Source organism: Osmerus mordax, chromosome 16 (genome assembly GCF_038355195.1).
Source record: "Osmerus mordax isolate fOsmMor3 chromosome 16, fOsmMor3.pri, whole genome shotgun sequence".
Lineage (NCBI taxonomy): Eukaryota > Metazoa > Chordata > Actinopteri > Osmeriformes > Osmeridae > Osmerus > Osmerus mordax.
The window spans coordinates 3,947,645-4,091,823 of NC_090065.1; the positions used below are offsets into that span (position 1 = coordinate 3,947,645).

The 144,179-nt window shown below is 43.8% G+C and overlaps 6 protein-coding genes across 10 annotated transcripts in view; 3 read left to right on the forward strand and 3 right to left on the reverse strand.

Moving 5' to 3' along the window:
• Positions 1–7,599: 7,599 nt before the first annotated feature.
• Positions 7,600–9,488, reverse strand: tmem236 (transmembrane protein 236). The gene is made up of 4 exons (XM_067253900.1): positions 9,235–9,488; positions 9,023–9,095; positions 8,422–8,545; positions 7,600–8,225 (listed from the first exon to the last, which is right to left on the reverse strand). The coding sequence occupies exons 1-4, from the start codon at positions 9,486–9,488 to the stop codon at positions 7,600–7,602; spliced, it is 1,077 nt and encodes a 358-aa protein (XP_067110001.1).
• A 511-nt stretch (positions 9,489–9,999) lies between these two features.
• Positions 10,000–41,057, reverse strand: LOC136958999 (collectin-12-like). Its single transcript, XM_067253181.1, has 23 exons — positions 40,755–41,057; positions 38,447–38,497; positions 26,395–26,517; positions 22,478–22,564; positions 21,276–22,319; positions 20,568–21,074; positions 20,323–20,462; positions 20,037–20,146; positions 19,776–19,859; positions 17,905–17,990; positions 16,775–16,859; positions 16,392–16,467; positions 16,192–16,287; positions 15,946–16,092; positions 15,255–15,345; positions 14,718–14,913; positions 14,505–14,599; positions 13,642–13,730; positions 13,433–13,520; positions 13,280–13,334; positions 13,003–13,168; positions 12,753–12,874; positions 10,000–12,327 (listed from the first exon to the last, which is right to left on the reverse strand). Exons 1-23 carry the CDS (start codon positions 40,759–40,761, stop codon positions 12,114–12,116), a joined length of 3,759 nt encoding a protein of 1,252 aa, XP_067109282.1. The 5' UTR covers positions 40,762–41,057; the 3' UTR covers positions 10,000–12,113.
• A 3,366-nt stretch (positions 41,058–44,423) lies between these two features.
• clul1 (clusterin-like 1 (retinal)) lies at positions 44,424–47,809 on the forward strand. Its single transcript, XM_067253897.1, has 7 exons — positions 44,424–44,526; positions 44,811–44,959; positions 45,393–45,563; positions 46,171–46,621; positions 46,745–46,867; positions 47,285–47,502; positions 47,630–47,809. The coding sequence occupies exons 1-7, from the start codon at positions 44,424–44,426 to the stop codon at positions 47,807–47,809; spliced, it is 1,395 nt and encodes a 464-aa protein (XP_067109998.1).
• Positions 47,810–48,324: 515 nt separating this feature from the next.
• yes1 (YES proto-oncogene 1, Src family tyrosine kinase) lies at positions 48,325–66,113 on the reverse strand. 2 transcript variants are annotated; one of them, XM_067252628.1, is made up of 12 exons: positions 65,974–66,113; positions 59,565–59,852; positions 58,760–58,859; positions 58,101–58,199; positions 57,388–57,491; positions 57,141–57,290; positions 55,716–55,871; positions 54,627–54,806; positions 54,389–54,465; positions 53,426–53,579; positions 52,560–52,691; positions 48,325–50,547 (listed from the first exon to the last, which is right to left on the reverse strand). In XM_067252628.1, exons 2-12 carry the CDS (start codon positions 59,842–59,844, stop codon positions 50,339–50,341), a joined length of 1,641 nt encoding a protein of 546 aa, XP_067108729.1. In that variant the 5' UTR covers positions 59,845–59,852; positions 65,974–66,113; the 3' UTR covers positions 48,325–50,338. The 2 variants fall into 2 exon arrangements, with proteins under 2 accessions (XP_067108729.1, XP_067108728.1); XM_067252627.1 differs by having other exon boundaries at positions 65,835–66,113.
• A 3,048-nt stretch (positions 66,114–69,161) lies between these two features.
• On the forward strand, positions 69,162–72,823 carry adcyap1b (adenylate cyclase activating polypeptide 1b). 2 transcript variants are annotated; one of them, XM_067253633.1, is made up of 5 exons: positions 69,162–69,455; positions 69,880–69,984; positions 71,070–71,204; positions 71,520–71,624; positions 72,278–72,823. In XM_067253633.1, exons 2-5 carry the CDS (start codon positions 69,881–69,883, stop codon positions 72,459–72,461), a joined length of 528 nt encoding a protein of 175 aa, XP_067109734.1. In that variant the 5' UTR covers positions 69,162–69,455; position 69,880; the 3' UTR covers positions 72,462–72,823. The 2 variants fall into 2 exon arrangements, with proteins under 2 accessions (XP_067109734.1, XP_067109735.1); XM_067253634.1 differs by lacking the exon at positions 71,520–71,624 and having other exon boundaries at positions 69,321–69,455; positions 72,278–72,605.
• A 71,065-nt stretch (positions 72,824–143,888) lies between these two features.
• emilin2a (elastin microfibril interfacer 2a) overlaps positions 143,889–144,179 on the forward strand; it is an 11,557-nt gene continuing 11,266 nt past the window's right edge. For all 3 annotated transcript variants that reach the window (XM_067253855.1, XM_067253856.1, XM_067253857.1), the window contains exon 1: positions 143,889–144,124. In XM_067253855.1, coding sequence (XP_067109956.1) covers positions 143,970–144,124 — 155 coding nt within the window. In that variant the 5' untranslated portion in view covers positions 143,889–143,969. The remainder of the gene's footprint in view (positions 144,125–144,179) is intronic.

Sequence of the window (144,179 nt, forward strand, 5' to 3'; positions counted from 1 at the left end):
AAGTTACTCAACTGCAACATTATCTAATTTCAGTTTTATTGATGTATAGGCCAGCCAGTAATTTGAGTTTAAGTGATGCAGCTTGGTGCTTCTGTCTGGCGTTTTAATGCATTTCCTGGCTGCCACTGTGTTCTATAAAGCGCTACAGTAACAGGCGCTTTATGGCACACAGCTGTTGTAAGAGAGACGCAACAAGGTAGACGTATTTTTGAGCCACAGTGTCCAGGACAACTGACCTATTGTGACCTTGAAGACAACTCACTACTAAACCACTGTAAACACACAGATAAGTTCCAAATGAGGAACGGTTTTGACAGTAAATTTGCCTTTAGATATATATCTAAAGGCAACACAGACACAGCCCACAACACAAACACACACACACACAGCCCACCTGGTCCACTTACCCAGGAGACGTTTTTGTTCTTGGATGTTTTGGACATGGCTACATGGAGGACATGAGCAAGCTCTTGTCCCTGTCCCTGTCCAGATCCCTTCAGCTCTGCGGCGGCCTGACATGCAGACAGAGAGCCTCCTCTCCTAACATCCAGCTGGGCATCAGGGCTTTGATTTGACTTCTTCCAACAACATCCTGAGCCAAGAACTCCAAAGATAAGTCTTACATCTGCCTGGAATGTGGTCAGCCAATCACACCGGACTAAACTTAGTCAGAAATAGCCCAGAGGAGGAGGAAGAGGTGTGGGAGGAAGAAGGGAAAACAAGTGATGTATTCCGGAGGATGGCCAGCCAGTTTTGCTGTAGGGTGTGGAAATATTTGACGATACAGAAAGTTTTAATGTTGTTTTTTAATCCTTTATTTATCTTTCTTCATTCATTTTCTTCCTTCCTTTGTCCCTCTGTATTTGTCAAGCCCCCTTCATCCCACAATGATAATAAAGCTGCATGACTCTGCAACCAAACATCTGTTTGGCCCCTCCCTCTCCTCAGCACTGGTGGTTGGTGCTGGTCTCATGCCCAATGCTGGCCCCCTAACAGCTGGGAGAGGATATATTTGAGAAGGATGGAGGGGAGGACAGGAGAGGAGATGGAGGTAGAGACAATATGACAGGGACAGAGAGAGAGAGAGAGAGAGAGAGAGAGAGAGAGAGAGAGAGAGAGAGAGAAGCAAAGATGGAGAGAGAGAAAAATGGAGAGATTGAAAGTGAGAAAGAGAGGGAAGGGTTGGCTGGGCAGCAACAGTTAGAGTACCATAGGTAAGACTGAAGGGTTATAGTTCCAGTGACTACCTGCTCTAAAATAGGCCTTAATACACAGGGAACGTGGTTATCTGTGTACACACAACACTGGAATCCAGAAAATCGTACCATTCTCATCCATCATCCATCCTAATGTTTTCTAAATGCCTGAACAGGATGCCTGTGGATATAAGAACATTAAAACATATTAATTATTGCACCATAAATATGTCATCAGCGTTATGAGAGCACCTGCTCAGAGGGTGATTATCGTCATACTGTGAGGCAGGGTGTGTCGCAATATTCAGCAAATGTCCTTGTTTTAAATTATCGTCACTATTTTTATGACGCTGACAGATCGAAGCAACGTAGAAACGTGTCCACTAGGAATCGCGTTCCACCACTTTCAGAAGCGTCAATACAAATAAAAGAAAGTATACAAAGAAAGTAAGTAATGTTAAACTTGCGAGGCGACTCCGGCAAATAATGTTGTGCACTGCTGCACGTGTAGACAACCCGACAGCCAGTTAGACTGTGTGGAAGTCTTCTTATTTACATAATGGCGCTAACTGGAGTATAAGGGGACATTCAGGGCATCGTCCTTCACCTGTTGGCAGCTCCACTCCAGAAAAACTGGCAATCTCAGCACCACTATAAAGAAGTTCCAAAAGAGTAGACTGCCTAGACGTACATTCTAGAGCCAGATAAGCACTTCATGTAATTCACATCTATTTTCTAGCCAGCAAGGAAGAAGAAACATGGACACATGCTCATGTTATTAGTGACATCCTTTGAACGTCTCTTTTTAGCAGCTTGATCGGTTACATTTGTATATCGTGTTTATGTGTCCTGTTGATTTCTTTTGGTTGTTGGTTGGGAAGCGAAGTTGAACTTTCCTTCAATTTTATTGGACAGGAGTGTCCAATAAAATGGCGTTGTGACGTTGACAGATTCACCTTCATTAATCTCCATTGAGAGTGTGGGTGGGTTGGCACCTCCTGAACTTGTAACAGAGAAACGATGAGAGAGAAGGGCAAACAGTTGTCTGTGTTGAATACTGTGTTTTTTGTTTAGCTATTAAATGGGTATTTAAATAAATAACTGCAAAACAAACTTATCCATGACCACATTTACCTAGCTTTGACTCTTTAGAAATGACTGCAAACCAGACACACTTTAATTTACAGTATATTGGAGACAGCTATTGCAGAAATGTACAGTGCATCTGTCAGTTGGTTTGTTGTAATCTTGCACACAAATATTCCATTATTCACACATTTCATGGCTATAGCAACATTTTGATGAGTCATTATTTTTTGTACAAGCTCTGGGCTTTTGAGTTATAAATCTGTCTAGTTTGTGGTGTAGACTGGCACACACACACACACACACACACACACACACACACACACACACACACACACACACACAATAATGTGTCAATCTTCAAGGCAGGCAGTGCAACAACAGCCCTTTCAGTGTCGCCTGTGACAATAATCCCTCTTAGTGCATGGCAGTTAAGACAGCGTTTTCTGCAGTCAGTTCTCAGGTGTATTACGGTAACTCTGTGGTGTCAGGTTCAACAATATTTAGAAGAGGTTGGGAAAAAAAAGAGAGAGAGAGCGAGAGAACAAGAAAGACAAATGAGGAAAAAAAGATGAAGAAGATGTGAGACAAGAGGGAGGAATGGAGATGGATGAAAGAGAGATAAAGAGAAAGAAAGGCAAAGAAAGTGAGTCACTCCATCCTCTGATCATGCCGACTGCCCCTGGTAGGACGGTGAAACCTGTTCCGTAATGAGATAACTGTCCTCTCAGACAGCTTCTTAAGGTCAAACTCAGAGGCAGAACTACAACCCTGGGATAAGTATGACCCATGGTCTCCTTGTCTTTTCACCAGAAATAAGTGCTACGGTTCTTTCCACTAACTGAAACCATACCTGAGGGAGTCTAAACCAGACAATGTCATTTTATAGCCAACAGAATTTCAACAGAAAAAAAACGGCTGTCGAAGACAACTCCATCTGCTTCACTGTAGTTGCCTAATAAAGCGCAGCCCTGTAAAATCAATAGTGAGTGCCGTTAAACAGGGGGGTTGTCAGTTCCTCTGTAGCACTGCACAGCAGACAATAAGTCAGACTCTTTAAACTAGTCGCACTATTTAAACCAGTCAGCTGCTATTCAGTGTGTGTTTGAGTAATTCACCAGCAGATAACAGGTTGTCCACAGGACACACACACCAGTTACAGAGGGAGATGAAATCCTACAGGTCTCAGACTGCGGTGGTCACGTACAGTACAGTGCAGCATGGAATCATTGACTGAACGACATCCTTGCCACTGCTGTCTGATGCTATGTGAACATAATCATATTGATCAAGTGGGTCACAATGTGTGTTCTCAGGGTTGATAAAAAATTGTGAGTGAATACACATGATCTATTCACAGTATTGATTCCCAGGGTGTACCTTGTGTCAGCCTCTCTCACATGCACAACTAAAGTACCTGCATCCCTCAGTTCTCTGCCACTGACAAATCCACTGTTGCTATGGGACCAAACACATAAAAAGGGTGGTAACTCACGTAGGTGGACTGCACTGTCCTCCACTGTCCCAGCCCACAGCAATACATCAAGACATCTGGGGGGGTTCGGAGGCCAGGACGGTCGACCTGCTGGAGAGCTGGATCTCTCTCAGCACTTTTCTGGCTCTTTCTCTCTTCAGCCCTGACGCAGTGGAAACCGGTGGATCCCTCATGGCGCGGGTAATCTACTAGATCACCAGGTCCACTGCCTCCCCCCCCCCCCGGATCCACGGGATCTACCACGGGATCCCAGGGACAGTTGTGTTGCTGAGAAGATTCACCGGATCTTCAGCGACTTGGGGTGGTCCATCGATGCTGGTCTCGCCGGAGGTTCTTGGCAGAGAGGGAGAGATCAGGGATCCTTTACGGAAGTTGTGTCCTTGGATGGGTTCCTTTCCCTCGGAGTGAGACAGCTTTCCTCAAAGCAGCAGGTGATTCTGAAACGCGTCTGGACTCTTTGAAATAAATCCTCTGTTGTGCGAGGAGCCCAATCCTATTTCGTGTTCGTCCCAAATTGCGGCTCGTCTATTCAGATGTTCACACAGCTTTGTCGAGTGTGTGTGTGTGTTCACTTCACCTCTGTGGAGAACTTCATTTCATTTCCCCTCCCGTATTTATTTACAATCCGCCCCCCCCCCACCTCATTCTCTCTCTCTCTTTCAGCCCCACCCACCCTGCCTCCTTCCCCTGTACCCCCCCCCCCTCTACCCACACCCCCTTACCAGTAACCCCCCAATGTGAGGACAACACACACATTGAATGACATTCTCCTCTTTGTCTCTCCTGCTTCGCTCTTTCCAATCACAGTTGCCGATTTGCGATTTCCACATCTGTCACCCCTGTCAGTTACTCTGAAGCCTGGTCTGGGTGCTGAAATTTGGGGAACGTGTATGGTCCTCTGTGCTTCTGCCTCCACCTCCCCCTCCACTATAGGTCCTCCTAATCTCTCTCTCTTTTTGTCTTTCTCTCGACTTCGCTCACTCGCTTCCCTACATCCTTCTCGAGGATCCTCTCTTGTCAGGGGCATTCCCGCTTACCTGAGTTCCTCTCTTTCCCTTCTGTGGTGAAGGTGACACGTGTGTGAGTTTCGTGGGTTTCGCTGGCGCGTGCGTGCGTGACAGCGTGCGTGCGTGTTTCGAGGCTGCAGCCCAGGGATGCCGCTGCTCTCTCTCTCTGTTGCCATGCTCGAGCAGGTAGCATTCCGCTAGCGCAGGAGACACACCGTCTGAATTCAAATGTGCCTCCAGCTCCACCAATATGCAATGCCCGCCCCCACCCTGCATCCCCCTCCCACCCACCTCCTTTCCCTGCCCTTTCTTTTCCCTTTATCTCTCTCTCTCTATCTTTGCCCTCAATCTTTTCTCTCATTCCCTCTGCATCTGCATATTTTTCTATACCTTTTTCCCCCTTGTCTGATTCTCTTCCCTCTGATGCACACACACACACACACACACACACACACACACACACACACACAAACACACACAAACACACACATACACAAACACACCCACACAAACACATTGACAAAAACAAATTTCTCTTGTACATTTTGTGTATTTCTAGGTAGAGAAAGAGATTACAAATAAATTTACTTTTGTAGTTAAGTGCTGAAGACTTCACTATTCATTTTCAAAGGTTTGCTTGTATGTTTCATATGAAACATAAAAACAGAAAGGTCTCTTCCCGGATTTACATCTTTGATTGTCTTTCATGATGCGACAGTCAATACTGCATGAATTGCCAGGTTCTTTGTTCACAGCGAACGGTGTTCAATTTGAAACTTGACATCGTCATAAAATGAACAGGAAGTTTACACTTTCTCTCAAAACTGCCCCAGCATCCGCCCTTCCTCTTCTATCTGAGACAGCGAGGACTGGTGTGTACCATCCCCTGTCTGCTCTGCAGTCCGGCACATCAATCAAGGAGACAAAGACCAGGTGCTTCGTGGGGCATCATTCTGTCAGACCTGTCCTGGTGGAAGACTACAGATTACGCCCTAGCATCTATCTGTAGTGTCCCAGTGGCATCCCGCATTGACAAACACACTTCAAGGTTACTCTCACATGACTTATGTGCCCAGAGTGTCTCATAAACCATAGGTAGGAGCCTGGAGAGAAAACAATATGGGCAAGCTAGAAAATAATCTTGGCATATTCAGGGTGGAAATGGGAGAGATTGAAGAAGGAGAAAGGCCTTCTGTTGATGTAGTAGATTGATTGTGTGTGTCATTAAATGCACACAAAGTTATTTGTATACTCTCTAAAGGATCTGAAGCTGCAGGTGCTGTATTCATGTAATAGCCAGGGATGCATTAATATTCGGTGCCCTATTCATATACTACATATTGAAATTTAAATACCACCAAATGTGTTGGTTTTGAATTCACCTATTTAAAAATGTAAATATGAATTTAATTCAATGCAACAAAGATTTGTTGTTGAATTTGAGCAGCCTGAAATTTGTTTTATTATAATTTCAAAATTATTATTATTTATTTTGGGGGGGATCTGAATTTTACTGTTCGCAATTTGAGCAAATTTCTGAACAGTGAACCTAAATTTTTTACATTGAAATAAATGTACATTAAAATGTTAAAGAGGTGAATTCAAAACCAACAAATTTGGTGGTGTTCAAATTTCAATGTAAGTAATAATAATAAGCATACAATGCCTTAATTCAAAACATGATGTCATTGATTTGCTTCTATATTCTATGACAAAGTCAAACATTTACTGTGCATTCTAATTTCTTAACCCTCGTGCTGCCTTCGGGTCACATGACCCAAAGGTTCATAACGAACCATCATTGTGTTTACCCAATTTTACCCAATACAAAAACAAATAAAAATAATTTTCTTTTAACCATTCCAATGTGGGGGGTCTGAGACAGCCCAACAGTTAAAAGAAAATGCTTCACTTTGTTTTTGTATGAGGTAAATTTGTCGCAATACGACGGTGGGTCACAATGACTGATGGGTCAGAATGACCCGAAGATAACACAAGGGTTAAAATACTGTAATAACAATGTAAAAAGTGTTTGTGATAGTTGCTGCCACTTTCCTCAAAGGTCACCAGAAAAAAGAATAAGCAAACAAATCAAAATGAAGTAACAATAAATAAAAAAACATACAAAAAGCAAAAGAATCGATGAGATGAAAAATGTCATGTAACACATTACATACAGTATGTTAATAATAAGGGATACGTTTTATGATAATTTCAACACATTTATATTGTCATGATGTTTTGAAGCTACTGACTGGGGAATCAACATGGCTAAACATCAGCATGTCTGACTGTCTCTCCACCTTCAAGAAAAGGCTCAAGACGCACTTGTTCCGGGAGTACAACGGTACTTAGGAATGGTTCGCTTGACCCGATGTTAGTTTCCTCAAGGATCACAATGACTCTTGCTTAGAGACTTGTTGCTCTTGTGGTTAGTGGTAACCGATTTAAATTTTTGTACTCGCTGTGATATAGTTTTATTATTGTTGCTTGTTTTTACTACAGGTACACTTGCACTTATAGCGGTTCATGTTTTTTAATTGTAACTTGTTTAACTACATGCTCTTATGGTTCTTCCCTTTGGCACTTACTTTGGTTGTTCACAATGTGTGCTTCATGTTTTGGCTACTCGCAATGTTTTTCTGGCTATCTTGTTGTTATTATCAGTGACCTATGCACTTTGTAAAGCTCTCTCTTGGAAGTCGCTTTGGATAAAAGCGTCTGCTAAATGAATAAATGTAAATGTAAAATGTAAATGTCCCATGAAGACTGTCCACAAAGGACCTCAAAAGTTTGATCTCCAGTAGGTGGAAGCTCAGAACATGCTTTCCCTCCCAAATAACTTGAGCTTCGTCAAAAAATTGAAATAAATATACGCGAGACACACCATCAGATTCTTCACAGGATACAGTACAGGTGTCACGTAACCAAACACAACGGTCAGAGAAATCCGCACGACAAGGAAAGGAAAATCCTGCGTGACAAACCCGGCCGAGGACAGCAAGGCATTACGGGGCGTGATGACCAGTCTCAGCATGGACAGGTAAGCCAGGATGTAGACGGGGAACACCCAGCCCGAGAAGAAGACGGCAGGCTCCCCCGCCACGCGCACCATCTCCACCGTGTCCATCCAGAACAGGAAGCTGTCCACGACGACCTCCGACCTCGTGTCCCGCGCCCACAGGAAGCGGAGCGGGCCGGAGGGCGAGCCTGAAGACGAGTACAGGTAAGCGGCGCTAGCAGGTCGTGAGCTGGTTGCTGACAGGCTGTACTGGTCCCGGTCGCCCCATCGCTCGGTGGCGGTCCCGTTCCTGTTGTCGGGTCGGGCCGGTGACCCGTTCTGGACTCTGTCAGAGTACAGCTGGCCCGCCACCGTGCTGACCTGCTCCAGGTGGGTGAGGACTGGGCCGGGGATGTCAAGGTCAAACTCAAGGCTGTCCACTGGCAAGAACAAGAGGAAAAATCTAAATCAGCATGCGCATCATTACAAGGTTATCGCAAAACCAAATCTAATTGATTTAGTCCCAATTGATTTTAAAGGGAGAGTCCACTAAGGGGCGTGCTGTCGTTTTGTAACACGTGGCAGGTCTTTCTTACAAAAGCAGAGCTGGAGGCTGATACGGTTTGACAGTGTTACCTTTGCCAGTGAGTCGACAGGGTCGAATCCTTTCTATGATGTCCACACAGATGAGGGAGAGGAACACCAGTGAAACAGGAAGCTCAATGAGGGTGTCATACCTTAGTCCCCGGTCCACCTGCACCTGCAGTGACAGAGAAGAGGGACTCTGGGATACTTTCGAAACAGGAGAAGGTAAAAAGAAAGTTCTTCTCTTCTAGGGGAAATGAGTCTTCTTTTGGCCTTGGAGTGGTTTTAGTGATAATTCATTATCACTTATGTCATACTTTAAAGAAAAAAATTATAATTTCACATAATTGATCAATTACTTAAAAGGACAGTTGCCTCTCCAGAGATATGACTGAGTCTGGGTTAATGGCCAACAAGTTTTGTTCAAGGCTAGTTACTGAGTATCTAAGGTTTCACCCTTGTCATAGTCCTGTGACCAAAAGTATTTCCTTGCTTTCCTTATTGTTTTGTGGTACTATGACTCTAGTCACAATTCTCACATAAGTGGTTTAGTAATTCAGCATATACCAAAGTTTTTCTCTTGATGAAATAACATGAAATTGCGTATAGTGCGGCTTCAGATTAAGAGCAACCGACTGTGATGATACTGTACCTTGGAGCTGGCTATTATGATCGCAAAACATGGTAATGTGGCCAGCAGTACATAGGCCAATGTTGTTGGTCTCCTGAAAGAAAAAAATGGATTTTAGCTTCTATTCATCTTCCTAGTGGGCTACCTCCATATTTAAAGACCACCTCACCTCAACCTCCATCAAGGCTCTCGCTACTCAGTCAGTACTCCCTGTTACACACGTCCCAACTCACCACTGCGTGATCTCCGTGATGCACCTGCGTTGCTTGATGATGAGGTACTTGAGAGGGACCCACACCAGCAGAGTGACCGAGGTCACGTAGGCGATGGACGCCGCCACCACCAGCCAGTAGGCCGTCAGATCCCCCCCTCTCACGTGACGCATTAGCGCCGCAAAACGCTCCATGACAACAAACACAGGCACGCTCAGCGCCGCGAACTGCAGCACCTCGTAGAGGACGAGTTTGATGGTCCGACCCCGGAGCATTCTGAAATCCTTCTGGGTACAGTGTCACAGGTGAGTCTTCAGGGCCGATGTTGTCTACTGGAATGCTAAATCTCCCACGGGAACTAGTGACCCTTCCTCTGGACTCTGCACACTCGCTATGCTTAGTCTGCACTGAGATTCTTAATGCTTTTACTGCCAAGGCAATGAGGCAGTTTACTTTTTATTGAGTCACAAAAAGAAGCACTATAATTGTCCTCCGTAGAAGAGCAGGCGTACGTTGAGCCTTGGACTGGTCAACTGACTCATTTGTAATGAGTGAGGATACAGAATTGGCAGTTATTCATAGTGTTAGTTTTAGGGAGTCAGGTGGCTGAGCGGTGAGGGAATCGGGCTAGTAATCCGAAGGTTGCCAGTTCGATTCCCGGTCATGCCAACTGACGTTGTGTCCTTGGGCAAGGCATTTCACCCTACTTGCCTCGGGGGGAATGTCCCTGTACTTACTGTAAGTCGCTCTGGATAAGAGGGTCTGCTAAATGACTAAATGTAAATGTAGTTTTAAGGGGTTCGATTTACTTGAGGTTATGCAGGAGGAAAAACATGTTTGGAGCATATACAGTATTTACAAAGGTAACAGCTCTACCTAGTGGTACACATCAACGTGGTCGAACAGAATTAAAACAGAATTATGTACATTTGGCCTAGTTTTATTGTGAATACCAATTAATAAGTAATGGTTAAAAGAGATCAATACAAACAGCAGGGTACACTGAACAGAACTTTTACAACGTTTTAAAAGTAAAAGTTAAAAAACAGGCATCTCTTTACTGTACATTAAAGTAGCATCAGGGGATCATCTCCATCCATCTTGCGGTGCAAATAATTGGCGTGGTTGTCATGACAACTGGCTCATTAGCCCGAGGTTCCCCCTCCTCCTCAGCACCCCTGCTACATCACCTTTATAACACTGTAGTTGACCCATTGATTAGCTCCTGACAGGGTCTAGTCAACAATCTGAAACCTTAACCATCCGATTTGCACAATCCGCATTTTGAAACGTACTCACTTCCCACGGGGTCACTGTCATTCAAGCCCCTTCTCACCCAGCAAGAGAGGTCACATTGCAAATCGAAATGTCTACAGGCCTTAACATCACACATCAGCTTCCTACTTCGTCCAGAACCACTAGTGCTGGACTTCTTAACAATTGATTCGTTAACTGTAATAAATATTCATTAGCGTTGAAGGTTATGCGTTTGCCTGAAAGGGTTTTGAGAAAAACAATTAAAAAATGGGAGGGAGACATCAATTCCCACAATGCCATTTGATTCTTCTCTACCATATAACAGCAGCTCCTGGATATTAAGTTTCAAAGAGAAGAACACTCCTGTGTACAATTTAAATATACAACTAAAATCAGGCAAAATATTACATAATACTTACTTTTTTCTCAATATTACATATTTCTTAATGTGCTGTGCATTTAAAATAACAATAAATCAACAAATATAAATTAAAATGCTATACAATAAAAGACAAACTCCCCCCAAAAAATAAACTCATTTTCACACTGACTAAAGATATGCTTCAGAAACATCAGGTGCATTCGAACAGCCAGCCTAATATCACCATGACAACGGTAGTGTTTGCTAGTATTCCAAAACTAAAAGAGAAAAACATGCACAGATATAGTGCTGCCTTCTTTAGTTTATCATTAGCTTCGTTTCTATTTACCCTTTCTTCTTTCCTACGCCCTACACCTGGCTAAACGTTTCGGATGCTGGTCCAGGTGAGTGTTTGGTAGTGCGTCGCCAGAGTGAGAGGGTCTCTATCCTGTAACACTTCTAGACAGGGCTGCCTTTTACCTCAGGAGTAGGAAGCATTTGCCTTCCCGAAGGGAACGAGCCGTGAAAACAGTGTGACGAGACTCCCTCCTGCTCACCCATGCTGCGCCTGCCTCACGCTGCCCTATCAATCAAGAGCACACTAAGGCAGGAAGGTGGGAGACTTAAGACCATTTGAATGAAGAATCTGTTTTAATTAAACCCTGCAGGCCCTCTACTGTCAAACACTTGACCACAAGGACGTTAGGGGGCCTCACTAACAGTACAGTATTTACAACGCGTGCATGCTCCAGTTCTTTAGTTCTTTTCTTCGCAAAGTGGCTTCAGTCTTCAGTACTTCTAAAACAACGCGACAGTTGCGCCGAATGACACAATGCAATGTCTTCAGCTTCACTCAACAAAGTAGTGTCCTTTAGTTAAAAAAGAAAAAAAAGAAAAAAAGAAAAACAAGAATGAAATGTGAGAGGCAGGAAAAACCTGTTTTTGTCTTGGCTTTGGAACAGCACTCTGGGTCAGCTGGAATGCTTGGGTATAACCAAGGGCCCTTCCATTGTTTGGGTTTAGTGTGTGTGAGGGGGACAACGTTGAATCTTGAGAACTGTGTTTGGTCTGAACCCACGTTTGTGTCAATCTGTGCAGAACCTGTCAATGTAGTATGTGTGTGTTGAATCTGTACATCCTGTGTGTGTGTGTGTGTGTGTGTGTGTGTAACAGTAGCTGTGTGTGGCTGTAGATGCTGTGTGTCCTGTATGTACAGTGCCAAGTATGTGTGCGTGTTTAGGTGTGTGTGTGTGTGTGACTGTGTTTGACCTCCAGGGGGCTCCTATAGCAGGGTTTTCTCTGGGTAGGGGTTCTGGTGGTTGTCTGACAGGGGCGGGGGGAGGTTGTGGCCGGCCGGCCCGCTGTAGCTGGCCTGGCTCTGGGTCAGGCCTACAGGAACGTTGGCCGTGTTCTGGTAGGATTGGACGTCTGCAGGGGCCATGCTGCCGGGGCCTGGACTGTAGACCGGGGGCTGGCCCATGTACATGTGGACATCACTGTGAACAGCAGGGACAGGACAGTCACTACACACCTGGAGTGGAACTCAAATGTATCGACCACTTTGGTTTGATCAGGATAGGGTCTAAATCACATCTAAAGCCCAAAGAGGATGAGGCGAAGGAATCTAATAATAATAATAATAATAATAGTATTTGTAAAGCACTTTATATTTAGCTAAAATCTCAAAGTGCTACAGGTTAAAAACAAGAAAGGGCGCCAAAAAATCATGTCGAACAAAAAAGAAAATCTGTTGTGTTCATAGTTAAAGACTTTTGTTAAAAAACAGTTTTTTTGCTACAGATATGTTTATGGTTATTCCTGATTCCTGCTGTAACGGTGGAATTTCCTCTCATGGATAAATAACTCTCTCTCCATCTGTCCCTCCATCTAGCTCTCTGTCTGTGGGGCCCTGTGCTCTGACCTGGGAGCAGGCTGTCCTGCCATGGGGGCTCCTCCCTGGAGCTGCTCCAGGGGCCCAGGGTAGCCCTGCACCGCTGGGCCGCTCAGAGCATACGAGCCCCCCGCAGACTGGCCCGCGTACACCTGGGGATACACACACACACACACACACACAATGAGTGGAAATAACCCACAAGCATTACCCAAGAATCCTACACCAAGCTACCAGTAAAGAGTGAGTGTGTGTGTGTGTGTGTGTGTGTGTGCGGTACCTGCGGGGCTGTGTTGGCAGGCTGCTGCTGTTGCTGCTGCATGTAGTACTGCTGGCTCTGGAGCTTAGCGTACATGGTGTAGACGGGGTCCTCGTTCATCAGCTTGGCGTACAGAGACATGGCCTCCATAACCTTCACATTCAGGTCTGACAGCTCCGAGTGTTTCCTGGAAACCGAAACAAACACGCATGTGGTCGGGCGTCATTAATTAGGTGTGCGTGTGACGTTCAACATACACAAAAGCTGACATGTTATGGTTGTGACGCGAAAACTGTACCTGTCAATGTCCTCCAGCTTCTGGTCGATGAGGGGCCCCATCTGGTTGCAAGCACCTGGGAACACACAGGAACAACACATGTACTCACAGCCGCGGTGACATCACTGATTAGACTGTCCTGCTCTCCCGGCGGGAGGGCGTCACATGACTGACCTTCCAGCTGGAGGAGCTCGCAGGCGTCCGACTGGTTATCTGTGGGGTCAGCACTCTGAATCATCTGCAGGAGCTGGTCCATCTTCTCCTGAGACACACAGAGCGGGGTTTGCAAGGATTGTCTGTCTGTCTGTCTGTCTGCCAGCTAATGTGCAGACATCGGGACATGTAACTCATGCAGGAGGCAGAACAACAGTCTGTGAGGGTACCTCATCTATGAAGGCGGGCTCAGGTTCAGGCTCTATGGTCTCCACCTGGATTTCCTCACTGAACTGGACCGTCTTCTTCTCTGTCTTCACTGTGGACGGACAGGGGGAGGGGGGTGACGGGGTCGATCAGCTGCTTCGAGGATGGAGGGAGGGAAGGGAAGGTGTGAGGAGAGGGAGGGAGGGAAGGGTTAGGGAGAGGGAGTGAAGGTGTGAGGAGAGGGAGGGAGGGAGTGAAGGTGTGAGGAGAGGGAGGGAGGGAGTGAAGGTGTGAGGAGAGGGAGAGAGGGAGGGAAGGTGTGAGGAGTGGGAGAGAGGGAGGGAAGGTGTGAGGAGAGGGAGAGAGGGAGGGAAGGTGTGAGGAGGGAGAGAAGGTGTGAGGAGAGTGAAGGTGTGAGGAGAGGGAGAGAGGGAGGGAAGGTGTGAGGAGAGGGAGGGAAGGTGTGAGGAGAGGGAGAGAGGGAGGGAAGGTGTGAGGAGAGGGAGAGAGGGAGGGAAGGTGTGAGGAGAGGGAGGGAGTGAAGGTGTGAGGAGAGGGAGGGAGTGAAGGTGTGAGGAGAGGGAGGGAGGGAGTGAAGGTGTGAGGAGGGGGAGGGAGGGAGTGAAGGTGTGAGGAGGGAGAGAGGGAGTGAAGGTGTGAGGAGAGGGAGAGAGGGAGTGAAGGTGTGAGGAGAGGGAGAGAGGGAGTGAAGGTGTGAGGAGAGGGAGGGAGTGAAGGTGTGAGGAGAGGGAGGGAGTGAAGGTGTGAGGAGAGGGAGGGAGTGAAGGTGTGAGGAGAGGGAGGGAGTGAAGGTGTGAGGAGAGGGAGAGAGGGAGGGAAGGTGTTAGGGAGAGTGAGAGGGGAGGAAGTGAGTGAGAGAACTTACTCATCTCAGGCTCTGCAGTGAGGTCAGCAGTAACAAAGTTTGAGGGGAACAGCCCGACACCCTTGTATGTTTCCCCCTTCCACCAGTTGGGGTCACTGTAACCAAAGCAAAGCCCATGAGGGCTGTTAAACCCGGGCAGAACTCTGCCCTCGGCTCTAAGAGACGTTCGAGAAGAAGGCACAGAGGGACTGAGATTGGAGGGCCAATGTTTACCTGTCATCCAGGATGGTGATGATCTCGCCTGATTTGAAGGTGAGCTCGTTGTCCTCTGCGGCTTCAAAGTCGTAGATGGCGCGCACCTTCCTCCCCTCGGCCTTCTGGGAGGACAGGAGGCTGGAGGCGCTGGGGTAGAGGCTCGACAGGGGCGTGTGAGGCTGCAGCCTCTGCTCCTTCAATGACAACTCAATAGCTAGGGAGAGAGAGAGAGAGGGTTGGAGAGAGAGAGAGAGAGAGAGAGGGTTGGAGAGAGAGAGAGAGAGAGAGAGAGAGGGTTGGAGAGAGAGAGAGAGGGTTGGAGAGAGAGAGAGAGAGAGAGAGAGAGAGAGAGAGAGAGAGAGAGAGAGAGAGAGAGAGAGAGAGAGAGAGAAAAGGGAAAGAGATGTCTCAGACATTTTCTAAATTCCTTAATTATCCCCTGAGGATAACGAAACACTTTGAAGTTAAGTGCTTCGTGGTAATACCACACCGCACCACCTACTTAAACTGACAACAAATCAATGTTTTGATCGAGGTCACAGCAGAAGCATTTACCTTTGGCCAGGTCCTCTTCCTCCTTTTTGTTGGTTGAGGTGGAGGGATCTTTAGCTACTAACGCAGGGCTGGCTTTGGCCTGCTCTGCAGCCTGTTCACACACACAACCATAGACAAAGACCATCAGAATCTCCACACAATAAACATCACACCAAAATACTAATTTCTAGCTCACACAATTGCATTCACTTAGCAGACACTTAAATCCAAAGCCACATAGAAAACCGCAGATATAGCCGGCACAGCAGATAATCAGCCATCGGAAATACATTTACATTTAGTCATTTAGCAGACACTCCAGAGCGACTTACGGTAAGTACAGGGACATTCCCCCGAGGCAAGTAGGGTGAAATGCCTTGCCCAAGGACACAACATAATTTTTTCACGGCCGGGAATCAAACCGGCAACCTTCTGATTACTAGCCCGATTCCCTAACCGCTCAGTCACTTGACTCTCTCCCTCCCTGAATAACCTGCTTTTAATGGTACTTCAGAAGTTTGACCCAGCTTCTACAAACACGCAGGCTGTTCCGGACATGCCCATCACGGAGCCCCAGTCCCGGGCCGGAGCCCCAGTCCCGGGCCGGAGCCCCAGTCCCGGGCCGGAGCCCCAGTCCCGGGCCAGAGCCCCAGTCCCGGGCCAGAGCCCCAGTCTCGGGCCGGAGCCCCAGTCCTGAGCCTGGCACACCCACCTGGGAGCCCACGGCAGGGAAGGTGACTCCCTGCTCCCTCAGGTTTTTGATCATGGCTGAGATGAGGCTGAGCTGGGGGTCGTTGCGGAAGTCCTCCGCCCACTCCACCATCAGGGCCTTCAGCTTCTCACACACTTTGGGATGACCCTGGAAAAAGCGTGCGCGAACACACACACACTCATAAGCTTGCGACTCCTGTTCAAACTGCCACTGCCAGCTAAGTACGATGGTAGAAGCTATTCAAACCTTGTTTAACACATTGCTGACTTCACTGGCGAACTCTCTGGAGCACACTTCTAAATGGAAGATTTTCCCGCAGTTTGAAACACAGGCGCCCAGTAGCTGTGAGGAGTGAAATCATAACGTCAGACAACATAGCGACTCGGGCCAGTCTGAGGTACTGCTCTGTTAGGTCCACTAACAATGTGGACAGTCCAGCTGCTTACAGTCAGTGCCTGCATGGCTACATGAGGATCCTTGTGGTTCACTCTCCTCATTATCGACCGGAGACATTCTTTAGGCCTGGAAGGGGAATGAGAAATGTTCATAAAGGCCCTAGGTAGTGTATAGGGGTATAGATCTCTACATGACTGAAGAGACATTACTGAAAGTCCATTTGAAAGGCATGTGCTCAGTTTTTCCGGTTGGTATTTATCAATGGTTACATCCAGGAAGAGAATAAAGGTGGATGCATTTAAAAGACGGTTCAGACAGGGTATTAATCCTCTCTGTCCTTCATGAAACATGACAAGTTATATGGGCAAACAGTGCACCACAACGCTATTTCATTAGCTGGTTCCCATGACAACCACAGTTCTGTGGAACTGACCCGGTGCGTGACTGTCCTATCTTATCACAGATGTCCAGAATGAGGCCCCAGTCCTCAGCAGTGTTCATCTCACTGGTTGCTTTCTCTGCAAAGGAGAACAGCACATTTTATATTCATTCACATCACTGACTGGCAAAGACATGACATTGATTTTATTGGATCTTTTTAATTCGATCAAGTAATATCAATGTTTTGGTCTACCGCGCACACACGCAAAGTGTTTCACAGTGTTAGGATGTAGTAAACACTTGTTACACAAGAGAACTTCTGAGGCAAAGAGAAAGGAAACGAAACATACATGTGGTTACACACATACCACTTACACACCAAGCATTATCAAAAATGATACATGATTAGTACACTAGCTAGCTTCTTATCAGGATTCGTCACATATGGAGCTACAGTGATGAGTCTCCAGCACAAATGTAGGCTCTATCCTAACTAACCAGCTGCTGTAACTTACGTTTATGACTATTAACTACATGGCATCCCTCTCAAACAACATGACACCCGTAGCTAGCTAGCGAACGTACTGAATACAGCGAAACTTGTTTGTCCTACACTACAGCTGCCCAGCTTTATTTTATTGGCAAGTCTGCGTATCGCAAACAGCTAGTTAGCAGGACATGCAGTAAAAGTATTTAGCTAACAATCTATAAATTGTGGTTATAGTACTTTTATCAGCAGTAGCTTGGAAAGGTAGTAGCTAAGTATACTTAAACTTATCAACTCCCATCAATAACAATATCTGGACATGGCAGGTGCCCGACTGCTAGCTGCCCGACTGGCAGCTTGCCAGCTAACGGTGCTAGATTATAGCCTGAAAAATGTTAGCTTGACAGCTAAATTAGGTAACAGTCTGGCTAGCACTAGCTAGCGAACCGTTGGCAGCCAAAGTCAGATTATGGGGATGGATCTCCCACAACAACAAGGACAGTTTAATAATAATTTATTAGCAACACGACACATTGCTGACAAAACATTTTAGTGGACTTCGAACTAGTCTAGCTTACTGGCTAGCAGGAAAATACAAACAAAGCATAACCAATGGTCTACTGATTAGCTAGCTAGCTAGCTAGCCAAGCTATTTGGGTAGCTACTGTACCATGATAACATCAGGCTCAACTCACCAACATCTTGCTCGAATGGATTAGACGTGAAAAGAGGCATTGCCGAAATGTTGACTGTCACCAAGTCCGCCTTGTTTTTTTCTCTTCTGTGAAGTTATCTTTATGTCAGCACCTATTAAGTGAATAAAAATGCATAGTATAAGAGACTGTAGTGTTAGCAGCGTTGGCTGAGTCTAGACTACACAGTCACTCCTTGATCAGACGGCTGAGCATTCTGGGTAATCAGGATAAAGGAAGTGGCTAGTTTATCACTTGTAATGATGTAGGCTAATCAAAATTAAAGTCAGGAAAAGTCTCATTTACTGTCTAGTAGCTAATGAATTGTGTACATATAGTATACAGTATTATAAATAAAGTCTGCTAAATAAAAACTATTGAAATCTAAATAAAAATGTTTACAGTAACTTACTCTCTTCAGTCATCTGGTACTGGGCGCTAACCTGTCATCGGGTGAGAATCACATGACATGCTGTTATATAGCTCGCCTACTCATCACTTCTCCACAACTCTGTAACATTGGCGCCTCATTAAATGTTTCAGTCCAGTCAGAGTTTGAGGATAGCCAACATGGCATGGTGGAAGGTGGACTAAAAAGGTTACGTACAACATGAATAAGCAGGACATTTGCGAAACCAGCAGTGGTCGTAAACATGGCTTTGAATAAACAGTTAAAAACAGCACTAGTTGGTTCCATGAGGTACCGTTGTGTCCTTCTCCATTCAGATATTTCCCTTCAGATAATAGTAGCAGATATACAGAGAAAAATCATTACACCAGTTTGTGTTTGCCATTTTCTTTTATTGAATACAAATCAGTGTGAGAGGTAATTGATTAGTGACTTATTCAAATCAAACTGGGCCTTCAGTGGATAATGTGTTGTTGAAGAGGCTATAATTGGGCGTAGGAACTTTTCCCTAAGCAGCAACTGTATGGTAAGGGTATCCAGGGTTAAATCATTCATATATTCCTTAGATAGCAATTGATTAAAGCTATGTAAAATAGAAATATAACATTTGTACATATTTGGCTTAACATTGAACAGAACATTTCATGAGGTTATATGCTTTACCAGTACAGTTCAACTATATCAAGCTTCTTGTTGGCAGTCTAAGGCCTCAGAACTTATTTTGCACTACACAGCAGCATTGCTAACATTGAACATGAGTTCTCAAATAAAGATTTTTCACATTGATAATCTTTTAGATTTCAACATCGATATGATGAAAATGTACAGTACTTAATTTTCTGAAGACATACCGAAAAGGAGGTTATTGTTGCAACAAACTGTAATGTTCCAAACGACTAATTTCAAACAACAAAAATGTTTGCATTGTTTTCCAATATTGTAACAAAATGATATACAAGATTATTTTCTCAGATTTTCAGAATATATTGTGAAAAGTATTTACATATAGCTATACAAGAACGGCGGCACCAAAAGTTTCCAACTGAGATTGCGTGTGAGTGTCCTGTAAATTATTTTGTTCTTGTGACGGCACTTCACTCTGTGTGGTGTTTGGGGTTTCTGTCGGCCTGCAAGACGACAACAAATTATGGCCAAGTCTAGGCTTTGGTCCCAACTGGAACTGTTGTCCCAACTGCGTCTCAAAGAGTCCTGGGGTAATAGCCCAAATCCTTCATCATCTCATCCTTTCTTCTCCCAACAATGGCTGCTATAAAACGGGCACTGTAACTGTACAGAACAAGGGAACACATGAAACACAATTTGTAGTCAGACAAAGTCAGACAAACGGTTGGTCATAAAGACTAATCCATAATCGAGACTGAAGAAAGATGTGCACTGTTACTTACTCTCTGCGCTGCGTTCACAGATGACCCCAATGCGGTCAGTGCAGTAGAAGTCGTTCCACTTGGCCTCGTAAATGAGGCCGGCACAGTCCTCTCCCTGCTCGTGGCCGTGGGACCAGTTGTCAGGCTGGCCTGGCTTCCACTTCCTATAAGGCCGTAAATAGTTAAACACTGAACATGTTTGTCAACATTCATGGAAAGTTACATGATTTTCTACAGTTTGTCAGTGTGATGGCCTCTTTAGATTAACAACTGGTTGAATCTCCAGAAAATATTGATTGATTGAATTGACTGATCATTTGTTTGTTGATTGAACAACTCACGTAAATGTAGGCAGAGTTCCATCCACCCATTTCCACACGTTCTCTTCATCTTTGTCCGTCAGACCCAGCCAGAAGTAACCCTTTCCTGTCATCCCTGTCCTCAACCATTCCTGGGGTGAAGGAGGACATTATTTGATCAGAACAACACATAGTATGAACAGTGTATATCCTATATATAGTATATATCATACATGTGAAATCATATATGTATAGGTTTACTGGTGTAGAGCTTTTTCTTTCTTGAGAAACCAAAGTGCAGTAATCTGTTAGGTTAGTCCTACTCTACCTGCTCTTCCTCGTTGTTCACTATGACCATAGAGGATGTCCAGTTAAGACAGAACTCCTGCGCCTCTTCAAAATTGAGCCGCTCTCCATCCGAGAAGTAATAACACCTATCTCCAAAACCCCGCCACTTAGAATGACAGCCTGAAATACAAACGACCACAACTCTCACTAGTCACGCATGACATACTGTATAAAAGTGTGTGATGTACTCCAGATCTTTTTTTCCAGCTCACGTTCGTGACTCACCAAATGCGGTGGTGGGGGGTGCAGTTGTCTGAACCTGCTTTGACTCGGTGGGCATCGGATCTGGAGGGGGAACAGGGATTGGCATCACCTGACCATTGAGTCCTGGTAACCCTGGAGGACCAGGGGGGCCAACGGGGCCAACAAGCCCACGAGGACCCTCAATGCCCGGGACCCCAGCTAGCCCTCTGGGCCCCTGAGGCCCCTGTGCTCCCTGAGGTCCAGGCTGGCCATCTCTGCCTATGAGCCCCGAAGCTCCAGCCTCTCCCTTATCTCCAGGGGTCCCTGCCCGACCCCCTGAGCCCCTGGACCCTTTGGCACCGGGCACTCCCCGAGCACCAGGTGGACCCTTCATCCCTGGGACCCCTGGAGGTCCTGCAGAACCCTTCTCTCCCTTAGGTCCCGGCACCCCTGCGACCCCCTTATCTCCTCTTTCGCCCTTCTGGCCCTGCTGACCCACCGGGCCCTGCGGGCCCTTGTCTCCTCTGGCACCCCTCGGACCAGGGGGACCTGAAACACATAAACAGTTATTTACACAGCACCAGTCTGAATCACTTTTTTTTAATTGATAAACTCATTCCCAAGCATGTCTCCACAATACAATAATTTGCCATTGTACTGTACAGTATGTGTGACATATTTGCTCTGCAGTAAATGCAGCGTGAGTGAGAGTATTTAAGGTTTGCTTCCCCCCATGTCCCTTGTGCTCACCCTGTAAGATGGTGAAGTTAGTGATGATCTGCGAGTGTTTACTATCCACCAGCTTCATCTCCTCCATGACCACAGAGAGGCTGCTGATCTCCTTGTCCAGCCTGTCTGTCAGCTCATCCTGCTGGGCCTTGAGGTCAGCGCTGTCTGCCCTGGCCTCCGCCACGCTCCCGTTCAGCCCCACCAGCAGGTCCGAGTGGTGGGTCACCGTCTCTGCGCACGACCGCAGCCCGTTCAGGTCCGAGCTGATGGCGCCGAGCAGCTGCGTGGCGAAGCTCACGTTCCCCGTCACCTGGTCCATGTGGCCCTCTTGGCTGTCGAGGCGCGCCTCCGCCTCGTCGAACCGGCTCGAGGTGGCGTTGTCGTGGTCGCGCTGGCGGTCCATCAGCTCGCGGAGGCTCTGGTCGTGGTTCTCGGTCAGCGCCGAGGTGTTCTGGATCTGCCCCGCTAACGAGTTGAGCTGGGAGCCCATGTCCTCCAGGGCCTCCCCGTTGGCCCGGGCCAGCGCCGAGTTGTTGGCGGCCAGGACCTGGAGGTTCTGTACCTTCTCCCTCAGCCAGTCGCTATCGGCCCAGCTCTGCCGGGCCGTCTGCTGCAGGCCCTGGTAGTCGTTCTTCAGCTTCTGCACCGCCTGGCTGGCGTCCTCCACCGTCCTCTGGAGGGAGCTGAGGAGGCTCCGCTGCTGGGCCTGGGTGAAGTTCAGGGCGCTAATGCTCAGCTGGGCCTGGCCCTGCTCTTTCACCTGCTTCTGGAGCTCAGTCTGAAGCCTGGCCGTGTCCGACTGTAAGCCATCTATCTGGCCTCCGTACAAGGCTAAGGTTTGGTTGACCCCCCTCAGGGAGGCAGCGTTGCCATCCAGCACGCTCTGCAAGGAGAAGTGGCCGCTCTGCATGTCCTCTCCCGTCACCTGGAGCTGGTCCAGGACCGCCCGGTTGGTGGCAGCCCGCTGGGAGATGTCGTTGAGCTGCCTCTGCAGCGTCTGGAGGTTTGACTTAAAGGACTGGATCTGACTGGTCGCGTTCTCTGACTTTTCTTCTGACTGGTCGTCTGGGAGGAGCAGGCACAATATCAAATGCACTTAACTTACGGCAAAATATTATATGTCATTAATCCACAGCGGGAGCTGTCAATTGAAGTCAAAATTTATTGACAGCTATAAAGTGTAAGTGCACGAGTATTAATAACTTTTTTCCTTCAGGACTTACCAAGCTTCTTCAAGTCTGTCTCCACAGCAATGATCTTGCCTCCATAGTTCTGCATGCCTTCTGACACGTTGTCCATCCGCTGAACCACTGAAACACGTACACACACAGCAACATGCACACAAACACACACAGCAACATGCACACAAACACACACAGACATGCACACAAACACACACACACACAGAGAGACACGCACACAAACACACAAAGGACAAGGTTTAAAGCCATGAGTAAAATGAACGACACAGTATGTAATTGGAACTCATTGTCACAATGTTTCTTTCCTTTTCTTTCTGTTTCCAATTCCCTATGTAGTCTGTCCTGTACATTGCAATTGAACCTATAAGGTCTGTTACCATTAAAACCTATTCAAATATATGTACGGCTTTCAGATGAAAGCACAAAGGAAAGATGATGAAAGATGACACAGTACTCTGAGCTAACAGTGAAGCTTGCATCACAGAGGTGAACCTGATCCCCACAACCCCCCCCCCCCCCCCCACCTCCCTCACAACCCCTCGCACCCCCCAGCCCCCCTCTCGTCCCCCTGCCGTCCCCAATCCCAATGTGTACAGACACTCAGACGTTCACAAAGGAAATGCATGACACTTCATTTCCTCTGGAATGTGGCATGTTATACGAGGGTTGTCGTACGGGTTGGTTGCGTGTGTCCTGCAGGAATGCAGCCTGTCTGTCTTCAGTTCACAAACTGATCCCTCCCTTCCATTAGTTATTACCAGATCAGTGGCCAAGGTCTCTAAATTGAACTTGTGGGTTAAGAAGGAACTAATGTCCATTAATTAAAGAGCACACAGCTATGATGAGGACTGGGTCCAGGCTAGTCCTCTTCTGCTTCTTAAAAACTGCTGGCTGGCATTTTGAACCATAGAGGGTGCTAATGTGTCCCCATATTACTGTAACAGCTCATGGCCAGTGTCGGGTCTTGCAAACACAGCGGAGAAAGAATGGAGAAGAGATTATGTCACAGCGTTATAAAACACCAAGGCGTTCATAAAGTGATCACTTTAATTTCTTGATCTAAATTGCTCTTCAGATTTCTGCTTTCCTTCTAGTCAATCACGAAGTTTGATCGTTTAAACTAGTCAACATGTACAGCTGCTAACAGGTTCAGAGTTCACCAAGTTTTATGGCACCGGCTCTCCAATTCTCTGGAAAAATTCCATTTATTTTCTGTGTGTTAGTCTATGGTCTACATGTGTGTGTTTGTTATTCTTACCAGTACGGGAGTGTCTATCAAACACGGGGAAACACAACACAAAAACATCCAAGACACTCATTGTTATCATTCCAGACATGGCTTGGATTAGCAAACATATAGAAAACACAAAGTCTCGGGACAAACAAAAACACAGGGGTCTATTTCAAAGGCCTGTTGATCAGTATTACCCAGGGAGAGAGAGTGTCAGCTGAACTCCTCTCTCTTTCCCTCTGTGATTCTGAGAAGGGTTTACCGGATGGTCAACTTGGTCATGAAAAGGCTGAGACTGTTACTCAACCAGGGTGGAGACAGGGTGTATAATACTGCTATTCTGAGAAGGGTTTACCGGATGGTCAACTTGGTCATGAAAAGGCTGAGACTGTTACTCAACCAGAGTGGAGACAGACACTGGCTGCTGAGGTGCTAGGCATGACTGTGCACTAAGCTACGTTAGTAGGAAAACACTCAAATGAGCTGGAGAACAAAAGCAGGTCTGACTAGCCAAGAGAAGCTAGTGATGTTTTCAACAGCAGGCGTTTGTTTGTTACTTGCAACGAAACTGAAACCTCAACACGTTTGAAAAAGTGTATCAGGCCAAATAGGGAAACCAGTAGAAATGGTCTGGAATTGAAACTTAAAGATACTGTATTTCTGGGAATCCAAAGCTCTGTTTTTAGATTTGAACTCGTCCTGCAGGCAGCGCTCAGTCCTAGAGGGAACACAAAGTGTTTTGGACACTTGCATCAATTTGGGAGTGAACCTGTGGTTCATGGGACAACAAATTGCTACCAAGCCATAAAATCTCCTCTGGGGTAGTTAAGTTGAGAGCCAGGGTGGTCCTTTCGTGGATGCTCATCTGGGAGGCATTAGAGTCCAACCATCCAAATCACCTTGGGCTCTGGTACACCAAGACAATCCTGGACTGATCTGCTGAACACTGACTGTACTGACATTTACATTTTATTCATTTAGCAGACGCTTTTACCCAAAGCGGCATACAAATAGTGCATAATAGTAAGTACAGCAGACAATAAAGGATCAGAAGTGCACAGTTCTAACAGTGTTAGAGTGGTTAGAGCATAACGGTCTGTATTTTACCAGAGAACATAGATATACAGTTTTGACTTATATTAGTTAGATTATTTAATTCCTGAAACCACATACAGCTGCCATTCCCGACCTTTTCCACTTTGCAGCCCACTTGCATAGCAATATTTTTGCGGCCGCCCAACACATCCGTTCACTTAATTCGCGTTAGTCACACATGTTTAACAACGCCCCAGTAGCTTAACAGTTTGGATCTGAATTTCCCCATTCGAATTTGAGCAGCCTGGATTTTGTTCTATTTGAATTTCTGAAGCTTACTTTTTTTTTTTTATAAAAATGTTGGGATCTGAATTTAACTTTTTTTTTTTTTTTGACCGATAACAGGTCTTCCTCACGGAGATCTCTCCTGTTTCCTATTTTGGCAGATTTGTGTTGGAAACTCAGCAAGACTTGTTACATTACATTACCCATAGGGAACCAATATGACAGACCAATTATTTATGTGAGTTAACATTAACGACTAGCAAGCATGATGACAGATAATTGAGTACATTACAATGTAGCTAAATATTGTTAGTTAGCTAGCCTAGCTAACGTTACTGCTCAAATCCTAGATAGCTGGAGCTAGCCTAGTTAGCTCCTTTTACCATGTGTTAGATAAACCTTACCTTTGTAATTATCTATGTAGCTCGAAACGTACAATTTGAACCCCTTTTCCCTTTTGCTTGAAGGGCAGCAACATACAATCCTATGTACATCGTTAATTGTCATTTTGGGATGACAACCCGAATTCCTCGTAAAAACCGTCATTTTGTGTTTGAGAACTGACCAAGTTGCTCGCTACCGGAAGTTGTTGACTTGGCTTGTGAAATATGCGTAAGTGATGCGTGCATAGTGAATTGAAGTGGGCGTATGCAAGTTAAGGTGGAAATGTTGTGCCAAGCGTATATATTGGCGTTTCGGTCATGATGAATTAAAGGCAAAATGTCATTTTAAAATTCGTACGAATTTTTTAAATAATTTACCAACAGTATAAATATTTAGATATGTATTCATTTGTCATACTTTATTTTCAAACTAATTGGTTTGGTCGCCCACCTGTATTACCCTAGCGCACCACTAGTTGGCCGTGGCCCACAGGTTGGGACTCGCTGACATAAAGTATATTCCATTTTTATGGCTGTATTAGAGATGTTTGTGCTAGCGAATCTACAAAAATACATTCCATAGCAGTAGAGATAATATTTGGAAATGTTTCATGTGTCTGTCTGCCATGGCTGCCTTCTGTCAAACAACTTGAGTTACATGAGTAAACTTTACGTATAAGGCCTGAGTTGTAAAGCATGTTTTTCTGTTCCCAAATGTTTTATTTCTGAAAATGTCAACTGGATATTGAGAAACAGACTCTTCACACAAGACTTCTGGCTTCTATCCTATAAGATACTAGCAGACATTAAACTGCTCAGAGAAGAGGAGAGAGAGACAGAGAAGAAAAGAGAAAGAGAGGTCAGTTTGCTTAGACACTAACCACTTAAAGTTTCCCCAACCAGGACTGAACACAAACTACAAGAAGGCTGTCACGTTGGCTTAGAGAGCCATATAAGTGTACCGTTGTTTGGAGTTAGACAAAAACAATGGGTTGGGTACTTACCTTTGTATCCAAGAACAGCCACTGCTATGGTGAGCAGGGCACACAGTACATACAGGAGTGCGATTGCAGCTCTCAAGGCCCAGTCATTCTTACACTTGGTGCATTCTGTGCCTTCTTGAATGCCTGCAATTACACACGACACAACATGGCTTCAACAAATTGTATTCCCAACTGACTTTTAGAAGGTACTGTACAGTGTGCTAACTTAACATTTTGTGAAGTAACCGACTGTTGTTTTCTCTACCACTGAAAGTAGCAAATAACCTTAAGAAAAGTCTACCAGTGACAAAGAAGGCCGTAAAAGTAGAGGGCCACATAAGCATAACCAGGGTGTCAATTCAAATAATTCATACAAGCAAAAACATTTACTTTATGCTCGATGGAAGTCCTTTTATTCACTTGCACACATGTTGACCACATGGTCGCTAAGGAGACCCAAAGCTGACCAGAAAGGGGATAGTCTCCATGACAAGCCATCTTAAAACTTGACTTGTTCAGTGACAGCACTGATCAATCAGATGTCACACAGGTTTAGTGATCTAAAACTACTCCATTTAGCACCAGGTCACAATGTAATGTAAGACTTAGGTTGAATTCAACTAAGGTTGAATCTAGGTTGATTCTTTCCTTGATTCCTCACTTCCTCTCTCCTTGCCTGATCTCAAAATCCATTGGTGGAAACAGTCCAAAGGTTCGTCTTTAAAACCCCTTCCAACAAGGACTGAAGGAGGCAAGGAGAAAAATTCAAGGCATTTACTTTTTAGATTCATTCCTCAATTCCATGGTTAGAAAATTTGCATGACTTCATGAAAACTGACCCAGTGGCCTCTTGAGAAGAAAGTGAGAGAGCAGATGTTGTACAAACAACAGACTTTAACAGGCCCTTTTGTGGGTGAAACTGCCACTCCTGCAATCAGATTAGCCTTCAAAACACAAAGCTTATTAATAAAAATCCAACTAACCAGAAATGCAGGGAGACACAATTTACACAAAAAGTACTTTGATTGTGTAATGTTAAGGTAGTCCAAACATGAACAGATGAGAGGTAGAGAAGGGAGTCATTCATTTTTCCTGTGTGAAAGTCAGGAAAACTTATGATGGTTTAGGTACAAATAAAATGGGGCCAGTCCTCAGAAATGTATAAAATGTAATTTTTAGGTCAACAAGAAATTGCCCACTGTAATCTTTTCAACACATTCCAAAAGTCTGTTTACATTTCACAAATAGGTTACTAAGATATTAGTGATTTTAAATACACTAACAGTACACAATTCAACAATGCCTTCAAAGGATAGGTCAACGTGACAATGTTTTTGAACTTGATTAGCTGCAACCCCCATGGAGATTGGCATATACATACCCAGCAGCATTCTGGGTAACTTGGTAAACAGCCCTCCTGAGGCAGTAGTTTCTCCTCCAGAGCGGCTCCAGACATTCCACAGCTGGCCTTACATCCCTGTTTGACTTCCTCCCCCTAATTGTATCAGAAACCTGGTTTTATCTCCAGATGGCCTCCTTGGCCAGCATTATTCTATAGCATAGCCTTGGAGGCATACATGTTGGGGCTGCAACTGAAAACACAGGCAGCTTCTTCACTCACTTGGAGGGGAGGGCTCGACCACCAGGGGGGGGGGGGGGGGGGGGGGGGGGGGAGTAGGGTGGTGCCCTCTCGGCCTTGGACCTACACATCTGTGAAAACATCATGGCGGCTGCCCCAAAGGGGCACAGCTGTGGCCCCGGACACGACTGAGGAGGCTGCCGGAGGCTCTGTGTGGACTGACGCTCCCATGATGAGGCCATGAGGCTCACCATCAGAGACCCCCCACCATTTCCATCCACACACTGCTCACAGCCAGTCAAAGCCATCACCAGAACAACAAACACTGTAGCCGTCAGGCGCAGGGTCAAGAGCAGGGCGGACATGATATTACCACATATCTATCAGAGAGAGGAAGCCATTCCACAGTGAGAGTTGGAGTCAATCATGTGTTGGTAAATTAGTTATGTAACATTTTTTTATTGTTCTTTCTGGGTCAATGATCACAGTATGCTCACTGTGGTCACCTTAGCTTCTATTAGGTGTATCTAAAACAGGAAGTGAGTAATTAGTTTAAATATGTACTGTACTAAAAACTTGTATATAGGGACTACTGTATATTTAAGTCCTATACATAATATATACCGTTTTTATATATATACTTAATATTTGCATATAATCTGTATATAGTACTATATAGTACTATAGTAAAAGTATAGCCTTGTCACAACAGTATTTGCAATTCTAAGTAAGAATCTGTATTACATCAAGACGATTTAGGACTTTAAGATACCGCTGAAAATAGTCTTCAAAAAACATAATACACCACACAGAGAAACCAGAAAGGAAATAAATGTACCTTCTCCCTATAGTGATATCCTGTTCTATTTAATGCTCCTCGTCATTGGGTGTCAGGTCTCATATTCATAAAAACATTGCAGCCTCCCACTGTCTATGTGTAGAAAGTACCACAGTTCATAACCATGCTGACACATATGTATCATGAGCTAACTGAAAACACACCGCGCCTAAACAAACTTCGACAAGGGGGGTGGAGGGTGTGTGTGTGTGTGTGTGTGTGGGGGGGGGGGACTGATGTTGGACCTCAGCCAGAATGTCCCAATCAACAAGCTGGAATCTGGCCAGACCATACCCAAGTGGTAAATAAATACCAGAAAGACTAGAAGGAGGTATGGTTGGGGAGTGTGTATTCCACACATACGCTGGCTAACCACACCAATTTCTCTGCTGCTCCCCCTGAAGAGTACAGGCTGCCTGCACCAGACAGGGACAAATAGACCTGCCAAAGAAAGCATCATTATGGAACACTTGACACAGAGCCCACTGTCCTGGAAACAAGATCACTTGTGTGTTTGGGTAACGTGAAGGTATGTTTAGCATATCTTTATATTTGTGTTATGTGTCCAGGTTTCCTCAAATTATTGTAAAATATGTGCTATATCTGCAGTGAATGGTATTTATCTCTGGTTTTTGATTTTCCTAAATTAAATATGGTTAGAAGGTGTCAAATACAGTCTGGTAACTGAGGACAGTAAGTTGGAGTGAGTGAGTGAGTGAGTGAGTGTGTGAGAGAGAGATATATATAGATATCTATATATCTCTCTCTATATATATATATATATATAGAGAGAGAGAGAGACAGAGAGAGAGAGAGAGAGAGAGAGAGAGAGAGAGAGAGAAAGAGAAAGCTGTCGAAGAACCAAACTTGTCTATGTAAAACAGCTGTATTTCATTCGAACTCAGGAAGTCAGTCAAAGAAAATTCCTACCTCTTTTTTTCCTCTTCTTATTCCATGTACCTGGAATAAGAGTCTCCTGCATTCCCAGTGTGGCAACTGGAAATTTCCATGGCAACACAAAGAAAGCTTGTACAGTGCACAGGTTGTGTGTGTGAATGTGGCTCGTGGTATACCAAAACTGGCAGTAAATTCTTTCTCTGTCAGACATGGTAACATTTTTATCAGCCATTTTACATTAGAGGCCCAAACACATGAACAACCTAGCCACCAAATTATGTAACGTGTTAACTGCTACTTTTTTTTTCTTTTTCTTCTGTAAGATACACATTTTAAGTAGCATGTAGAGTTTAATTTGTTTTATTGCACAGTTCAAACAACTGCCATGTCATCACGTCTAGTACTGTGTTTGACTTTGTGTGCTAATTCTCAACAAACCACAACAAAACAGTAGTGCAATGTGGGTAGAACTACTGTATGGAAGGAATATAAGTAGTGTGGAAAAGTGGGTGTAGAAAAAAGATAGTTAAAAAAGTGAATCTGGCTGTCCGTCCATCCACCTATCTAATCACAACACCACTTGATGGAAGCTACCCCAGGTTTCAAGTTAAGTTGGTCCACATTGTGCTGATGTGGATCAATCTTCACAAACTAATTTGACAGTACCCCGACCTTGTCAAAGCTCCGACCTAGACAGTCTGACTGTTTTCCCCATCATCAACAGCTGCTGCCCTGGTGTCTTCATAGTGGACTCCTATAGTTATAATAACTACTCCTGGAATAACAATCCCCCACTGGAATTTTCACAAGTAAACACTCTCCATAAAGGAAGTAACCACTGAGACAAATTACTGAGCCATTAGGCCCCTTGAATCGCTGAGCTAGCTTAGCATGCAAAGCTAACATTTCTTCCCCCCGTTAATAACAGGTTTACAACACTTTCAATAAAGGCCGACCCTCGCAAGCATCTGGTGCTGATTAAAACCCCAGTTGAATCAAAGGATGCAAGTGAACATTCGATACATCGCTCTTTTCGTGCCAGGCATGTAAAGAACAAACATCTGAAATGTAAGATCTCTTTCAAGTTTTGAGTGGATCGCTGTATTCGGAAAATTACTATTTAGTTGACTCTTTCGCTGAGATGTGGAACACAAAAATGTGGCAGTGGTTAAAAGTGTGTGTGTGTGTGTGTGTTGAGCCTGTTAAGAGACCTAATGGATGTCTGTATAGTTGAGCATTGTAAGCCTTCTATAGGCTCTTGGTGCTGACTGCTGCAATTTGAAGCCAGACCCAGCCGTTTGTCTGGGTCTTGGTAGCTAGACCGTAAGATAAGCACCACACAGTCATACAGACCAGCCCCATTAAGAAACAAACTCGTGAGATCAACATCCACTCAAATACGATTGAAGTCTTGAGTTTGGAAGTCTTTTGAGACTAATCTAAAAAGCACTCAGGTCATGCGATCTGAATTCGACCACGTCTTGGACTCAAAGCTGCTTTCTCAGCGCTTGTATGAACAGACACTACACTCCTTCTCCTGTTCACCCTGCCATCCAACCCTGCCATCCAACCCTGCCATCCAACCCTGCCATCCAACCCTGCCATCCAACCCTGCCATCTAACCCTGCCATCCAACCCTGCCATCCAACCCTGCCATCCAACCCTGCCAGGACACTCTCCCAGGAAGCTTCTCTGACGACATCACGAGAAGGCAAAGCAGCTCCCCTCCATTGGCTCGGTAACCGACACGTGTGAGTTATAAGTGATACTATTATGGGATGGAAGTCACGTGAAAAACTAAGAGACAGGGAGACAAACCGAGATGAGGGGCCAGAAAAAGAGCTTGATTCTGTGGCCAACACGAATATAATCCCCGACTGTTGAGCTCAGCAAGGATGAACACGCAACCTTTCCAGGTCTAGACGTCGTCCTTGTAAGAAGCATATAACTTGTCATGAAGAGCTCTGTAACATGTTCAGTGTTATCTGAGCAATCCATCTGTCTTTTCCACGTTGGTAACATTTCAAAGGGTCAAGATGTACTGTTAATGCCTGGTAAAGTTGCATTCAGGTCCAATGACGGGTTGAATCTTGAGCTGATTATGTCTTGGTTTCTACCCATCTGTGCTTTGTTACAATACGACAGACTATGACAAATAGATCATATATCTCCATTTGAAGAGCCAGACTTGAAAGTGTCTCATGACCAAAGCTGGCAAAAGTTGTGGTTAAAAGGTTTCGTAGGATATCACAAAATGTTTTTCTTCCAGTCAACAGTTTTCATTTATCAAAGTGTGTGATTTAAGTGTGTTTTGCTATCATTATGAGACACTGTCTCTTCTGGTACATATAACAAAGCTATTCCCAACATTTTACAGACTGGAACTGCTTTTGGTTGGCCCGCATGAAAGTATTGGCAGTTTTCCCTTATTAATAATCCCGCTGTAAAGATCAAAGCTTGAAAAACACGTCCGTACCACAAGAGAGTAATATACTAAAAAACGCTCATATTCATTCAATCTTACTCTTGTAAACGAGCACATATATGCCAAACTTATTTGATATGTGATGTAACATCTCACTCGACCGTACTTTTTATGCGGAAGTGATCATACCTCCCTCTGGCTATGACTCACTGCACTGGAAGAGCCAATTCTCCCAACATCTCCTTTTTTGTTACATTTAGACATTACATTTAGTCATTTAGCAGACGCTCTTATCCAGAGCAACTTACAGTAAGTACAGGGACTTTCCCCCAAGGCAAGTAGGGTGAAGTGCCTTGCCCAAGGACACAACGTCATAGGCCTGGCGGGGAATCGAACCGGCAACCTTCCGCTTACTAGCCCGATTCCCTAACCGCTCAGCCACCTGACTCCCTCAGTTGTTGTAATAGCAAAGTCCCAGTGCTGTGAAAATTAACTTAGATAAACACTCTGTATTCAGTTTGAGCAGGGGGTCTTTGTTGCCATGGGCCCCATCAACACAAACATATGGTGTAAGGATTTAAACCCCAAAAATTCACACTTCATTCTAACATTTCTGTAATAGCTTTATCTCCGACGAAGCCTGACCAGCACATTGAATGATGCTACATGAAACAATTCATCCCTAAAAAACTTGACTCTTTCCCAGAAGGCCGAACCATTGAAAGTTTTTTAAAAAAGCGGTAGCTACCAATACACGGTACCCTGTGTGTGCGCTACTTGGGACTGTTGAGGATTCACACTGTGCCGGCACTTGGACCCATGTTTTACCTTCCATTCAGTTGGATGAACTTTCAACGGGAAACACTCCCACCCCCCTCTGAGATCAACTCTTTCAGTTGGTGTAATTCATTTGCATGCACTGTGAAAAACACAGAGGCTATAAACTGTCTTTATTGGCCGACGTGTAGGGAAAAGCAAAGACATACGCGAATATACACTCAACACAGGCATGCATGCCAACACATATACAGGCAACACGAGTGGGGGAAAGAGAGAAATAGAGGAAGAGAGAGATACAGAAGGAAAGAGAGAGAGAGAGAGAGAGAGAGAGAGAGAGAGAGAGAGAGAGAGAGAGAGAGAGAGAGAGAGAGAAAGAGAGAGAGAGAGAAAGAGAGAGCGAACATTTTAGGAGGATTCCAGCTGACTTCTCCTACACTCTCTCCCTGGGTAATACTGGCCAACAGGCCTTTGACACAGACCCCTGTGTTTACTTGAGTGAAAAACGGTCTCAGGGATGTGAGCTACTGAGGTAAAGTGACTTATGTTTCTCCATTGTTGTCAAACCATCTGGTCCAGTAACACACAGTAGTATCACAAGAGGATAAACTAACACCTGACCTTGTCTTAACACAGTCCTACATGTCACAGAGTGTCCGTATTGAGTTCTAATGTGGTTCAGTGATTTACAGACTGGAACATGATTGCTCTAAAAAGAGGGCCATTGTAAATGACCTCAATGATAGAACACGCATTTGAAATGGAACTGTTTCTGGTGTAGGACGTTTATGGCTGTCTAGGTGAAGTGCACATTGGGGGCTAGTAAAGACAGCATCTCTAATGTAATATACTGATGCGCCCAGCGGGCTCTATTTAAGAACCCAATCCCATCGCAGCGATGTCATTGTGATGTCATTGTTGCTCAAGAATCTATTTTTCTCCACTTTTGGCAGCACTGTGATTGTGAAACACATATTTCAAGTCTGTAGTATTACATTCTGGAAAAAATATATAAATATATAAAGTTGGCACAATATTCTTGAGGTTTTATCATAACGGCAATTTTAAGGGTTCGGGTGACTTCCCAGAAGGCATTGTCAGAGCCCACTCAGAAACATAAAACACACATCATTTTTGGGGCATGTTCAGAATAACACCCAAAAGAACATTCTGGAACTTCAAATACAGGGTTTTACTTCCTAATCTTGCCAGACCACAACATCATGCATACATAAAAAAACATTTGAAAGCACTTTTAGTTAGAAATACAGAGACCAACCACTACTGTTGTGTAAGGAGAAGCTGTTGCTCAATGCATAGGCCATCTGGTCCTGCCTGGTTAGTGTGGCCAGAACTGCTGGGTGGGCCACCACAGTGGTTAATACTGAGTCAGCAACACACATGCACACACACGTGCATAAACACACAGTTGGGTGCACACACACATATGAACACACACACACGCACTCATCCTTTCAAAAGGTCTGGTGACCAGTGTACATTCTCCCGTACTCTCTTTCTTTTTCTTCTCGATTTTTCACTTTATCCTCCAAATTCACAGCAATTGCTCATTGCCAGACACAGCCAGTAAAATCCCAGAGCCAGAGGGTACATCCAGCCTGTCAAACCAGCCCTACTCAGCAGGATGAAAGCACACACACTCCAGCCGTCGACAAGGAGACACTGCAGGGCCCGCTATTTCACTGGACCAAATATGTTGCTTTGTACACAATAATCCCTTCAAACTTTCTAAATAGTATGCCCTGACTAGAATTAAGTAGATATGATATATAGTACATATATAATACGTAGTACAGTACAAAGGCTTGTTCTATGGATTATTGTTTCTATGGTTTACTCCTTTTGACAAGTTGCGCAGCATGTCTACATTAAAGGAGAGGGAATAAATATAGGAACAATATTGAATAGCATCTTGGCAGTTTTCCAGCGTAACCAAAGTATAAGTAACAAACCCTGCCCTGTCCTTGCCACCTTGAAAAATGTCACAGTCAGTGACTATGAACAGAGCAAAGAAAACATTTCATTTTTGCTGTGTGTCTTTTTTTTCCAAGGACAGGAAGTACAGAGTTGATTTTGGCTGTCCGCAGAGCCAAAAGACTTTCATTAATATATCAGGACAGGCAGAGCACTCCTCTTAGGCTGTATTTTATTGGGAGGGCTAAAAGAAATCTAGTTGGGCTAGTGTATCACAAGCATGTGTGTTATTCTTGTGTTCCAGCCAATACCTGCAGAGAAGGGGAGGCACATTGTCAATCCATCATGAGAGACAGACACTGAACTGTACAACTGTACACCTTGTTACACGGGTGCCATTTAGTGGGCCAATGAATCCCTTGGGCACAGTCATATCATACACAGTCCAGAACCATATTGCACAGTCAGGTCTATTATCAGGACTTGTCTATCCACAGAAACGTGTACAACATGTGGAGTCAGGTGACTGAGCGGTGAGGGAGTCGGGCTAGTAATCTGAAGGTTACCAGTTCGATTCCCGGCTGTGCCAAAAAATGACGTTGTGTCCTTGGGCAAGACACTTCACCCTACTTGCCTCGGGGGGAATGTCCCTGTACTTACTGTAAGTCGCTCTGGATAAGAGCGTCTGCTAAATGATTAAATGTAAATGTAAACATGTACCAGGCACTTCACATTCTCTCGGGACCGTCTTCGACTTGCTATAAAGGCAGATCCTAGGGAGGTGATAGCAACAGCTGGAACACATCTTGATTTGGGAGCCACAGTCCGTGAAAACCCGACTCACTTTTTGGTCCGTAGCGTTTGGGGAGTAATAAAAAGCGAGGTAGTGACCCTACCCCCATCCTCCCTTCCACCAGACATCCACAGTAAACACAGTCGTCTCTACCGGTGCTGGGATAGGACAGAGGGACTCGTCCTTATCAGCACCCTTCACTCAAATGTTATCTCTCAACTTCAGCTTGGAGGTTAAACGAAAGGGCTTGGAGTGCGGGAACCCATGTGGCCGACCCAGGGTTGACCCATGGTTCCACCCCCCCCCTCCCCCTCCCCACTAACACCCTCAACAGAGCCCTCTTGGCATGTTCGGTGAGGCCCCCTGCTAGGAGGAAGTGATTTGTGCCCTGTCTTGGACAGATTTCACTGCTCTCATTGGCCGAACTGGGGAATGACTCACCGTTCTCCAAAGTCAGTCTCATTCCTACAGATTACGAGGAAGCGGGGAAAGAGACAAGAGACCAGAGACGTCTGGTGAGGATAAGGAGAGGCCATCATGAGAGAGACATCCATGAGAGAGACAACTGGTAGAAAAAAAAGGATGGCTTGTTGTGTTTCATTGTGTCATCATTTTTCTCTGTTTCCTTTCTTCCCACTTCTTTATTGGAAACACAAGCATGTAATCTTCCATCTGATCATTAGAACACAAACTGCATGCATGCAGCCCCTAGGGTGGTGGTATAAGTAGGTATTCTGAAAACATTCTTCTCTGGTAATAAACTCCACTTAAATTAAAACCACTTGCTGTTTCCACCCCCAACTAGAAGTGAGGCAATGAATGCAACTTCTCAGCAAAAAAAACTAACACTCTGAATGACCCCCCCTAGAGATTAGAGGAAGAGAAGGAGATTTTAAGTACTGAAATGCTCTCAATCTTACATTAATTGCAATGGTCACATGTTTTGCTGGTTGCTGTAGAAAGTTATATTCCTTTGCTTGTACTCATTCATGAACCAAATGGATCAGCTTTTTCAGTCTATTGTTGGGCTCTGATTCCAAACAAACACAGCGGTAAACAAAATCCAGTCCAGCCTCTTAATGCCTTTACTTGTCTCCCCTCCACCAGTGATATGATCATGTTTTGTAGAAGCACTCAGGGTCATAGTGCTTACTGGGAACTGTTGGAGACTAAGAACAAAAACAGATTGGTATGCCTCAAGCCCCCTGAAGGTACACTCAACTTCACTCTGAGTGAAAGCAGTTGCGCCCCCCCCCCCCCCAACACCCCCCCAAACCCCCTTAAAACTCCTCCACTTGAGGGAGTATTTTGAGGGGCCACTTTTACCCATTCAGGGGGCCACCACCACTTCACCAGGCAGCTCCAGCCACCTCCCTTCAGACACACACCAACACACACACACACCAACACACACACACCAACACACACACACCAACACACACACACACCAACACACACACACAAACCAACACAAACACACCAACACACACACACACACACCAACACACACACACACACACCAACACACACACACACCAACACACACCAACACACACACCAACACACACACACCAACACACACACACACACACATACACTCCCTGTGGTTGTGCTGACACAGCAGGACCCAGGCATATACCCTGACTTCCATCCACCTCTTCCTCTTCCTCCAAGAGCTCCCTCTCCTCTACCCATTCCTAAGTAACCTCTAAGAGTCCATAGGGCCTATTGCCTTCCACTAAATAAACCTTTTCCAAAATTGCCACAGGAAACAATTCAGCAGCTCCAAAGGTTCAGACATAATCTCTGAGGAATAATGGACTATTGGTGGTGAGCAGATGTTTAGCATAGCTCTTGCTTAGCCTCCCTATCATCTCCCATTGAGTTTGTAGTTCCTCCCTTCCTCCACAATAACTTTAAAACAACGGCAATGGTGTGATTATGTTTAAAACAATCCAGTGCTGCTACAACCATGTATGGGAGATGACAAGTTTACACTTTAGGGAGGGAGGTCGGCTATAGACACACACACACGCACACGTTTAAATCCACTAAATCCACTGTGTAAGAAAACCTGTCCGCTCTCACTGTGTCAATGAGGTGTTGGCTGAGTGGTCCAGGTCACACACACGTGTAAGTGATTCTCACGACACAATGTAAAGTGTTTGTGTGTTAACACGGTCAGGTACAGAGCTGCACAGTGTCTGCATGACATCCCTTCAAAAACACCTATTCATTTAAAGTGAATGTTTTTTTGCCATTTTATGTCCAAATGTGGTTTTGAGTCTGACTACTTGAACGTCATCACAAAACGCCAGCATATTCTCCTTAGACCAAAGTACCTTATTCCCCCCGAGCACAAAATGATTGAACACAGAAGAGAGAGTTTAAATCTCTTTTTTTTCAGCGCAGACTTGGTTGTTTTGATAGGTTTGGATATCACACTGTAGAGTGAAATCACAACAGAGTATTTATCATGGCTGCTAGGTTTGTCCTGCAACCTCCAAGATCACCCAAGGATGAAGCAGACTCCCCCCTCATTGCTTTTCACTGATGTTTAAAGGACATGAGTGAGAAATATTTTTTTGAAGACAAAAGCCAAGGTAAATACTCTATATCAGGATAATCTTACTGGTGGATCTTTACCAATCTAGGCCTGGTAACAACAGGACAGAGAGGGTGGAACATGTCAAAATGGACTGATAACTGGGGCCTTCTTTTGTCATTAGACATTGTACAGAACTTCCAAGGTTATAAGTTTTTGAAAAGGTCATATCATGAAGTAGACGAGCAAGCCTAGTCACACAGTGAAACAGTGCTGCTACTCACCAAACCTCTTGTAGCCAAAGGACTGCACCTCCTCCTCATCAGCAAAATCGTCTGAGGGGAGAACGTAAACATGTTATGAGACAGTTATCAGACTGACACATCATGTGATTTATCAGACCGACACATCATCACCGACAGACTTCAAATGGCATAAAATGAAGACATGGCAAAATCATATATCTAAAAGTTTGTCTAATTCTTATCAGATTATCGAAGATGTCTTGATCGAGACAATATAGAGACTATTGAAAGAGTAACTTGTACTTCTGCAGATGTTGAAAGACAAATTTCAGACCACGTAACCACAAAACTGTCGAGTCATATCGAGATGTTCATTTGCTAGATTTTACCAAGTGGATACACTGGATTGTTTTTCTCAGAAATTCCAGTCTGGAAAATCGATAAATACACATTTCGAGACCCCTGGGAAAAAAAGTGTTTGTTTAAGTGTACTTTCCTTTGTGGCATCTCTTTTTACACTAAAACAATATCTCTCACAACTTAGGTTAAAAAAAGGACCGTTTTGGAGGTTCTGGTTGGTTCTAATGGCCTCATGGGGTCTGAGCTGAGGCCTCTTTCATGTGGCTTCCACGCTCGTGGGAAAGGACAGGGGTGACTTGCTGACAGTTTTCTATGTCATCGTCCACGGCCAGTGAAAATAAAGACAGACCACGTCCCTGAGATCTCCAGACCACTGTTTGACATCCCAACCCTCAGTGGACAGGAGGAAGCAGTGAGAGTTTACGAACATCCTAACGACCTCTGACGTCAGCACCACTTGAACCTGACGCTGGGAATCCGCATCAAGGTTCACTGTCAGAATTTCTAAAACCCTCGTCTGTTCCAGTCTGCTACCTTTCTGCGTGACACACAGCCCATATTCATTTCAAACCACAGGTGGTTTTTCTGTGTGCTTTTCATGTTCGCTGTGAAACCTCCTATTTTAACAGCTGGTTTGTAGAACACACAACACTGAGAATTGTGTGACTATAGATGACTATGGTAATCCAGGCAACACAATACACATCTATAACAACTGTACTGCACAACTATAAACACTAAACAGCCATAAACATTACACAAGTATAAACACTAAACAACTATAAACACTACACTGTTATGTCAACTGTGCACACTCTTCTTCCAGTTGTTTCCAGTTTATTTTCCATCTTATTGAAGCAAGAAAGAATCACAAGTATGCCTGACCATCTGAAAGCCATCCAAAGTTCACTAAGGTGACTAAAATAAGTCTAAATGTATAGATTGTTCACAAAAATGTAAACTACTGATTTGTAGGCAATTGCATGGGCCTAAACTAGGGATAAACTATGAATTATATTGAACTATGAACACTCTGGTTGTAGTTTCAGCCATTTCCACATGGAGGCAGTCAAACAGAAAACCCTTCTGTTGTGAATAAGAGTGCACTCAGTAATCCATTATAAGTGTAATGCCCGTTAGAGACCTGACCTATCACCTGCTGACAAAGACTTCTGGTTTGAAAGTTGGAGGTGCTGATTTCATGATTCCCAACTTGATATATGAGAAGTTGAATGCATCAGTTATAGACATGGAAATGTTTTGGAGCCAATTGCATGCTTGTGTCTGCTCAAGGTTTATGGTGGAGGAGGAGGGGGGGGGGTACACTTTGGCATCTGACCAATGTAACATGCTTTTGTAGATGTCTGTAATATCTATAAATGCAACATTTCAGAGGAATCTTTCTTCGTTTATAGTTTGGCTCGGTCTTGGCTCAGTCTGGTCTGAGTCTTATTTTTAGGGTTACATCAGTGTTTGTGAGTACAGTGGAGCTTTTCATTTCATTACATAAGACTGAGTCATTATTCCCACCATTGCTACCTTGCAAAATAAACGCCTTGGGTTATAATTCAGTAATCAAATGTATCACATCTGATGATAAAATGTATTGTTTACATTTGTGCTGTGCTGGTAATGTGCCAATCGTTTTTATTGTACAGTCACCCGAAAGCAGCATTCTAGCCTACTTACTTACGCCGTAAATGTAAATGTTTGATGTGCAGCAGCCAGATTCAATATTCGAATACCAAAACCAAATCACCAAGAGCGTCTAATTGGATCCAGATGTACGACACGCACACGCAAATTCTACACATCCCTCCTGTCTCAGGGAAAAGAAAGAGAGTGGAGATAACCTAGAACTATATGTTCAAGTAAAAAAACGTATTGAAAAAGTCGGTGAAATCCACTACACCAACAGTTCCATCATCAACATTGCAATTTATTTGTTGCTGACAACATAGTGTTTGCATTATGTCATGCTACATACCTTTCATGGTGTTCAACAATACTGAAGAGTTGCTAAACGAAGCCGACGTTTGAAGTCACATCCACTGCATTGCAATAATTGCATTGGCTCAAAATTTCAATCGTGCGCCACTGCACTTCGACCGATTAATACCGTCAGACACCAAACCTGCAAAAATGTGATAACTTCACATGTCCATCTGGAACAATGGTGATGGGGAACCCTCTTTGTTGACCTTGGTGAAGTGTTCAAGGGCTGAGTTTCAGTTAGTGTATAAAGTTGACGAAATCAAAAAACTCGTATTCCAAAGTTAGTTACAAGTTGTGCCAAACTTGCACTTTACCTCAAAGTAAAGAAAGTTGGAAAAGTGCTGAAGTGAGGATGTTCTCTGTCTTGCGCACTGGCACACTGTGTAACCGGAGAAACAAAAAACTTAACAAAATTTGAGAGGAAGTTGAGCGCCCGAAGGGTTTAGGAAAGACCACGTGCTTTCTACATCTGCGCGCTCCCGAACCAGGTTGTTTCTGTGCAGGAGGAACACCAGGTACAACGTACTGTGTGTGCCTTGACAACACACATTACACTTTCAACGATTAAGTTATCCGATTGACTTCAGTTCTTCAGGTCTACTCCTTAAATGCATTGGAACTCGCACCCCGTCCCCCCTGTTGCGACGTTGCTATTGCACAATTTGCACAGACAATATGACTCCGTTAAAATTGAGAAACCCATGCATATTCATTAATAAACTTTGTTTAATCATCAAAGCGAAATGAATCACGTACATGGCAACAGATGACTAACTGTGTGTGCGTGTGTGTGTGTGTGTGTATGTGTGTGTGTGTATTTTTGGAAGGGGGCGGTAGATTTACATCAACCCTCTCTCTTATCTCAAAAAGTAATTGGTCTGTTCATAGAATCGCACTTATTCGTACGTATGGAATTTATATGTACAATTTCAAACGTTGTTTCATGGGCGCTGTTCCACAAGCTCATTGTTTTTGCCAAATCCCAATTGTTTTTATCCTCAACATCTGTTGTTAGCTAATACACAACTAAAATTGCCAAGTTAATTTTTTTTTATCTCCATTGGATTCGCTGTCACGTTTCCCCTAAAATAACCTATTACTCATTCCCTGCTGGCTCCAATTAGGCTAACTTTCGTTTTAACTCAGCCTTTCTTTCTTTTACTTTCTGCACACTTCTGATGTAAACAATGTCCAATAGAAGTGGACAGTGACAAAATCAGCATTTACAGATGTTAGACAATCTTAGAGAAACTCATAGATTCAGTAGATGCTCCTCTCAAACCCATTAGTTCCCTGACAGTAACTTTCCTATCATCCCATGTCCCTGCTGTTCACTAGACAGCTTGTATCTGACACCTGTTGATCTCTTCACACTAGTTCCAGGGCCTTTGATCACACATCCTGGACTTATTATGTACCAGCAACACCTTGAAGACGTTCATTATGCCCTTTGAAACAAAGACCTCAGAACACATCACTGAATGACCTGAGACAGCAGCTGTATTCAAGTTGTAAGTATATGAGACATAATTATGTACTGTAAATGCATGCCACCTTGGATAATCGTGTCTGCTAAATGGTTGAAATGTATTGACCCTGTTATATCAATGAATATCAGTGCCTTCTCTCATCCGTAACAGTTACAGAGGAAAGCTGTTACGGATGATCCTCCAGGACTGGTTTGGGCATGGGAACCCAAGGGAGATCAGCCAGGGGTGCGGGTGATGAACACCAGGTGTGAAAGGGGTCAACAGGGCTTGGGTACCTGGGCACTGAGGTGGGGGTGCTGATGATGAGACTGGCTGGTTGTGATTACCAGGCAAAGAGGACCACATTTTCAGGGTCAGCAGATGTAAGGAGGGGAACACTTTTATAGGAAGTCATCTCCCCTCCGGGGAGCGGAGGGGCTGAGGAACTTGCTGACCCTGCTTCACATTCCACCAGAAAGGATTACGCCAAACAAGAGAGACCCCGACTGAAGGGCAGTGTGTTGTTCATGTGGTGTCAGGTGATGGTGTTCATCAAGTGATTGGGAAATGTTTACTGATCGTGCTGAAGGTATCCCTGACCATCATCATCTACCTCAAGATGGCCACACTATGCACTGTTTTCTTCTAATACTACCCCTTTTGATATCAATTCTAGGATCTTATGGTAAATTATATTATATGAAATCTAAGTTAATATCAAGTTCCTATCTGCTTGGCCGTATGCAAAACAAAGGCCTGCCTGTCTGTTGACTGTTGGATTAGTTGTCACCTGCCAAAGACAGTAATTGGATGAGGGAATGGTAGAGACAGCATAAATAGACTCCAGACGAAGATAACCACACTGCCACACTTCCACCTTAGAACATCAGCGGACACAAGCGCCTTCAGTCCTCCAAAGGTGAGTTATCTTATCGTGTCTGGAGAAATTGTATTTGTATTTGTAATTTCTGTTTGATTCTGTATTGATTCTTTCTCATATACGTGTATATGAAATCATGTTCATCACTTCCTAACTTAACAGTTACTGAGTGACTTGTAGTAAACCTGTAGAAGTTGAGGTCATGTTTATATTTATTTAAAGACTCTAAAGAAACCTTGATAGATGTTTCTCTTTTATCTGACATTATGACCTTAGTTCAGACGATCTCATAACTATGTTGATTATACTTTCTAAAGCTTTCCAAATACCTATTGCATAATGTGAATCTAGGCGCCTGTGAAATAGCCACCATTTTATGTAGCTAAGGCTATTGTTTGTAGTCCAAATGCAAGCTTCTTAAAAGGATGTCAGCATTGTTATGGTTCGATCGGCTCTACCTTCAAATTGAATTCAACAAACACTGTCATGACATACGGCATGAGGAAAAACAAAGGACAACATCACCAATTTAAGCCCTTAATACAATAAGACTGTTGACAAGGATTATAGAGGACCCCATCTTAAAACAAGCGGATGTAATTATGTGATGCAATAGGCCCTGAAGTAGGGCATTTTCATGGTTTTCAGATTACTGGGTCGTTTGACAGGGGAAACCAAGGGCAGCTTGTGGTGTTGTTGCGTGGTTTTTGAGCTATTGGTGGTTATTAAGCTTTAAAATGCTTAACCTTACATTGTCCTTTGTTAACCTGACATCTGGTTCTGTAGGGGTCGTGAAGGAGACTTTGAGGACACACTAGTTGTAAGGCATGTGTGAGAATAGCACAAAGGATGAGGGTCTTCAAGGGCTGAAAAATAGATCAGTCATCACTCAATCTGTTTTCCACCTCCTGATCCTTATACAAAGCACATGTGACGCAGCAACAGGTTCTCTTCCCGACAGGATCGAAGCGCCACCCTGTGTTGGTTTAAGGATGTTCTCCATGTCCTTGTTGTTTACCAACCTGCTTAAGTTGAAATCCTCTTAACCTTTAGCCTTAAGGTTAAATCACACCACTTGTTTGTTCAAGTGTGATTGTTTGTATGTATTTACAGATCTGTAAACAGCATGTGTCCATGTCAGCTTACAGCATAAGTTTTGCATTAAAACATAGCTAAATTGGGTATTTTGCAAATGTGGTATGTTATTTAACTAACATTGAATAGTTCAGTTTGTGTTGTTCATGACTTGTTCATCCCTGTTCTTTCTTCTCCTTCCAACATAGTTTTCCTAAGTGAGACATCCGTCTTAAAGATGAGGTTCGTGTTTGGCTGGGCTGTGTTGGTGGTGACTCTGGGATTCCTTCACTGTACCCCAGAGGACCTGCCAACAGGCATATCAGAGGACACCCTAAAAAGTGAGAGACCAAGCACATTTCACCTTCATACAAAACCATACACCATACCAAGGATATCTCATCTTGAAAACCTTTGAAAGGAATGTTTATATTTACATTTAGCAGACACTCTTATCCAGAGCGACTTACAGTAAGTACAGGGACATTCCCCCCGAGGCAAGTAGGGTGAAGTGCCTTGCCCAAGGACACAACGTAATTTTTACACGGCCCGAATCGAACCGGCAACCTTCTCATTAATAGCCTGATTCCCTAACATTCAAGCTTCTGTCCTCTTTCTTTCACAGAGCTTTCTCTAGATGGAGAGAAGCTGGTGGATGAAGAAGTGAGGAAGGCACTTCATGGAGTCAAGCAGATGAAGGAGATCATGGTGAAGAACGAGGAGAAGCATGAGCACCTGATGAAGTCTCTCCGACACAGCAACGACAAGAAGAAGGTCATTTTAGCGGCATTATATCATCTATGTACAGTTCAATCTGGGAGTTATATACTGACCAGCCCAACCTCTCTTATCAAACCAACCTCTAACAGCATCCAAACTCACACAACTTACTGTCGATCAGACATAGGCAGAAATCCCGGGGGGGACAGGGGGGACACGACCCCCCCATCCTGGTAAAAATATGATTGGTCCCCCCCAAAAAATCACTGTAAACATAAGGAAATGACAATAATATTAATAATATACATTTAACATATTTAGGCTATGTGTTACAGCAGTAGTTTTGGTGTCCCCCTCAGGAATTGCTCTTGAGAAAATGTCATAATTGTCCCCCCCAAAATTGATAGCAGATTTTCGCCACTGCGATCAGAGGCGATAAGGCTACGGTATCAAAAACAGAAAGTGTTTTTCCTCTTGCGACCACCAGGGGGCAGCCCAGTTGACCCAGGAGGTGACAGAGAAGCTGGAGGAGGCTGAGGAGCAGTGCAAGCTCTCCCTCCAGTCTGAATGGGAAGAGTGTCGGCCGTGCCTGGAGGACGCGTGCAAAACCTTCTACACCTCCACCTGCCGCAGGGGATTCTCCACTTTCCGTTTCAAGGTGGGAGTCAGTTGGCTGAGCGGTTAGAGAATCGGGCTAGTAATCAGAAGGTCGCTGGATCGATTCCTGGCCGTGTCAAATGATGTTGTGTCCTTGGGCAAGGCACTTCACCCTACTTGCCTCAGGGGAATGTCCCTGTACTTACTGTAAGTCGCTCTGGATAAGAGCGTCTGCTAAATTACTAAATGTAAGGTACAGACGCTCTGCCCAGAGTTTCCAGGACGCCAGCCAAAGCTCCCAGGGTTTCCCGCAGCACTTTTCAGTTAAGGCGGCCGCCTAAGCAACAGATGCCCGCCGCCCTCCGGTCTGACGGCAAACCCCGCCCTACCACCTTAACTAACTAATTTTCTGCGGGAAACCCTGGCCCCTGTCTGAATATTGACATCCTGCCTTCTAGTGAAGACTTGACTCGAGTCAATGAGAATCAATGTGATGCTGCATAATAATGCAATCTGTTTGTGTGTCTCAAACACATACAATACAAAACAGTATAGCACAGCGAGGGTAAAACATACCGAACTAATCGGGTCATGCACAGTTAAACCAGCGACAGCTTACTTGAACCCTGGCCTTTTCCCAAACACAATCCCACAATCCTCGTCTCCAGGTGGAGAACTTCTTCCGCAGGGTTTCCTCTCGCTTCGGCCCCCGGGAGCAGCGCCCCTTAGTGGTGGAAGGCAGCCTGGAAGACGTGGTGGTGAACCAGAGCTCAGAGAACTCAGACGTGGAGGTGGTCCGCATCGAGGACTCTTTCAACCGACTGCTCGCCAAGGTGGCCACCCTGTTCGACCGGAGCATGGTGCTGGTGTCCCGCATCCAGAACAAGCTGGACTCGGCTCTGCAGAAGGCCTTCTCCCCCAAGCTCAAGGACCAGGTGAAGCCCACTGAGGACCCATTCTCCCCGGCCCGCGACTCTGCCTTCCTCAAGGGAGTGGGCCTGGAGGAGGTCCTGGACTCCTTCTTTGACTTTGGGAAGAGCGTCGTGGAGGAGTTTGGGGCGGTGGTCACCCAGGTGTTCGATGACCTGCATGATGCTGTGGAGGAGGAATCTAAGAAAGGTGAGGACAACATGACTGGACAGTGAGCTCTTATCACAACATGTCTGTAGACTTTGTACAAGTTTAATGTGGTGCATTTCTGGGAGTAAGGAGTCGTGACTTGTGATGGTGTCCTTCTTGCAGAGAGGGACTTGTTTCCCCGCTTCCTGCAGAACAGGAAGTTGTGCAGAGACCTCCGCAGACAGACCTCAGAGTGCTGGCAGCTGCAGAACCAGTGTGAGGCCTGCCAAGGAGCCTTGCTCACAGGTGAGACTTGGACACACACACACACACTCACTGGTAACCACTGAGACGATCCGAGTGGAGCCGCATATACTTCAAGGGCACTTGAAGCAGAGGCAGGTTAGCACACTTGTGCATTGACTATCACAGGGAAAATAATAATAATAAACAAAGTCTTCCTCGAAGGGTACAGAGACACTGTACTTAAGTCGATTTTTCTGGTATCAGTACTTTAATGCGGACTTACGGAAAGGCTGCATAAAGGGCTCAAAAGGTCTGTCAAAGAGCCCTCGCACACGTGCCTATTTGACAGTGGTACAATCCTAAGCCCTGACAGAGTTAGCGAGAACACACCTCTGTGAGTCTGGAGATTGAAATTGGGGGCTAGTAGGGCCTCCACACATACCCACCTGCTGTCTCCCCCCCCTGCTCCTCCACCAGAGTGTCCCAGCGTGCGGGAGCTGCACGTGGAGCTGGATGAGGTGTCTCAACTGCTGGAGGTTTCCAAGGAGCAGTACGACGAGATCCTGGGCATCGTGCAGCGCCACACCGAGGACACGGTCAGCTGGCTCTCCAACATGGACACCGAGTTCAGCTGGGTGGCCGAGCTAGCCGACAACAACACCAACATGCCCGAGAGTCTGTTCCGCATCACCACGGTGAGAGAGGGATTCTGAGATTGTTGTATAGGCAAAACAGACAAAGATTCCGGTGAATCTGATATTACAGTGGCGATGAAAAGGACGATGACGCGATACAAGTTGTAACCATTACTACATTCTCCAGGTGTCCCAGACCAGCGATGGAGACAACGCACTCAGAGCAGACACCAAGGTGGAGGTGAACATCCTGAACTCTCCCCCTCTCATCCTCACCATCCCTGCAGAGATCGATCTTCAGGACCCAACCTTCATCCAGTACGTCACCCAGGAGGCCCTGGACATGTACAAGCAGATAGTCCGGTAAGGCTCCAGTCATGGTCTCTAGTAATACTAACCTGGGGAAATCACTGATCTAAGTTCCCAATGAGATGCTTGGTAAGGGCTGGGGAAAGAGGCTGAATCTTTTGAACTGCCCAAGTTCGTTTGTTACACTGACTTTTAACATCCATTTTCTAGACCTTGCCTACTGAAATTGTTTGTCTTTGTAGGCATGAGGATGACTAAGGCAGAGGGAGGAGTCATGTGATGGAGGCCACGGTCCATCGTCATGTCCTAGTTTGTGGACGTCTTTTCAAGTGGTAGCCTAAGCACAACGTAAACATTATACTCTGTTCAATATTTATTTTCTAGATTAAATGTATAAATGGATGAAACACTGTTCATATTATATTAACTTAAATTTAAACTTGAACCAATTTACCTTAAAAATGTTGTCTTATTGCATGTTGTACAGTACAAGACATTCCAATAAAACTATTTATTCCATAACCTTAGTTCCTATTCTAGCAGTATTCCTTAAAGGTTTCTAGAGGTATTTTACAGAAACATAGCTAACCACCTTTATAAAAATGTTTTTATTTTTGACTGTACATCAGATTAGTAATTCTATTGACAATTTCCTATTACAGTTCTCATTCACACAGTTGCTGCTTGTCATTCTGACAACACATACAGTTGTTTCAGGATATGTAAAAAGCATAAGACAGGTTTTCACATTTTTCCAAAGTTCTCACCATAACCACAATGACTACCATAAGTAGTCGTTTACCTCATCACAAATCTCCATGTAGACCGACCACAGACTCCCCTGGGGAAACTGAAGCAGGGACTCCAAACAAATTCAGAGAACATGAACTTAATGCTACTGGAAAAAAGCTGAGAAAACTGAGAAGTGTCCCTCATGTCGGACTCAACGGAAAGTCAACATTTGACAGAGCCCAAACTCAAAGTGAATAAAACAGCCTGTGTTTGGGTAAGCATTTTATCCTACCATAGCCCTTTGTCCAGACACTTTGCATAGATGTATTATTTATTACACCAGCCGCCAGATATATTTCAGTTTTCACTGCCCCAGTTTAACAGTCTGCTAGAATTTTGAATCTTATATCTTTGGATCGGCAAACATTAAACTCTGGGAACCAGGAGAATGGCAATGAATAGGATTGTAGTGTGCATGAATCTTTAGTGAACTGCAGGGGGCGATCTTGACATTAAAATACATATCACACAGCAACAAAAAACAGCTGGCTCAATGATTTTAGTTTTTTTTTTTTTACATTTATGTTAATGCACCCACAAACACTGGTGTTGTTTGTCACCTGCTGCTTAAGTGTTATTAAAACTGTTGCTAAGAGACCAAGTGGATGGAGTGGTTAACAACATTTGGAGTTACACCATTAGTACAAGATGAAAAAAAGAAACACTATTAATATAACATTCATTCACATGCGGTGTATTTTCATCCCATCAAATTTTGCAGTGGACTAAAAATTACCGTTCGCTCAAAAACATTTATAAAACGTTGCAGAAACATTTCGGTATTGGCCATCAGGGGATTATCAAAAACATACTTATGCAATATGGTTTCATGACAATTGATCATTACCCTCAAAATAAAACAATAAAATCTCGGTAAAACCACAATCTGCCATTCAGGTCACCTCATATAAAAGAAACGTACCAACATAAAAATCACTTACAATTTTCTTTCTGTTCAACAAAACATGTTTTTACCTGTTGCTGCCTGTCCCTGTCCTCCCGCACATTCGTCACAACACACTGAAGGTCCTTGGGTCATTGGATCCTTCTTCACTCTTGACATAGCTCATGCTTTAAGATTTATCAACCACAGTTCTTGGTCACTTTAATTCAAAGTACTACCCAACTAAAATAAGACAAATCATTGCTGTACATCTGGTAAACTTGAATTAAAAATTATCCCCAAAGTAAAATGAAATGTAATCGAGAAAAATTGCAAAATAATTGGAAAACAAATCCCCCCCCCCCCCAAAGGAAATAAAACTAATCAAAACAGGTGTGCAACTGACAACAAAGCCACCAGCTGAGACTGAATTGCTGAGAGAAACACCATCTGCTCGCTCAGAACAAAGTGGATAACAAGGGAGTTTGGATTCCACCTGGGACTTTAAAAGTACCCATCCCCAAGACCTCTCGCTCCCTGACTAGGCAACCCACAACAGGTCAAGGTAATGTGCAGAGGGGAAACAGAGAAGGGAACGTTTATAAATACTGTGAGCTCCCCAGCCATCTTTCAACTGGGTCGACTGAAAAGAATGCCAGTGTGGTTCTGGAGTCTGGTGTTTTTGCAGTCGTCTACAACTCCTTAGCCCTGTAGCATCTCCCTTGGCAAGTTAACACTGTAGCTCTACATGGTTCCAAAGCAGGGAGGGGTGGGGGGAGGGGGTCCCTGGTTTCAAATCCCTACAGATGAATCCTTGACTGGGTACTGTGGTTCTCGATTGTGCCCGAGGGTCGGTAGTTCAACTCCCAAGCCGGTCTGGTGGTGGGTGCCAGGTGGACAGTGGCCAGGCCCCTACAGGTTGTCCCCGGGCTGGTACTGTGGCTCCGTGGCTGTGAAGTAGTCCTCCAGGAAGGACTGCAGGTACTCGAAGGTGGGCCTCTCGTCGGCCTCCTTCTTCCAGCACACCCTCATCATCTCGTGGAGGGACTCGGGGCAGCCTGCGGGGCAGGGCATGCGGTAGCCCCTCTCCACCTGCTCCAGAACCTCCCGGTTCACCATGCCTGGGGACAGACGGAGAGGACAGTCACAAGCAGAACCAGGAAGCACAACCAGGAGGCACAACCAGGAGGCACAACCAGGAGGCAGAACCAGGAAGCAGAACCAGGAAGCAGAACCAGGAAGAAGAAACCTCTGGTTTCTACCAGCTCAGCTGCAGGGCTGTTTTACTAGAAAATGCCCTGTTAGAATGTCCAACCCTAATTAGAAGCATGTGTTCCTAACTAAATTGAGGAGAATACCATGACATTCTATCCTATCAAAACCGGACTGGACATATGGTTGTGTATCTATAAATGCCAGCGGTCTGGCATTAAGCCTGAAATAATCTCTTACATTCTCGCCAGTTCAGCTGAACAAACTGAACTGGCTAGTGTGTGTGTGTGTGTGTGTGTGTGTGTGTGTGTGTGTGTGTGTGTGTGTAGTTGTTGCCTGTCTCCCAGGACCCTCTCTAGTCCAGTACAGGAAGACAGTCCTTGTGAACCCAGTGACAGAGCAGCTAGCTATCGCTAGCGTTCCCTGGGGAGTCAGCCTGCAGCTAAAAGGGGTTGTGACAGAGAAAGAGTGGTAACGACACAACCATATCCGTTACCCCCATTTCGCTCTCTCCCGCTTTCTCTCTCTCTCCCCCTCGCCCCTTTTTTCCCTCCTTCACCCTCCACCCCCCCTTCTCTCTCTCTCCCCCCCTTCTATCTCTCCCCCTCCTATCTCTCTCCCCCCCTTCTCTCTCTCCCCCCCTCCTCTCTCTCTCCCCCCCCTTCTCTCTCTCTCTCTCTCCCCCCCTTCTCTCCCTCTCTCTCTCTCTCCCCCCCCCCCCCCTTCTCTCTCTCTCTCTCCCCCTTGCCCCCATTCGCTCTCCTTCACTCTCTATCCCCCCATCCTTCTCTCTCTCCGGGGACCACAGGGATCAAATTCTCTCACACTCCCTGAAAGAGGAGAAGGGCTTCGGACAACTGTTGGTTGATGTGTCTGGGAGAGTGTGCTTTTATTCCATGTGAGAACTGTTGATAGGTTGGCATGGTCTAGGTCTCAGCATGGATGATTTATTTAAAGAACATGAGTCATCCATCCATAAATAAACAACGCGAGAGGGGACAGATTTTGTTTGTTTTCAATGAAAGTGTTTCAGTGCGCCTCATACACTAACAATAATCCCACAAGTCTAACTTGTGTCATCAGCGAGAGAGGTAACAAAGGTCTTTAAAAGCTCCATGATTCAAACCTCCAAGACCAGGGTGGGCTTGAGCCCACCGCCATTACCAGATCTGGAGCGCCCCTCTCACACCAAAGAGCTCACCAACCAATCAGAAGAGCCCACAGAGGGCAGATGGCTAAACATCACAGACCGGGGGCGTGTTCCATTCATAAAAACACCCTCCACAAAGCCCTTTCCACACCTCTCAGCAGATCAGATGGGAGTGGAGTGAGATGTTATCAACAGGAGAAACACCTGTTACGCTTTGCTGGCCCCCGGGGGGCTTAAACAGGAAGTGATTCAGGCCACAGGGAAGAGGGCTGCTTTTTGGAATGGAATGCAGCCCTTGAAAACAGGAAGTGATTCAGGCCACAGGGAAGAGGGCTGCTTTTTGGAATGGAATGCAGCCCTTGAAAACAGGAAGTGATTCAGGCCACAGGGAAGAGGGCTGCTTTTTGGAATGGAATGCAGCCCTTGAAAACAGGAAGTGATTCAGGCCACAGGGAAGGGGGCTGCTTTTTGGAATGGAATGCAGCCCTGACGACTGAGTCTGCCAGATGGTTCTCTGTCTAATCAGGGCCTGTCTCTGGATTCATGGCAAGACAGTCACCCCCCCCCCACACACACACACACTGCAGTACCTCACTTAGCCAGCAGGGGGTGGGGGTGAGGCGACACAGGTAGCAGGAGCCAACCCACACACAGGAAGATACCTTTTCACGTTACCAAGGGCCATCTGTGTTGACTGAATCTCCTATTCCCTTTTCCAGTCACAAAGACACCGCCCCGTATTGACCCCATGGTGCCTCGGCCTGTGTTTACCTGGGTAGGGCACCCTCCCCTTGGTGACCAGCTCGGTGAGCAGGATGCCGAAGGACCACACGTCAGACTTGATGGTGAACTTGCCGTACAGCGCTGCCTCGGGAGCGGTCCACTTGATGGGGAACTTGGCTCCTGCAAGGGGGTGAAAACACAGACCCTGACCAACCTGTATGAACAGCCTGTTACTATTACTTATGCTATTATATACAGAAAATTATATCTATCTATATATATCTCTATATATCTGTATATATCTAGAGATATATATCTCTAGATATATATATATTTATATATATATAGGGAGTCAGGTGGCTGAGCGGTGAGGGAGTCGGACTAGTAATCCGAAGGTTGCCAGTTCGATTCCCAGCCGTGCAAAAATGACGTTGTGTCCTTGGGCAAGGCACTTCACCCTACTTGCCTCAGGGGAATGTCCCTGTACTTACTGTAAGTCGCTCTGGATAAGAGCGTCTGCTAAATGACTAAATGTAAATGTAAATATATAGATACACATATGTATGTGAAGTGTGTATACACTACACTATTACTTACTGTAATATTGTACGTATTTAGCATACACTTTTATCATAAGTGATGAAGGGGCGTTTGGGGATTTGAACCTGTGATCTTTTGACCTAATTTAGGTTGGTTTAGATGCAGTTCTATAGTCATATGTGAAGCCCTCACTGACACTGCTTGTAAAAAGGGCTATAATAATGATCCTTAGATTTCATCTGCAGTCAATTGCTCTATACCACCAAGCTAGGAACTGTCTCTCTGCTTAATAAGGACACACCTGGTCAGGAAGCAGGGATCCTGCAGGTGCTGCAGGTGTGAGCGTGCGGGGTACAGGAGCCCGGGGAGCTCACCTTGTCTGGCTGTGTACTCGTTGTCCTCGATCAGCCTGGCCAGACCAAAGTCAGCGATCTTGCACACCAGATTGTCTGCCACCAGGATGTTGGCCGCACGCAGGTCTCGGTGGATGTAGTTCATCCTCTCGATAAAGGCCATGCCGTCTGCAATCTGGGCCAGGGCAGGGCAGGGCAGGACACACACAGGGAGGGACAGGGAGTGTGTTAAGCTGCACCAGGAGATGATTGGACTGATCAAGCCTCCAAATGTCACAGGGCTGAGTTTAAGCACCTGTTTCCTGCTCTTGGTCAATGTTTTTCTAGTCAAAGTCCAACTTCTGGTCTGAGAAGCTTTTGGTCTGAAGATGGAAAAATCCAGTTTGGTGTAGAGTGACAGTCAGCTGTGTGTGTGACTGGTGAGGATGGGACTGTGTGTGTGTGTGTGACTGGTGTGGATGGGACTGTGTGTGTGTGTGTGTGTGACTGGTGAGGATGGGACTGTGTGTGTGTGTGTGACTGGTGTGGATGAGACTGTGTGTGTGTGTGTGTGTGTGACTGGTGTGGATGGGACTGGCATGTTGATGGGGGAGCTGCTAAATCCCTGGAAGCCTGACAAAATCTCAAACACTTTTCTATTCTGCTGAGAGCGAGAGAGAGAGAGAGCTTTAAGTGCTCACTGTGGGGTTGACACGCTAGCTGTTAGCGTCCTCTGAGGAGTGCTGTTTAAGTGCTTCAGGCAATAAGCAGGAAAGTAGGAAGAGCAGCGCACACAAGGCGGTGTGTGTGAGTGTGTGATGGGATGTGTAGAGATGTCAACCCCATTATCAAATAAATATGACAGCCATATGGGCAACTGTGACTGACTCACAGAAAGACCTAGCATCAGCACACACGCACACACACACACACACACACACACACACACCCTGTCAACTGTAGTTAGAGTTGCTCTAAGCTCCTCCAGCAGTGAGCTAAGTTTACCTGTGCAGCCATGTCCACCAGCTGGGGCAGCTTGAGAGATTTACCATCTCCTTCCTTCAGGAAATCCAACAAACTCCCTGCAAGAACAACACGGCAGAAAATACTGAAGGAGTGAAATTACAATCCATACTAATCTATTACGGATATTATTTCTGGATAGGTCGATGGGTTTTTATGTTTCTCATTAAACATTAGGCCAACCACGCAAAACTTGGATGGTGTGTGCGTGTTGCTGTACCTTTGGCCATGTACTCTGTGACAATGTAGATGGGCTCCTCTGACACCACGGCGTACAGAGGCACCAGCTTGTCGTGCCTCAGCTTCTTCATGATCTGGGCCTCCTGCAGGAAGGCCTCAGGAGACATGGTGCCCGTCTTCAGGGTCTTGATCGCCACCTTGGTGGTGCCGTTCCACGTGCCTGACCAAAAAGGATGACGTAACAGGCTTTAATGTGGTTGGTGTGGCAATTGTGACAGTTCAAATGTATCTGAACAATAGCGGGGCAAGATAGAAGTTAATGAAAGTTTTGTATTTGTACCGTAGAAAACAGTTCAACTATTAGTAAAAAGATCATTCCTGGAGTGAATTCAGTGTTAACTTTGGAAGTTTTCAGCAGCCTACAAGACAGCCGGATATGACATCATTCTGTCCTCTATTTGAATTCTCTTGAAATAATCATTTACTCCTCCGGGGTCACTTGTACAAACAAAGCTTATACAAACAGATTTACCGTCATCAATGAATCACACTGAACAACGTGTGACTAACCAGTCCAAAATATGACTGATCCAAGACTCCAACGCATGAAAAACCACAGACTACACAACAGACTACACAACGCGTTTCTGCTGAAGCAGCACTCACAAAGAAAGATAAGATACAGAACGAACAAAAAGAAAAAAAGAAAAGAGGAAGAGAGAGAGGTGGAGGTGGAGAGAAAGAGAGAGGCTCAAAAGAAAAAAAGGATGACACCAAAGAAAGGAGGGAGAGAGAGAAAGAGAGAGAATTCCTGCTTGATTGCAAGCTGGGAGCGGGGCAGGTTGGGACGTGCGGCAGGTGAAGGCCTGACGACAGAGGGGAGCGACAGAGGGGAGAGACAGAGGGGAGAGACAGAGGGGAGCGACAGAGGGGAGCGACAGAGGGGAGCGACAGATGGGAGCGACAGAGGGGAGCGACAGAGGGGAGCGACAGAGGGGAGAGACAGAGGGGAACGACAGAGGGGAGCGACAGAGGGGAGCGACAGAGGGGAGCGACAGAGGGGAGCGTGACGCAGGAGGAGGGCGGCGCTCGTCAGGCAGTGTGTGGACGCGTGGAGGCGTGGCCTTACCCATCCAGACCTCTCCGAAGCAGCCCTGGCCCAGTTTGAGCTCCAGGCGGAGGGACTCGCGGGGGATCTCCCAGGCGTCCTTGGACAGGCCCTGGGTCTGGGGCTTCACCGTAGGACACACCACCGTCAGTCTGTAGCACAGCCCGTCAGCATGCTCTGGAACCACACACACGCACACGTCAGTGTCATCCACCGTCCAGAGGTCCTTCCACACCCTGCATATCCGTGTTTCGACATCCATTTGCCCTTTTTTTTTTATATAGGCACAGCCCAGAGGGAATGACAGCTACCTCCCCAGCGTGATAATACATTAGTGTCTCAAATCTACGGGAGTCTCTCCCTCAACAGCAGAGAAAGCCCTGAACTTCCGCTGCGGCCGCTCACGGATCCACGGCCTGAGATGATATGATGGAGCAGACTGCTGGGGGAAAACTTCTGGATTGTGTTTTTAGGATAATCCCTACTCCCCATTTTTGAGAACATGCGATTGTATCTATGGCTGAATGTGTGCCCAGTACTAACAATCACGACTTTCTACAATCTCTAAAAACAGTAAGAATAATGTGTTCATTTAGCTGCAGATGCTCTTATCGAAAGCAACATACAAAAGGGGGATTTGAACCTGCAAACGCTTGATCTGCAGTCCAATACTCAAACCACTGAGCTATACCTATCCCCTGTTAATCTATAGATGCTTAAGAGGTCAACTGCCATTCTGATAATGTTTTCAAACTGTTCATAGATTTTTTTGGTAGATAGCATCTATGGATCACCATCTAACACCGTTACTGCCACAACACAACTAGATACTATATACTTGCCAAAAACTACATTGGAAATACACAACATTTTCCAAATAGTTATTGAATCTTGTACATTACCTACCTACATGAATCATACCTGCCATGCATGGGCGAAGGACAAAATAACCATGGGTAACATAACGATCTAGCTGGTCTCCCAACGTCGTAATATTGTTGACAATGTCGACTAATCAGAGACCTAGCACCATAATACGCTTGCACACCGTGTAATCTAGAGTCTGGGACACCACACGCAGCATGCACACCACACTAATTACACACTCCATGAGAGACGCTTATACAGGGAATGTGCACACAGGCATTGTCAGCTGAAGAGCTACCTACACATTGTGTGTGTGTGTGTACCTGTGTGTGTGTGTGTGTGTGTACCTGTGTGTGTGTGTGTGTGTACCTGTGTGTGTGTGTACCTGTGTGTGTGTGTGTGTGTGTGTACCTGTGTGTGTGTGTGTGTACCTGTGTGTGTGTGTGTGTGTGCGTGTACCTGTGTGTGTGTGTGTGTGTGTGTGTGTGTGCGTGTACCTGTGTGTGTGTGTGTGTGTCTGTGTGTGTGTGTGTGTGTGTGCGTGTGTGTGTGTGTGTGTGGAGCTGCCTGGCTGCCTACCTGTGTAGTGTTTCACCAGCTTCTGCAGGTTCTCAAACTGGGCCCTCGTGGTGATGTAGTAGCCCCCGTTATCCAGCTTGCGGATCTTGTAGTGTTTCACGTTTTCTCCCTTCATGTCGTCCCAGTCCCGGATGGACAGGGAATAGGCACCTGGCGGACAGGGAACGAAAGGTAGGGTTAGGCTCCACATGGTTTGTCGAGTGTGTGTGTGTGTCTGTGTGTTAACATACGCACGCATGCTCCTCACCTTTGGTGGTCTCGCTCTCTCGTGCCAGGTAAGTGCCTCGCTGGTTTCCTGGTACCAAAAGAAGTCGCTCGGCGTCTTTGCGACCCATTTTACCGAAATACCATCTGGCAAAAACAAACCAAACATTAGGTATAAACTCTGGGGGAGGAGTTTAGCCAACACTGATCTAAATCTTAAACTAGAATTGAAGTGAAGGAACACTGCCATTGGCTGAAAAATAAAGAATTCTGGTTTGTATGATGCCAAACGCCTTTATACTCTGCACATTCCCACAGTATAAGCTATCAGTTCTAATTAAATACACCTGGTGGAGTTGTTAGCCAGTCAGCAAACCTGCCGAGCAACATAGGTCATTGAGAACAAGGAAAACAATCTGTCTAAAAACAGCACATCCCATTAAATAAATGTCACCCAGGTTGTGTTTTTGGACTACAGGAATGTCATCTCTTCTTAAGTGACAATGTGGGCTTATTGTCCCATCCCGTCATGTGCTCCTGGAAGGCCAGTCAGTGTGTGACCCGCTGTCATGCTGTCTTAATTAGCTGTTTCAGAGCTGCATCTGCTGCTTCCAGGAGGGGGGGAGGGAGGGAGGGAGGGAGGGAGGGAGGGAGAAGAGAGGAAGGGGGAAAAGAGAGGAAGGGAGGGAGGGGGTTGACAGAGGGAGGGTGAGGAGAGAAGGAGAGAGAGAAGCAGAGGGAGGGAGCCAGTCTTACTCCTCTGCTTGGATGGAGTCGGCAGGAGCGACGTAGTTACTGGGGATGTAGCCCTTGTTGCCAGTGTTGATGGAGCGGGCTTCCCACCAGTCTCCCTCCCTGAGGGAAACACAGACCACAGAAGACCACAGAGTTAGACTACCCCACATACACGCCCTTCACTGTACAGACTGGGAACGTCAAGCAATACCCAAACACCTATGTCCCATAGAACTGCAAACACATCTCAAATACACAGAAAGAAATGCCAGGGGTATCTTCGATTTAGTCCAATCGAAACTGTGTATCAGGAGCAGATGAAACGTCCCAGTAAAACCCTGGTTGGAAACGGGTGCGTGTGTTGATGCGTGACTCTTGGTGCATGGAAGTTTAAGGAGCAGAGGGCAGCAGCACTCTGCTGTGATCTGAGTTGAGGGCTTAACCAGATGGTCCATTAGAAGGATCGTTTAAACCCAGACGGATTTCAGTATCCATATTACTGCTGCAATACAATGAGGGATTAGCTCTCACAAACACACCAAACCAGGCCAGTCCAGCCCACGTTGTGCAATAACGCAGAAGCAGGTTCTACTGTCATTTTGGACGCGTACGGATGAAAACTGAGGCGTACAACTGGTAAAATACATGAATAACACGAAACTGTGGCAACATGTACTCACGTGTTGTTGATGATTTGAAACCGGTCTCCTTTCTTGAAAGACAGGTCATCCGACGTCCTCGCCTCGTAGTCGTACAGCGCCACAAAGAAGGTCACGCCGCCTTCAAAGAATGACAAGGGTTAGGATTCTATAGGTGGGCAAATTAAATAGGCCTTCTCTATCTGGGATATCAAATAGGCCTTCTCTATCTGGGATATCAAATAGGCCACTTCACACATGAATGACAAAAACGGGATTTGTTCAAGGGCTCCTACGCTGAGAGTGTATGCTTTTTCTTTGATGAAGGAACACAATGAGTGGATAGGGATCCCAAACTAGCTGACTATACCAATATGACTCAAGCACTTAGATAATGAAGAGCTCGGCTGGGAGAAGTGTTGATGCCAGACCTGAGGAGTGACACAGTGCAGAACAGACAGGCTCAGGCGGATGGGTTACGCGCAGAAGGAAATCGACTGGGGCAGGATTAGATCTAAACAGCCTGGTGAGATTAGATTATCAGAGTGAGGAGCCCAGAGAGGGGAGGGGCAGCAATGGAGGTGAGGGGGATTACAATCCCTGAACACTACAGGCATCCAACAACGCAAGCGAGGTGGTGCTACATCACAATCATTTCACTTTTACAAAAAAAGAATACGAGTTTTGCCTGCTCTGCCTCGCTACAAAGTACTTCAGTGATGACTTAGGTTGTTTTTCCACAGGTTTCCTTCAGCAGACATGCACATCAAATGCCTTGAATGAAGAAACGGGACGGCTGCCGATCCGCCTACATCCCCCACAATCCCCCGCGGGGTCCTTATCTCACCTGTGACCACTCCGGGAAAGGGGCTGCTGACCGTGACCGAGGTGAAGGAGGACGAGGCGCCACCGAACGGCGTCATGATGGAGGACGAGCCCCCGAAGGGCGTGAGGCCGGAGGCGGGGTGGTATCCGCTGCCGGGCCCCTTGAGGCCGGGTGACTGGCCCATGAGGGTGGGGTCGGGCCCGTAGTGACCCATGTGTCCGTGCTGCGGCGTGGAGGCCGAGTTCTCCGGACGGGACTTGAACGCGGGGCCCTTGTCTTCTTTGCTCTTGACACAACCCATCGTCACGTCTGGAGAGAGAGATGTTAGCTGGCTTTGTTAGTCAGCGAAAGCAGCTCGGACTGTACAGCAGTGGACATGGTTCGAAACTGATTTCAGCAATGACTATTCATCATGTCTTGCATGCTTGAAGCATTTTAAGATCACAAAGACCCTCCCCATGATGAAAACAAAGATTTGATGCAAGGCTACATGAGTCACATGCCTAAAGTTCCCCTTCAAACAAGAGCGGCTTGACTGGACCACAGATATCATGTTCCACCCTCCAGAGATGTGCTCCCCACCCTGATATGGACGTCTCTCCCTGGCTGACACACATATGACGACCAGGACAAGCCCTGTGTGTACTGTCCAAGCCAAAGGCATGATCTGCAAGCCGGTTCATGTTCTCATTCATGTTTCCACACAGGGGAGCCCCTCAAATACCTAGTGTGAGTGTGAGTGAGAGAGAGAGAAATGGTGTGTGTGGGCACGTGCGTGCGTGAGAGAGATCACAGAGGAATGTGGGGCCTGAAAGAAACAGGTGTCCAGCCCAAGAGACTAACACCCTGCATGAAGCTAGGGAACAGGCGGTCAATCACAGTGTGTGTGTGTGTGTGCGTCTTTAAAGGGGAAAGCCCACGCAAGGAACGTGCTAGAAGACAGACAGACCCAGAGCCTGATCCTAGCTTTCTGAAAAGTTAGAACAACACAGCTGATGACCTGGTCTAGTGGAGTCAACATTGGTGAGCGGAGAGCTGATAGGTGAGCTGTAGTCATTCACAGATCAAAGGGTCAAAAGCAAATATTTGCCTTCAGTCCTCTCCTGACTGATAACCAGGGGGAACTCCAGCTCCTCTCTGAAGAGCCCGCGTCATCTGTAGAAAGCAGTAGGGACATAGATCTAGTGATTTACTTCCAGTACTGAGCATAGCTTCACTTTTAAACCAAATCTCGCTGACGCTAATAAAGAATTAACGGCCTTAATGAAAAAACGAAACTCCTTCCTTCCTGCTTCTCCTTCTTTGTAATGATCCCAGATCTAGGGGAGACCGGAGTGGCTCCGAGGAGCCAAGCAACACAAACTCTGAAACCCAGACAGACCAGTGATCCATACAGCCCATCGATCCGCTTTCTAGAGATGGATTAGTGTTCTCTCTGGCTGTCGCCAGCGGATGCTCCCACGAGCCAGGAGCAGCCGGCAGGGGAGAGGAGGAGCCGGCAGGGGAGAGGAGGAGCCGGCAAGGGAGAGGAGGAGCTCCACAAGTGAGAGAGAAGATGAACAGGGGACTCGTGAAGACGGGAGACGTTGTTTGTCTGCATCGACAGAAAAGGGAGGGGAGAGCGAGACAGCGCGCGAGAGAGAGAGACAGGAGAAAGAGAGAGACAGACAGAGAGAGACAGAGAGAGCGAGAGAGACAGACAGAGACAGACAGACAGAGAAAGAGAGGCAGAGAGAGGAAGAGAGAGAGAGGAGCCAGCAGACGGACGGCCTTCCGCAGATGTGTGGCTCGTTGGCGTTACAAAAGCGGCTCTGTCTCACTCGGAGCAGAGAGAGCATTAACAGTATGTACACATCGGTGTCACGGACCAATAGGCTTCTTTTACACTTCCACAATGAACCCAGCCCAGTCTACACTCGCTCAGACACACGTATCCTACACACGGCCAATACTGGAACGCTCACAATGCCCAAAGATAGGACTTCTTAACTCTTTACACACCGGTGACAAAGACCATGAGCCGTCTATTCAGCAATGAACGGTGCTTCTGCCATTATGCTGGAGATCAACAGTATTATCTTTCCTGATTCATCAAAGATAAGCCTACAGGCGACATCCACAGGTTCCACGCTGAGGGGTGTTCGACGAGTCAGCACCTGTAGGGTGTCACACACACACACACACGCCACAACCTTTTCCTGACCCCACACCCTACTGCATGATCCCAAACTCCGACACCACACACCACCTGAGGCTTTTCATCCACTTAGCGCTAACGCTAAATGCTAACGACATATCGGACACAGCGGGGAGAAATCAACAGGGAGACCCGACCAGGGTCAGTCTGGTTGGCAGGGTATCCATGTGACAAATCCCTCTGCCCTGACGATTTACAGTCTGGGGCTGGTTATCCGTACTGGAGTTGCTGACCTGATAATCCTGACGAGGCTAGACAATGGAGGAGGACGAGCTTGACAGAGGTGGGGGGTGGGAGGGGGCAGGGGGTGATGGCGGTGTTTGTGGGGAAGATCAGGGGGGGAGTCAGGTGGCTGAGCGGTTAGGGAATCGGGCTAGTAATCAGAAGGTTGCTGGTTCGATTCCCCGGCCTTGCAAAATGACCTTGTGTCCTTGGGCAAGGCACTTCACCCTACTTGCCTCGGGGGAATGTCCCTGTTCTTACTGTAAGTCGCTCTGGATAAGAGCGTCTGCTAAATGATTAAATGTAAATGTAAGATCATACGAGTGACTAATAAGGGTTTGCTTAACCAGGCAAGACGTTTCATCTGATCTGAAAGCTGCATCACATGTGATCCTCTTCTGGTTGACAGTGACGGGGATGGGCGTAGCTCAGTGATAGAGCATTTCACCGCAGATCAAGAAGGTTGCATGTTGAGTCCCCCATGGCTTTGGATGAAAGCGTCTGCTGAAGTATACGCCATTACAATGCAACGGAACAATCAAGATTTCCAAACACAACCCGCAGTTAGATTGAAGTCGTCAAAAGTCATTGCTTTTTTTCGCTCAACCATGATGAATGCCTGTCCTTATCGCTTCATCTATATGGAAACAGTTTCAGTCAGGCTGCGCACACTCGCCTACCAGAGTGCTGCTGACGAGACCGGGAATAGAACTGAGGCTTGAGAGAGCCTAAAGCGATGTCACATGATCAGGCCTGTCCAATTGCTTTTTAACCCACGAGCTCACTCGACTGCCACCAGCCTTTCTCGCATTTACACGCCCTGTGGCGGAATGGTCTGCCGAGCCAGCTTGAGGATTTCTCTCAGTGTACTCCATAGCCACACTGATGATTTATTTTGAACCTAAACAAAGCTTCTGTTGTTTAGAAAGAAACAACCAGATTTGTAGATCTCTGAGATGGTTGTGCCTGGGGTGGGGCAGACAACACAGGGTTCTGTTGAGGACCAGCGAGGACACTTAACTAGCCGTGCAGAGACTGCTGCTGACATGTCCATGTCGTGATGGTGTACCCGACCCCCAGCCCATGGCTTGGATCTCTTGGCCTAAGTGGTTGCCATGACAACGGTTTTACATTCGAGACACCACAATTGCTGTTGTCTTGACGTTTTTTACAAAGTTAAAAGTTTTTATCCGAAAGCTTTTTACAATAATATTAGAGAAATAATAACAAGGATGCAACAGGCCAATTTCTGGAAGAGCTTGTCAGACAGGAAGAGATGATTTCTGCCCTTACGTGTGCTCCCACCACTGCAAACCAGGTTCTGCTTTCCACAAAGGGAGAGGAGCAAGTACAGTCCAGAGAGATGTCTCCTATGCTGCCTTTAAACACCCCTACACATGCTAACGCTAACAACACACGCTAATGAAGGCAGACAAACGAAAGACCTAACCTGACCTGAGGACGGATGAACGTCATCTAAATATCAAGCCGGTGCAAAAGATACTTTCATCCTTTTTTCAACCTGTAGATTCTACAGGCAACATCAGCCATGAGTCAATGACTAAATGTAAGAGAGAATGTGTGAGCCATTGATCGAGCCATTGTAAGAATGAGCAAGTCAGAGGGACCCCATGGCACAATACTATGACAGTACTCATTTCTAAATCCTCTGGGCAGAAGAGGGTTTGAAAACCACTATGTGGAGAAGACGGCGAGTGAGAATGCTGGAAGGAAAGGGAGAGATATGGGTCAATGCTGGAAGAATCCCGAACAAGGGTTTAATGGCAGCCTAAATGGACTCCTCTGCAAATCAAACTTCATTGAAACCTCTTAGGGGATCACGTGCTAACTGAGCTTGTGTTACAGACCCATATAACATATGGTTTCTAGACCATTCTAACCTTTAACTCGGGTGTATATGGGATACCAAAAACAGACAAAGTCTCACGTGCTCTGAGAAACTTCGCAGTCCCTACAAATCGTTCTCAATACACTGGTCTTTAAATGGTGATTGTTCATCAGATCATTTACCATTATATGGACAGTAGGGCAATTATAGAGGATATCTATTGACCAAAGCACTCAACAGGATCTAACATGTCATATGACTGTCAGCCTACATTCCCGTTCCAGTTAATCAGATATGGTGCAACCTTGGAGTGTACACAGCCAGGGTTGGGCCCAGGCCACCTTTGAGCTAATACTTAATGCTTTCAGTCAGGACATGGAACCCTTGATGTCACTCACTATGGGTCCTGTAAACATATGCCTTGCTAGCACACACAAAACAAGTTCAACTTCACAGAAAGTGATCCTCGTATACAAGTGGAAATTACAAATCGCATGCTTTGAAAATTACTTGGGTTGTAAACATTTTGCCAGCGACAAGGACGAGCCTGAGAAAATGAAAGATACAGTCGTGGGAGCAGAGAAACAGGAAGGCCTTGCTTTGGTACGCTTGAGAGCAGGGAACACAGATTTGTTTGGTAAACAGCAGACACGGGGAAAGACAGGGATGGGGGATATAGCTGGCAGACTCAACCAAAGAGTCCCTCTGCAATTGCACTAGAACACTCTCTATTGGTGCAGTATGGTCTTATCGCCATGGCAGCCTGCCACTCCCTGCCAATCACAGTAAGTAGAGAGGGGGGAGGGAAAAACTTCCTTCCGAATCCATTCATGCCACTGAAGCCACCTGCTGTGGCCAACAAAGGCTAAGACCACTGAGAAAGAGAGAGAATCATCAACATACCAAAAGAAACCCCTCTCTATCTTAAGCATCACAACCACAAAAGAGGATGCAACTAAGATACAAACTCTTGACACGTTATTCTTTTAATTAAAAGCAGACGGTATGACAGCGTCCTCGCATCACAGTTAGTTCAGTTGTGCCCTTATATGTGATGATAAAGTTTGTGCTGTGCAGAGGTCAATATGGTGTGTGGTGTGTTGCTCTGTAAATGCCACCCTAACACTGTGCCTCACTTGTCTGTGAACATCCTTCCCAGCCCCCCCTTTCCAGTTGTGTGTAACTGACATGGGTGTCTGTCCAGAGGGAGATAGTATGGCTATCCAGTAGACTGGGACTGTCCTCACAGAAGGATTACCATGGGCAGATTACTGTGGCATTGTTGCATGTCCACACACCAAAATGTATGTCATTGAATTCACAATGCTTATTTAACACCACCGTGTTGTCTATAAACGGGGTACAGAGCCAATACGACCGTAAGTTTATTGGAAACACAGATCCATAGAGCTAGGATCAGATTTCAAAACACGGAATGGTTTTCACTTCCGGAAGTGAAGTGGGGTTTACCTGTTAGAAGTTGAGCAAGACTCATAAAATGGCTGTATTTGAATGGATTTCAAATAAACATGCTAGAGCCCGAATAGCACATGTTGGGTAACACGTTTGGTGTTCTCATTCAGGCAGAGAACGTGCACACAAGTGCCTCTTCATATTCAGGATTTAAACAGCTCACGACTAGAATAAGAAAATACGATTTCAAATAAGTCAAAACACTACCGAGAAGGATAGGCCCTACTGAAAAGAGCAGTTCCAACTATTTTAAGGGCAAAGTAGGCTACTGGAAGCCAACCTATATTTTGTATCATTGATAACATTCGTGCAAAAATCAGGCATAATATAAAGTTCCCCTACGTCGATTAAATTATGCAATTGTTGATTTTTAGTTTTATATTGACCAGAACATTACCTCACGACTTGATACTTTGTTTCGCTGTTTGAACTCAACACTATTCGCGCAACTTTTCCTTCATTTCACAAAGTAGGCTAGGCTACAAAGGGCCTGGCTGCCACTTGACTTTAAATAGGCAGACTCGCTAATAATGCACTTTTAGATTGTTACCTGAAAAAAAGACCCTGCTTTTCTTGCAGTTACATACGTCTTCTGTTCTTTACTGCTCTTTACTAGCCCACAAGCCGAGCAGAAACACAAACGCTTCCCGTGTGTGAAGTAAAATCTCAGACATCGGTCTGTCCCATACCGAGTGCTTGAAACTCCAGAAAATTCTTCTGTCAAAATGTTCCAAAATCCTTGAAACATAAAGTCCAGGCGAGGTCTCTAAGGTATCAAATGTGTAAAGAGCGGCCTGGCAAAATCAGAAATCACCTCCGGCGAACCTAAAACTTGGGAACCGGAACCGGTGAAAATCGCATTGAACGCCACATAACAATAGATAGGCACAGTTGTCGAAGCTTTGGGAAAGCGTCTCCCCTATCGTGAATGCTGCTGTTCCCCTCTGTGGCCAACTTGCCCCGAGAGCAATATGGCTGCCTCATCGAAGTCTCGCTATAAGTCAGCTGTTAAATCTATTACTATCCGTTTTTTTGTTGTTGTTACAAATTCAGTCTTCAGAGTACACTAGGTGGTTTATTCCTGAGAATGATTTTGCCGAAAGAGAGTGGCACACCAAATTGCAGGTATTCAACTATTTCGCACCTTTCTAATATACACAACGTCATGGCGCCATCTACACTTTAAAATAGGTATTTTTCAGTCCATTCAAACTACAGACTTGGCTTATCTTTGTGAAATAAATAAAACCATGCACACCCCATAGGTGTGATTCTTACAGCCTAGTGTAGGCTAAATAATAAGATAAGATTGTAATGTATGGCTTACAGCCAAGTCCACAATCTAAACATAATTGAAGATTGGAATGTTGATTAATCTACCTAAGCCTACTATAAAGCCTAAACACAATTGCTATACTATAGGCTAACATGGACACTACCCTAACACCGACTCACGGTGCATTATAAAACTGTGTGAACGGTAGAACCACTCAAGGATTCATTAAACCGCGCCATGCTGTGGAACAAGGGCCCGTAAGACACTCAGACGTGCAGAGGCTGTCGTTGTATAAATTGCCTCGTGGGTTCAGTCCCACGCCCCCCGTAGGCCTATTTGGCTTTGGATGGAGGTGTAAATGTGGAGATGGAGGTGTTATTAAAGTAAATAAATAAAACGTCAAACGTAGCTTAAATGTTGGTCCTGGCTTCCGTGCTGGCCTGTCAGACTCAAAGAGTTCTGTGACTGAGCAGAAACAGGGTCCATGTACTACTCATTTACATTTAGCAGACGCTCTTATCCAGAGCAACTTACAGTAAATACAGGGACATTCACCCGAGGCAAGTAGGGTGAAGTGCCTTGCCCAAGGACACAACGTCATTTAACACGGGAATCGAACTGGCAACCTTCAGATTACTAGCCCAATTACCTAACCGCCCAGCCACCTGACTCCTCACGTCCCTTTCCTTTCGCGCAAGCTCATACACATTCCGTAGATATATGTTTTGTTATGTTTTGTGTTTATTGTTAATTAATATAAAAATACAAAATAATGATATAATCTGTCAACTGAAAACTTGACATTGTCCGACTGCTGGGAAGAGTGGGCAGTCAGAAGACCGAGAGAAGGCCCTGTGGCAAATATACGAGGATGTCGAAGAGGGGCGTCTTCAGATCCCAATAGACATTTTCTAGAGCTTGTGCACAGGACATCCTAATGTTTTATGGTTTGATCTGTTTAAAATGTCGAATAGACCCTAAAATACACCCTAAATCTCTCTCTCTCTCTCTCTCTCTCTCTCTCTCTCTGTGTCTGTGTGATAGAAAGGACTTTCTTCTTCGAATTTAAAAAAAATAAAATACACGTGAGAAACAGTCTCTCTCTCTCTCTCTCTCTCTCTCTCTCTCTCTCTCTCTCTCTCTCTCTCTCTCTCTCTCTCTCTCTCTCTCTCTCTCTCTCTCTCCTCTCTCTCTCCTCTCTCTCTCTCTCTCTCTCTCTCTTTCTCTCTCTCTGTGTCTGTGTGATAGAAAGGACTTTCTTCTTCGAATTTTAAAGGCAACGCCAAGTCCACCGTTGTCCACATGATGGCACCGTTTGTTCAGCATTGAAAATTCTAAGTGACGGTACCCTGCTGGAATTTTGTGTTGACAAGCTCAGATGTTCATCGGTAAATGATCACGTAGCCTGCAACAAAAGTTGGGGTTGAGCCCCCCTCGCGATGACTGTGCGTGTTCGTCATTTTGCGTCAGAGTCAACAAAACGCTGACGTGCATCTTTCTCTGTCAGCAGGGAATACAATTCTTCAATTATCCTTTGGTGTGTAAGCAAGGCCTGCTGTTTAAGTCAACTGGAGAGAGACACAATAAGGCTATAGCATATAGGCTACCTTAAAACAATGCTTTCTGAAATTGTATTACTCATCTCTCGTACAAAGTCAGTTAGATTTATTTTTTTCATACACAGCCTATATTAATAGCCTAATTCATAATGATCGAATACTTCAAAGCATGATAGAGATTCAAAATCAAATAATTACATAGTAGCTCATAAGTCATGGTGTGGTCCTGTTCGTTATAATAGCATATGTATTTTCCAGACACAAAAAAAATTACTTTTATGATTGATCGGTTGCTATCTTCAATTAAAATAGCCAAGGCTACTAAATAATATCTTAATATATTTAATATTCACATATTAAATAGCCTAATTAAAATATAGCAATGTTCATGCCCTTACGGTTCCATATAATCCTTGCCAACGAACCATAGAGTTCATTCACTGAATATAGAGACTAGGCTATGGAACCTGCAATTGAACCTTTTTCAGATGGTTCAGGTTGTTAGAAATCGTCTTTATTGGACCCGTTTCAGAATGTACCAACACATTCCCAACACATTCCCTTATTCGTGAGACCTGATTTGGAAAATGAACCAGTATCCTGAAACCCTCCTTTCATGTTAATTTCAGCACTGCATCAATGGACAGTTCCTGCAAGTTTCAAATCGCTGCTGTTCGTTATGAGATGAGAATCAAAATTCCCTTCCGTCGCTACGGTTAGTACCACCTGTTCTCAAATTCACTTATCCGTGGTTAGACTATGCTATAATGTAAACCTCTAACCTTCTTTTGCGTGGTAACTGAGAAACACCTCGCCATAAAGTTGGCTTAAAAGAAAACATGTGACCTTAGCCAATATTGTATCTTTCCTGTAAAAGAGATGAAAGTTCAGAAGTAAACTTGTTATGAGAGGGCGGTGGGGGTGGGGAATGTGTCTGACGGGTTCATCGACGAGGAAGGAACTGTACCATTATATTCCGGGAGGAAGGCTTGATGACGTCTATAGCATCCTTAATGTGACTTATTGAAAAAAGGCAAGGCTCACGATAGATGGATAAAAATCCGTGGCAATCACAGCACAGAGCAAAAAGTTTAGAACAAAGAAATGTAGACTAAGGACGGCATTGCTTTTCATTGAGTTTTTTGTTTGTTCAAACGACTAGTCATACATTGTGTATAAGAGTGCAGAGGTTGGAGATTCTGAGGGACAAGCAAAGAAACGGCGGAGGCGCTTCAGCAAGAGGTGCCGTGAGAAAGATATCCATCTCTCACACACTCAGCACTAGCCGCGCCCGGATCGCATCCAACAGCAGTAGCCTCTTCTTCCTCTGCTTTAGGTACGTGGCTGTATTCGGTCTGTCAGAACATGCAGGCTCATTTTGGCGGAATGGGTTTAGTTGGAGATATTCTATGAAGGAACCCTCCTTAAAGTTTTGGAATTTATTATTTTACGCAAAGACCCGCGTACAGGTTTTACTTGCAGACTCTCCTCGTAGCCAAGGAAAGTGGATTTGGTGTCGCATCTGGCACTCCTAAACTTTTAAGGAATGGACTGGATGTAGTAGATAGATTTCATCTCGGGTTTTTTCTTAAGTGGATAAGAGGATATTTGAATGAATGTATATGAAACCCGGAGATAAATGGGGAAGCACTGTAACATATTTTAGTAATTGAATCTGCAAGCATGTTCATAATCATTTAGGCGAGATATTGGCGGTTTCACCTGTTTAACTTTGCCTCTTGTTTGTAATCTTTCAACAGCATGGCCAGGTCTAGTAGAGCGACTTTAGTCTTGCTCATCTACGGAATCATAATGCACTACAGCGTCTTCTGCGCCCCTATTGGACTAAGTTACCCAAAGATTAGGTATGTACAATCACGTTCACCATCGCTCTCTTTAACCTGTCTACTATATACCGCACGAAGAATGGGCGTTTGACAAAAGACTAAACTCAAAATGTCTAATTCTGTTGAAAATACAATTTACCGTAGGGTTGCATTGTGCAGCATAAAGGGTTACTTAGCATGCATGCGCTTTTACGCAACCTACACTAGGCTACATGTTATAGTTAGCATATTTTTGGACCACATTATTCAGTCCATAAGCATGGACCCGTTCCGTATTCATTTGAAGAATAATGTATTGTAATTTTCATCATATTATGCTTGGGTAATATGGAAAATGACAAGGGAGTAGTTGGCGTAGAGCGCTCCCAGTCCACTGGGACACTATATAGAACTCCCCTTATTAAAATGCAGCGCAGTCAATGCAACGGATAGCCCATGGGATGACGGGGGAATGGCGTCACCAAAGAGAGGCGAGGCAAGCAAATGGGGTTGCTCCGTCGTTATATTGAGATTTATCTTGATTTATTTAAAGTTAGAAGCAATAATTTATATGAATATTTACATTGACCCGATTTCAACTCCATTTATGATTTATTATAAATCATGGAGGCAGTCCGTTTTTGCTACGGAAATATGCGTTGCATTTAGTCTGTCTTTTTAATAGCCTATAATAGTCGTTATTTAGTCCAAATTTTCAAATTTGTTATTTGAAACACGCAGTTCACAAAACACGTAGGCCTATTGCCCAAGTATTGCCCAAATTGCCCAGACGAATTTTGGAGTTTGATGGTAGCCTAAAATAAAATTGTTGAGTAACAAGTTGCCTACCCATCCGAAATTATTCAATTGTAGCCGATCTTTGGCCAGACTATAACTGCTCTAAACTGTTCTAGACTTTCAACTGAAGTCTGCTTAGCTCTGCACTTTTTTTTGCTATAATTAGAGTAGAATGCGTTTTATATCATCTTCTTTAAGGCTAAATCATGTTGCCAGGCAAAATTTCTTGTAATCTCTCTTTCATTAAAATCATGTTGGCAGTTAGCTTCACCGATTCATCAGAATCATTTCTGAAAAGATAAATTACACATCTTTTCGCTTTGCAGACTTGAAAACGACGCATATGATGAAGACGGAAATTCGTTATCTGACATGGCTTTTGACAGTGATCAAATTGCTATACGAAGCCCCCCATCTTTAGACGACGACGTGTACACGCTGTACTACCCACCAGAGAAGAGGTAACTACACAGTAAAATTATAACCATATACTTTATTATGCGGTTCCACTTGGATGAATTTCTTGCTGTTGCGATAATGTTTGCTTGCTTTGTTTTTCAGAGTTACTCATGTTATTTGTTAAGTGTTATTTTCATATTTCAGTAGATAGATAGATAGACAGACAGACAGACACGAGGGGGTGTAAAAGAATCTAGACGAATAGGACGAAGAAGGCAATGCTACATTTAGATGTGAGGGGCACATTTAGGCTATTTGCTCGTTCTGTCTGCCCAGTTTGGTCACTGATCTATGTGTTTGGCGTTTTATCATCTCAGAACAGAGAGGCACGCAGATGAAGAATTAGATAGAGCCTTGAGAGAGATCCTGGGTCAGTTAACAGCGAGGCAATATCTGCATTCTCTGATGACAATACGTGTAGGGTAAGGGCATTTCTTATAAGCGTTTACCTGCCATCATCATTTTTTGTTCTCTTTCGTGTAAATTCAGGTGTCTTTAAGTTCTCTCTCGCAAGTGCCATTGTCTCGTGCCTTTTGTGTAAACGTTATTTTCTTCCCATTCAACTGACCACAAGTCATCTTGCTACTCTTTAGTTCTTTGTTGTGGCGTCTCAACGTCCATGATTGCTTGGTCCTTTCAGAGGCTATTAGGGAAACAAGTTTTCGTAGGAAGCCTTAATAAAAGAAATTGATATTTGATTACTCACAATAGGCCTGTTTGGATCGATAGGCTATAGGATTTTGATTCCGTACGAGAACACAGTTGAAAAAGCGAGACGCACGCGTCAGAATACATTAAGGTTTATGCATAAATAATTAAACAGTTATCTTATGGCTACATCTTCATTTCTATTAAATATTTGTCATCGTCAATAAACGAAAGATTTAGATTGTGCGTAATTTTTCACAGATCAAAGATATGCATAGGCCTATCACTTTTAAATTATATTACTCATAGATTAAATTTAATCAGTCAAATTCAATAGACAATGAGACGTGCCCGTAGCAGGTGCAATAATTTTGTGAATTGAATCATAAGCTATAACCTAATACATGTTTTTTGTTTTGTTTTGCAGGGAGGAGACCAGTATGGAAGACGAGTCGGAACCGTTATCCAAAAGACATTCGGATGGGATCTTCACTGACAGCTATAGTCGTTACCGAAAACAGATGGCAGTCAAGAAGTACCTCGCAGCGGTCCTGGGAAGAAGGTACAGACAGAGAGTTAGGAACAAAGGACGTCGGCTTTCATACTTGTAGCGTCTTTAGAGAGCCCAAAATGCCCTCCTGTGTATATATCCAATCGTAAAATCAAAGTCATTCTGATATAACTGACCAAACAGTGGATTGCGCCTGTGTTCTTTAAACATGTATTTATGTATGAAGTAAAGCCATTAAAATGAATATTTTAATAATAATATTGTTTTTCTTTTTGTACAAAAGCACTTGATACCGCACTGTTATACTTTGTGGACCAATCCTTTATTTTCACGTCAATATGTTGAAAACGAAAAAAAAAGAAAAGAAACATTAATTAGAAAAAAGGAAATTGTGCACCTTCAGCAGTATGCGCTTGAAATCTTAAAAAAGTCATCTACATATGCAGAAAATAAATAGATTTTAAAAAGACAATCAAAGTATTGAATGTTATACTTATTTTTGTAATCAACGTTCTATTTTTTTAGCTGTTGTTTGTTTTCCAAACAGGCCCAAAGATGCAGTGGGTGTGCTCAGTAAGATATACAGACAGTCTGATATCAATTGATAGATGTTTCGGATCCAAAGCCTATCACATAATTTACCTATGAGTGGGTGTCATATGTGGGGTTCACATTCCCTCCAGATACCTTTTGGAACGGAGGCCTAAATGGGCTTTGGTTGTATTGGACAAATGCCTCTCCGGGATTTGTGAGGATTAATCCCAGCCTGTCACTCACTCATGGGATAACTGTGTGACATGTGGTAAAGTGGTCATTGGTGGTAATGGTTGTGATTTCACCATGTACACTTCTAGTTATAGGTGAAGCTCTAGGCGTTCACTGTTAGATTCTCATTAGCTGCCTGCTCACCTGCTAGTCCTTCCCTCAAGAACAAGTACTGATACATGAGCTATTAATGAATGTTTGGTGTGTATTGTAAAGTATGCACAGTATGTAGATTTCATTTAAATCCAAAAAAGGAATCTTGCTTTTTCAGTTTTCTTGTAAGCTTCCACTGTTGGGTTATGTTCAATGCTCAGATCCACCCACAGGTAATAGGCCTAAACCCAGAAATGAGGTTTTATCTTTTGGAAACTCTCAGTTTAACAAAAATATTTTACAGGCAGTTTTTGGGTTAATAACTTAAGTCTTGTGTTGGCTAACTGCATGTTGTGTTGTTTGGATAGTGTTTTGTTGGAGCAGGTTGTTAGTCTAGTTGGATCTCAGTCTCCCTCAGAGAATGTTACATAAATTTAAGAAATACTGCATTGACTTGTTGAATTACACCGCTTGCAATCATAAGAAGATTTTGGAAGCCCTTACACACTGCCTTGTCCATGTGACTTATAGTATATTTATCTAAATATTATGGATCCCTTGCCTAAAGATTGGCTCAACTAATGTGTTGCTTTCCCTGTGATATATGCTTACTGTTATGATAATAGTGACTCGTGTTAGGTGTCTTAAAGAATTTCTATGTAACAATGAGAGAAAGGTCTAAAAGCAAGAGACAAAGAGAGAGAGAGAGAATGAAAGAGAGAGAAAGAGAGAGAGAGAGACAAGCAGGCATAAACAGCCAAGACAAATGAGTGCACACACAGTGATGTGAATGAGCATGTTACATAACACAGAGGGGGTGTTGCCCACAGAGAGGTCGTCACACCTGGTTACGGACACAACAGCCCATGTAGGAGGTATCACTATGCCTCCGAGAGACAAAGAGAGAGAGAGAGACAGAGAGAGAGAGGAGAAGAGAGGAGAGGAGAGGAGAGGAGAGAGAGAGAGGGCAGTGTCAACAAGTTCTGACAGTGAGACCGTCTGCCATTTAAATCCCTCCACATTCCTCCAGTATAGAGATTCATAAGGGGACTGAGGCAGCACAACAATAGGAAAAGGTCACAATGTCTCTAATGCTATTTTAAAGACTTGGAGGGATGAATACACAGTCGCATCTCCTACAGAGGGTTAGAGATCCTCCCCTTTTAGAGATCCTGGAAGCATTTATTCAGTATTATGCAAATATAGCATTATGCGCCCTATGGTTTTTATCCTTGGCCTGCGTCCCATGCAAGTATCAAAATATAATCTTTCTTCAATCTGGCTCCTTTTCCTGCAGCCTTTGTGTGTGTGAGTGTGCGTTTGAGGATGTGTGTGTGTATGAGGGAGTCAGGTGGCTGAGCGGTTAGGTAATCGGGCTAGTAATCTGAACGTTGCCAGTTCGATTCCCGGCCATGCAAAATGACGTTGTGTCCTTGGGCAAGGCACTTCACCCTACTTGCCTCGGGGGGAATGTCCCTGTACTTACTATAAGTCGCTCTGGATAAGAGCGTCTGCTAAATGACTAAATGTAAATGTATGAGAATGTGCGCATGTTTAAATGAGTGACTGAAAGTGCATGTGTGTGAGATGGAAACAGCTTTTGGCTTCGGTGCCTTGCTTTGACATGAGAAAAAAAAACTAATCGCCACAAGTGACAGATGGCAATTTTAGTGGCCCTACAATGCTGCAGTCCATTAGCTTACATTCAACTTGCTTTACTCTCTTTGATTGCTCATCTTGGTTCGACCAAGAAACGGTAGAATTAGGCATTCAAAGCATGGCCAACCACTGAGTGAGATATTTAGGTTAGTAAGTTGATGGGGCTGGCAAAATGTGTGTGTTTAGTGTCTGTGAGAGTTGTGAAACCAATTACCAGTGTTTAATGTTGATTACAAGGTGTTGTTGATTGTTTGATATTGATCCGTAACTTACTTACCTTAAACAAATGATCGTCCCATTCACAGTTCTGTCCACATCCGTAACACGATGACGGACTCATGTCCAGTTCATAGCAGCGCCTATTGTTGATTTTACTGAAAGCGCCAAACGCCTTACTTCAATGTTACAAGTTTGATCTTTACCTATATGAAAAAAATGTGTTAAAACCGTGAATCTTAGTAGAGTGGCATCATTATACACAGGAGCCCTAAAAGGGTTTTTTCGTTTCTAAATGTTATGAAAATGTTGTATGATTTGTATTAATAAATTTTTGTAAACAACACAAACTCTAATCAATGTCTAATCTTTATAACACATCTGCATGGAGGTCTGGTTCATGCACACTATAGTAGATATTGATACAATAACAAGTATCCCCTCTCGCCTATTGAATCTTACTGTGCTTCCTAGATGACTCCAAACTGTACATTTTCTAGAACACACCAATCAGCAGGGTCATGTTTAGATGAGGCTGCCTATTTCGTTTGGCCTTTACTTGTTGACCTAGGAATCTTGACAGACTGTTCATAGAAGTTTTGGAGATGTCTAATGTGGATTTTTGGTCAGGATGAATAGACTTCACGAAGCTCAATCGTGATTGACTTTTGCAACATGAAGACTATATTACATGTAAATACCAAGAATATAGTTATCCCCTGAATAAAAATATAAAACCAGATATCCACGGCCTTCTATTTTTATCATACGTGACAGCTGGTTGCCATTGAGATCGATCTTGCATCACACAGTCTACAGAGATAAAAGAAGTCAAGGAAAAAAATAACGAGTGAAGGGACAAAAGACTGCCTAGTGGCTTTAAAGCATTCCATCTATGTATCACAGGGGTAAACTGTCTAACGTCGTAGGTCACTGTTTGCGAAAAAAAATCCACAAGAAATCACCAAGAAAGCCATCTGTAGGAGCACAAAGGCTCCGTAGCGGAACACGGAAGAGGACAGTGTAAGCTGTGCAGCCTGGGCGCTCTCCTCTCTCTCCTCCCTGCATACTTCGTCTTGGAAGAGCCGTCCAGTCCCAAGGGACCAGCAGAGTGGGAGTGGCAGAGGAGAGGAGTGTGTTCCAATCCCTCAGCCGGTGTTTCTTGCGTGTGCTTGTGTGTGTGTGTGAGTGTGGTATGCGTGTGTGTGCGTGTGTGTCAGCGGCCAACTAACACAATCAGGGAAGTGTTGCTTGGCAACGGTCCACAAGGCGACGCGGTGATGTATATGTGTGCATTGTGTGTGTGCGTTCGTGTGTGTTTTGTTTGTGCACACACCCAGGCTGCAGAGACCTTGAGGTGTCTCTAGGAACATTTTGTATGGGTTTAGACAGCCTCTCTCTAAACAGCTCCCAGTTACCTAAACACAAGAAACAAGGGTTGGTTGAGCGCACTGACTGGTTCATTCTGTCAAAACAAGCACAAGACAATTCAAAAGGCCCTATGGAAGAAGAAGACAAAAAAAAAAAATACATAAAAAAAACATGTTTAATTATTTTACCACACAGAGATTTCTGACAGTTTCCTTGTGTGTTGTGTGTCTCTGAGGCTGAGATAGTGAGATTGTGTGGCTGGTACCTGAGAGAAATAAACAGAGCATTGCTTTCCTTTATCCAGCTGTCAGATAGGACAACAGCCATGAGCCTCCTCTGTGTTTGAAAGTCAATCGAGCTGTAAGCCCCCAGGAAGCCAGCCTAGCCACACGTCCAATAAAGAATATGAAACACAACGACAAACTGTGTGGATATTGTGTGAGGTACACAATATAAATAAACCATAGTATGATAACTTCATATCCCCCCAGACACTCACAGTGGCTGTGTATAGTTAACTCTCCATTTGCTTGTATAGTACACTGTCAGGGCAGTGTCTTCCCATGAAAACCATTTGCACATGATGATGTACATAACGCCAAATCAATAGAGGAGCTTCATCTGCACAAACATATGCCACGCCCAGGCATCACTCCTCCTACTCGCTTGTATCACTTCCTCCTCTTTTCTATCCATTAAGCCCAGAATCCATTTTAGCATTGATTTTCTGAAAGTCTCTTTTTTTATCTTGTGAGATCTTGGAAGTAAAAGGAAGAAGAAGACTCCCTGTCAAGACTGAGATTTTCCTTCCACCCTCTCCCCCAATTAGAACTGCGAAACAGCCCACAGACTGCAGACTGGCACCCACTGCACGCTTTCTTGTCGCGCATAATTTTGTCTCTCCGCACCCCCTCTCTCCCTCTCTCCCTCTCTCCCTCTCTCCCTCTCTCCCTTTCTCCCTCTCTCCCTCTCTCTCTCCCTCTCTCCCTCTCTCCCTCCCTCCCTCCCTCCCCCTCCTCCTCCACATGTAAAAGGGGCGGTCTGGGGGCAGGAGAGGTTGTGTTCTGGGGCGGTCTGGAAGGGATTTCCCTGTGGGGTTACCCGCACTGCTGCCCCCCACAGACACACACCCCACCCTCTTCCCTCTGTCCCCTCTGTGATCAGAGTGTGCTTCTCTCTCTGTGTCTGTGTCTCTGTGTGTGTGTGTGCGCGCGTGCACCATTCTTCCCAAAGGTGGTGAAACCGCACTGTGTCTAAAGTACCCTAAAAGAGAGGTGGTTAAGTTGGGGCAGGGAATGGGCTGCAACACTGGGCGGTAGTAATGGTATTTCTTATCACTATGGCGCCATCCGTCGTGCTCTGACTCTGATTCCCAACCCTTCACCTCATCCTCCAACGTCTTAAGTGTCAGGGTCTAAGAATATAACACTCAGGAGAGGGAGAGAGGCTTGGCTCAGACACGACACTGAAACAACCCCCCGCTCCCTCCTCCTTCTCCTACGGATCATAAATCATTCAGAGGCAGGCTCTGAAGAGCAGGGATCTTGGGAGGGCCCGCAGGCATAGTCGATGGCCTGGTGGTGCTGGAGTCGGGAGTGTGTTCTCGTGGGCCACCTCAAACCCCGAGGTCCCCACTGGAGGGCTGGATGCAGTCACATCCACACTTCCACCGGTGAGGAGCCGCCAGCTATGAGGCTTGATGAGGGGTGTGTGTGCGTGTGTGTGTGTGTGTGTGTGGAGAATTCTCTGGGAAACGAGTGACAGAGAAACAAGATGTCAATGTGGGTGAGTTTTGTGGACATAAAGTATTGAAGTTGAACAACAGAAGTTGAATCCATTTTGGAATAAAGGACTTCGCTTCAATTGCGTAATCAATTACACCGATCATCACTATCTCTTATTGATTTAATCTGGTGTCAAATGTTTTGTTTTCATGAGATTAAACCACTGGTATGTTATTTTCCATGACAGTTGCGTCAAAGCCTACTGAAGACCTGTTTGAATCTATCCAATCAACTTTTTACCTTTTACTTTTTACCCCACTTTACTGTGGTCAAGCACTTCCTTTTAAATAGATTACACAAACGGAATATTCCTCAACGGATCTGAATGCAGCCAATAAACTCACACGAGATGCTGTGTGAGCTCCTGATGTCGCTGCATCGAAGCACAAAAGTTGGGTCCGTATCCCACAGAGAAACAGAGGCCATTTTGGCTCTATACGCATCATCATCCTTTCGTTCAGCCTCTGCTCCATCGACGCCTGTCGATGTGACACCTCGAAGAGACAGACCCCCCAGAAACGGAAAGGTTTGATTATCTTTCTGTGAGGCGTCCCTCTTCCCCAGGTTCTCTAAAAGACGTGAGCAGAGAGCAGGTGTGCCTTGGTCCACATCTCTGAAGCCTGGCTTAGACAATGACAGAGCTGCACTTCACAGCGGGTGGCAGGGAAAGTAAGTTTCACACACGTAAGGTTTCCTCCGAGCTTCAGGAACTGTTCGTTTTTTTAGTATCTGAATGAGAGAGGTAGAGGCTGGTGTCCATCTTGGATCCAACCACCTACTGAGCCAGCCTTCAAGGCAGCTTTCATGAAACATTTAATAATTCATTCATGTCTTGGAAGAACTCACCTCCATGTGATTTCTGTCACTCTGTGACCCCTGGGCAAATCTGTGGCTCTAACCCAGATTGGATCATTTACACCTTTAGCTTTTCACATTTCACACGTTTTTATGTTACGCTCACTTTCTTTTCTGCGTTACATGTGTTCAATATGTCTGTCTATCTAAACACTCTTTCACAGATATTTGTGGACTGGAAGGTTGTGCACACACTGAATAATGTATTGAAAAAGATTGGTGTTCTAACTTTTATTTAATATATCTTTGTTTATTTCTCTCTCTCTTTCTCTCCCTTTAGCTACCCCACAATCCTGTCCATGTATTTGTCTCCCTCCCTCACCCTCCCTCCCTCACCCTCTCTACCTCATCCACCCTCACACCCACACCCACACTGAGCAATTTCCTGAATGAGATGTTTGATAATGAAGGCAGAATGATTAAGAACAAGGAAACATTGGTAGTATGTTCAGGCAGTGTCATCTGTGAGAACCTGGTTTACACATCAAGCGCTGCTTGACATCATCACATCACTTCATTTTCAAATCAAATCATATAAAAATGTATTGTATAGCCTTTTTAACAAGCAACCTCACAGAGCCCTTCACATACACCCATAGATAACAAGTCATCACATGCAGTCTTTGAATCAAGGAAAGTGAATCTATTCACAACACATCTATCCAAATCACTTTTAATGTCACAATCATTGAGAAGGCATCTCTCATTTGTCCTGCTGAAGACAAATGAGAGATGCGTGGTGTTGGGTATGAATCTCAAAATAGATTTTTCCCGGGCACTTGGATCACCTTGTCTGCAGCATTCATGAAATAAAACGTCATTGTACAACAAAGCACAATCCCATTTATTTCTTGAACAAGTTGATAGAATTTGATGAAAATAAACCTATGAGCAGATCATGTGACTGCCACCCGATAACACCACCAAACATCTAATAACAATATTCCTGCGACAGGTCTATAAAAAGGAGAGATGTGCGACAAAGAGAGAGAGCATGGGGGAGGCGTTGATGAGAGGGAACCAGCCCCTGCTCTTCCTTCACACCTGTTCAAGGCATATCTAGACCCCCCAGGTGGCCACATCCTGCCAGCATCGCAGAAGGGCTTGTCTCTCCATGCGGGGTATCCTCCACTTCCTGTTTGTTTCTAGCAGGGGGTTAGACTCCATTTTGTTCCCTTACCCCACGCTTCCTCCTTTGGGGTAACCTCTGCGAAGGCTAATCTGGATGATTTTGCGCGGGTGCTTTCACCTTGCTTCCTGAGAGCAGGTGGAGGAGGTACGCGTGGATTAGAGGATTCTGCGTCTCCAACAGACTGGATTTCGCTCATTGCGTCTCCACAATATCTTCCATGACAAACCAGATGTAGGATAGGAAGGTGGCAGGGGGAGGACAGTACAAATAATTACACACCACTCTGTTGATCCCCTGAGAGAGATAAAAATGTCTTGACGATCGTTAAATCACGATAGAATGCCTGACTCTGAACTCTATGGACATTAATCTCCTATCCACCTCATATAGATCCCACAAACCTCGCAAGTTCTGGAGGAAAAGATCTCGAACTTCTTACAGTACTTTGAAACATGCTTTGACGGTACTATACAGTTTTGTAACCCCAGGCAACCACGTTCTGGACCTATATTGCGGCGGGTTAATGTGTTCGGCACGTCTTCCCAAAACCTAGTCACAATTGGACAGATAACAATTTATGGAGGCTAAATCCGTCCAGAGAGAACAGACTTCTCTCCTGAGGACAAAACGAAGTAATTGATCATGACGACGAGTGTGACACATCTCCGGGCATATGCGGATGACATCACGGCGGTGACGTAGAAGTGAGCATCAGTCTTCCTGCTGTCAGACCGCGCCGTTCCTTCGCGTCCCTGTCTGACAGCACATTACCAGACACGTGTGGCTGAACAGCTGTCAGTCAGCCTAGCCTGTTAGCCATCCATCACAGGGCTTCATGGGCCCAGCGTGAAGCCAAGCTGGAGCATCTGCTTGCCTCGCGCGTCGTCCTGAGCAACTTCAGGCTGTGCTCCCGTCCTTCCCTTAGTCATCTAATACCATCTATCACGACTCCCCCAACAGACAAACAACCTGTTTGTGTCTCAGGCCTGTGTTTTCCGAGGGTGTTGTTCAGGTCAGGAGGTAGGTCTGAATGAAGGGAGTGTTGAACAACATCAAACCTGTTTATTATTTGTTCTGGTCTTGCTAGTATCCACAGAGCATGGAGACAACAGTGAGGTCTGCGCCAGGCTTTCTTTAGAAGTAATGCTGGAAGACTGAAGAGACAACATTTTTGTTCACACTTTGATAGTTATTTTATCCATTGAGACCACACAGCTAGGTGTAAATAGGTATTTTTGTATGTCCACTATGGAAACACTGAACACTAATGGAATTTTATGGCGTTGTAATTCAAGTCCTTGAGAGATTGCTATGATATATTTTGTGTGCAATTTGGAGCAGGTCAAAATTCCATTTGTTGAGTCAATGCGTGGCCAGACAGGGTAAAAACAAAATGCGGCGCTCAGACAAACGTTTCAGGTTTACTGTCGGTGGGGGCAAGTGAGTAAATCGATTGCTTGTATACCAGCAACTTCCACAGTCAGCAGATATCTATTTTTGTCCTCATCTCAGGAAGCCAGCAAAGGCTGATTTGCGGTGAATGACATTACATTACCTTGTCTCTACAGCCAGACAAGTGCTCCATTCCTATCTCCAGTCACTGTATGGGAAAAGATTGCTGTTTAACTTTAGATATTGTTTTGAGAGGGAGGGGGTTATTTAAACAACTCCCTTCGTTCCACCAGCTTGGCTGGTAATTGGCATATTGTCATGGAGGTTGTTTTGCATTCTAGTTAATTGCTGCCACCCAACCCTTCTCCTCACCCCCCAACTCTGCCGCCCCTCATGCCTGTGTGACAGATTACCTATACAACATGAATGAAACCCTAGTTAATGAGTTGCTTTGCTTCATGTCAGCAAAGAAGCACAGCATTGCCCCCAAACTCAGTAGTCAGTGTGTGTTCAAGGCAATAACGTAACGGCAAGAGCATCAACATAAGACATCTAGGCTACTTTCTAGTGAAATCTTTATCATTCGACTCATAGGACTTGAGTGTAAAGACAGTAATGCTGGCTCCTAATAGGCTAATGTAAGTATGCAAGTAACAGGATTTTGACCCCCAAAAAACAACATTTGGCCAACAGAGAAGAATTGTAAATGTGGGAACGACTGAAAAACGACGTCCCAGCCAACCAATGGAAAACGACGATAAAACCACAAATGATTCAACCACGGTATCTTCCAGAATCTTTGAAATTCATGAGCGTCTGGTATGTCAGTGGTTCTCACTTAGACGGCAATCATTCCCACACAAACCACCAAGTGTCAGCCCCCAATAAATATACATGTTGACACGGGTTACTACCAGTCAGGGATGAGTGGGATCCAGACTGATGCTTGATTAGAACTGGCCTCATGTCCACACCTGACACCCTCCTATTCAGTGTGACAGATGCTTGGCACGTGAACACACACATTAATACTCCACCACACGGAATTAAAGCGTCCTCCTCCTATTTCAGGGCTGTCCTTTGTTCCCCGGCCCGCGTGTGACCAGATGTGGCCCCTCTATGAATGTAATAACGACGCGACTGGCCCCGGAGGGTGTGTGTGTGTGTGTGTGTGTGCATACGTGACAGGGAGAAATAAAGTGTCTGTGTATGTTTTTTTGAATATGTGCGTGTGTGTGTGGGTGTGAGAGAGAGCGAGACAGAGAGAGAGTGCGTGCATGTGGGGTGTACTTGATTTGATCCTATGGATGTGTGTGTGTGTGTATCAGGGGGGGGGCTCTCCAAGCCCCCTTATTAGCAGGCTCCATGTGTCAATAGTTAATCCTCATCCCCCCCTGGGAGACTCCACCCTCCTCCAAGCTCACCCCCGACCCTAACATGCCACCAACCACACAGATGGGACCATTTTTCCAGCATATCATTAATGGCCTTTGAATAGATTCCAAATAGTCTGTTTTCCTCTTTTAACACCACGAGGGTAAAAGATGCAATGATGCATTTGGTGACCAGGGGAGGTGACCAGGGGAACACAGCCATGCAACACAGGAACGTAAACAATTAAATATCACAGGACATGACGCATTTCTCTTTTGGAGCACAGTCTCCAAAACATTGGGGAACCCAGGAGAATCTTAAGGAGTTCAGTTGAATACAGATGAAAACATCAATTTGATTCAGTGAAAATATCACAAGTTCTTATAAAGCTTTAGATTATTTCCTTCTTTCTCTATCCTAGAAACATTATTCTCACTCAATCATGAGGGAAATGTATGAAATACATTAGATCAATTTTATTTTGCAGACGCAAAGTGGACTCAATATCTGTATCAAGCTCTGCCTTCTATGGTGACAGAATATCTAATATTACTGATCCAGTCATGAAGCGAGTGTGCGCCACAAAGTAATAAAAGGGAAAGTTTTTATAGAAAGACAGAAGGCGCTAGTGTCGGAGGAGTGTGCCGGGGGCTGTGGCTTTGTCTAATTATGGAGAGAAATCATTCGATATCCCCCTCACTGCTCAGCCTACATCACAAACACACAGACTGCCGCCATAGCCAGTCAGCTCTCCGAGTCTGGGGGGAGGAAGGACTTCCACAGAACGTTTACAACGTGAGCATCCACGCGTTTCTGTTGTTACCAGTGCCATGGTATGGTCTATCGGCTGTGGGAGTCAGATGGCTGAGCGGTTAGGGAATCTGACTATTAATCAGAAGGTTGCCGGTTCGATTCCTGGCCGTGAAAAAAGACGCTGTGTCCTTGGGCAAGGCACTTCACCCTACTTGCCTCGGGGGGAATGTCCCTGTACTTACTGTAAGTCACTCTGGATAAGAGCGTCTGCTAAATGACTAAATGTTGCTGTGATTAATGTGGGATTGCGAACATGAATAAGCAGCTTGTGGCATGTGCTGCAACCATCTGAAACAGGGAGATGATCTCACGTGACGCACCTCTCTATAGTCCTGGCAGGAAACCCTAACCCAATCATTAGATGTAAGGTCAGAATATATGATATGTCTTCATTTTCACAAACCTGCAGAAGTCATTTTTGCATGAAGATGGTTTTTCTTTTATTTCAGGACTGCAGAACAGAAAGTAAGTGATACAGATATAACTGACCTATATGGCCATCTGGTTATCATGAAATAAGGATATAACCACCTCCTATGGTTGGAAAACATCAACAGTACAAGAGCCATGGTTAAATAAAACATTTCAGGTCAGTATCTATAATGTTCACACAATGTCATCCACGAGACACAGCAGGAACATTCTTTTAATTTTCCCTCTTGCTTCAGGGTTTCAAACTGAGTTGAGACGTGCAAAAACATCGATCTACATAGCAGCCTACGTAATCAGCACTTGTAAGACAGGATGGTGGTTTTGAGTGAGTTATGAAGAATGGCCCTATGTTCTAAATGACAGGATAACTTTCTTCAAGGCCTGACATTCTTCTTTATGAAATGTTTTTGATCAATTGTCAAATTATAAATTATTCATATATCGTGGATATCAAATATGGATGTATACTGTGTGGGATCATATCACATTCAAACTGAGAGAATGGAAATTTGAATTGTGATAAAGTCCTTGGATACCATGAGGTGAAAGCATAGGAGTATTCTGTTGTAAATGTGGGAGAAAATGGAATTGTCTGTGATGGAGTAAATGATCTCACAGTGAGTCCCATGGGTTTGGTAGTGAGATTGCAATATCTGCTTGATCAGCCTAATGGCTGTATCCAGGGCAGATGGACACACACACACACACACACACACACACACACACACACACACAAACACACACACACACACACACACACACACCCACACACACTGGGAGGACATACACATGTGAGCAGACAAATATCCCCACATGTCTGCCCCCTTCCCTTCCCCTCCCCCCCCCTCTTTCTACCTTGGTTGACTTTCCACACACACACACACACACACACACACACGTATGTGATCACATGCACACACATGCACACACATGCACACACTGCACCCCAGCCTCATTACTCCTCTGTGTTTGCGGAAGTGTGCTGCATCCTCCCCAATCCTCTGATGTCTGGATGGAAGAAGAAGGACATTTGTCTGCATGAATATTACATCTTTCCTCTGGTCCAACGTTCAATTATTGAGCAGGATGCACTCAGGAAAACAGTCTCCGCGAGGCGCTGGAGAAACATGTGTCGTTCCATCCTTCCAGGTCATCTTTTTCAAATGTCGTATAAAAAAAATATACAAAATTCTTACACCGGCAAAGTGAAGAGTCAAAAGCACACAAATCCGTAATTGGCTAAGGTGTCCCTCTGTAGACAATGCTGAGTGTTGACTTGGGACTGGGGTGAAGAGTGCAAGCGTTGCATACTTCAACAAGTTTCAATCTGATTTCACTTAAAATCACACAGCATGTGTTTTCACCAACAGCCAGGCACACATGCACAGGAACACACACACACACACACATATACACACACACACATACCCAGAAACAAACGCCGACCACTGTCTGTAGATTCAACAGATGGCCCTGATGGAGGGTTGCTAGGCGACTGGTAATCAAACATTTAATTCAGCTTGATTTGTGTCATAAAAAATGGGAGTGAGTCTTTGATTTTGACTTGAATTGCAAGATGCAAGATTTCTTTAGTTTAGTTTTGAATGGGAGAAATGCAATTAGCTGTGTCGTAAGAAATAGATTCAAACAGTGAAAAACTGTGTTCAAGAATAGTATTCATTTGTACCACAGGCAATCACAGTAAGTAGTTTAGTAGCAACTAGTTTTGAAAACAACACTCACATCCACACATCCACAAAAGAGACAAGCAACTAATATACACTTCTATGGTAAATCAATGTTGATAATGACATGCACCAAACTCTCTTGGTACATTATGTAAAGCATTAAATTAATCATACATGCATTCCCATAGGGCAACATATATATATGACAAATCCATTGTTAAGATAGCATGGTTGGACTTGGGATAAACAAGCCTGTTACCTCAGTCAGTGGGCCAGATGAGATCTAGCTGGCACAAACTTCCCACCAGAGTTCAGAAATAGAAACGGAATAGAACATAAGAGAAAGCGAAAAGAAAAAATCTGTAAACATGCAATGGCAGTAGAGTGTGCCTGGTGAAAATGAGAGTGGGTGTGATATTCTTTCATCTAAAAATAAACATAAAACGGTATTCCTCATTCCCTCCTCTCTCTGTCTCTTTTCGTTTCCTGCGGACCGATGATTCATGCTTTAAGAGGAGGAGGAAAAACTCACACACACACACGTGCATACACGTGGTCAGGTAGGAGTCAGGTGGCTGAGCGGTTAGGGAATCGGGCTAGTAATCTGAAGGTTGCCAGTTCGATTCCCGGCCATGCCAAATGACGTTGTGTCCTTGGGCAAGGCACTTCACCCTACTTGCCTCGGGGTAATGTCCCTGTACTTACTGTAAGTCGCTCTGGATAAGAGCGTCTGCTAAATGACTAAATGTAAATACACACACACACACACCTGTATTTAGGCAAACAAGCACACACGGACACACGTACAGAAATCAACATGGCCACACAGGTCTTCAACTTTCATCCCCAGGAACAAATCTCCACTGTGGTTGGAGATGTGCTTCCACTGTGACGTGATCAGATATGGAAGACGAAAAGTCAAGAGCCCTCCATGGCTTCCTCAAGCAAGACTTCACACACCGTTTAACAGAATACAGCACCACACACAGACACACGCAAACACACACACACGCAAACACACAAACTGCATCCCTTGGAGACATCTAATGAGTTAACACTCCACCGACCCTGTGACATATCATGTGACCTATCATGTGACATATCATGTCCCTACACACCCTGGAGCTGCCAGCCATTGACAGTGACAGATCATCCCCTCCAACCCCCGGCAGCATTGGCTCTTTGAATCCACAGTCTGAGAAGCCGACAGACGGGTAGAGGAGATTGTGTGTGTAAACAGAGGGGCGAAAGATCCTTCCCCCCCCCAGCTTGCCAGGTTTATCGCTCAGTCGAAGCAAACAGCCTAAAGTCACACAATAGTACACTGGTTAAACTTTGAAAAAAGGGCTTTTTCTTGTGTCGCCCGCGGCGTGGGTGTCTCAAGGTTCGTGTCCCTGAAACAACGCCCCGCGTTATGAGCTCCCGGAGAGAGCAGCAGAGACAGAGAGGCAGCGAAGCCTCTGGGTGCGGAAGCGCAGCTGTCTGATATGACGTTTACTTTGATTAGGAGAGGAGAAGTTGAGACCCGTGGGAGGCCCGGGCTCGCTCTCTACCACTGGCCAGAGGACCTCTACAGGACGTTTATACCCAAAGGCCCTTACTGTGGCCACCGACTGCTCATTTCAACTGCTAGAGGTTTTTTACTTGGTTGTTAATGACCGTGACATGTGTGCTGGGGGGGGGGGGGGCTGGGGTTAGGCGGGTTTAAAGGTTAGTTGGGGGTGCGGTTCAGGTCAGATTGTGTGACCTGTGACGCTGTGAATCCCACTCACAAAAGACAATGTTTTTTCAAGAAAAAAAGAAAAAAGAAAAAAGAATGCATTCCTCAGAAGAAGATGCCACGCATATTTCTCCAAGCTAGCAGATGGCTCCTGTGCACATCTCTTCAGAAGCGGGGTTATCAGAGGAGGTAACACGTGGGGGAGATTGCTATCCACGGAGCTCTGGGTCACAATCAGTTGATTGCGTCAGTGAACCGGATCAGTAGAATCAGTGGACCAACTGGGCTTTTGATGATCTGCTTGGTGAATAGAGGCTGAGAACACACCAGGCTGCTTTAACAAGGTCATTCTCCGTGACAACGTTGGGAGCAGGGAGGATGAGGAGGATGAGGAGGATGGGGATGATGAAGAACTGTAAGCAAACTCATTATCTAGGTTCGAAAGGTTTGTGCATGTGCGTGTGTGTTGTGTCTCTGTATCAGTCTGCCTGTGTGTGTGCGCGTGCATGTGTTTGTTTCGGTATTCCGGTCCGGGCGTGACAGTACACAACCATGCATGTGTGGGCGTGATAAGTCTCTGTATATTATTAACAGGCATCCGGGAGGGAGGGTCGATAATGCCTCTGCCCACCAGTGTCCCCCCTGAAGTCCTACACAGTCTCCTTGCCTCAGTGCCTTAGCACGCTATGCTAATAACCAGGATCACATTACAGGACTTTTTTAATCAGGCTGGGGGCGGCTATGGATGCCCAGAACGCAGCCAGGCTGCGGCAGCTGTGAACCACTGACCCCCCATCCCTTGCTGTTTCTCTCTTTCATCTTAGACCTACATCTTTCACTCTCTCTCTCTCTCTCTCTCTCTCTCTCTCTCTCTCTCTCTCTCTCTCTCGCTCTCTCCTTCTTCCTCAACAGTCCAATTTACACATCCTAGCAACTGTGTAATATAGGAGATGTGTGATGGTGGTGTGAACTTGAAAGAGTCAGATGATGTTGGCTTGGGTGATGGATTGGGCTTTGAGCTAATTGCTGATTCCAAGACACGGTTGAGGTATAAACCTTGAATGACTGACTTATGTTTATATTTGTTTGTTTGTGTGTGGTTGTGTGTGTGTCTGGTTGTGTGTGTGTGGGCAGGCATCTGTAATGGACCCTGTATCTGCACTGTCAGTCAAACGTGTGCAGATGTTGTAATCCTGTCATGCTTTTGTGACGGGTCTGTAAGAGCCGTAGCCACGCTCCGTCTGACAAGGTAATTCGCCACTCACGGGATTCGAACTCTCGGCCTCCGACTTGCCAAGCACGACCACTACCAACTACGCCAAAGAAAAACTAGCTCTTCTTTGACGCAGGTGGCCTATTACATACCTGAGGAGTGAGTTTCACGGTCCTCACTCCGTTACACTTCAGAGTGTACAGTGACGTGCATGCCAGTAAGCACACATCAACTTTCTCTGACCTTGAACGGCCAACTGTATTCAAGTACAATTTCTGGGGAAATTGTGAGGTATGCTTGCGTGGGTTCTTCTTTTACTAGGCATTTTTATTTATTTAGTATGTTTTACTTCACCTCCAAACCTATTGTTTTCATGACTTTTCATGAGTGTACTTACATTTTAGAACTGATATTTCTGCATATTTTAAATAAGTATGCATACTTATTATTCATGAAGATTGCATCGATTTAAAAGCATACATTTGTTGCTGCTTATTTACACTTCAAAATGTTAAGAGTCGGGGGTCATGTGACCGGATATCCGCGCTTTAAGTAAGAAAAATCGCCTCACGTTTATCAACTCCAATCTTTCGGATATTGAATAGCGATTGCCCTACAGAATTTATGTTCATCATTTGATACCCCTCGCGTGGTTTAGTGCTTTAATAATCTATCAGTCTCACCACAATATAAGCTCAACAGTGCAAATACAAGGGAAACAAAGAAGACGAAGTTTTAGCTAACTGTTTAGTAGCTAGCTCTAGTACTGCAGCTGGCTACCAGCTCCATCCTGTGCTTTGGAGAACTGGATTATCAACTACAGAAGAGCACATCCTAGCAGCCGTAATGTATCATGTTGCTCACCTGGGCTGGAGAGAAGCCGGCTGTGCTCCGTTTTGATCCTAGCTTCAGAACTGACCCTCGGACCGGTAAGTAACTTGTACAGCTGAGCTAACTAGCCTACTAGTGTGGGATTGCTAGAGCTAACCAGGGTCGACAATAGTAGAAGGCGTCATTTTTGACAGTACGAAGTGCGAACATACAGGGTGTTGATACCACAGCCTATCAAAATCAACTACTATAGGTTTGCCAAGAGACAACGAATACAAGGAAGATAGAGAATAAAGACATGAAAAGTGACATTACTGTGGCGTGTATGACCATAGTGTATCGTAATACTGTTGCTAGTACAGTTTCTGGGCATCAGAAACACTTTCAGATCATTTCCTAGATTTGGCCCTGGTTTAAATTCCTTTCTCTTGAGAGAATCTGCTAGCATCTGGTAGCCACAAACAAACTGAACTCTTAATGAATGCAAAATAGAGAGATATAGCAGACAATGAAAGATTAATGAGTAAATCTCCACCTATGAATATTTGAAAAGGGGAGGTCTGTTTAATACATGATCACTCCACTGGAAAGCTTCCTGTACAGGCCACAGCCACACTCTCCCACGCATGGAAAACAACAGGGGAGACTCAGTAGGATGTTTGGCCCATCAGAGATCTCATCTCCCTGCATTCCAATCAAAATATAGATCTGGATAGTTAATGATGATTTGCTGCCAACTGCATGTGATGCAGAAACCATAGTGGAAATAACAGTTCTTCATGGATTAGTTAGATTTGTTGTACCTACCATGTGTTGTATTTAACTTTTTGAATGTAAAACGTCATGTTGATGGTAGCTGTAAGTGGATGTGTTGCTATAAGCACTGATTAGTCAGAACTTGATATCAGACCTCCTCAAGGCTTCTCACGGAATCTTGTTTTATTTGGATTGTACTTTTTTCAGTAGTTTCTTCGCAAACCGGAACAGGGGAAATATCACCATGACATACCATTCGTTTTTGATACTACCATTTTCAAGCTAATACAATCATAGACTTCCTTAATATTTGTTCCAAAATACCTTTAACTCCTCCACACCAGGATGTGAGGACTGCACTTGACATGGATCTGATAGCTTGTTTCCCTAACTAGTTTTGTGACTGACGTAGGGGTGAGAGGATCGATGGATTCATCTCTAGGATGCGGGGGTTCAGCTGTGCAGGGGACGTGCCTGTACATGCTAACACAGGGATTATGAAAAGGTGGTCTCGGGCTCTCTGGGTGTGTGGGGGTGTGGGGGGGCAGATGAGGGCTCTCTGGGTGTGGGGGGGGCAGATGAGGGCTCTGGAGCCGGGTGACTGACGGAATTGAGAGAGACGCAGCGACACAAGGGCTCTCTTTCAGCCGTATCAATCACTCTGGGTCAACACACACACACACACACACACGCATGCATACACATACACACGCATGCATACACACAAAAATGCACACAAACACAGAAACACACACACGTGCATAAACACACATTCATACACACAAACACACACACACTGAAACAAAAACAAATGTGGGAACACACATGCATGTTAAGATACTTATGAAACGTGAATACAGTAGATAGTCATACTTTTATCATTAGCTTCACCTTTCCAAGCATCTGGATTAATCAACATTGTAGTGGACATTCATCTTCTGTTCTGGTAGTGAGTGATTTGTCTTTGAAAATACCATGAAGGGCTATTTACAGTATAATAGACATTTATAGTGTAGAGGGCAGGTTTGTACCCAAGGCACTGGGGAAATCCTTTGCTGTGAGAGTGACAAATGACTGCATGGAACATTCATGAATCCAGTAACAGAAGGAAATAGGGAGAACAATGAACATTACATAACAACACATGTTATAACAATGAACATTAAATCATGTTCTAGCCACATGTGGTCAGGAGAATTCTCCCATACAAACATAGATAACACACACACACGTACACGCACACACATTGGGACATGGTGCATAGCTGCACATATCATAACTACTCCCCCCCCACACACACACGCACACAGAGAGCACTCACACAGAGCACACACACACACACAGAACACATCACAACGTGCAGAATGGCACAGCACAATGCAGAGACGAATTCTCATTTGGGCTTTCCCGTGTTCTGTTGTTTATGATAAAAGCTGCGTGAGATGGTAGCTGACAGGAGCTCAACGAGCCCCAGAGCTTCCCTCCCCCCCTCCTCCATCTTGCATGTCGTCAAAGTGGTGGGGGGGAGAAGGGAAAACCGACTCCCCTGTCTTCATAACAGGCACTGCATAATGTAGCAGCTGTACGGGGTTGCCTGAACGTCTGAGACACACAGCGACAATGGAGGAAGAAACGTCTCTACTGAGAGGGTTGTAGCTAGGCACCATGCCGTCCTGGTGTGTGTGTGTGTGTGTGTGTGTGTGAGAGAAGGAGAGAGAGAGTTGCACTTTTCAGCTGTGCACTGCACTGACCCTGTGTGTGTGTGTACCAGTGTACATTTTTGCCAAAGCAAAACATGGATGGACAGAGATATTGGACTGATAAGAGCCATAGAACACAAGTGACAAAGTAACAGAACAAGAAAATTAAGATGTTTAGATACCGTACTCACCAAACCTGCTACGTTACGGCTAAATGTCTTGCAGCCTATGGTCAGAGGAATCGTGTCATAATGTAGTGCTGTAAAGCTTGGACTGCATAGGTGCGTGTGCGTGTGTGTGTGAAAAAGAGTATATGAAATTGTGTCTGTACATGTGTAAATAGTAGGCTTTGGAATGATCAAGGTGTTGATTTGGAGAGAGAGATTTTTCCTCAGAATCACTACACCTTGTTATCCAGGAAGTTGGGTGAGAGAAGGTCCTGAAGTCCTTCAGGAAAATGATGGACACACAGGTGAAAATCACCTACTGTTATTGAGGAAGTTGGCAGAGATAAAGTTGAGGATCCCTTACTGCAACGTGTTGTTGCCAAACTACTAAATGAGGATTCACATGTAAACTCTCATCTTCACACATCCATCTGTCTCACTTTCTTTTGTTCTCTCTTTCTCTCTGTTCCCCCCCTCACTATCTCCTCTCTCTCTCTCTCTCTCTCTCTCTCTTTCACCATCTCCCTATAGTTTTCTTACCTTTGCACTTTATTTTTACTTTTTTATTTTTTATTATTCAAGACAAGTAGCTCTTAAAATCCCAGTGCGTAAGCATACATGAGGAAGACACGGAATGGGCTAGGAGAATCGTAGAGATGGACTGGGCAAGGAGAGGTTCTGCATTCCTGTGGCTATTCCCAGAGGAACATATCTCTCCTTTTTGGTATTTTTATCCATGCCCACGAAAGCAGCTAGATTACTTGTTGTAGCCTAACCCTTCTGTGTTGCAGTGGACTGCAGATCAATCACAGATATAGGAGTTCTGTGCTCCATTGCAAGCAGTGTCTCAATGCAATTTACTAGTAGAACTAAAGAGAGCACACAGCTCTGTGGACTTAATGTACTGCGGAGAGCTTTGCGCCATAAGTATAACGTTTTCTTTAAGGTTTATTTACATTTAGTCATTTAGCAGACGCTCTTATCCAGAGCGACTTACAGTAAGTACAGGGACATTCCCCCGAGGAAAGTAGGGTGAAGTGCCTTGCCCAAGGACACAACGTCAGTTGGCATGACCGGGAATCGAACTGGCAACCTTCGGATTACTAGCCCGCTTCCCTTCCCGCTCAGCCACCTGACTCCCAAGTTTATAGACATGTATGCATTCATCCCATTGAGGACAGTGGTTTTTGTATCTATTCTGTAAACACATGATTGAATTGTGCATCAACTGTTCAATTTACTCACAAAAGAGCATTTCCTAACACCGATGATAAGAACAAATTCAACCCTGAATGAACCAAAAGTGATTCTGCAGAAATAATAAATGCATGACTCTCGTTAGATCTGATTCATTGTTCAACATTTACAAGTGGGAATGCAGAAAAACCACAAAACTATACCCTGTAATCTTTTCCAGAGAAAACCGGTAAATGAGGATCGGCTACCTTGAGGAGAGGTGCAGCAGTGTTGCTAATTGCTTCATTAACAACTCTTGATGATATTCCCACAACGTTGAAATCTGCCCCGTATGTCAACCACACAATTCAGACACCAGCCTATCCAGCAAATGGTTCTTCAATTATTTATAACACAATGCTATTTGCGGGACCAAATGCCTTGTCTTCAAATATGCATGGAGTGTCTATAAATGATCTGATGTCTCTCCTCAGCTCTCTGAATGACAGAAGCAGCCCACCCCGTCTGAGCAGTAAACACAACGAGACAGAGTCAGGTCTGTGGGTCGGCTCAGGGATATTTCTAGAACGAGAGCTTGTGAATGCCTGACCTGGCTCCGTTGGTAGCTAATGGTGTTTTGTTAGTGGCAGAGAGGCACGTTCGCTCCGTCAGAGTGCCTTCATGACCTGTCAACGAACCGCAGAAATAAGCAAGCGTGGCTCAAAAGGATCTATTGTATTTAGGTTGACCGAGAGAGCGAGCGGGTTTTAAATGGGAGCCTATCAACTGTAGAACTGGTTCTGTTCTTGTTTACCAGTTAGTCAGGGTAGTTGTGCATCAGCTGTCTCAACACCTTGTCAAACCCTGTTACTGCTGCTTGCTCAAAACATTGGCTGTGTCCTCGGGTTGCACTTGTTAAGTCAATTTTTGACTCACGCAAATATGCTCTTTTACCTCTTGCTATCTGAGATGCACCACGTTGAAAAGTGTTTCTTTATCCACTGTAGCATGCCCTTGGCTGTAGATTAATATAATGTATTGTCAATGAACCTCAATGGATCGCAACAGAATAATGTTAAAGAAGACAATACATCTGCTTCAGATTTTGAGAACCATCTTAGATTTTGGGAACGTGTCCCTGCTAGGGAACATTTAGCCGTGCAAAAACAACCGATCGAAACAGCAGGTAAACCTAGAAAAAAAAACCTAGACACCCCCGCACTTCCCGCCAGCTCCACTGAGCAGAGACGACGTCGAACAACAGCAAGCCACACTCGTGTGTCGGGGTGGGAGGGAGTGGTGGGGATGGAGGAGAGGAGGGTGTGTACACGCAGAGCTTCTGAGTCACCCCCCCCCCCCGTCACCCCCCCCAGTCCATCTGAGACTTCCATCCCATCCAGAGGCTCCATCTGTGGGCCCCGCAGGCCGGCTGTTGGCCTCTCTCACGCTCCCAGGACCCAGGCTGCTCCACTTGGGCTGCTCGGGCGCGATCGTTCCTCCCAGTCCTGGTGCTCCCTTCCCCAGCCACACGGCTCCCATTCTCCCTGCTCTGCTGGCGTGCTTGGATCCACAGTCCCGGGGGACAGAGCTATACATAGATACCAGTTAGCATCAGACCCAGCCCCACGCATACACCCGGCCTGGGGTGGAACACATTAGGCCGACACACGCAGCCCTGCTGTATTGTACAGTACAGGCTACCTATGTGCACCTCAGCATCCTGTATGTGGAGGAGAGTGCGAAATAGAAACCGGAAGGATTTCCAAAAATATAATGATACATTTTTTACATCTAAACCCCCGTCGTCGTCGTCATCGTCATGGGAGATGTGTCAGTGTGTAATGCTCATACATACAGTAACTGTTCTAAAATCCTCTTGCTTCGCCCCTTCCTTTTGAAATTACATTTACATTTAGTTATTTAGCAGACGCTCTTATCCAGAGCGACTTACAGTAAGTACAGGGACATTCCCCCGAGGCAAGTAGGGTGAAGTGCCTTGCCCAAGGACACAACGTCAGTTGGCACGGCCGGGAATCGAACTGGCAACCTTCGGATTACTAGCCCGATTCCCTCACCGCTCAGCTACCTGAAATCTTACTGAATTCCATCATCGTAGCTGCTGCTGTCACTGTCTGGAAAGTGTTTGGCAGCCTGGAACTAAATTAAGCTGTGAAACCCAACGATACTGGTAAAAAATGTGAACCTGTGTGTGTAACTCCAACACCTCTCCAGAGGTAGATAACACCCAGTACTGGGTGTCTACCTTCCCATAGGCTACCAGGACAGACACACTGCTCATCTAAAAACTCAGAACATTATGTATGCTTTTAGTTAGCCTATTTTTGGAACACATACACATTCACACAGACAAATAAATATAGAGATTCAAAATCTGTATAGACACAAACAACCCAACACATACACAAACAAATAAGACAGAAACAAAACAGCACTCTCACACACACATAGGACTTTGTTTTTTAAATTTCCAGCGAGGTTTGTAAGGCAAATACCGTACATCCTATATTTGTGTTCGTATTTGAGCTTGATAGGGAAGTGTAAAGGGTCCATTTGAGATGTTTTAATAATTCATCAGAGGTCTGTCCTCCGGAAATTAGTCTTTTTTTAATATATTCCTAATGGCCCACTTAAAGGCTGCATCTATCAGATGGTTCCTCTGGCAGACGCTCAGGTATTCATCATATGACGGCTGGTTATATTCAGCTTTGGGGAAAAAGACACCATTGGATTGATAAGAGGATTTGGGGGGAGAAAGAGTGGGCTACTGCATGCAGTTCATGTTGAATTCATTGACAACAGTGTTAAGATCATTTCTTTATCAAGTAATGCACAGTCGTCGGATTCAAAGAAAGTACAATAGTTTAATGCTTGCCAGCAAGGAGACAAATCTGATCGCAATACAAAGTTGTCTGGTTCTCAAGTCTAGTATGATAATGGTCAGCCTAGGTCAGTTTGTTTATGTAAGCCTAGTGTCATCTATAGGTCATGTGGGGAGGAGGTTCTCTACTGACAAGAAATGCTAAGCACCAGTAATTTCAGAATATAATGTTACATTCTTAATTTCTCCGACAAACAGGCACCCTTCCCCCAACCTATGCCTTTTTTACACACACATGCACACAAGTATGACCTCACGGACAACTTGAAATGTTTTGATGATGCTCGGGGTAACTAGTATTTTCTTAGTCCATTATGGAACATGCAGTTGTTCGGGTAACACTTACAAATTATATGTCTTGTTAAAAGTTGAGTAAAATAACATTGTTCTCTTCTTTAGGACAGTCATGGTGTGGAGGACAAGGTGAGTGAAGAAGTGAGTGGGAGTGATACAAAATTGTGGGGACTATTTTGTACACATACACTAACAGTGTGCAATTCATCAACATATTGGCAAAAAGTTCAAGGAATAACTTGAAATGTCAAGAATGATGTCTTACAATCTGGTTACAACTGGTTCAGTCGAGGTACGTTAACAATTAGCTCGATATGAAGAACGGCAAATGCATATTGATCTAAACTAATCACATAATAATTAATACATGCTTTCAGTGACAATACGAGTAGTTTGGGATCTAGAAACAACTTGAGAAGAAACACCAAGAGTGGGCAGCATAATAATGTTGTCTCGGAGAAGCATTTTGGCCAAGCTTTATTGTTTTAAGGAATGACAATGACACTCGTCTAAAGGTCAGGGTTGATGCTAACAACTCTCCAGGGAGCCATTGTGACACATTTCAGGAACCACATGTGACCTGCTCAGTTGCTGTCCCATGACACCAGAACTAATCGATGACTGTGGAAACCTGTGAGATACGGAAGTGTTTTACAGCGGCAGTAATTGCTCACACTCAGTGTCACTCACTGAAATATTAAAGATATTCATGACCTGACCACACCTCAGACTGTTGGCATGAGACTTTAGACAAGCCCGCCCTACTTAAATGGTTTAAAGTGATTGAAATTGTTATACAATTTCCCGCCGTACATTTTAGCAGACGTTTTTTTACATTATACAAATGTACAAACAACAAATCTAGGGGGAGTCAGATGGCTGAGCGGTGAGGGAGTCGGGCTAGTAATCCGAAGGTTGTCAGTTCGATTCCCGGTCATGCAAACTGACGTTGTGTCCTTGGGCAAGGCACTTCACCCTACTTGCCTCGGGGGAATGTCCCTGTACTTACTGTAAGTCGCTCTGGATAAGAGCGTCTGCTAAATGACTAAATGTAAATGTAAATCTATGAGTTTTATATTTCGTTCTTTGTGGAACGACAAAAGGCAGACAATCATGCTCTGGGACGAGATTCAATGGATTCAACTTTATCGTGTCAATGATCACGAAAAGCGTGATTACACAACCTGGATTTTCCACTCAAACCTTATACCTTACTAATGTTGCTGTCTTTCCCGTAGCAATACTTTCTTGCTACCTCTTAATTCCTGAATAACTTTAAAACAAAGTATGCTATAACAACAGAGAGCATGTAAAAACTAGAAACCTAGAATTAATGTAAGTAGTTTGTTTAATTTCATCAAACAATTTGGTCAAAATATAAATAGAGGTCCTTGTAACAATTCAAAGTATAACTGTCAACTATCAGCTCTGGTGGTATGAAGATCCAGTAGGCTTCAGATGTCTGACACACAGAGAGAAACATTACTAAAAGGGAAATGTGTATATTTCAGAGACAAATGTACATTTTCATATTCCCTCAGTGACGCAAGATTAAGAGGCATTTTGAATCTAGAGCTGACATGCAAGTCCATTGCCAGCAGCCTTCTACTTGCCATTGCTTCAGCTGTTTTCAATGAAATAGTAATAGAATAAATGCACTGCTGCCCCGGGTAACAAGGGAATTCTCTAACTTAGAACAAAGCCCAGATGGCAGTAGTGTGAGAGAGAGTTTCCAGTTCCTTATATGATCCTCTAGGAAGACAGGGTCACTGAATCATGGATTGAAGTTGTTAACGCCAAGACCTGCAGTACCACAGGCTACATGGAATGAAACCTAATGTGCTAGTGTTGTTGAGGGATAGTCCTTATCACAGGGCTGTAGGACTAGTGTGTATACCAGTGAGTCTACACCTCTAAGACTGATAGAGCCTCGTCAGCGACTTATTTTCCCAAGCAGAGATTCTGTCGTGACAACAGACTTTCATCTCACAAGTTTTTTTTGTTGTTCTCCCTGAGGTGAAGCTGATAAAAGCAAAGTTGTGTTAGAGGACAATGTTGAAATTCCACTTTTAACTATTTCACCAACTCCTACTGTACATTGTAGGACATCAGGCTTTTCCCATTAATCTTTGATTGCCTTGAGTTCAAACAAGAACCTCAGGTTTGAGTGATGTTTCAAGGTTATTGAACAGAGGATGATTGGTGAGCCCAGGGCTCGCAACTAACTGTCCCAGTACCGTCCCAAAGTGCAAAATGAACCATCCCAAACTGAACTTGACCTGTCCCAAAATGTAAATTCTTGTGTTTTTGCATTTTGACATTCTGACATGGGTCTAAGTTATTTGCAACACTATTGAAGTAATCCATACAGTCATGGGGCTCAAATCAATGTCTGAATTTCAATGTGAATAAACAATAGAATACACAATTGTCTTGCTTGTTTAATGGTGGGGCTAACACAATTCTTGGTGTGGCTGTAGTAAAAAAGTTTCTAAAGGTTTGAAAAATGTTTGTGTTTTTTTTTTAAAGGTTTTGAAAGGTTAGAAAAATATTTTCTACAAAAATGTTCGACATATTTTCTCTAAAATATATTTGTGATTTCTTAAAAAAAATGTGTTTGCACCATTGATGAGTACTTGATGAGGACTTTACTAAACTCTACTGTACTCTATTGCAGGGCTAGCAACTAACCTTTTTCCACATGGTACCGTCCCGAAGTGCAAAACTCTTGTGTTTTTGCATTTTGACATGGGTCTATCTACAGTTTGGTAGATACAAGGTGATATACAGTGCACACAGTAAACATGTGATTGAACGCAGTCTGAGGTACCGGTAATCAGATCTTGTTAGATGTATAGATAACAGGACCACAGGAGAACTTAAGTAACGATGACACATGCGACATGAGATGAGTTCCATCTAACAGCACTTGTTGTTCACAAAACACTGCACAGGAAACTTCCACGATGGGTAACAATTAGGATCAAATCTGTCTCACTAATCATACATTTTTGACAATTGTTTACACCTGTCTAAACAAGTAGACAGATCTCAACCACAGATGATAATTTTCTGGATTGTTCAAATATTAACCATCATGGTGTCCGTGACTCATTCGAACAATAGCCTAATAGATTTCTGTCACTGATGAGACCAGATGGAAGACAAAGAAGTAAGGAAAAAGGCCATCTCCCAAAGTCATTCTTCAAACTTGTGTTTTGTAATTAAAATACTCACAAGTATGATTTGTGTGATATCGATCCTAAAGGGTTCACCTTGCTGTGAGTTGCGTGTGTCGTTGCCGTGGGCCTCTGAGCAGCGTGTAACGTGTGCGCCACTGCGGTGGCGAAGGTGTGACTCATTGCCGAGCGAGGATCCAGCTCACAGCGATACTGGCAGAGCCTCCAGAGCAGGTCATTAGAAGGGGGGAAGGGGGAGGGGTGTACAGCTGTCTAGCTTGGCAGGGCCTGTTGTCTGGGGCACGTGGGCAATGCCATCTTCATTCAGGCCCAGTCTCTCTCTCTCTCTTCCCCCCCCTCCCCCTGTAACTCTTTCTTTCTGCTTTGTTCTCTAATCAGTTCCACTAATCAAATTTGGAAAGAAACATGCTAATTCTGCACTAATGCCACTACAAACAGAAAAATAGCATGTTTCCATAGCGTAATTAATTGGATGTCTCATTACTGTATTCATTAGCTTAACGGGCTAAGACACTGGTTTGGTATCTCATGTTTTATAATGAACTTCATAAAGATTATTTGACTTTTTCTGGGTGCAACTAGTTCTGTGACAGCTGTTGTTTTGCTGAGAAGACAAACAACCAAGAAGAAGTGATTAGAACCTAATAAGCTACTAAGGCAGAAGATGGCCTTAAGGTCAGTTAAGGTATCCCTCAGAGATTCTAATTTAACTCAATAATTACTTTAGGCTGCACCTGGAGATGGGTCTAGAGGAAGTGAAGCTCTACAGGAAGTGAAGCTCTACAGGAAGTGAAGCTTTACAGGAAGTGAAGCTCTACAGGAAGTGAAGCTTTACAGGAAGTGAAGCTTTACAGGAAGTAAAACTCTACAGAAAGACTCATGGGCAAGGCTGTGCCATAGACAAAAGCAATTTAAACCACATAATGGCTTTGTAAAAACTGCATATAATATATGTTTATATATATGTGTGTGTGTATGTGTAATTGGCATTTTAACAACAAACAGGTTTACTCTAACAATACTCAACCCTTCTAAGTTTACAGGGAAATGTCCAAGTTTCCTGAATATACAGGTATCTCAAACTTAAAAACATGGATAATGGTACCTTATAGGCTACTGTGTAAAAATAATAGATGGCTTGATATTCATCTCATGCCACAGACCATCACCTGGGACCCAACATCAGTCCTCCGTGAGAGCAGGGTTACCTCATCGATATGGATCCACGCTCTGGTTCCTGATTCAGACATGGAAAGGTCAACGCAATGTGTTCCATACTGATTACGTTGGAGACAGATCAGAGAGACTACGCATCACAATTATTGTTTTTTTAAACCCTGTGGTGGATTCGGTCTTGGAGCAGAATGAAGAGCCAGCCACAACATGAAGGTCAGCAGCAGTCCAGTCATGTGCAAGTACACCAGTGGCCTGAGGGGAAATACAGACAGGATGGTTTACTGTAGGTGGGTATGTAGGAACGAAGGTTGTATTGATGGGTAAGCAGGCAGGTTCTGGAGGTAGGTGGGTATATATGTCGGCAGGTAGGTAGATGTGGAAAAAAAGAAAACACGATTTTTTTTATGAAACTGTGAAGCCTGACTTCCAGGATGACCTTGTTTACTGATATAAGGGATTTGATCTCATACAATTTTAAGGTGTTTCACTCTCCCCCGCTGCATGGTCGCTTGTGTGCGCATCGTCACACAATCCTACACCCAATTTCAAATTACCTTGCTTGTAATTTGCATGGACACCTGAGATTTGAATAAAGTCAAGGTTTTTCTTCTTTCAGTTCCTTTATAACAGGAAGGATTTCCAAAGTTTAAAACGTCTCTTTTTCATTCTACTTCTCTCTTTCTTGATGGTCGGGCCACCTGCATTTCCTGGTTTTTCCATTGGGCTGGGGAGTATGCATGTGGGTGTGTGTGTGTGTGGTTGTTTGTGTGTGTGTGTGTGTGTGGGCCCTGGCTGGTCCTCTGCTGTATTTTTATGTCTTTGAAGAACGCTGTGTTTAGAAGGCTCCTACTCTGGGGTCTCCCAGGAGAGACTCCTGATGGACTTCCTGCCATGGGCCTCCCAGTTCTTTTCTCTCATGTGACTTTTCTCTGAGCTTATTAGAAGTGTGGACGTGTGTGTTTTTGTGTGTGTGGACGTGCATCGATGTTTATGCGTCCATGTATTGTGCATGTTTGTGTGTGGGTGTGTGTCTGTGTGTGTCTAAGAAAGAGAAAGAGGGAGAGTGGAAGAGTGAAAGTGTCACAGAGAAAGAGATGCTATGAGGCAGTGAGTTACATTACTTCACTTTGATTGACATTTAATAAACAGTGTTTGTAATCATTTCAGTTGTTTATCTGTTTTTGTCAAAGCATAAAAAACTGCACTCGAATCACCCTTTATGACTTATTATGATAAATTATTCACTCAGTTCCAATATATTCCCTATAACGATCTAACACATTTGTCACTGTCAAATGCTTATTAATTGCATTTATAATTCCCAATTACACAATACACCATTCCATTGTAATTACATTTTTATGACATTCAATTCAAAGACACCACCAACAGGAATTGTTAGCTGGTTTAATGCTTGTGAAGTCAAGTACATATTTAATGGAACAGTAAGGCATGGATCCAGGGGTGTTGGGTAGAGGGGACTAGGACCAGGGGTGTTGGGTAGAGGGGACTAGGACCAAGGGTGTTGGGTAGAGGGGACTAGGACCAGGGGTGTTGGGTAGAGAGGAATAGGACCAGGGGTGTTGGGTAGAGAGGAATAGGACCAGGGGTGTTGGGTAGAGGGGACTAGGACCAGGGGTGTTGGGTAGAGGGGACTAGGACCAGGGGTGTTGGGTAGAGGGGACTAGGGCCAGGGGTGTTGGGTAGAGGGGACTAGGACCAGGGGTGTTGGGTAGAGAAGACTAGGACCAGGGGTGTTGGGTATAGAGGACTAGGACCAGGGGTGTTGGGTATAGAGGACTAAGACCAGGGGTGTTGGGTATAGAGGACTAAGACCAGGGGTGTTGGGTAGAGGGGACTAGGACCAGGGGTGTTGGGTATAGAGGACTAAGACCAGGGGTGTTGGGTATAGAGGACTAGGACCAGGGGTGTTATGTAGAGGGGACCAGGACCAGGGGTGTTGGGTATAGAGGACTAGGACCAGGGGTGTTGGGTATAGAGGACTAAGACCAGGGGTGTTGGGTATAGAGGACTAGGACCAGGGGTGTTGGGTATAGAGGACTAGGACCAGGGGTGTTGGGTATAGAGGACTAAGACCAGGGGTGTTGGGTATAGAGGACTAAGACCAGGGGTGTTGGGTATAGAGGACTAGGACCAGGGGTGTTATGTAGAGGGGACCAGGACCAGGGGTGTTGGGTATAGAGGACTAAGACCAGGGGTGGAAGGCAGACAGAGCCCTCACACGGAGGACAGGTGTGGTGTTGGCTCTGTTTGGACGTGGCTGCTAGCGTACTGGCTGACCTTGCCCTCTACAGTCGGGAAAAAAACTTGCAGCTCTGTCCTGTCTGGAACCACCTGGCAGAAACTCGCCTTTCAGGGGCCAGATTTCACCCCCTCAGCCCCGTGAAACGGACAGCAGGCCTCAGGATCTCTCCAGTCATGATCAGCTTTGCCTTTCTCATTAATCTCATTGTGTTTGGCCTGTTTCCCAGACACCGACGAAGCCATTAAACCATTCAATTCTCCATTGACCATGTTGTTTTGTCAAGGACTGAGTTCAGTCACTGCAAACAAAAAACGCCATCATTTTGCAAGGGAGTTGTGTTTCTCTTCAGTTTAGATGAACGCACAATTTTAACCAAAAAGCAACAAAAAACTTTTCTCGATCATTTCCACAGTCTGAAAGCCCCTTTAAGACAGTGTCTGATATGAAAGCTTTGATCACGGGAGCACACATGCTCTCAAATATTAATCTCACTTGTGACCGTGTTAGCTGTGCGCAAACTATTGAGACTCTCTGATGAAGGGCTGATGACAACTTGTACTTTGAAGTCGACATGTAACAATTAAGACACCTGTGTCTCCACTATCAGGCGACTTCAATGGAGGCGACGCTGCTGTGGTTGACCTGTGCACAGCCCCCTGTGCCTCATCGCAGACCCGGGGGAAGATGAGTTTGGACCAGATCAAAGTGGATCCAACAGTGTGAGTGTGAGTGTTTTCGTGTGTTGTTGTGTAGGCTCCTTGGTTCCAGACTCTTACAATAGTCTCCTTTGCTCAGAGGGGAGGAGGATGTGTGTGTGTGTGTGTGTGTGTGTGTGTGTGTGTGTGTGTGTGTGTGTGTGTGTGTGTGTGTGAAATTGTGTGTCTGTGGTTGTCCTTGGAGAGTGTCTGTTGTGATCTGGATGATCTGTCTGTCTGTTGTGATTCTTGACTGAACCAGGGTCAGTGCTGTGTTCCTCGTGTGACCAGAGATGGTACTGGAACAGGGCCCTGGGAAAAACTGGAAAATTACTTACTTGGAGGAAGTGTACAGGTACAAAACCCCCATTCCTCCCCCCTCCTCCGCACACACACGCACGGAGCCCCCACTAACAGCCTCGTATCTCCCGCTGGCCTCACTCTGGTGTGTTGATGTCAAAGAGCCTTCCTGCGTCTCTTTCATGTTACTGTAATTAGCCTTCAGTGGCGGGCTCTCGGACGGCAACTTTCAGCTGACAAATCTGAATAAAAGATCTGTAGAGGCTTTGAAAGTTACACACTGTTAGTAAACATCCAATTTAATTAGTGGGATGTTCTAATCTAATAGACTGTGCGTGTGAGCGTGTGTGTGTGAGAGAGAGTGTGTGTACGTATGAGTACTGTACACAAGTGCGTGTGTATGTAGAGTTGTGAGTGTACTGTATATTACTGTAAATGCATAGCCCACTTCTGAGCCTGAGTGTTAACCATATTTAATACACGTTTTACAAAATCAACAGGAAATCAACTATTACTTACAGTTTTCATGACTCAAATCTGTTGGTAAGATGTCTGTTACTGATATGAGGTCTCTCACAGAGAATATGCAAAGTGCAAACACACTGTGTTTCTCTGTCTCTCTCTCCCCTCACATCGCTGCTTAATGACCTGTGACCTATATGCAGTGCTTAATTTACACTACCTAATGAGGCACGGAGGGCTAATTTAAATGGGGGACAGGAATGACACACTGAACAAGACAGCGAGCGTATTTCCATCTCACACACACCGATAAAGCTGCTCGGCTCAATTATGTCTGCAAATACCCACATGGTTCAGGCCCAGCCTGCCCAATAAATCATACTCACCACAGCAACATCAGGAGCCTGAGTGGAACAAGCTTACAGGGCAAAGAGGAGAAGGGTGGTGCGTGTGTGAGTTGGTGCGTGTGTCCGCATGTGTGTGAGCACGTATGTGTGAGTTGTGTGTGTGTGGTTGTGAATTTGTTCTGGAATTGCAGGAGAAGCAAGAGCGGGTGCCGATACAGACATTTTTCTCAATCTGGCCTGTCACAGAGTAAAGTGTTTTAAACAAGATGAATCTTGTAAAGAGGATGCAGGCGACTACAATGGTGTTCCTCATGTTAAGTGGGAGGAGCTACACAACTGCTCCCCCCCTCCCCGAATGACAGGCCATTTAGGTGTGTGTGTGTTGGTGGGTTGTTACTGATCCAGTCAACTTCTAATACGCTTCTGCTTTTACCTATTATATTTATTTATTGTCATCACTGAGCAAGCTTATGAACAATTTGTAGGTATGCAATGCGTACATGCAATCATGGCCATACCATCTTGTAGTTTCTCGTTCATATTAAACTAAAATGGAAGGTTTGATGTTTAACTACTTGGACAATTTGACAGTTAACAACTTGTTGACTCATATAAAAACAAGTTTTGTTACGACTAGCCAAATTGCTAACAGCAAAGCACAAAATGGCCTCAGAAACCGTTTCAGTGGGCACATCTGATCCCAGGTATAGAGTAGAACTAATATAAGTGTGTTAAATGTTGAGCTAACCTATTAATTCTCAAACCCCATCCTCATAGGTGTACTATAATAATACACAAAGGTGTTATAAGTAAAGCTAAGGGTTGTAACGGGCAGTAATCCCTTAATGTTCTCATAGAATGTACCAGAAGAGGTATGGATGAATCCCTGGCCACACAGAGACAATTTAGCATATCTCAACATGAGACAACTTAACAACCCTTGGAGTAATGAGCAGGTTGGCTAACGAGTAGTTTGCAGCCCACGTCTGATTAAGAGAGCAGAGATGAAAAGACCACTTGCACTCACACACGGGCATTTAGCATAATTAGATGTCCGGGGGAATGAGTGCTTGTATAAAGAGTTCAGCGTGTGAGATGACACTGAAGAGCAAGGGTTTCGGGGTATCGAGAGGCAGAAAGCAGGTTAGACCGAACCCCAATAGCTAAGGAACAAGTTTGAAAACATCGAAACAAGTTTGTTGTTTGTTTAATGCCTTTTCTGTAAAATTTCCGGTGACATCCGAACCTTTTGGAGTGATGAGTCATCCATAGAAAATCCAGGCATTACAAAACACGTAGATCAGAAAGCCCCAATTATGCAACAGGAGTTAACAGCTACCGCTGCAGAGAGAAAGAGAAGGAGAGAGTCAGACAGAGAGTCAATAAGAGAGAGAGAGAGAGAGAGAGAGAGAGAGAGAGAGAGAGAGAGAGAGAGAGAGAGAGAGAGAGAGAGAGAGAGAGAGAGAGGGATTGAGATTCAGAGAGAGAGACAGAGAGGACCTGAAAGAGACGAGTATGGATGTGAGACGCAGGAATAATATGACGACTCAGAGGAAGAAAGGATATGAGTCACATCACGTATATTAACATTTCAAGTCTCTAATAATATAATAATTTACCTAATGTCTTAAAATGTCAAGCTGATTTATATTGTTTTGGTTTTCTTGCCCTGTGTTCTTATTGTAATTATAGACTTTTTTAAAACCTCAGTTGACCATATTATGGCTGAAAAGGGATTACATTTAAGATCATTATTCATTCTCTTTCTTCTAGTTGAGGTTTGATTGCAGCATTGTGTATTTTTTTGTTTTCATTCTTGATACTTAATTAAAGCTTGATCTCCAACTGCACTTGTCATTGTCCATTGGAAATGTTAAATCATATTAAAAGCCTCTTCAAATAATAGAACAATAATGAGCTTCATTATGAGATTATCACAGTCTGTTCATTCTCTGTCCTCTTAAGCGAAGCACTAGCACATGAGCCAGAGTCAGAGCCAGCGGATGCTATCAGTGTGTGCAGGTTGACATCAGTACCCACAAACGGAAAAAAGATAATACTAATCATCCACTCAGGGCCTTTGACATTCAGCTCCAATCCTCCCACGGTGGATGAGGCAACATAATAATAACCTAGATTTCAAAACCGGTAGGTAGTGAGCAAACCAAAGCATGTTAGTAAGCCATTTTCTACAGACATTGGTACAGGTTGGATGAGTTGTCTGGAAGGATAATGTGATTAAGTGTGATTCACCATGAAGGAATCCAGTCAGGAAGCCAGGATGGGCAGAAAACAAGGACATGGTTTCTATGACTGGCTCCAATCTGGTGTTCCTCTGGTTGTTTTATGAATAAGGAAAAAATGGCACAAAAATTGTTGTGAAATGTACTTGACTCAGATGAGAAAATGCTCATATCTCTGTTCACATACATATTTATAATAGATTTTGAACAGTCGGTATTGACACATTCTCTCATATTACCTGTCAAGGCAGTTTATTTCAGAGCATTTTCTGTGACTTTGTAAATATTTGATTATGATTGGAGATTTAATGATGACAACTATTAGTACGACACCGCATTGTGTGGACAATGTTGTTTGTAGCTGTCTTTAAAACTATGACAGTAGCATAGGGGACAATGCAAACAGAAAAAATACAGCATTTTCAGGTATTGTGGTGATGAAGTCTGCAAGCTAAATCACAGTAGGCCCATTATAGCTATATTAAAGCTTTGCCAAGGTACACAAAGCAATATTTGTTGTTTTCAATGTTGGAACTGTCAATTACATGTGGTTTATGTGTTCAATATCATGTGTACTGCTTTAAATGTTTTTCTTGATTTGGGGTTTTGTTTTGACTTTGCAACCCAGTCATACCTTTGTGAACGGCATCATTCTTATGTAATTTAATTTCATCTCATTTGTAGCCCATGCTGTATTTTTCCCTCTGAGGTCTGCTTCCAGTTTGTCTGAGAACAGGGCATCAATACAATTTTATGAAAAGCTCAATGGAGCTAATTCCATTTCATTTGATACAGATGGAATGGGCCAAGTAACAAAATGAATCAATGCTAACGGCTGGTTCTCCAGAGTGGTATTATGAAACAACAGTCAGTGGTGTCTGACATCTGTGCCTCTGCCTATTCAGAGGGCAGGAGAACAGGGACAGCACCATTAACTAATAACCTCTCATTACTCTGACATTCCCTTTCAATTTCCTGGCAACGGGTGCGAAACACGCTTTCACAAATGTTTTCTTTGAGGTAACTTTTCCTCAGCTCAGTCTCTCTTCCTTGAACTTGTGGAAGAGTCTCACACAACCACCTCCTCCCACGTCTCTTGTGGGCAAGAGTAATTGCCTGGTTCTGACAATTATCCCCACTGAATAGAAGGTGTATGGAAAAGGCAGCTGATGCGGACTATTTATAGCGTTTGTGTTTCCGATGTGCTCTATTGAAGAAAGCGGGGGTTGAGCCTTCCCCTATTCAAAGTGCGACTTCACTTTGATGTCGTGCCAGTCTCTTAAGAGGAGGAGAGTGGCTATTGATCTTAGACCTGCGTACGTCTAGGTGTGTACTGTATGGTTTGCACCAAATGCTGGCTCAACTAAGTGGACAGTTAAAATTGGTCATAAAGGATCATAGAGAGGACTGTTTTGTAACTGCTTTTTTTCAGGTATTTCAAAACATTTGTCAAAAAGACACCTTAGGTTTTCATTCACTATTTTATTTCATAGATATAAGAAACACGTCTCATAACCCAATTTGAAATTGTTTGAACATAAACATATCCACACATGGCTAGTAATCTAAATGTAAATCCTTAGGGCTGATACTAAGATGATGGAGTGATCCATTTGCACACTTTCTAAATATAAGACAGAGAGAGGACAGAACATATCATTTGAAACTTGCAAAACAGATGGTCAAGACACAGAAGAGAGACCCCCAAGAACATGCAAATCCATCTGGCACACACAAGATATTCTGAGAAAGTATCCAAAGCCCTATTTTAGTTTCCAAAGATAAGAGGATGTTGAAACTGAATTCCGTTACGTAAAAAAAAAAAAAATATATATATATATAAAATAATCTGCAAGGAATCTCTCACAAAAAAATTTGACTTGGTTGTGTTTCAAACTATATAACAGTTGGCCATGGATTGTATTTCTTGGATGGAGCTTTGCCAACTACAAACAACTTATTTTGCTATCAAAGTTAAAACTCAATATCCCTGAGTGGAGGGGGTGCATATGTAGGATATAATGAGGATTTGATAGGATGCCCAACTGCTCAATACGAGGCCTGGAAAATGTCTTGAGGCAGTCTGCAGTCATTCAGAAATGTTGCACTTTAATAACAGGATCAGCTTGTCTCTCTGCTCAGGTATTGACAAAGAGACATGGAAGTTTGTGCTTAGTGAGATTTATTGAGCTACGCTGTGCGAAAATTAAATTGTGCTACTGTTATATCTCGCACAAGGTGGGACACAATGCAGAATAAATCAAAGCCTTAAAAAAAAAAAAAAAAAAAAATACTCCACATACTGTTCTCAAACCTTTGGGCTGAAGACTGTTGTGAATGTTTTTGTCTGGGACCCAAGGTCTTCATTCTCTGTAGAAAATTGTCATTCAAGTGACAATATCAAGGGGTGACAACCATGTCAAGGGCCCACGGTTGGAGGTTCTCATTTTTGACGGCATACAGCTTGTGGAGGCGTCATCTGTTGCGTCTGAATCACTGGCCAGCATCAAAGAGAAAACACCGGGGCAGCTTCTACATGCTACACACACACTCTCACACACACACACCTGCACACGCACACACTCTCTCTCTGCCACACACACACAAACACTCTTTCTCTCTCTCTCTCTCTCTCTCTCTCTCTCTCTCTCTCTCTCTCTCTCTCTCTCTCTGTCTCTCTCTCTGTCTCTCTCAAACACACCTACACACACGCCTACACGTACACACAAACACACACACAAACACACACTTTGCATCAGCGCCCTCATATCCTATTAGGATCAAGTTTGTGCCTTCATTAAAAAGACTGTTGTGGGGTCTCTCACTAATGTGGATGTTCGTATCTCTTTGACACAGCTGTCCTGTGATTGGCTGTGACACTACGTTGCTCTAATTGTGACTTCTCAAGGAGGGAGAGCCATATTACCGTGGCAACTCTGGATTTCACTCTTTCTGTCAGCGTGTACAGATAATCAAGAATAATGTTGAAGTGCCTTTGGAAGTTATTGATTTTCGCATTAATGCTAATAAATGAGATTAAGAGTGGAGTGTGGCGCACATCAACTCCACTGGAGCACAATAGACCTCACCCTTGGGCTGTTAGAAACTACTTTGCTGCAACGGAAACCACTTGAATCAGTGGCACTGTGTTGAATCAAGAACCATTTAAAGATGCCTACACGTGGAAATTAGAAATCAAGGACATAGCCACTCATCTTTCACCTGGGTTATGTTAGTAAATGTATGAGAAAATGGCATTTACTAAGAAACTTTGTTTTATTCTTTGAGTATTACTACTGTAAGGAAACCATAAAGAAAAGAAGATATTTAGAAGATAAAGAATAATGTAATCACTCTAATCAAGGGTGAATACAAAAAGTATGAAAAAAAATTCTCTCTCAGAAAGAAAGGAAATAAGAAATAAAGAGCTAAAGAAAGGAATCAGATGGGCCCTGCTGGGTTCCCCTGCAGAGACTTTGACAAAATGTAAAATAATGTCACACCTGATACAGAGGAGGTACTTCCCTAGCAGCCTCAAACGGAACACACGTTTCCCTAGCAACGTCAAGTCGAACACATACGTCCCTACAAACCTCAAGGTAACACACGCACTCCAGTTTCAACAACAGAGCCTTCGAAAATACAAAATACAATGAATCTGTGAGGGATCATGTTTGATGACGTTTCTAGTCATTCTTTAGTGCTTTCGGAGAGCAGTATACTTGAGATGTGAAACAAAGACTAGCACACTTGTGTTTGGCAGGAGTTTGCACGACTCATGGTTAAAATATTGTAATCATCACCTTGAACTCCAAGGGTTTGTTTTTCAACAGCAGCCAACATCTCTCAGCATGACTCATCATTTAAGGAAAAAATTGGATAAAGTCATTCACACATCTTTGTCTTTCACTCCAACAAAGTTAAAGAAAAACTTTTCGTGATTGACACGTCATTACATATTTTTTGGACTAATGTCTCACCCCTTTCCCTGTACCCACCTCCCCACGTTCCTTTAGCTCCTCATTCCATGATGTCACATCCTGTTATGGTGAGTCATAAAGTTCTCCCGAGGAGGTTTCATATCAGTGGTTCCTGACACTTCATTCCTCTTCCTCCCCTGCATTGACTAGAAGCAATTAACATAGAACGTTCAAACGAGCTGGCCTCAAGGAGACGTTTGGGAGCCGCGGTCGTCTGGGGAGATCCATCCGCATGGGTGGCCCCCTTTTCAAATCTTCACAAGAGACCCACAAAATTACGTTTTGTACCTGCATGACGTCCATCGGAGGAAAAACCCACAGGTGCTTTTCTGTTCTTCGTATTAAATAGTTTTCTTCAGTTTCTTTTCCTACTCTGAAAGGTGCACTTTTCCATAATATCTCATTTACTTTTTTGAGTTCTCATTGATAAATGTCACAGGGGGAATGTTGTCATGCCAACCTCACATATTTCTCCAAGACCAACACAGCTGTGTTTGAGTTAGGGCCATTGTCTGTAACTTGAGAAAATGTCATCCTTTCAGCTGGAAGCTGTGAGAATCGTATGGCACAACAACCACCTGTGCCAAAAATATCTGAGGCATCTATTCTTGATAACTTTCTGTATTGGCAACCCAAACTCACAGTTCAGCAGTAAACTAGCCTTAAAGTGATTTACCCAGAAGACAGTTTAGAGTTTTAAAGTATTTTCTCCAAGCTGTGTTCTTAAAGTAATGTGGTCCCTTAACAACAAACTTGTCAAGATTCATTCTCTGACTTCCATCATTGATGGACGATGAATTATAGAGAAAAAAGGCAGTACAGCTCTTAGCTGTACCGCCAGTTAACTGAAAAGTCTTGAGATCAAGTTAAGTTTGCACTTGGATCAATAACTTAAAGCTTGGTAGACTTAGCCTAAGATTGCTAAGTAGAAGCTCCATGAAGTTCTCTGGAGGTCTCCTGTTAAAGCCCTGCCAAAGCAGCCTGCACGTGTGCACAAATAAACACCCTAAACCACCATCAAACTAGGAAAGCTTCTGCCCCTATCCTACCATGTTTGAATTTGACGAAAGAAATGTATTATTTTTGGGACTACACTTGAAGTACCACTAAACAATACGTGGCCTGTAGCAACCAATAAAGTAATCATTTCCTGGAAATGTAATAACGCCTGAAAATGTAATAATATTTGCACTTAACTTGATCGAAAATGTAATAAAACCCAATCATGCAATACCTTGACCAATAATGTCATTAAGTGACCTGACTGATACTGTAATAAAAACAATAGTAATAATTTAATACGTTATTATATTATTTTGAATTTATTAGATTTTCAGGTGGGTCATTTTTGTTCAAAACAAACTTTTATGATGTAATAATTTTGATAATGTAATATTGTAATAACATTTTTTTTTCCTTTTTTTTCTCAGATAGTAGTACACAACATTTCTAATGTTTTTAGTGCCATATGAGAATACTGATCTTCACATGACACTGACCAGTCAAGGATTCTCTAGTATTAAAGGTTGCCTGACCCTAAAGGTTTGAGAATCACTGCTTTACCCTAAGTGAAAAGGTATAACATTATCATTCATCATTTACTACCAGATTTATGTTACTAAAACTTATATAGCTTGAATAAAAAATTGAGGCAAAAATCAACTTTCATTATATGGTATATTTGAGCATATCACGTACATGAATAAACTCAAGGACTAGGGCCATGGTGTCAAGAATGTGGGTTTGAAACTGCATGTTCTGTGTCTGAGCTCCAGACACATGGATGAATGGGTCTTATTTCTGGCACCAGCTGGAAAAAAAGGAGAGACGCATTAGAAAGTGGTGCTGAAATAGGCTTGGATGGTTATTAATGGAAAGCACCAGGCTCAGACCAGCCTTGGGGGATGAGTCACAGTCAGCAACCCAGCCCCAGTGGCCTGTCCTGGGCAATGCTTTACCTCCTCAGTCCCTGGTGATGGAACAGTTCTGCATGTTCTGGAGACACTGCAGACTGGGCCTTCTCTCTGCCTTTGTTATTTGGTCTCTGAACTTGTTTTTAAGACTTTTTTTTAGCTTGTTCATGTTTGCTTCACCAACAGCTTGCAAACGCAAAAAGGGGATATAAATAAACCTGTTATGTCTGGTGGAGGAGGCTGGTAATGATAGAAGGGGAAAGAGATAATGCGAGAATATTTGAGAGTTGTCTTTGTACAGCAGTCCAAAAAAACACATTAAATTCCTTGGAAATAAAAAGTATAAAATGAGGAGAGAGAAAGACTTTGGCAGTGCAAATCTAATGATTCTTAATGTTCTATTTTAGGGCGGCTTTTATAGAAGTGCTTTTGCATTTTACCGTGGGAAATCTTTTAGAATGTGTTACATATTCCCCCTAAATGTATAATTTACATTTACATTTACATTATATATTAATTAATGTTCGTTTGGTTTAAAAATAATAATGGGCAGTGTTCAAAGAGAAAAAAAGATTTTTCCAACATCATTTTCCAATTAAATTATTTAAGACAAGGGTTCAAATAGTTTTAGGGTAAGGGAAGGTCAAACATACTCTTGAAATAAAGTTATATGTCAGCTCACTTATTGGAATACCATGCCAAGCACAGAACTCGTTTTTTCAATAGGAGGGTAATGCTGTTCACCAGACAGACCCAAGTCTATCAGACAGTTCTCTCAACTGCCCTCACTGTTGAGATCACAAGTTCAAGCTTTCTGACTAAATAACCCTGTCGTGCATTTCACACTTCCACATCATCTAACGACAGTAGCCAGAGACATTGCTTCTTCCCATCGGTGGACACGCTTGCCTTCGAAGGATCCTTTTTAGAATGAGGACATAACGCAAACAGTTGGATCGACTGCTCTGCGATTGACTGTGCATTTGTCCATCGTTGGCGTTTTCCATTCTCAGCACAGCAGTGGGGGTGTGAGGCCATGGAGGGAGTGAGTCCCAAAGCCCTGACCGGTCAGATGGTCCAATTAGACACACACACACATACACACACACACACACACTGTTTAGCTTGGTGTTAAGTCCTGGAAAGTCATATTTCTTGGCTGTGCATGTTGCAAGAAGCGGCATGCTTGGTATGTCAACCCTTATTGATAAAAAAATATTCTATATATACTATATAGTATTCTGAAGCTTATGCATGTCTGTTTTATGTTACAATTTTGGAAACTAAATTGAATACAGTCCATGCTAAATATGACATTTAGACATACTTTATGCTTATGTTGACAAAATATACTTATATACGTAAATTCTTGTTTGTTCTACTACTACGTTTTTAAACCTTTATCGAGGTGTTTCATTTCACTGACTATCCTATCCTCCAAGATAACAGCAGCCATCTGTAAGATATATGTATTCCAGAGCAGTAGTGTCTGAAAACATGAAATACTCGTACTGCAATTACTGCCAAGTAGAACAGCACTCAAATACATAAATGTATTATCAATTATTTTAGCAACAAACAACAATTCAATAAAAGTTCTTTACTGGAGGCGATCTTATCTCATTCTTGTCCAGGGCTTCTCTGACTCACAGGGTTCATCTTGAATGAATTCATGCAAGGCAGCAACTCAACCTGATCCCCACTGACATAGTAGTAGTAGTAGCAGGTACTATAATGATCCCCAAGGGGAAATTGCGGACATGTTCCTGTTCAGTCTTGTCAATCTCTTAAGTCCTTTATATGGTTCTGAATGATACAGCTGTAGAGACAAGGTGTCGTGGGAACACCATGTGTTTACCACTAACACAGCGGCAACCATCAAAATACCAAACAAATAGCAGGCGCAGGTTAATATTTTAAGAGGCAAAATAGTGTGGGACCAATGAAGAAAGGTTGAAACAAGATGATATTCTGAAGCAGCAACAGCTGGTCTGTCATGGGAACAGCTTCATCAGGCTTCATGTAGACCAGGGGACGAGGTGTTCCCTAACTGATGCTAAAGAACAGGAAAGTCACTCAACGGGGACAGAAATTCATTTAAATAGAAAATATCACTCCGAACTTTGGTCTATCCACATATTATACAACCTTGCCTCTTTGATGTCACAACAGCGTCATTAAACATTTAGTTATTTCCCTTCCAGTCTTGCCTGCAGGATACTGGGGATGTGGCAACTCCTCAAGGTTCAATTTAAATAACAAATCTGCCTGACAGGCTTTTGTATTTTCCGAGGATCTTTTAAAAAATTCAACACCGCTGCATGCTTCTGCAGTACACTAACGTGGCCCGACAATACTTGTTTGTTGTACATGACTTACCTGTTAAGTTATAACAGAAGACATTATGTGAATTATGTTTCTTTCCGTAATCTCCACAGATCCCTGAAGATCCAAAAGGAAAAATAGATTTTCAATATCGAAAGAACATCAAACGGGAGACGGATTAGAAATCCAGATCAACAGGGCTGGACTTGTTGCTTCATGCAATTTGGGCTCCTTAATTCATTCTTTAACTTTGATGTTTTGAGATTGACACACAGTACAACATCATTCTAGAAAGCTTTTCATGATAATGTATCATTAAATCCACATCCTCTCTATAATTTATTGCACTTTATTTAAGCAATATAAATGTAATTGTTGTATAATTCTTTGTTCACTGTGTCTGTTAGTAGCTGAGATGTGGTTACTTTGTGATGTGGATGGTGAATACAATTATGACTAACCACCAGAATACAGTGGAGCAAAATGCTCTTCTGATCCTTGAACACTTATATTTTATCTTTAGCTGTACTTTCCATATACGTTATTTGTACTTTGCTTTGGATAAAAGTGCCTGCTAAATAATGAAAATGTTAAACGTAAATGTGCAATTTCTTCTCAAAAGCTGTGAAAGAAAAAGAATATTCACCATGAGGATACCTACAGCAGTTCTGTGGAAACAAATATGTGCCCTTGTGTGCCTTGGTTACAAATCTAGGTGAACCCGCTGAAATCTATGGAGACAAATTCACATCAAGTGTTAGGAGACCAGTGGGACGGATTCACCAGAGGAAAGCGAAAACCATGGAAACAAATCCATGCAGAGCTATTGAACACCATGGAAACAAATCCACATGACGCTAAGGAAGATTCCACTCAGGTTAAAAAGTTTGATGGCAGTGGAGGTGAGATGCCCTCTGGGAAATGTGACAAAGAGGAGTAAACAGCCACATCTAATGACAGCGGTGTCTCAAGATCTCCTCCCATCTGTTGTCAGTGTAGTAAACTTTCAAAGGATAGTCAACCTCACTTGATGAATAGAATCCAATCCATAGGGGTCAGAGAAATACTTTTATTTAGACCAGGCTACTTGTTTAGGTTTTTAAGCGTTTCAGATATTTTCTTCATTCCTCAAATACAGTGTGTGTTTGGGATGAAATGTTTAACATAATATGTGCTCATCCATGTATCTCAACATAAGTGTGTTTAGAGGAGAAATATTTGCCAACACCTCCGGATGTGTATGGCTGAGGAGTCTTGACACCTTATGCTAATCAAATTATGTTCATTTTTTATAGCATTGGTCTGTAATAGATTGGTATTGAATGAGGGCATTCTGCTTCTCTTTTCTTCTAGCTTTGATGAAAGCAAGCGCCATGTCATTGAAAAAAAAGAAAAGAAATTCAATTAGCGCAACACACCTGTGGTTGTTAGACAACACCAAGGACACACATTTTTTTCATATTCAGTCAACCTATTCAGATACTTATAAAAGAATATGTGGCGAGAAACCACAGTCAAGGATGATTTCAGACAAACCTTTTCAAATGCTTAGATGAGCTATCTCCCCCTACAACTTGTTTTGTTGGTTCCCCACCGACGTTCTGAAACATGACACAGTTGACTCCTTCACAGTTGTCAGATACATAAGATAAAAGCTGAATTAAAGGACAAGGTCTCAGTCGTAACATTTGCGATGCAACGGCTTTAGACACACTAATTGTACAGGAGAAATATGTACTGGCATTTCTCTCCACTTCGCTCCTACATCGGTTGGGTTAGTCAGCTACCTGTATTCTCCAAGCACAGAGCCGATTAAAAAACAAGTAATGGGGTTAAGATAAGGATAAAGAATGAATTAACGATTCAAGTTTAGCGTAAATAAAAAAACAGCCACAGACCTCAGCATTGTCCCTCCTACAACTTGCTTGGTAAATAGTCTGTCTTTCATTTAGTTATATTAATCCTCCCAAACATCGTCTGTACTCTGGCATGCCATATCCAGACCGCAGTATTGGATGCTATAAGCACGCCTGCAACTAATCTTTTGGATGTTTAAAGGGCACAGGGATTTAGTTTTAATTTCCTGCCGATGCTGCAGCAGTGATCTGCATGTTGATGATGGTATGTCTGGCGCTTGAACATTACGAAAATCTCATAATTACAAAACACTGTTAGGGAATGTTAAGGGGGCAGTGAAACAACCGTCTGATGAATAATGTTGACGATGGATAACGTTACAGTTTAATTACTCTTGACATTGTCAACGAGACCATGGACCTGGAAATAGATTATTGTCTTGTCATGGTGTCGTACAATTAACTTAAATTAGATATATTCTATATTTTACTATGAACTATACTAGTAAATTAGACAGAAAAAAATACTTTACTGTTGCTTCTAACTTATCATTAAAGTGAAAAAGTTCAACCTAAACAAAGTATGGTGTCACTGTCAAGCAGCTTGATGTTTTTTTGTCCTAAGGGCACTTTCAGGTAACCTAAAATGTGTCATATGTGTCTTGGAATGAAATTCCTGTCGCTGAGGAGGCCTGTGGTTGTCAGAATCTTAATTGCTGAATGTAGTTGTTTAAGAGGAGGGCGATATTACCCAAAGCTTGTCCTTTAGGAAAAGGTCACTCCCACACATTTAATTGACACTACTTATAGATTTGAGAATGCTATTCTTCTTTGAGAGTGCTATTATGAATCTAAATAGGTGTTAAGGTACATTTGTTTGTATACATTTTCATGAGCTAAATCATCCTAGTGAAATTTATGACAATAATATAAATGTATGTTAGGCCAAGAACAATCAGTAGAGAAAAGGTTTTGAGACTAAATATGTGAATGTGGTTTTCGGATAACAGGTTTGACAATGTCAGCCGACTAGTTTTGCCTAACTGTCTGCCAAGGGAGCAAGGCTCCAGAAGGATTGTATAGGACTCACATAGAGGACTTCATCTCCTGACATGCTTTTGGAGAATGAGGGTTTTTTGTTCTTGCACGCTCTCTCCTGATGTCCTAAGGATGTTTCCTGGTTCGAATTCTTGGAGCCTGAAGATCCTTTGTGAATTATTGATATCAACACAGTGGGTTCCTGGGATTTTTAAATGCACAAAAGGCCATGTAGGTGTAATGCAGTACGATAGGAGGTGGGGGGGGGGCAAGAGAAAACCCAGCACAGGAACCAGCAAGAAAAAAAGCATGTGAAAAACAAATGATCATTAGTGAAAATATTTATATTGTATTAAATGGAATGAGAGGGTTCTTTGAAATGAAGATGAGATCAATGCAATGACTTATGTAGCTCGTCTTTGTAGCTTTCAGTTGGCATTGCTGTTCCTTCCCATTAAGCAGTCTTGTACACCCGTTCCCTTTCAAGTGTTCAACCTGGTTTTAGCTTTCTATCTCCTGCTTCTTTGATGTCTCCTCACCTCTTGCAGTCTCTAGTAGGCTAGCGAGAGGCTTGTCACGTGCCCTTCATCTGTTGGTAAGACCCAAAACCACCCTTTTAAAGGAACGCAAAAGGCAAATGCCATGGAGAGGCAACTGCCTGATCTCTCTGTCCTCCCGTCTCTCGTGAGCCCAGACACGATTCAGCCACGGGTCGAGTCTTGAGTTGTGACTCCGTTTGGTGAATATGCCCTCAAATCTTCACAGACACGAGGCTGGGACAGACTCCTCTTTTCCAATTCTCTCTTTGGCAGCACTTTTCTCCTATCTTTCCAGTTCTTCATCTAAATAAATAGTCTATTTCACATATTTTTCTCACATGTATAGTACTACTTTGAATTGCACACGTGCAATGACACAGCAGGGGCTCAAACAAAGATTCACTTGATAATAACTGTAGACACCCACACACACATATGGTGAGCACAACTGATACGCTTGTCCAGCCAATGGTTGACACTTGGATGTACTTGTTATATTAACAGGGCAGCAAGCAAGATACATGGTCTCCTCAGTTCCAGGGGGGGCTGTGTTCACTATCCAATATCTTCCTTCCTCCTGTGGGATGATAAACAACTACATCTAACCGCATACTCAAGGTTGTCGTATTCAACTCAAATCCAGTGGGATGTATTGAATTGCTTCTGTGTAATATTATTTATCTCTGTCTAAATAGCACACGGACAGACAGAATCCTGCCTTTTTTATTGAAGCTTTGAAATTGGATGCACTGTGTCTTGACTGTGTCTAGACAGTAGTTACAGCTACTTACGATTGTACAACTTCATTACCTCATCAACCCTTCTTTATGTGTTATCTCTTTATCATACCCTGCCTCTCAGTAGCTTATATGAGGTGTACACATGTCGCTAGGATGCCTTTCTGCTGCTGCTTACTCAAACAAAAGTTTTTGGTGATCTGGCTGGAAAGATTTCAACTGATTTGAATGCCACCTTATATATATATAACCTGATTAACGTGACCATTTCAGGTGTGACTTTCACTCTAGACACTCTGTTTCTATGAGGTGGGCACAAATACAGATTTCTTGTCCGAATCATGGAACATCCAAAATTTTACATCCCGACCACACAACAGGTTCTCAGTACATATCTATTGCCCTGAGCCCAACTTCTTACAATGACACGGTAACCCACACAGCTACACTAACAACCCAATTCATTCTGAGGTTTCTAATCCCCTGATTCCAAAACCTATCGCATAGAGCTGTGCTAGTTTGAAGGCGTGAAGGAGACATTCGAAGGTAAGCCAGTGTCCCTGGGAGCTAAGGCAAGGGCTGCTCATGACTATTTAAGAGGAGGTTAATGAAATAATCATAGGAAAGCAGACAACCATGACTCTTGCCTGGGTTTGGACCTGACCCAGATGGATGGAGGATAGAATTCAGATCCAAGGTCAGCAGCCTCTCGTTCTCCCCCCTCCAGAAGTCAGATCAACATCAGTGACACTTCTCAGTGGTTGTTGGGTGTCCGTGGAAGTCTGTGCTTCTTTAATTAAGGATGGCATTTCGTAAGGGCTGATGGTATGCTGCATGTTTGTTGGAATAGCAGTAGGAGGTTTTGAATGAATGGATATGCAATATTAGAGCAGCAGATATTTTAGATGAACGACATTTTTAAACCATTGGGAACATGTACAAATAACAAGGGTAGCTGTAGTTGTATGACCATTGATTGAATCTTGAAAAGTAGATGAACCATTGGTTATTCCTCATAAACTTCCTAATGCCTATCCTACTGAAGTCTAATCCATATGTTATTGCAATCTGTCTGTCAAAAGTGAATTCACCTAGCAAGTCATTGGCTGTAATGAAAGTTTAGCCTTTTGTGTTTGGGGAGAGACCACCAGACTCAATAGATTGACAAGTCAGTTGGAGTAAAAAAAAAGAGAAAAAGATTGGTTTCCTTGCTTTTTTTTGCACACTCCACTCTCTCTCCTTGCCCCCGATTTCTCTCATCCTCCCCTCCGCCTCTCTCTCCCCTGCACTCCGAGCCTGTTTTGTCACTTTACCTTTCCTTTGGTGCCTGAACTAGTCATTGAGATGTAACTAGGGATTGGCCCACGGCAGCATAGCTGACTCGTCATGTTAGTTTGAAATGAATGGCTCTCTTGGACGTGGATGTGTGGATGTGAGAATAGGTTTGCGTGGATGTTTGTTCATGTGTTTTACATTTTGTTTAGCAACCCCTCTTTGGAGCACTTATCCTACGTTTATTTCAGTTGAATTAGCAGGTACATTAAACGAAGAGCAGGTTACCCGTAGAATAAGCCTGCTGTATGAAGTGGTAGATTGTCCGTCAAGTCAACTAATTAAAGTTTCTACATTTCTCAACCATGGTGCATTGGACAATATGAATACAGATTACATACATCCAGTCAGAATATCTGTTGAATCCTCCATTAGAAAGTGAAAGGATGACATTAGTTAAAGAAAAACGCTTAGCGAGAAGCTTTGCACCCAGTTACAGGGTCACCTTATGATTGGAGCACCCAACATCATCTCCAGCAGTCTAATGAAGACGGAAGACAGCCAACCGAAGGAGAATAATGTTATTGTCAATAAGCGAGCAATATAGGTTACCATGTTTTAGATCTAATTGGCAGGAGAGGGCTGGAGTGCTCAAAACTGCCTCCAATTATTTGAGACAAAACACATTTTGCCGTGTGTAAATGGTGACAGAGAGAAAAGGTGATTTTTCCTTTTAAGGAATTTGGAGAGACATCATTAGTCTCTGAGTGTTGAATGTTGGAGTGGCTGTTCCTTCTGCTTTAGACTGAGCTCTGGTGGCTGAGACCTGAACCACATCTGGGATCAAAATCCAGAATAGAACGGGACATTTTAAATTCCCCTAGCCAAAACTAAAATCATGAGTATGTTTTCTTCCTTTGTAAATGTTATGTTTATATGGGCGTGGTTTGAATCTGTTCTGTGATTCAAGCATACCTATGCAGAGCTTCATTCTCACACTATAAACTATTAATAATTTATGCTTGTATTCTGTGTCTGAAAAGTGTTGTATAATAATCCTATATGGTACAAATATATTACTCAAATAATATAATTAGCCAAGATATCTTCACGACAGAAACACATTTCAGCGTTGAGATGAGAAAATTCTTACAGAAGCAAGCATTAGATATTGTAACTAAAAGACTGAGGGGAGATTTGTGGTTAGGGAAATGATGGTTTAATGGCACTTATTCTGCACTCAACAGACTCTTGTCTTGAGAAAACAAAACAATAATATATGTAATATGGTACTGGATTGCACTCATAAATTCTGCTGCGAGACTTTGTTTCAGTCATAATTCATCACCCATAGTTACCACACAGCTAAAATGCATTTTATTGTGTTTAGCCCTAAAGAAAAAACATCACTGTCTTTCAGCTCATCAGTTCAAAAATAAAAAAACATTGACCCAGAGGACAGACCATAATACCCTCAAATACCCTTCCGGAAGGTTGAGACATCAGAATGTAGGGTGTGTGTTTCTTGTTGGACTGGCGAGAGAGGAAAAGCTTCCACTTCTTATGGAATGCATGCAATAAATATTTGAGAGGCTGTGATTCATGGTTACCATGGCATCAGAGGTGCCAGTCATTGTGATGCCACCATCATCGATGGGCTGGCAGCAATTAAGAGCTATCACGTGAAACCATGCTTTTCTGTAAACACTTGCACTCAAGAGTGGATCACACTTACTCCAACACAAACACACACAAAGAAGCACACACAGAACACACAAACGTGGACACACCAAACACACACACCGAACACACCCATAGACACACAAAGAAGCACGCACGCACACACCAAACTCACACATTCACATACACCTACTTTACACACTTAGAAATACCATCCTCTGGGAGATTGGTTCTGGGAACAGCTCTTTCCTTTTTTTAGATGGCTCTTTTGTGTGTGTTTAATGGCAGGGGCTTTCAAGCCTGCTCAGAAACCCAAGCATCACTCTCCACTGAGAGGCTAAGACAACGGCGGTCTCTGACATCTCTGCTGGGACATCAGATAATTGCTTAGAAAATAAAGGTAATGTTTATGTAAAAGAAAGATCAGATGTCTGGAGAATGGTCTCTCTCTGGTGTATAGTTGTGTTACTTAAATTGTTTTCCAATTCAACACAGCATCTTATTGAGTTACACAGAGCTGGCACCCTCAAACATTCGGTTATCTATGAAGTAGGTTACTTCTACAGGAAAACAGATGAAGATCTGGAATAGAAAAATTATAGAACCATCACATAGAGCACAAGCACCATCATCCACACCATCATCACCATCGACATCACCTTCTTATTTTTTGTCATTGTCCTGAACATCAACAAAAACTTCACCATCATGTGATCTAGAAGGGAAAAAACCCGAAGCCCTTTCTAAGATGTGTGTCTAGGTGATATTTCAGCACTGAGAGGAGTCTTAGCTGACCTCTGCACGACCCTATTAAATTAGATGACTTGACCACAGAATGAACCTGTTCATGACACCACCTCCTCTCAATATCTTGGCTCCTCTCCTCTCATCCTTTTTCACATATCCACCCACGGTGCACAGTGCTATTTCATAAGCAGCGGAGACAAAAAAACATTTGGTAAATAGAAATTAAAAAAGTACAGAAAACTGTGTTGTGTGTTAGGAATGTTGCAAAAATGTTGAAGGTACCAAATGCACTTAACAGAGTTCAGTATTTCATAGACCTTGTGAACGTTTATAGTCAGTTCAGCGTGTTTGACAAAAGTTTAAAATTGACAGTTTTACCAGGTCCTGGTTAGAAGAATTACCCAAAGATTAGCTTTATAAAAAAATCTCTTATTTGAGTTAGGTTTATGTCGGCATCTGGGCTTAAGGGGGTCTAAGCTGCATTAAGCAGATGAGTGGGCCCTGCCACGCAAAGTCAGCAACACCAGAACCCATGGATTTACTGGTGCTTAGCATTCATATCACAGCAGTCCCGAGAGAGAGAAAGAGGGAGGGAGAGAGGTGAGAGACACCATAATCCCTGTCAACCAGAGCCAGTCTCCCTGGCTCAGGCCACCATCTATCATCCCCTTGTCCGTCTGACTGACTGTCTGGCTGTTGGTGTGCCTTTATATTAGCCTTTCTTGTTTGTCAGCCTGCCTTCCTGTCTGTCAGTTAGATCGCTTGGTCTGTCAGTTTATTCAACCGAATTGTCGGAGGCCTGTCTCTCACCCTGTCTGTGTGCCTACCTGTGTTCCCACCAGTCCCCCCTTTTGGCTGCCTTCCCCTCAATCCGCGAGCCCCATCATCTGCCTCCATGCCTGCCTGCCTCTGTGCCTGCCTGCCTCTTCCCCCGGCGTCCACCAAGTCCGCCCGCCTGTCTGCCTCATCAGACCACAGCTCCACCCCGGCACTCCCAGCAGACAAGAGTCATCCAGACACTTGTCAACACCACTAATGACTGGAGATGAGGTGATGGGAGGAGGGAGGATGTGGTCAGGGCCCGTTTTACAAATATGATCTCAGAGATCAATGAGGCACCGCACGATTGCTTTGCCAGACGATGGAAATGGCATTTCTGTGAGGTCGTGTTTTCAGAATATTCCCTCCCGTGTTTGGTGTGCTGTAAGTGAGGCTGATGTGTAGATGGCACAAACAGCACATCGATGTTAAGATACAAAGACATGTTGTCCATTTGTAGTCTCTTTATTATTGAGAGACAGCGAGCTCTCGATCGTGTGTCTCTCAGCCAGTACATTGACTAACCATGTGTACTTTCTGACGCACGCTGTTCATCAGATTGTGTGCACTTGCCATTTTTCACTTTGATTTCCACTTCATATTTCACACACACACACACACACACACACACACACACACACACACACACACACACACACACACACACACACACACACACACACGTACAAACACACACACACACAGGTGTGGATTATCTTCTTTATCCACCGCCCCCTTCATTCTCACACCAAGAGCGGGTGAACTGTAATCCTACTGTTCTTTGGGAGGGATTCCAATCAAAAGGAGGTCTCTCTGTTCAAGAGGTGGATATAGTCAGTCCACGGGGTAGTGGCAGGCAGGCCAATACACAAACACTGCATGTGTATGTGTTATTTCGGAGACAAACAAATGTGCACACGGGCACACAAACTCCCTCTCCAACCCTCCCTACTTTTTCATCATAATCATCAACGCACTGACAACACCCACTCACACACCCTCACTTTTAAAATCCGAGACCCGTTTGCTAAACTCCTATTCTTCAGCAGATCACATTTAGATTTACGCTGAATAGTTAATGAACAAAGCACGATCGTGTATAAACTCAATTACAATGTGCATAGGGCTTTTTTCTCCCCTCACGTTCCTCTTACTGTTATTCCTTTATCTGGGATCTTCCATCAAAAATGTACTAGCAAGATGAATGTTTAAACAGGAAGGGCTGCCTGATGCTAGCTGTTGCATGCCAAACTCAGCCAGCCCTTGTATGACATTGTGGTATGACATTATTATAGGAAAACTTAAGTCAACCCGAGGTGGAACACATGGGTTAGCATACAAACTGATGCCTTTAGAACGTCAGACACGTATTTTCTTCCCAGCAAAACCAATATGCGAAGCAGTTTCTCTTTCTAAAACCTTACCTTGGTAAACCTTTTCAAAAGAGAAACATCAGAGTCTGACGTTGGTTCAATTAAATTAGCACTGAAAGCGGAATGTTGATTCAGCGTAGTTTCGATGAAGTTTGCTATCTGGGATGCCTAATGTAACCGATGGTTACCTTCACAACCCATACCCCTATTTATATCCATTAGTTTTATACGTACGAAAAGTGAGGCATGTCAAAGTAAGTATTTAAAGTGATAATAAAAGGTCTGTTTGAGTGGGCAAAATCCAGCTCTATGAGAACACATCAAGGTTGAACACACCCACGTTTCATAAACATCGCAGAAATATTTCATTTTAGTAAATGAAAATCTATAACTCCAGACAACCAAACCACAGCTTTGGAGGTGGACTGATGCTCCGGGGCGGCAACAGCTCGGTCGATTACGGAAGCCGAAGCCACCTCTCTAGACTCTAACGTCTGTCTAAACCTTCCTCAGAAACCAATTACTGTGATTGAGTCTCACTAATTCTTCTTGACATACCTAGGTGGGCAAAAAATTCGTTGGGAACAGACTCACAGATGATGAGAACTAAGGCCAGTGGAGATGAATTGTCTTTTGCCACTCGGACCATCACCGCTGTCCGTGTTGACCTTAAACGGAGTCAGGAGGGGACTGCGAAGGCAACTTGGTATTCAACCGTCATCGCCCTCATCCATCAGATTTTTAAGGTCAACGTCTATTCCCAGTCATTCTATTAAAAGACATGGAGACATGTGCATGTGCCTTACGCACATTCATACGTACTAAGCACTTGCAACATCTCTTACTCAAAAATAAAAACACACATTACCAAGCATTAAACTTAAAAAAAAATACGTTTGATTTAGCCTTACAGTGTAGGCCTATACGTTATTATCTGATAAGATAGGAAATTATACAATAGTATTTTGTATCACTGTGATTTATCATTATATAGGCTACTGCATGTGTTTTGTGTGCAGGTGGCATACAACCCTGATGTTGTAGGCTGATACCCAGCCTGTAACCACGTGGTTTATACTGTGCCTGCCCGATGCACAGCACTTGCAGACAGAGGCTGAGATGAAGGAGTTTGGAAGCAGAAAAGTCCTTTCTTCACTCATTGGCATTCATGAGGGAACAGAGGGGGAAGCCTTGCTGCGGCCAGACGGAACATGGGCTCCCACGGGGAATGCAAATACAATCAGAAGCTACGGTCTTTAGCTCCATCACTCCTGACAAAAAAAAGGGCTGATGTTTTGTATGTTGTTCCATCCTCCCCCCTACAGCTACCTCCCTGTCTCAATAAAGCTCTTTGTCATTTAAGATTGTATTAAGGTAATATGTCGAGATTAAACGTAATCGCATTTGGGTGGATCGGTTCCAGCGTGATTCCTGTGAGGCTAGGCTCGACGCCTGTGGTATAAAATACTCTAAAGGAAACATCCAGAATTGTTTCCTGTGTTGAAAAGGTAATTACAAAAGAGTGAGAAGGCCCAGTATGGGGGTGCGGTGTGAGGGATAAGTGGATGTTATAAAGGAACAGTTGAATATCAACAATATCAACATCCACTTACCCCGCATTGAAATCCCAACATCCCCCATACCAAGTTTCACTTATTCGTCCTTCCTACTCCTTAACTATAATGAAGTGTAACTCCAAAGCAGTTCCCATGAAACTGCACTGATGTTTATACAGGTGTTGGGAAGCAACCGCACTCATAGGCACGATCGTATTGGAGCACTATTCTATTGTTATGGTCGAATCAGAAGTTATTATTAATTTAGTCCATGAAAATGACAGAGCCTGACAGTGTTTGCCTCCACATTAGTGCCGTAGTCTCTGTGATGTTACACTATATTGGCTGTGGAAGGACTAGACTATGTAGAACCCCCCGCCCCCCCGTTGACTCTGTGTGTGATGGATAGTGAATGTGTTCACCTGCTGTTCACAATACACACATCTCCTGTCACACACACATGCAGACACAGACACCAACTTCTGATTTATCAAGGGGGAGGACATTGTTATGGGAGAGTTTGCGGAAGTTTTCCTCATCATTATCTTCGACACTTCCACTCAAAAAGAACTTAAGTTGTTTCCCACCTGAACGCGGTGTTCCTACCGACGCATCAGAGCCCTGTCCTATGCTGTGTTGTATTGGAGAAAACACTGCTGGGAAAATGTCAATATGAAACATGGAGACCAAACCCACGCATTAGCTCTACTGGATTGATTACGACCAACAGATCCTTTGTGTCGCACAGTAAAAGGCTTTTACGCTTTAAGTTCTGAGTTCTTGAAAGTCAAACATCAGTCTTTTATGGCATTAAGGTTTTGTGGATTGTTTTTTTCCAGTCTAAAACGGTGAGGACCACCCTGCTGCGGGCTGGTGCAAAGAAGGGTACCGTAACACAAAGCATATAAATGGCTATAAAATACTTTTCAAGTTGGCTGACACATGATACTGTATATGTTGTCAAAGCAGATCATGCATTTTCAGACTGGGGTGGGTTTTAATAAGGGTTCTCCACTTTGTTCTCTTTTCAACCGTACTATAGCTTCTCAACTTTTAATTGGTTTATTAGAGTGGGATAAACCTTCGTTATGATGCCCTAGCTCACTTTTGCAATCTACAGGAAGTGTTGTGTTTCTTTGCCCAGAACAGAAGACCGCAAAGATGCATTTGCTGCCAGAGCCGTTTCACGATTTCCCACAGACTGCCCATTGTTAGAGCATTCTTCTGCTAATTAGGCTCAAAGCATTCTTGCTTGTTTGTGTTTGTTTCGTAGGGGCAGACAGGCGTGCACATGTGGGTAGGAATCGTTTCCTTCAGCACCTTCTTGATGATCTAGCATGCTGCTTTTGGACTGATACTGTACTATGCAGTTATGGTAGTTTTTTTATGGATAAATATGTGAAATACCCACAGTCGTCTTGTTTTTTTTTACACACCTTTTTCATGAAAGATTTATTTTCAATGTTCGGAGTTACCCACAAGTTCCTTGCACATCTTTTACAAAAATCCTTAACCAAGAATTATCGCATTTTTAGGAAACAACATCTCTCTGAAACATATGTGTTGCGTTCTGAACATGTAAAAACATGAATAAAATAGCACACATATCAAACATTCACAAGGGATGTAAAAAATATTACCATCTACATATATTGACATCACACTGCAGTATTGTATATTCATGTTTGGAAGCATCGCTCCAGCCCTGAGTAGAAATCACACAGGGTCTCTCCAGGAACCAGAAACCCCTCTAGAGGACTCCTGTTAGTTTTGTTTTAATATAACTGTGGTTGACGACTGTGTACTGTACAACACTGGTCAAATGGAAACACTGCTTTGCATAGAGATGGTGAACGGAAAAAAAGACAAATCTCATCTGATTGTCATGCATAGAGATTGGTGTGAAGAGCGAACACGTTTGTTTCTTTCTTTTTCTTCAATCCAGCATTGAATCAAAAGGTGTGGAAATGTTCAGTTTTTTGGCTGTTGATATCAACACACTCCATGCCTTCAGAAGATTCACAGACACGCGCATACACTACAGAGGGTTATCTCCATCTCTTTAATGAGACAAAACTCCTGCTGAAGATGTTCTCCTAGCCCTCCGACGCCTGTCAGGGCTGGCTGTCAGACCTTTGACCCTGTCACATAAAGGATGTTGAATCTCTGAGGTTTTAAATGAGCTCATTTGCAGCTTCCTGCTGGACAAGGGTTAGGGTTAGGAGCCAGCAGGCCAGCACACTGCAGCGGAATATATTTGTTTCATTTGAGTATCAGTTATACAGTCAGTCAGAGGCCAGGCAAGGATATCTTCACCTCCAACAACCTTTAACATTCCCTCTGGACAGTCGGATCATCTTTTCAGAGCTGTGTAGAAAATGAGATAGTATGGATTGAAGGATGGATGAGGCAATAAATAGATTACGTTTTTATTGACTTCACAATGCAAAGGCATGGAAAGTTTGGGCTTGCTATCACAGATCTCAGACCTGCACTTGTGTCTAAACACATCTAACCCAACAGGTCTAAAACGATTTCTTAAAAATCACTGTTATAAGGTGTCTTCATATGGTAAGTGGTGGTCGTTGCTTTTCTGCTGCTATTCTGACCAGTGAATTCCCTCTTTCCCCCTGCTGTTTGATCTGAAAACCTTGCCTCGGGCTCTGCTCCAAGCAAGATCACTATGTAAATGACTACGCTACCTTCAGATGTCGAACTATCTTTAGGAGGTAAACCTACAAAAAGAGAGGGAAGCAGGGAGGGGGGGGTTGATGTTATTAAAGCCATTACTCATTCCTGATGGCTTTTCAAATGTCATTGGCTATTGTTTAGGAATATCCCTGATGTTGTTAGAGGATTGGGTAGGTGTCTGGGAGGAGGATCACCTCTGTCGGGCAATGGTTTCAGTTTGGTGTTTATGTACAGTAGGTGACGATAAAGAAGGGTTAGATGATGGCTTTTGGAGGGGATGTAGATGATGGAGGGAGATGTGCTCACTACAGTGTGACTGATTGTGGGATGATTGACCCTGTTTGCCTTCCACAAACACAAAAGAATAGGTTTTTATTGGCCGCACTGCTGAAGCACAGTGCAAGAGCTAGAAAAATGAACAGGGCACTGCACAAAACACCCATTAACCACAAATGCAGACGCTCAGTATAATCTATATGATACATTTTACTTTCCTTTCAAGCAGACAATGATAGAGCTCTTTGCGGTCTCTGTGAAGCCATGCTGTGTGCCGTTGAAGGTCAGACATTTTGGTCTCAGAGGGAAGTCATTGTTCAACGTTTCTATGAACAGAACATTGACTAGTCAACATGTGGTGCTCTCTGCCTCTGGTCAAGGTTCATCATGTTTTTTACCCAGCAACCTAATGCAGCATTGGCAACATTATGGACAACAGCTTGAGTTGTGAGTGAACCTCTAGTATGACACGTGAGTTATCTATTGCTTTTCTCTCTCTCTCTCTTTCTCTCTGTCTTGCACATTCGCTCTCTCTCTCACTCACTTTCTATCTCTCAATCTCTTTTTCTGTGTTTCTCTCATAATCTTTATTTATGAGGATTGTAACACAAGCTCTGCATTCAGATCTGTGCAGAAGGATTTTTAGGAACAGCATCTTACATTGTTTAGTGCAGAATGACGTAAATGCAGTTGTCTACTGGGCAGAGTGCTCTGCAATAGCAATAACCTGGCAAAAGCAAATAGTGGTTGTGGGAGATGCGTACATGCAGCTCAAAATCAGATTATTGTGATTTATCAGCATGCCAAGCCTGACATTTCCATGTCCAATGGCACCATAATGGTGGAAATCACCTTCATGGAATTGAATTTAAAAAACTACAAATCCCACAATATGTTCAGACATTTTTAATCCAAACACAATTCCGTTTATATGGGATGCATAATTCACTGAATCAGGTACAATAGAATACTTGCTGTGTTTAAAAGACATGAAACTGTGATTATTGTTCCTGTTTTATGAATGCTTTTCTAAATTGAATTTGTCATGGCAGATGGAATGGGTTTCATGCATGTTCTTTGAGTTTCAGCAATAACATATTGTGATGCATGTTATGACAAATGTAATGTAGTCAGACAATAAAATTATTGGATATCAGGTATGAAACACAATTGTATTTTGTAGAAAAAGTTGCAAATAAAGCCCACCTAAGCTAGAAGATATAATATTAAATTAGATAGAAATATCCCTGTCATTATCCCAGTCAAAAAGAATATCCATTCAAACATGGCAAAAAGCGTGTTGCAAAAGAAACAAACAAGATTGGATCCTATTGTTAGTGCAACTAGTACTTTTCGCAACTTAAACCTTTGAGTACGTTGAGTTATTACCAAAGTAAGAGATATCGGCGTTTGGAGCTGCCTGTTCAATGCCTCTCAGCATCATAGAGTGGTTCTGTGTTATGAACAAACAAACGCAAGGCGCTGGGCTTTACAGCCTATCTGCCTTTGGCTCTCATTGACCTCTCCCCAGGTCTGAGAGCGAGGAGGCCTGCTGTTAATCAGACTGACCACAGTACTTTCAATCACCACTTCCTCTCTTTCTCTCTCTTTCCCTCTCGTTCCCTCTCTTTCCCCCCTTCCTTCTCCCCATCTCAATATCTCCCACTTAAACCCTGAGCACAGGAGCCCTGACCAACAGGATTGATTTCCAGTAAGTTGGACGTCTGGATTGCGTTCCGGAGGTTTCCGGTGTGTTCATCATGCCTCTATTGCATCCTAATCTCCGTGGTGGGCCTGTCTGCTTCTAGGACTAGCTTCAAACACACATTCTTCACATACACGTGTGAATATAGCCGGCCACACACAAACCCCCACACAAAAGGGGAGACGTGGGGGGTTTTCATTACGTTTTTCATTACGAGGCATGTGCTCATCAAAACAGGTTAGGAAGTTTTAAAAGTCAGAAGGAGGCTGTAATGAGTCAGCTGGCTGAGCGGTTAGGGAATCGGGCTATTAATCAGAAGGTTGCCGGTTCGATTCTGGCCGTGTCGAATGACGTTGTGTCCTTGGGCAAGGCACTTCACCCTACTTGCCTCAGGGGAATTTCCCTGTACTTACTGTAAGTCACTCTGGATAAGAGTATCTGCTAAATGACAATGTTAAAAGTATAGCTATTGTCTGCTTGGTGCAGACTTGAAGCCATTTAACTTTTATATTTAGTCATCCAGAACTTTTTCCAGAGAGCCGAAACTATAAAAATACGCCAAGGGCACTATCCATTTACAGGATAAAGACATAAACTGTACTGTAGAATGAATACTAAATGATGCATCATCAAGCAAAGGACTTGGGCCATGCTGCCCCAAGAAGGTCTGCTTTATGACTGTCATCTCCACCCACCTCCACCCAATCCAACATCACCCCGACAACCATTCTACCAATCCAGGAGGATCTCATCCACCCTTGCCACGGGCACTTGCTGAGCGACGCCCAATTACTGTTGGGGTCAGAGTCTTAATACAGAGCAGGTCTTAGTTACTATTCAGACCCATACTCACGGAGCAAGACCTGGGGTAATGAGATTTTCTCACACCTGCTGGTTATACTGAGCAGTCAACCAGAAACGCTTCATTCCTTGAGAACAGTATCTGGTAATGTATGCGTGTGTGTGTCGGGGGGGGGAGGGGTTAATTTGGTTCGATGCCCTTATCCAGATGGTTACTATTGATAGCCACTTGTTGTGGTAGCCATTTCCCCTTTGGTCAGATATTTTGGTGAGCACTTAAGTGGTCTTCTACATAAACAAACACAATTATTGATTGTATCTCGATGTGTCAGAGAAAGTACACTGATGGTAACCGCTTTGAATTCCACTACAACTTTCTAGAAACATTCCAGTACACGTTCGCAAGTTAATTGAAATGTCGTCAGCCAGTTCATTTCACGTTTCACTCCAATTATTTAACTGTTTCCATGCACCCGGAGGTCTCTGATTTAACATTATAGCTGTACCTGATCCAGTATTCTGGGGTTGGGAGAGAATGATGCTCCAGTGACATGGACTCTGCGCTCAGTCCCAGACAGACAGCTCAATAATGATAAGGCCTCTGTCAGACCCCCTCTCACAGGACTCTGTCAGCATATTTGTCTTCCTGTCTCTGACAAGATGGACGACCCTTCGCCCTCTCCTTCTCCCTTTATTTCTCTAAGCCCCCCCCCCCCTGCCCTCCCCGCACGCCTTTTCTCTCTCTCTCTCGGCAAAGGTGATGTTCTGACATCACTATGTTCTGAAAGACTCATCGTGTCTGAGTCATAACCCTCTCCATCATTCAAGTTATTTTGAAGTAAAGGCTTAGTTTCATCTCTTGTTCATTACTTGCTTTGGTCCACACCACACTGAAGAAACAATCAATAAATATTAAATTAAATGATTGATTTAAAGTAATGCTGATTTAATTGCATGAACTGTACCTCTGGAGTCCTCCATACCCCTTCTTCTAATGTGATCCAAGATCAGAGACAGCATTGGGTGCCCCAGTCTGCAACCGAAGGATCATAGGCTGGGAGGCAATCAGAAGCATGAAGAGTCAATCATACACTGACCATGGAATCAGAATGAATACTGTATGTTATGGATCCACAGTAGACAGTGTGTACACCATAGATCCACAGTAGACTTGAATTCATACTTATTCCATAGTCAGTGTCTGAATCATTCCTCACGTTTCTGACTATCCTTCCTGTAACTAAAGCTGGGAGTCAGGTTAATCCTGACTACCTTTCCTGTACCTAAATCTCACCGTTTGTATTGTGTTGTGGATTCAAGGTCTAGGTATATTGTCTTCGCTTGATAGCCCTTTGGTGATGGCATGAGCTCCGTCGTCTTCAGCGGTTACCTTAGCAACAGCACGGAATAAAAAGTTAAGAGGAGTTGCGCGGTGAGATTGTTGGTGTGACAGTTAATGGTATTCTCAGCACTGGATTTGAGAAACACCTGTGTTACATATTGGTACCAAACAACTCAATGTGACTGTGTTCCTAAGATAACACTTTCAGCAAATCTGTAAACAATCCCACATTTATTTTGTGGTGATATGGAACCTTTACGACTTTATTAAATGGTTTTATTGCTTTTACTTTAAATGTTGAGGAGTAGTGAGTTATAGGTTCATGATTACAGTTTGTTGTTGTGGCGGAACGTGTCTGTACAATGGCAGGCTTGAGGCAATATTTTTTGGCCCACAGTAAATGCCCGTAATGTCTCTCATTTGGTTGTACAGACTATTCTGGAATTCCCCACTGCATACATTATGGTTTGTTTATTCATTTGTTTGGAACACAACAGTAATAGCTGTGTCTCAGTGGAAATTGAGCAGAGGGGTTTTTCTAATGGATGATGAGATTAGCCCACTCCCCCCTCAATCAAATCTGGCATAGTCTCTCCACGGTTAATCAACTTGCGGAGGGATACCATAGGTAGGCCCCCCCCCCTCCCCCCAGCAGAGAACGAATGTTGAACAATTTCCCCGTAACTTCATGTGACAAGGCATTTATCTTGTTGGATGGACCCCTCTAATTTCTTAAAGTCTCAAATTGATTTCTTATTTCTTCTATTTTTTTATGTGATGTTCGCTAAACGGTAAATGGATGAATGTCAGACAAGTATAGCTCACTCTCTCGCCAGAGTGTTTGATCCATCAGCTAGCTGTGAAATTCAATAAAACATACGTATGCCTCTGGATTCCTTGGCACACTTCTGTATTAAAAAGCCACCCCTCTGAGACACAGAGAACCTGTCTCCGCCTGGCCATCTCAACGCTGTTCACACTGATGACAGATGTTCTCCAGCATTCAGCACTCACCTGGGGAGTCAGGTGGCTGAGTGGTGAGGGAATCGGGCTAGTAATCCGAAGGTTGCCAGTTCGATTCCCGGTCATGCCAGCTGACGTTGTGTCCTTGGGCAAGGCACTTCACCCTACTTGCCTCGGGGGAATGTCCCTGTACTTACTGTAAGTCGCTCTGGATAAGAGCATCTGCTAAATGACTAAATGTAAATGTTAATTCAGGATGTCTGCCAAAGCGGATTAAAGTAAGAAAACATGGAGTTAATTGTACAAATTAAAACTATATTGCACAATTAAGATGAATTTATTACTTCAGGAAACTGTTTGGATTCTCAGACTTTTGGAATGGATGGTAGTATTTGGATGTCAAAATAAAAGCCTTTAGATAAGAAATGTGTTTTATTTGTTTAATAAAGTTTCTTGGAGTAAAGCTTGCCTTGGATCCTCTTCCTCCACTCTGGGGAAATATTCTATCATTACCTTCTCTGTGTGGGTAGAGGGTGGAGGAAAACAGCAATAAGATGAATTTCATCATCGGCACTAGAGAAAATGAACAGTTCTTAGTGACAGAAGCCCATGTAATTAATTTAATCTGGTTTCACCCATGGAGGAAAATTACAAGAAAATTACCAGGGTGTGAGAATATTATATATTTTTGTTTAACTGCAATAAGACTGATTGCTTTTTAAAAATATATATATATAAACACTTTTTTCAGTTTTTTCATTTTAAGATTTGGGTCGTGGCTTAGTGATGCATTCGAATATCCAACAGTGCTGCACTCAAAAACTGAATTATTATATTCTTAATTCAGCCCCTCGTGTGCTACATTACTTATAAATGAAAGTAATAGATTAGTTTATTCAATGCATGTACAAACATATTTTATCATCCAATCTATTGTGTTGCCAGAATACAAAGCAGGCTTTCATTATGAAAACAATTAAAGGGGAGAATATTGATTTCAAAACCCTTGAGTACAGAAATGATGTTTCTCAAACATCCAATAAAATGAGATTACAATTTAGTTTTCATGTTTTCTTTCTATTCTAAGTATTTCCATCTGTATCAATATCATTTCGTTTTAGTTTTTGTTCATCCTCCCAAGGGAAAAAAAGTGGCGGAAGTGAGTCTGAAGAGATTGAGTCCATCCGACAAGCAATGCATCTAGGTGATGACTTTACACATTTTGCATATCAATGTGGGCATCGTAAATTGAAATCCCATTTGGTTTTTGAGATAGCTTTTTGATAGCTTCTCATTACTGAGACGTCATCCCTGGGTCAAATGAAAATGCCATCACAATCTCAGAACGAGGACTGTTCTCTGCCAGCAAAGACTCCCCTCAGAGGAGAAGAATGTCCTTTTATAGTTTAACCCCCTCGTCTGAGTGATGAGAAATGAGGACCTGGCAGAGATGAACAGGGCTGGAGGGATAGGAGAGGGGATGCCAGAATGAGACCTCACACTGACAAGCTGACAGCAGTGTCATACCTTAATAAACATATATACTCTGCAGTGACACAATATTTAAGCGGCTTTAATTGCTTACCAAAGGGTCAATGCTTAGAAAATGTTATTAGACAAAAACAGAATGTGCTTAATCTAAGGTCTTTCCAGTACAAAAAACATTCAAATACCTCAGCTATAACAGACTAAAAAAATTATTAAAGTCCATGCAAGATGACAAGCTGTTGTACTACTGTATATCAGGTCATCACAGGCCTATATATATATGGACAATTTACAGCAAATACATATGAGAACTTTGACTGTGACTGTGTGTTGGGCCAGCGTGCGTGTGACTCGCAAATAATGCCTATGTGTGTACGCTACACCCACTTCCAGCCTTCAGCAGCCCTGTCTGTCTGACAAACTTTCAAAACGATGTCGTGCTAATGAAATAAACTGAAGCAACTCCCTCTGAAAACTGCTAAAGAAAAGGCCTGAAGTCTGAACGAGTCCACTTCAAATAGGTGCCGTCTATGAGCCTGACTCACGCCATCTTGATCTTGGGCCCTGAGCACAAGCGCGAGAAATAGCGTTATGTCTCAGGAGCGTCACATCAGCTCGGTCTGAAAAAGATTCAAGGTTGTTAGTGGGAACATTTCAATGGATTCACCTGAGTCTCCCTGGGAACCATTTTTTGTATTCATTAGCACATACAATAGATTTCTCTGCCTGAGCGCAGAGTCACTGATTACTTTTGTTGCGAGAGCGAGCTGGCTTCGTCACCGCAACCCATCTTTCACCATCCCACATCTACTGCATGTTTCAACCGCTTGAAAGATTTCACGTCAACCGCCAAATTCAGAAACCAAATCTACAAGGATAATGCGAACGAGCTACACCTTTGCACTGTCAGTCGTTTCTTTAAGCCTTTAGCAAAAGTCAGGTTTGAGAGACCGTTGAGGTAGCATATTTCTATTTTCTTTGAGGCTCCAAAAAGTTATTGAGGCAAAGGTTTGAAGCCAATTTTTCTTTACTTTTAGTGTTTCACTTCATTCTGTCATCCAGGCAGAAATGATTATGTCCAGTGTGGCAGTTGTGCGTGGATTAAGTTAGGGCCTACATAGCAATACTCAATTAGAGTGCTCGATTTATCTAGGTGCTTGCATTGGCATGCTAATAAAGGATTGACCCCCCCCCCCAAAAAAAAACAATTTAATAAATAAAAAGTTTGAATGGCTTATACAGTTTCTATATCTGTGATATGTGACAGCCTGGACTGGTGGACGTATTTATGACTTGGCGTGTGTCCACCGTCTGTGATTCACAGAACGCTAATGGTCTTTAGCGCGCGCGTGTGGGACTGGATTGTGATGACCAGTCCTGTAAGTGAGACGGGAGGAGCGGGTTGGAAGAGGGGGCTGAAAGGAGGAAACAGACGGTTGCCCCACTCAACCCTTAATTAGATCTACAGACTCCTTTCCTTGGTTGCGATATCTGGCATTTGGGATGCTAGCGGTTTGACATGGCACTAGCCCGCTAATGTGACTAAGACATTAACCCCAATCTCTCCGGATGTGAGCCAGTGTAGCATCCGTCCCCTGGGACTGTGGCTCTGGCGCCCCCTCTGACAATCGTATTTCCCGGATAGCTGGCACACTTATTGCATTTTGACCTGTTTCGCAGCCCCATATCGATCCTTGAAACATTACAGCGACGTGGGGATGAAGAAGCTTTTTCGAGCGAGGGAGCCATAATAAGCTTCTTGTGTTCCATAAGACTTGTCTTATTTGTGGTATTTTCTCCATCAATCGATAAAATAAATTCCTTTGTGATGGGCTCCAATATTGTCTTGCCATGTGGCTTCCTGTTTGGGCAATTTGGAGTGGAGAATTAACTAAATAAAGGAGGTCTTGTTAAAAAAAGGAGCGTCATATTGCTCTCTGTGCTGTGTACAAAGGTCAATGTTCGGCCTTGACTTGTCTTCCCAACCAGTGACATGTAGTCTTTCTTTCTTGAGTTTTCATTCATTCCTTCCTTATTTAACATTCTCTATCTGTTTTCTAACTAACTTTCTTTAATTATTGGTTCACCTTTCATCCCTATCCTGCCTGCCTTGCCTAGTAGTGTGAAACACAGGACTTCCCAGACTCTAAGCATAGGAGATGTCGGTCTCCTAGGTACATTAGTTATCCCTTAGCATGTATTATTGATTTGCTCTCTCTAATCACTGTTTCCTGTGTTACAAACTAGCCTTCACTGAAGGCAGATCACTTCTCTGGGGAGAAGAGGCTTGCAGTTCCTATCTGTCTGTCTGCGTGAAGATAACAACTTGGAATTTTTGGTCCTCAACTGGTGGTCCTCAACTGTATTCCTAAAAATGCATGAAAGTGCTTTAGCCGATCTTCCTTTATCTCTTTTTGCCTTACAGGAGAGACACTGTTAATTGAGATGTGGGAGATAAAGCCTGGATTTGTTACTTCCCTTCATCTATCAAATTCAGCATTTGTTCTGCGATTCGTTTGAACACTTAGTACGAAATCAATTACATTCACACCACTGTGGATCATAAACCATTGGTGAAGGGTGTGTTCTCTCTAGCGATGCTTAGACAAAGGATACTCAGTTTGGAACAAAAGATGACTACATTGTGTAGAGCTTGACAGCGTGGTGGGGTGCAGTGGCTCAGCAGGGGGACGAAAAATACATGCGTGGGTAAAAATACAAAAATACGAAAAATACAGGGTGTGAAGAGACGCGGGCGAGGGTGAAGAGCGCGACGGACCTGCCGCGCTCACGGTATCACGAGGCCTCCTGTGACGTCATCACACAGTGACGTCATCACGCAGTGATGTCATTACGCAGTGACGTCATTACGCAGTGACGTCATCATGCAGTGACGTCATTACCCAGTGATGTCATCGCCCAGTGACATCATCGCGCAGTGATGTTATCACGCAGTGACAGCATCCTGGATCAGCCAAGTGTTCAAATGTGAGTATAGTCTGTACTGACTCTCCACACATCTCATGAAATGTGAGTGTATGTGAACACTGTATATCCTAAAAAACGGATTCAACAATAGGTGTTTTTATTGACTATATCCTTTGTTCTTGATACAGTCTCCAAAAGCCATCATATTTGTTGGAGTTTATGGGAAAGAGCAGTCTGTTACATCAATGAATCATAGCATGTATACTTTATATTCGAACAACAGATAACGCAGTCACCTTTCAAGGTAAGACGTTCTTTCCCCAGTACACAGAATAGAGAGATGGTACAGTCAAGTAGGTGTCTCCACCACTTATGAAGGACAACAAGAAAAAGAGTGAGAGAAGTTCAGATCAGTCCTTGATTGAGAGGAGGTGGGATGAAGACAGTGAGGAGCTGTATGGGTGGAGAACTGGAGGCTACACTTGAAAGAACACCTCTGAATGGTTTCTGATATCTTTGATTGCATAGATTCCAGGTCTTTGTGACATAGTACTTCCTGTTACTGCTGCCGCCTATCAAAATCAAACGAGCAAATCATGACATCTATTCTAACGTAGAATGACTCAAACAACTAAGACTGAATGGATTACTTTTGTTTTGTCATCATATCTTTTATTACAATATGGCAAGTCCAGTTTTGTGTTAGATCAATTATTAATCATAGGGGGGGTCCCGCTTTCTACATTACATGAACAACATGCTGTAACAGCAAGTCAGTATAGATTTACAAACACAATCGAGTATCAAGTAGAGAGCTTCTATAAGTGTTGTTAAACATGAATGAGTAAGATGAAACAAGCTGTAGTGTAATAGGGATCAGACAATTGTCGGGACCAGTGGATCCAGTTAAAAGGGTTCAAGTGCAATGAGGAAAAAATAGATTCCACTCATCATACCTTATCGCTGGCCTGGCGTGTCAACTACAGACTGCCAGTCATTATATCAATTTATATGCTTCTGAACGTGTGGTACTCTCCACCGAAGCCTGTGCCCTTAGCGTTTCTTATTATAGGGCCATAGCTCTTATGGATTCAGCTCATCTGTTGTATGCTCAGTGGCTTACAGAGACTTGTGCACTCCGACCCAATCTTGCCTCATTAACATTTTAGGTGACGAGTCTGTCATGGCCTTAATTAACAATTCATAAGCAGGGCTTATAGCTATATTAACATTTTACAACCAATAAATCACCTTCCTCTGTGTGTGTCGTGTGTTTGCGTTTGTGTGTAAGTGTGCGTATTGGGGTGTTAGGTGGGGAATGGAGAGTGTTGTGTGCGTGTTTTTGTGTGCGTGTGTGTGTGTGTGTGTCTCTATTTCGGGACAGTCAGCCTGTCTCTCTCTCTCCAATTGTCTGACCATGACATTTTGTTTGAACTTTTCCTTAATCTTGTGTTCTGTTAATCTAGGTATATTAAATAATTATGTTTTTTCCTCAAGACAGCAAGAACCTCAGACAAGACCTACAGAGGGGCATTTGAAGTGTTAAACCAATTAAGTTGTCTATGGAGTTAAGGTACAAGCCAACAAAGTACAAACAAATTAGCAGGGGTGTCAAATCCTGGTCCTCAGGGGCCGCTGTCCTGTACGTTTTAGACGTTTCCCTGATCCAGCACACCTGCATTCAAATGAATGATCGTTATCAGGCTTCTGCTGAGCTTGATCATGAGCCATTCATTTGAATCAGGTGTGTTGGAACAGGGAAACAGGATTTGACACCCCTGAATTAGAGCAAACGTCACACACAGTTGAAATGTTCATTAATTAGTGTGCCTTGAAGAATCTCTGACCTGTGGAACGAGGAGATCACAGGGCCAAAACCCATCACGTGGATCCTGGGAGTGAAAACATTCTCAGTTAAGTTTGTACAGAAAATATGTTGCTGACAAATGAACCGGCTATGTTAACGTATCTCATGGATGATTAAAATGAGCTAAAAGTATACAAAATCATGAGAAAAAAACATGAGGTACAATTTTAACCAGAACTCCTCAACATATCTTGAAGAAGTCAGTGAGAGGAGAAGTGCCATGGCAACATGAGCTGTACTCTAACACACACAGCAGGAGGTGAGAAGAAGCATTCCTGTCCTGCTGGGTAAACAAAAGGCTTCTTCATGAGCTGATTCTGGGCACAGGTTGTTGCTACAGAAGTGTGTGTGTGTGTGCGCGTTGATTTATGTGTGCGCGTTTGTGCGTATGTTCCTGTGCGTATTTGTGTGTGTGTGTATATGCAGGCACATGTGCATGTCAACTCAGGCAGCCTGTGTGTCCGTGTTGTGGCATTGTGGCTTTGTGTGACACCCAGCGACAGTTTGTCTGAGGCTAGCAAGGAGCAGCACCTCCCAAATGAGTCACCCTGGGTAAGAGTAGCAGCATTATGCCACAGTGAGTATGGTGCAGCGATAACAGCTGCCAAATTATAGACGTCTCTGCGGTGCGGTTTGCTTTATCTCCCTGAGACACGCACACACTAACACACACACACACAGCTTAGGGTAAACAATTTTTTTTAAACCATAAATTCTTGTGTTTGCAACTGCTTTGGCTCACTTTTCCCTTATATGCAGACTGCTCTAATGCTAATACTAATTACAATAGATGACTAATGGGATTAATCAGAATTAATGCTCACAGTGGTAAAGTACATTGTGTTGTCCATTCATTATTACTCTAATTGCCTTTACTTCATATATGTCTGTTTGTTCCGGTGTGAAAAACGGAGTATGTGGGTAACTTGTCAGTGTTGCTAAGTGACAGTCACATGCTCTGTGGAAGCATTGGCGGTTTATTGTGGCTTGGAAAGCAAGGTCATGAGAAACACATTGCATTCTGAAACATATGATGCCTCTACAAGCAACTGTAGACTTGTGTTGCATGAATGGCCATCTACTTCCATTCTTGTCAAATAAAACACCCATCACTCCCCTCCTTTCTAACTTTAATATGGGCAGTAAAACATGGAGATTGTGGACCAGTAGGGATCCCAGGCCAAGGTCATGGCTTCTCACCACTGATGACTGACATGATATAAGTGTGTGTGTGTGTGTGTGTGTGTGTGTGTGTGTGTGTGTGTGTGTGTGTGTGTGTGTAAGATAGTAAGTGTGTGTCTGTCTCTGTGCCAGGGAGAGACAGACAGACAGAAAAATAGAGACAGACAGAGAAAGAAATAATTATTTTTATGTCTAATCAACGGTCACTGGCATTTTGCACCAGTAGCGCTGCCATGCCATAGGAACTGAGGAAATCAGTTCCAAACGGTGCAGTAATTAACTGCACGAACGTCCTTTTCCATGTGGTTATGCTGCCCTCTAGTGGTTAAAAAGTATCCCACTGTGTACTTCCAAATTAATCATTTTTGCACAGACGGACAGCAGGTACGATTACTTTACGGGGGTTCTATAAATGGCAAGCTAAATGACAATCTGTAGCCTACTGTTGCTGGAGACGTAGTCAAACAGACCGACGTCTGCCCCGGAACTATGACATTTGATATATTCCCTCTAAACACTTGGTTTTATAGTTCTACTCCATTGATGTCGCCAGATAAACTGTAGCCTATGCGCTTTTTCACTTTCTCTCACTGTTTTCCATTTCCAACGTTTTATGGGCTTCTACTTTTCTTAGCACTATGCCATTCTCTTTTTCACATAATGCCTATTATGTTAACGGAGACCAAGACTATCAGTCCAGGAAAGAAAGATATCATTGCGCACGGCAGCGGAAATGGGGGGAAATTACTTAAACTCCTCTCCGAGAAATGATTTCATTCACAGTGCCGTTTGCATGGAAACTTTCACTGACTTCACACTTTCTCAGTGCCATTCCAAGTTCTCACCTTTCCACTGCCACCGCCTAGAAACCTACAAAACTATTTTAGGTTGGAGGCTTGATCAACTCTTTACAGTAACAAACCTTATCTTAAAACACTCAACTTTGTCAGTTGAAGCTCCTTCGGCACCTTCTTCCCCATGCCGTCATTGCATTATTCTACCGTCGATATAATGTACAAGAGGACTGTGGAGGAGATGTAAACTAGGTTAGTTGCCCATATAGTTTTCCAAATTCTTTTTCGTAAAGGTCTTGACTTGTAGTGTGGGTAATAGACAACCCCTTGATGCTTTTCATTGAACAGTGCAGTGACTGTGTGCCACACAGGAAACTTAACAAAGGCAAAGTATTGTAAACTTTTCAGTTAGTTACCAAGACGTGTTTTTGAAACCCAAAACGTGTTGCCATTTAGCAGCCTTCATTCCGACTGTGAGGCATATCATAGCCTATATCTTCTAATTTGTGGGATGGAGGATGGGGAGGGTGTATACCCCAGCTAAGCAAAACGTCATGCTAACGGAGTTTATACACCCATCTGGACTTCCCCAAACAGTCTTTTGGTCAGTCGTTGGGCGACACCGAATGTCTGAGAACTTGTTGTAACCGAATAGACTATAGGCTATAAAGAATCTCAACAGATTTTCATGTCAATGATAGTCCATTTTGATTTCAAATGTCATTTACAATGACTTGCAAACAAGGAGACGTGTTGCAAGGGTATTTTTTTACACTATTATTAAGCTTTAATCTTATTTACGGGTCTCCGTCGAGTTATAACCTGTTTCAAGGTCCCGCTCACTCTGGAGGGGCACACAGGCACAGAAATAGGTAAGTTTAATTTCCTGAAGTTGGACATTTGTTAATGACTTATTGTCTGTATGTT

What these genes read in the sequence shown, in the direction of transcription:
- adcyap1b (XM_067253633.1), top strand. Translation starts at nt 69,881, where the DNA reads ATGGCCAGGTCTAGTAGAGCGACTTTAGTCTTGCTCATCTACGGAATC. An exon ending in TACTACCCACCAGAGAAGAG is followed by an intron (nt 71,205 to 71,519) that starts GTAACTACACAG and finishes TTATCATCTCAG; the next exon opens with AACAGAGAGGCACGCAGATG. An exon ending in CTGATGACAATACGTGTAGG is followed by an intron (nt 71,625 to 72,277) that starts GTAAGGGCATTT and finishes TTTGTTTTGCAG; the next exon opens with GGAGGAGACCAGTATGGAAG.
- clul1 (XM_067253897.1), top strand. Translation starts at nt 44,424, where the DNA reads ATGAGGTTCGTGTTTGGCTGGGCTGTGTTGGTGGTGACTCTGGGATTC. An exon ending in ATCAGAGGACACCCTAAAAA is followed by an intron (nt 44,527 to 44,810) that starts GTGAGAGACCAA and finishes TTTCTTTCACAG; the next exon opens with AGCTTTCTCTAGATGGAGAG. An exon ending in GGAGGAGGAATCTAAGAAAG is followed by an intron (nt 46,622 to 46,744) that starts GTGAGGACAACA and finishes TCCTTCTTGCAG; the next exon opens with AGAGGGACTTGTTTCCCCGC.
- yes1 (XM_067252628.1), bottom strand. Translation starts at nt 59,844, where the DNA reads ATGGGTTGTGTCAAGAGCAAAGAAGACAAGGGCCCCGCGTTCAAGTCC. An exon ending in TGGTGGACATGGCTGCACAG is followed by an intron (nt 53,580 to 54,388) that starts GTAAACTTAGCT and finishes GCCCTGGCCCAG; the next exon opens with ATTGCAGACGGCATGGCCTT. An exon ending in CGAGTACACAGCCAGACAAG is followed by an intron (nt 52,692 to 53,425) that starts GTGAGCTCCCCG and finishes ACCCCCTTGCAG; the next exon opens with GAGCCAAGTTCCCCATCAAG.
- LOC136958999 (XM_067253181.1), bottom strand. An exon ending in TAGCCATGCAGGCACTGACT is followed by an intron (nt 16,288 to 16,391) that starts GTAAGCAGCTGG and finishes CACTCCTCACAG; the next exon opens with CTACTGGGCGCCTGTGTTTC. An exon ending in CTGCCAACACAGCCCCGCAG is followed by an intron (nt 12,875 to 13,002) that starts GTACCGCACACA and finishes GTGTATCCCCAG; the next exon opens with GTGTACGCGGGCCAGTCTGC.
- tmem236 (XM_067253900.1), bottom strand. Translation starts at nt 9,488, where the DNA reads ATGCTCCGGGGTCGGACCATCAAACTCGTCCTCTACGAGGTGCTGCAG. An exon ending in TCATAATAGCCAGCTCCAAG is followed by an intron (nt 8,546 to 9,022) that starts GTACAGTATCAT and finishes CTGTCACTGCAG; the next exon opens with GTGCAGGTGGACCGGGGACT. An exon ending in CTGTCGACTCACTGGCAAAG is followed by an intron (nt 8,226 to 8,421) that starts GTAACACTGTCA and finishes TGTTCTTGCCAG; the next exon opens with TGGACAGCCTTGAGTTTGAC.